The sequence below is a fragment of the Notamacropus eugenii genome, chromosome 2, assembly GCF_028372415.1.
Source record: "Notamacropus eugenii isolate mMacEug1 chromosome 2, mMacEug1.pri_v2, whole genome shotgun sequence".
NCBI classification, from domain to species: domain Eukaryota; kingdom Metazoa; phylum Chordata; class Mammalia; order Diprotodontia; family Macropodidae; genus Notamacropus; species Notamacropus eugenii.
This window is the reverse complement of record NC_092873.1, coordinates 438,415,960-438,530,386: the sequence shown is the minus strand read 5'-3', so window position 1 is coordinate 438,530,386 and position 114,427 is coordinate 438,415,960. Positions and strand designations below refer to the sequence as shown.

The 114,427-nt window shown below is 42.7% G+C and overlaps 4 protein-coding genes across 4 annotated transcripts; 3 read left to right on the top strand and 1 right to left on the bottom strand.

The window, feature by feature from the left end:
• The first annotated feature begins 242 nt into the window (after positions 1 to 242).
• SHISA4 (shisa family member 4) lies at positions 243 to 4,575 on the top strand. Its single transcript, XM_072648213.1, has 5 exons — positions 243 to 924; positions 1,344 to 1,515; positions 2,359 to 2,492; positions 3,607 to 3,774; positions 4,018 to 4,575. Exons 1-5 carry the CDS (start codon positions 846 to 848, stop codon positions 4,062 to 4,064), a joined length of 600 nt encoding a protein of 199 aa, XP_072504314.1. The 5' UTR covers positions 243 to 845; the 3' UTR covers positions 4,065 to 4,575.
• A 9,556-nt stretch (positions 4,576 to 14,131) lies between these two features.
• Positions 14,132 to 73,722, bottom strand: LMOD1 (leiomodin 1). Its single transcript, XM_072648212.1, has 3 exons — positions 73,206 to 73,722; positions 18,912 to 20,345; positions 14,132 to 15,074 (listed from the first exon to the last, which is right to left on the bottom strand). Exons 1-3 carry the CDS (start codon positions 73,464 to 73,466, stop codon positions 15,048 to 15,050), a joined length of 1,722 nt encoding a protein of 573 aa, XP_072504313.1. The 5' UTR covers positions 73,467 to 73,722; the 3' UTR covers positions 14,132 to 15,047.
• Positions 73,723 to 84,427: 10,705 nt separating this feature from the next.
• Positions 84,428 to 84,795, top strand: LOC140529500 (large ribosomal subunit protein eL38). Its single transcript, XM_072648211.1, has one exon. The coding sequence runs from the start codon at positions 84,522 to 84,524 to the stop codon at positions 84,732 to 84,734; it is 213 nt and encodes a 70-aa protein (XP_072504312.1). The 5' UTR covers positions 84,428 to 84,521; the 3' UTR covers positions 84,735 to 84,795.
• A 1,566-nt stretch (positions 84,796 to 86,361) lies between these two features.
• TIMM17A (translocase of inner mitochondrial membrane 17A) lies at positions 86,362 to 103,249 on the top strand. The gene is made up of 6 exons (XM_072648210.1): positions 86,362 to 86,476; positions 94,793 to 94,892; positions 95,028 to 95,091; positions 98,771 to 98,899; positions 99,805 to 99,915; positions 102,371 to 103,249. Exons 1-6 carry the CDS (start codon positions 86,451 to 86,453, stop codon positions 102,454 to 102,456), a joined length of 516 nt encoding a protein of 171 aa, XP_072504311.1. The 5' UTR covers positions 86,362 to 86,450; the 3' UTR covers positions 102,457 to 103,249.
• The last annotated feature ends 11,178 nt before the right edge of the window (positions 103,250 to 114,427 follow it).

Sequence of the window (114,427 nt, the reverse complement as noted above, 5' to 3'; positions counted from 1 at the left end):
TAACTTACAAGTGCTGGTGTTCCCAATGTCCAAAACATGACCAACTCTAAGGCGAGCCCCAGCACTGTGTCAGCTCTGTCGGCACAGAGATTGGGGGTAGGGCCTTGCCTTAGCAAGCCAACACAGCTGGCAAAGAAACAGGGCCCTGTGAGGGCAGGGAGACACAATGCAGCTCTGAGCAGCCTCTCAATGGTACTCTGTGTTCTCAGGCTCCGTAAAGGGGGACCATCCCCCAGCCCCTTCTTTCCGCTTCCCTCTAGGTCCCTTCCCATGCTGGATACTCAGTACCCAGGGCAGCCTCAGCTACTCATTACTCTCACGGAGGTTGGCACATCAGCCTGACCGGTCTGGGATGGCCCCAGGCCTGGGGGTTCTGGCCCTTTCCTTGATTCCCATGACCAGGTGAGGAAGGATTAGTGGTCGGCATCGCTGGAATCCTGGATGAAGGGCACAGAAGGCATATGGAGCAGGAGAGAGGGTTACCCAACTGGATTGAGGAATGGTCCATAGGGGATGCTTAGTGCCAGGGCCGGAGATGGGAAACGCCAAACGGGGGCTCCTGGTGAGTGGCCTTTTGCAGGGGCCGGTAGCACCAAGCCGGCAGGGGCAGGGTTACCCCGGCTAGACAGCCTCCTTAGTCCCTCCCCTAGAGGGGGCGGGCGCAGAAGCCCGAGCTGCCGCCCGCCCGCCTGCCCGCCTGCCCGTCCGCCGTGGTCGCAGCCTTACCGCAGCTGCAGCGGCTCCGGCTCCCGCTGGGCCGTCTTCCTCTTTCCCATTTCTTTCCCTCTGCCTCCTCCCCCGTGGCAACCCCAGCGCTGCCCTTGCCCCTGTCCTTGCCCCCAGTTATGTCGCCTCCGGGGCTGACCTGGGCCCCAGCGCAGCAGCTAGCTGGAATATTGTTCTGCATCCTGTTGGCTCCTCTGGGTAAGTGTGGGGGGTTGGAACGGGGCAGGCTTAGGGTGGGGAAGGAAGAGAGTGATGGGGTGGGGGAAGGGGACATAGGACCCAGAAGGAGCTCCTGGGGGAGAGAAAGAAAAGGGCTATGGGAAAGACCCTGGGATATTATGGGCCCTGGGAGGGGAAGTGGTGACTGGATAGCCCTGTGGAGGGAAAGAGCGATGAGACTGGAGCTCAGGCTATCGGACCCCAAATTTGATGCCTGGAAAGTGGGCATGCGGGTCTGATGCCAAGGAGTAAGGTCTCATTGGCGGTAACTCCCAAGGGGATGAGGGGAGTTTCGTGGCTGCCAGGAGTCCAGTGGGGACTGGTATCCACAAGCAGTTAGGGAGGAGGCTGGAAGCGGAGCAAGCATGGTGCCCACTGGGTGCCTACTGTGTTCATAGTGTTGGCAGACGAGGACTGCCTGTGGTATCTGGATGGGAACGGCTCATGGCACCCCGGGTTTGACTGTGAATTCGCCTCCTTCTGCTGTGGGACCTGCTACCACCGTTTCTGCTGCAGAGATCTCTCCAGGCTCATCACTGAACGGCAGCAGAAGCACTGTCTGGCTTTTAGGTGTGAGCTCCCAGCCCTTTTCCCCTCAGCCTCCTCCCGTGGTCTTCCCTCACTGGCCCTTCCTCCTCTTTGGTCTTTTCTCTCTCCAATGGGCCTGTCCCTGTCGATTCTTCTTCCTCCCTCTTCCTCCTGCCATCCTTGTGCTTTTTCCTCTCTGGTTCCACATCCTTATCTGAAGCCCAGGAGACTAGCTTTGTAATCACAGTTAAATGGTTACTGTCTAGGGATGAAACTCTGGACTTCTGGGTTTCATGTAAGTAGTTAGTGCTGCATACTATAGCGCTTGGCCTGGTATGGACCCCCTAATCTCCTCTCCTAGAGCCCTGTTGTTTTTTTCCCTGTCCAACAAGATTCCCAAGAAAGCTAAATTAGCAGTGAAACTCAGATGATGCTCTGTCTTCTCAGTTAGTGCTAGTACAAAGTAAATGCAGCAAATTAATGAGTGGGTTGGAATTGAACCATGCACACTCTCATTCTCAGGTCTCTCATTAGCTCCCAAGAGCCACGGTACACCAAGGAAAGTATAGACAGAAAACCAAACCCAGAAAACTACAAGTCCCAGGATGCCTTGAACTTAGTCATCTAGATATCTGCTGGCTCACTGTGGCAGGGAAACTAGGCTCCTGTCCCTGGGGAAGAGCCACAGAATACGTCCCTTTTTTTCTGACCCCAGCTCTTCCTCCTCCAGGGACTCTTAAATCCTGGCTAGAACCCAGCACAGTATGTTGGAACCTAGAGTCTTTATGTCTACAATGACAAACCAGGATAGCATCCATGTAGTTGGAGACCCAGGTGTCCTGGCTCCTTGGGCTGGAGGTTGACAGGGCCTTACTGTGCTCATAGCCCCAAGACAATCGCGGGTATTGCCTCAGCTGTGATCCTGTTCATTGCCGTGGTAGTTACCACCATCTGCTGCTTCCTCTGCTCCTGCTGCTACCTGTACCGTCGACGCCAGCAGCTTCGGAGCCCCTTAGAAGGTACTTACTGATGGGGGTACCAGGAGCCCACGTGAGCATAGTGGGAGGTGGGCTGGATTGGGCATGGATGTGTTCACATCAGGGTTTGGAATCACTGGGAGCTTTACTGTGGGGTAGACACTTTACTGCATATTTGAAAGTTATGTATGTAATGGAGCATGTGAATATTAGGAGATGTGTCCAGGGTAGTAGGTTGAATGTCACGCTATTAGAATGTGTGAGAGTACCTGATGTTATAGGATCAATGTTAGAACTCAGAACGACTTGAGAGGTTAACTAGTCGAACCCCCTCATTTTACAAATGAGGAAACACGAGTCTGGCCAGAGAGATTGTGATTTATCCAGTCACACAGCTAGTTAAGTATCTGAGGCAGGATTTGAACTCAGGTCTTCTTGATTCCAAGGCTATAGCTATCCATATCATCTCTATCTACAAGACTATGCTGACCATGGAGATATTCTCCCCCTGGCAGGTAGGATATGTGACACCATGAAGATATGTGGAGGTCACTGTGAGTGGCAGTAGCAGGGCCTAGGGGATTTACCCCTTGGGCAGCTGTTCTGGAGTTTATGATTCAGAGTTTGAGCTTTTGCTCTCCCTGTCCCAGCTGGTATTCCCCAGGTGGCCTGTTCTCAAGGACTGAGGACTCTGAAATCTGAGCCCCCTCTAGGAATTGTGCCCTCCCTGACTTCTGGGGGGGAGGGGGCAGGAGTATCTGCTCTGTAAATTGATCTGCAGCAGCTAGTGTCTGACACCTACCCACCACTCCCCGCCTCACGTCTCTAGAACTGTGTCTCGAAGCAGAGAAGCTGGGAAGGGAGACCAGCAGGGGGTGGGGTGTGAATCCTGGAGCCTGCCCAGCAAGGTGGGGCAGGAATACCACTAAAGTGCTACCCTTGGTCCATTTGAAATTAGAGACGGGTCTTGATCCCACCCTGGGAAAATCCCTGCTCCTCTCTGGCCCTTATCTTTCTCACCTATAAACCAAGGGGATCAGACTGGATGATTTTTAAAGTTCCCCTCCCTTCTTACAGTCTTACTCATTCACCTAACAAGCATTTATTCTCCTACTCACTCTGTACCAAGTCTAATGTCTGTCCTTTGTCGCCCTAGTTCAAGAGATCCCGATGGCGGGCATTCCCATCCAGCCGGTATACCCGTATCCTCAGGACCCCAAAGCTGGGCCTGCACCCCCCCAGCCAGGCTTTGTGTACCCCCCCAGTGGCCCTGCCCCCCAGTATCCTATGTACCCAGCTGGTCCCCCAGTCTACAATCCTGCAGGTAAGGAACACTAAGCCCTTCTGTTGTCTTCCAGAAGCCCTACTGGGCGCTCCCAACTCTGCTTGGACATCTTCCATCCTCCCACCTTCAACCCGGAATTTGGTTTCCTAGTTACCAGTTCCTTTCTCACATGCCTCTAAGTTCTCCATCCACTTCCAAACTGGCTTAGCCTTTCTCACTTCCTTCCCCCAACCTGCCAAGGGTGTTTTCCACGTCACTAATTCAGTTTCTTTTTCTTTTCAGCTCCTCCTCCCTACATGCCATCACAATCCACTTACCCTGGGGCCTGAGGAACCAGTCCGATATTTGCAGCCTTCCCTCTAGGCATCACTTGTTCTGAGGCACACCCTAATTTCTCCACCTTGTTCCACTGGTGAGAAAGGATCATGCAGAAGGACCTATCCATGTGCATTGAGCATCAGACCAAGCTGGACAGATACTTTGATTTGGGATGGGCTCCTGGAGACATGGAACAGTCATGGGACACCTTACTGGGAAGGGACTTTGGGGTAAGGAGGTTGGTGGGATTCTTTTTAATGTAGGGGGAGAAGATATGAAGTGTTGAGAAGGAAAACATAGTAGGGGAGGGCACACCCCACACCCTGGTAAGTAGTGCCACCTTCAGCAGGCCTGTTGCTTACCCAGGTCTGCTGTTTCAGCCATCACTTTGCCCTTCTGAGTGGAGGTGAAGGTGAAAGAGGGCCATATCTATCAGTCACCAATCATCCTTTTTCTCCCTTTCCTCCTAGTACTGCCCCATAAACCAGGGCTATCCACACAGATTAAACCTGTAAATATGTATCACGTTGAAGTCTTAACTTCAATATCTTTGAGCATGTCCTTGACTAGCAAAGGCACAACCCAAGTCTATCCCTGACTGTCCCTCCTGTGTGGATACCTACAAGTTATTTTTTCCAGTTTTCCCAACTTGGATGGGCATATATTAGCCTCACATTCCCAGAGGACAGGTATCTGTCCTACTCAGGGAGGGGGCAGAGACACCAGTAATACTCTGACCTCCAAGATTGCTATAAAGTCAGTTGGAGCACCTGGCACCAGACTAGGGCCTTGCTATGCCAGAGAAGGGCATAAAATCACTCTCAATTTGTTCCCTGGTACTGCTGCTATTGGGTGGGTAGGAAGGTTGCTATGTAGTTGTAGGGATGACTCACTTAGGGGTAGGAGGAGAGAAAAATTTGCTTATAATTTTCCTGGAATGATATGAGGGACTCAGTTGGCAAAGGAAGCTCAGAACCCAAAAGTAGGAACCAAAGGATCAGAGAAGGTGATGATGACAACTCTTCTTGCTGCCCTGGGCCTTGAGAAGTTCCTAGTCCTGCCACCAAGGTGGCACAGCTCCCATTTGCCTTTCTCTAAGACTTCATTCTTTGCTGTTGCTGGCGCCTTCCTTCCCCTAGCCTTGCCAATTGGCCCATGGATGCATCTTTCTCTAGGCAGAGATGGGGGCAGGGGCTTAGCTTTTAGACCTCTAAACAGAAAGAATGTGCTTGGAATCTGACAAGCAGTTCTCTCTCACCCTGGGCAGCCACTTAAACACCATCCCTGGTTCTCCAGTACTCAATACATTCCTAGCCAGTTCTTGGCTGTCCTGAACTTGGTCTATGACTTTAGCTCAGTCATTTGACATCCTCTGGTCTTCAGTTTTGTTCTCTGTAAAATGAGTTCAGGGTATATCTCTTAAGGTCCTTTTCCAACTCTGAGAGTCACAGGAATGACCCAGAGGACCCTGTGTCCATATAGTCCCTAGAAACTTTTCTAGCAGTGCAAGATAGGCCGCTATCCAACAGGGCCACAGTTGTACTACTGGGGTGGGGGTGCGGTAGTTGATTCATAAAATTCTTTTTTTTTATTCAAGTAGGAAAAAAATATCACCAGTCTAGTCTCTCTCAACCCTATCCCACTCTCATTTGTTCTTTACACACTTCCAAAAAAGCCTTTCCTAATCTGGCCAACCAACGTCACTAATTCGTTTCTTCTCTTCTGGCCTACCATCTTTATGGCCTCATCCTTTCCCTTCATCCCTTAGCTCCTAGGTTCCAGGTCCCATGCTCCAGCCCTGAATTCTGCCTAACTCTTCAAAATCTTCCCTCCCCTTTCACATCCCCTCTGCCTCTGGCCCCTCCACCATTGTCTCAGTCTTTCAGTGAGGTCCAGGTGAAATGGGACGCTGGCCTTGCTGGAGGTAGAAGTCCCACCAGTGCCAAGGTACTGGTCCCAACACCCAGGGCTGCTGTTAGCCCTCCTAGAACTGGATCAGTCTCTCATACTCTGCACACTCCCTATGGTGGGCTCTCAGTTCTTCAGACAGATGTTCCTAGACTTCGGCCAGTCGCTCCTCAACAAAGCAAGGTGGAAACAAGGCTCTGCCCATTGTGAGGGTGATGCCTCCTCTATAACCTCCCCTGATTCAGAAACCCCTCTCAAAACTCCCAAACAGTTCTTGAGTCAGCCTGGAGCTGAGGGGTCCCTACCCATCAGTAGTGGGTAGTAGTGGGTGTGGAGCTATATCCACAGCTCTGCAGCTGGCTTTCTCAGAACAGATAAGGTGATGTGAGATGGTTACTGGTGAGGCTTCTGATGGGCCAGGCTTGACCTCAGGTGGCTCAACCTTCACCCCTGTGGGCACAGAAGTCATCCAGTCAAGGGCACTAAACTCTGCATCCCTTTTCTAGATTGATAAAACAGAGAGTTTAGGTAGGCAAGTGGTTTAGGGGGAGGAGGCTTCTGTTTTAACAGGAACACATACATTTTATGTACAATGTAAAGTGATATCCAATATCCTTGAATCAATAACTTGGGACTGCTCACTAAAAATAATAGAACTCCAGCAATATATCTCAGGTTGACCTTCCATAGGGCTATAAGCCTATGGTCCTGGTGAATGCCACTCTTCTGTGTAGAAATATTTCCCAGCATGATATAGTAGTAACACTGCTGAATTTGGACTCAGATTTTGGGTTCAATCAGTCAGGCAGGGACATTTATTAAGCACCTACTATGTGCCCTGCACTGTGCTAAGTGCTGGGAATGTGAAAACAAAAATGAAACCATTTCTGCCTTCAAAGAGCTTATATATTGTGGGCAGAGACAACATGCGCACACATACATATAAATACAATATAATTTGTGAAGCCAGATGGGCTGGTTTGTAGTGCCAAAAGTAAGTGCCCCTTGGATAAGTGAATTAATCACCAAGTAACTGAAAAAAAAGGGTGCTGGATCTGCCCAGTGCCTACCATCCCTGTAAAGTAGCAGACTCTGAGAGGGGACCCCAGCAGCGTGGATCTCTCACCCCAAATTCCTAGTCCCCACATGTCCTCTCAGAGCCTGCTGCCTTACAGGGATGGGTAGGCACTGGGCAGATCCAGCAGCCCTCAGCAGATGAAGTCCTGTTTGGGGTCTAGTGTATTAAGTAGTCTAATCCTCAGAAGAGGAGATGAGAGGCACAGGTAGAATCATGAGGCATTTACAGAAATAGATAGCATGGGCTGCTGGAAGGAGGGATGGGGATGGGGGAAAAGTAACCGGTATTTTCTTCTAGCCCTTATGAAAAGATCCCACCAGGGGCTTGATTGGGACCAAAGCAGTAGAAGCACCAACCACGGATATGCATAGTGGAGGAGAAAGAGAAGAGGAGAATCAGACAGGAAAAAAAAAGCACAGGGTGGATCCTAGATTAAAGTTGGAAGGGACCACAGATGCCCCTAGGTGGTGCAGTGATAGAATGCCCAGTGTCCCGAGTTCAATGTGATCTCAGACACTAGCTGTGTGACCCGGTCCAAGTCACTTAACCCTGTTTGCCTCCTTTCCTCATCTGTAAAATGAGCTGGAGAAGGGAATGACAAACCAATTTCTTGGCCAAAAAAAATTTCCAAATGGGGTCACAAAAGAATCAAAGAACTGAGAAAAAAATGAGGGAACAAGTCCAACTAGACTCTACACATGAGGAAAGTGAGTCACAGGACTTGTTCCATGTCATATAGGTACTATCAGTGGAAGTGCTGAGGTTTGGGGTACTGGGGACCCCAAAATACCGACACGCTGGGTCCTTCTCGAATGAATTTGACACAACCCTTCTTAAAGCCAAAGAAAAACAAAGTTTATTAAAGACTCGCCATACTGGGTTGGCTCTTAAGGAGCCTAAGCATTTGTAATGCTTGTTACAAGGCGGGTCAGATAGAATCTCAGCTAGACAGAATCTGAGCTGGATTGAATTCGAACACCTTCATAGGGGTGAAATGGAACTTAAATACAGAAAGACCATGGGAAAGGTGGTCCAGGAGTCTGGGAGGAGAGTGTAAGGAGGATCTTGATGGGACTGGGGTACTTAGTGATATAATCACGGGTGGGAAACAGCTGGAGGCAATTGGGAGGTATCAGACAATGAAAGGGCTTGGGTGGGAAGCAGGTGGGATCATCCAGAGATTAAGTGGGAAGATTAATGAAAGGCCAGGTTCCCAAAGTAAAGGAGGGCCTGGCTAGGTTGAGGGTAACAGATCTGAGTCTCAAAGACCAGACCCAGGAGGAATATTCAAGGGGAGTTCAAGAAGGTACCCAGAGTCTGAACCCCATCAGGATTTGAATCAGGACCTTCTGACTCCATAGGCAATGACATAGGAAAAGGGGAAGGAATGGGAAGACATTGGATAGCAAGAAAAGGAAGAGGGGTTAGGAAGAAAGAAACGGGCACAGGAAATTGGAGAAAGAATACAAAGGAGGAGAAATATGAGAGAACATGAAAAGGAAAGGGGCAGACAATAGTGCTTAGGACTGGGGAAGGTAGGACAAAGGAGATACAGGTAAAGTTGGAACATGCCCTAGACTGGGAGTCAGGAAAGGCTTTCCAGACTAGCTGTGTGTCTCTGACTAAGTCATCAGAGCTTTTCCCTGTTTTTTTTTCTGTGAGGCAACTGGGGTCAAGTGACCTGCCCAGGGTCACACAGCTAGTAAGTGTTAAGTGACAGAGCCCAAATTTGAACTCAGGTCCTCCCGACTCCTCCATGGGGCTGACCGCTACCTTTCCAAGCTGTTTCCAGAAAAGGGCTTTCAAACTGAATCTTAAAGAGCGATTGAAATGGGGCCACTACTTGTTAAAGTGCCCAGCGGTTGGGTGAGGGGTGGGCGCCCGAGCCTGGGGCAGGGAGGCAGGAGCTCGGATAGGCCAGAAGGGCGTCCGGCAAAGCGAGCCCTCGAGGGTCCTCCAGTCCCCGGGGCCAGCGTCCCCGGCCTGCTGTCGCAAGTCCAGCTCTCCCTCGCAGCCAGGGCCGTCGGAGATGGGGGGGGGGGGGGGTTCGCGGGCTGGCTTCGAGGGTCCCGGGGCTCCTGGTGATGCGGTCAGGGGCTCGGTGGCGCCGGCCGAACCAGCGGCTCTTCACCTCGCTTACGTCGCGCTACTTGAGTCCGGTCGCGCTGCTTGCGGCTGGCCGCGCTGATCTGCCTGGTCCACCAGATCTGCTTCTCCTAGCCATTCACTTGGGTGGCTCGGGCCGCCAACAACCGTGCCTGGTACTTGGGCACCCAGCACTCGATGCCCAGCACCCTGAGGTTGGGCTAGTGATTCAGCAGCCCCCGGCGGCTTGCCATCCTGGCCCGAGGGACAGGAGCGCGCGGACCTGAGGGCCAGGAAGACCCCTCGAGGACCCCCATCCCTTCCCCGGCTCGGGCGACTGGGAGCCTGGAGTGCGGTGGGAGAAGCGCAGCCCGCGGAGTCTCCAAGCCGTGGATCCGGAGAGCAGGGAGCGGGGAACTGGATGGGGTGGGGGGTGGGAGGGAGTGGCGGGGCGTGAGGCAGATGCCCCCGAGGCGAGGTGAGGGGACCAGGCAGAAGCGACCAAGTACCACTCCGCCAGAAGGGAAAGAATAGCAGGGACTTAGCGGGGTGGGGGACGGAGCATGGACCAGGAATGAATGGAGGAGAGGAGGCTGTCTTGGTGGAGGATAAATGAGGAGTTAGTTCTGAACCTGGAGGAGGACGTCTACAAACCGCCCAACAGCTGAACAGGCGCGGACTCCGCTCGGCGTAGGCTAGAGGAAGACCGAACTCCGCATGGAGGAAGGTGATCGCAAAAAAGCTGGCGTTTGGAGATTTGCCACTAGCTCACTGGGGGCTCGAGCGCAAGGTTCTTCTACCCTTTCTCAGTAAGAGGAGTCTGAACTCCCACCTCTAAACTCAACATTCATTCACTCAACTAACAAGCATTTATTAAGTGCTTTTTATATACAGCTTGCTGCACTAAGCTCGAGGAAGGCAAAAAATACTCCCTGACCTTAAGGAACTCACATTCTAAAAGGAACGTTTTAAGGAGAGGGTGTAAAAACTGGGTACATATAAGATGTATGCAAAGAAGATGAAAGCAATCTCGGTGAGGGAAGTGCCAGCAATAGGGGGTTAGGGGAACACCAGAAAAAGCTTCCTGAAGGAGGTGAGTTTGAGCTGGGACTTGAGACAAACCAGAGAAACTGAGAGGTGGAGATGAGGAGGGAGAGCATTCCAGGCATGAGTCTAGGCTTTAGGAAAATCGCGTTGCCACCTTTGTGCAGAATAGACTGCAGTGGGCAGACCTGAAGGGAGGAGATCAGTGATAAGGTTACTACAATTTTGCTCAGTCGTGTCTGACTTCATGACCCCCCTGGACCACAGCAGGCCAGGCCCAGCCTTTCTATTGTCCACTGTTTCTCTAAGGGAAGGCTATCTCCAGTCATCCTGATCCATTTCTAGCTCTGGAGGAGAAAGTGAGGCTGGTGACTTTGCACAGCCCTCCCTCACTTAAATCCAATTTATTTGCAAGTTATGCCACCATCTTCCTGATGTCATAGTTAAACCACAACATTTAAGTCTGTCCAAGCTCGTTTGTTGTTTCCTTGAAACTATCAATCATTTCATCTCATCCTGCCATCCCTTTTTGCTTTTGCCTTCAATCTTTCCCAACAGCAGCTTCTCCAACGAGTTCAATGAGTCCCATCTTCTCATTATGTGGCTTAAGTATTTACACGTCAGCTTCAGTATTCGACCTTCCAGTAAACAGCCTGAATTAATTTCTTTAAGTATTAGTACTGACTAATTTGATCTCCTTGCTGTCCAAGGGACTCTTAAAAGTCTTCTTCATCACCAAATGCAGATGGTCTGAACTAGGGCAATGGTCACGTGAATGGAGCCACATAAGGAGAGATAAGAAAGGAAGACTGGGCAATGGACTGGCTACATGGGGTGAAAATGAAGCCAGGATGACTAGATAGATGACAGTGCCCTGAACAGCGATAGGGAACTTCAGAAGAGGGATGACAGATAAGATACTGAGTTGAAGAAGATAATTTTGTTGAATTTGATGTAGAAACTTGAAATATCTCCAGGATGTCTGGATTGAGATGTCCAAAAGGTATTGGCAGGACTACAGATTCTGAGAAAAGAATAGTGGATGGTGAGAGACCAGAGAACTGGCTGATAGGGGCAGAGGTGGGGCTGGTGCCCTCATAGGTGAATGACAGATGGACAGACAATGAGGGCACAAAGTCAGGAACTTGTCAGGAATGTCGGGGATATGGGGAGTGGAGCTCAGGCAGGATGTAGAGTAAGAAGATTTGGATGTACATCCAGGCTTGGACACTAAAAAACTGTGTGACCCAGAGCAGATCATGTGGTTTCTTTGAGTTTCAGTTTTCTCACCTGTAAAATGCGAATACTTGCCTTATTCACCCCATGGGATTCTGATGAGAACACTTTGAAAACCTAAAAGCACCATAGGAATGTGAATTATTAATTATGAGACGCTGAGCCCCCAGAAGAATGGATGTCTTTCCCTCCTCCCTGCATCACTTTAATGCTGTGCCTCAAGAATGTTAGTAATATCCTGGCCCCAGGAAGGGTCCCATGAGGGGAGGGGAATGCCTGGAAAGAATCCTTTATGAACTCCTCATATGAACTGACAACAGTTGGTCACCCTGGCACCAGCCTGTGGTGGGTCATGGATACAATTGGCCTCTAGAGGGAGCTAGAATTCTGCAGATTTGGTCTCTTGTACTCCCCTGTGTTGAGTGTTAGCTGGGAAAGAAGGTTGAAAACAGTGGCAGAGGGATGTATGAGGTTAGGAGCCTCTCCCTTTCCTTCTTTGTGTCTAGTCATTTACGTGTTGTCTCTATTAGAATGTAAGCTTTTTGAGGGTAAGGACTATTTTCGTTTTATCTTTGTATCCCTTATGCTTAGACCAATGCTAGCTGCATCTTAAGTGCTTAATAAATAAATGTTTGTTGACTGACTGGTCCCCAGGAGTAGAGACATCCCTAGGGTTAGGAGTGGGGGTCTGAGTCCAAGTTCATCACATGCTCCTCCCCTCTCCCACTCATCATATCCTTTCTCACAGTAATATTTTTATTCAGGTGAAATCAGGTCGAAATGAACATGGGATACCACTGAATGAAAAAGAAAGATCAGGAGAGGTTATCTGCCACCTGAGGTGGGTGAGCAAAGATCAGGATAGGGCAGTGCCATGTCTTTACTCTGTTGAAATTGAGTTGGATCAGCTGTATGCATAAGAGATGTCTCATTTCCTCCTTTTAGATGGCTAAGAGCTACCTCTTTCTGTCCTGTCTCCTGCCTCCTTTTGTCACTGCATAATTTCCTAGTTTTAGAAGCAGCATCAGGACTGAGGGGGTAAAGATCTTTGGACCTAACTGTGTGGGATCATCAGAGCTGGTGATCAGGTACCCCTGGTGGATACTCCAAGGCAGGCAGAAGCAGTACAGCAAAAGCATCCTACAAGGGGACCTGATAGCTTCTGGACAGATAACAGAATGGGTCTCTTTTTTCTCTTTTTGTATCCCTGGCTCTTAGCACAGTGCCTGGCACATTGTTGTTCTGTCATTTCAATTGTGTCCGACTTTTCATGACCACATTTTAGGATTTTCTTGGCAAAGATACTGGACTGGTTTGTCATTTTCTTTCTTCAGCTCATTTTTACAGATGAGGAAACTGAGGTAAACAGGGTTAAGTCACTTGCCCAGGGTCACACAGCTAGTGTCTGAGGCTGGATTTGAACTCTATGAAGATGAGTTTTCCTAATTCCAAGCCCAGTGTTCTATCCATTTCACCTCCTAGCTGCCCTGCCTGAAACATAGTAGGTGCTTAATGTTTTTTGACTGAGTGGCCTAAGGATGGTCCGTTCATTTGGGTTGGTTTGTATGGTGCCGAAAGTCTCCCAATGAGACTGTAAAAATATCTAGACTAGATTATCTAAACGTCTATCTAGACTAGAGGATTATTTTACTAGACACATACCAGAGCAGGGCTGAGTGGGACTGCTGGATCCTGATCAGGAGAGCAGCTACTGATACTGAGTAGGGAAAGAGACAATGTGGGGAGGACAAAGGTAGCTCCTTCCTATAGAGCTGTATCTCTTCAGTGGCCACCCTTGCTCTTTTCCTTGCCCAGAGGTCATTTCCTTGCTCTCTTGTGGCCTCTGCAGGAAATTGGCACAAGGCCCATGGTTAGGCAGAGAAATGGAATGAGTGTCTCTCCCTGAAAACGCCTAATATAGACATCTTGGGGAGCCCTGTTCTCCTCTCTGCCTCTCCCAATTGTCTGAGTGAGAACTCCTATCAATGCCTTCTACCCCTATCCCTTTGCCTATGGTGAGTGTAGAGAAAGTTGTGATGTTTCTGGGTGTTAAGTGCATAGGCCAGTGGGCAGCTTCCCTGAAAGGTTCCCCTCTGACTCTTCCTGTTAGTACTCCCCCCATCCATGGCTCCAACCACTGACAGCCTGATAGACTGGCAATCTGGCAAAGGTGTAAAAGGTACTTACTTGTCAATAGGGATGGAGACTGAGCCTGGGGTTTTATTGGTGTAGGGAACACCTGAAGAAGGAAGCCCACCTACCAGTGCAAGTTGGCCCCTTCTCTGCAGCGCTAGAGTGCACTGAGAGGTTAGGAGTCTTGCCCTAGGTCATATAGTCAGCATGAGTCAAAAGGAAAACTCATTTCTCTATCCACTATACCTCACTGTCTCTCAGGAAATTAATAAATATTGTTCAATTGAATTGCATTTACAAAGGGCCTCTGTTTTCTAGTAGAACATGGTGAGTTCTACCCTGGCTTAGGAAGCTTCCAGATGCCACTGTGGGCTGCCTCTCAGCCAGCTTCCTCCTTCCCTTCCACTTCCCCTTCCTCCCCCTCTAATCCTCTAGATAGGTTCAAATTTAGCTGTGTTTGGTGTGGGAGGGTTAGAGGAAATGCACAGTTAAAGGATTTCTTTCAAGGTGCTCAGGAGAAAGAAGAGGTGGAAACTCAAGGTGCTTTCAGTCACCTCTAAGTGCAATGACTGGATCCTGTGTGCAAGTACAATCTTAGGCAGCTAAAGGTTTGTATATATTATAAAATCTTATGGAAAAAACAGATACACAGCTATTCTATACAGTAGCTGGTAGATGTGAGGGAAATGTCTGCTGGTATCTGGTATGACCAACTGTCATTCTGGGTGTGCCCCCCTCTCATTCTTGCCCAGCAGCCCTCCCCTTTCCCCTTCCCCTCCATTACAACCCCTGAAAAGTTAATTCAGAACGCTACTGTTCCCACCACTTCCTTTCCAACAACCCAGGCACATTCCGGGAGCACTGGGGGCAGCTTGCTGCCTTCTTCCTGGATCCATAGATTTGGGGGTGGTTCCCAATCTCACTCTTCTCTCTTTCTGAAAAACCCCAAATTCCTCCCAATTATGTGCAGTCCAAACAAATATGATTCTGTTTGCCTTCTGTTCACCTCTACCCTTCCATACCAAGCCATCTCCCTTCTCCTGGCAGTACCACGTTCAGAGACCCACCAACCCCATCAACTGTGCCTCCTGGGCTCCTCGGACAGCCGAATCCCAGCCACAGGAGGAAACGGAGGAGTCCTGTGGTCCTTGCTGGATAGGTATCTCTCTAGCCACAGGTCTTCCATAGCTAGCTGGGAGCATGGCACTCAGGAAGAGTACCACCTTCTGAGTGTCACACTAGGTGGGCTCTTGTAGTCCAGAACTTTCCAGGGGAAAGAAAATCTTGGAGCATCTCAAAGGCAAGAAAAGAAAGGTGAAGTTAAAAGAAGGTGTCTTTCCTCAAATATGGCCTGGACTCTGTGGTCCTTGGCCTCTCTCCTGGGACTCCCTTCACAGAGTAGGTCCCTCCACAGCAGAAAGCTGAGGTTGGGGAAGGTCTGCATCATTCTGGGAGGCTTGGTCTGAGCACAGTTCTGGGATGGGCAGACAGTGTCCCCAGGCCCCTCGTCCTACTGAAGCAGTTTGGGCACTTCCACCTACATGAAAGGAAAAGCAAAAACAGTGTTACTGAAGGACTCTCAGCCCAGAGCTTCCTATGGTCATCTCGTGTACCTTTTGCTTCCAAGCATCATTGAACAACATATATGTAACTCTGACTCTTCTTCCTAAGGGAGAGGAAAGAAAGGAAATACCCACTTTCACATTGGGTAGTCCCTGACAGCAGAAAAACTTTTTTGGTATCTAAACTGAATCCTCCATGTATCCTTTGGATAATTCCTTAGGAAAAGAACTGAGATGTCTGAGTTAAAATCCTGGTTCTGTCATTTATCGGCCATACAGCAAATGACTTTCCCTCTGAGCCTCAGTGTCCCCATCTGCAAAGTAGAGATGATAATACTTGTACTACTTGCCTCGCAGGGCTGTGGTGAGGGTCAAACTACATAATAAGATACATAAGTTATTAGGGAGTTAAAAAGAGCAGACATATTACTCCTGCTTTCCCAAATCATTAAAATGCCATATTTTAAAATAATTCAAGTGAATCCTTTTTTTCTATCTTCTTTGTAAATAATGCCAGAAATTTGACACTTGGTCAGTCCTGTAATCACACAATCCAATATTCCGTGTCTGAGAGCAGCCCTGGGGATGATTTCTTGGATTCAATTAAGCAAATATTCATTGGGCACCTGTGGGGTACAGAGCACTAGACATGGTTAAGATCATAATGAAGGAGTTGGACCCAGTGGCCTCTGAGGTCCCTTCATTTTCGACATAAGGAAACTGAGGCCCAGGGAGATGAGACTTGCCTAGGGTCATACAAGTAGTGATCATCAGAGGTGGGATTCAAACCTAGGTCCTCTGTATGCAGACCTTACCTACTGTATCAGGCTGCTCGCTCCTGTCCTAGGTGGTGGGGAAAATACAAAGTTTAGCCAGGATACCATACTTTCTTTTCTGGAGCTTATGGGCCTATATTTATTCCCTTCTTGTCTCTGCCTTATAGAGTCCTCAGCATCCTTCGAGGCTCAGGGCCAGGACTGTCTCTTGTGAGAGGCCTTTCCTGATTCCTCTGCTTGCTCTCCTCCTGCGCTCCTCCTGGTGTTACTTTGTATCTTCTTGGTACTTGCTCATGTATCTACTGCACATTGTATGTCTCTAGTAGACAGGACTACTAGAGGGATTGTTTTTTTCTTGGTATCACCACCATTTGGCATAGTGTTTTGTAGCTAGGAAGGGCTTAGTGCTTATTGGATTTGCACAAGGGTTCTTAACCTGGGATCTGCGATCCATCCATCCATCCACACACACAAACATATATACATATGTACATAATACATACATATTGTGTGTACATACACAATATATACATATATATATACACACATACACAGAGATAACTGTTACAATGTAATTAACTTCCTCTGTAGTCTCATTCATTTAAAAAAGATTTTTAAGGGAGAGTCCATAGACTTCCCCAGACTGTGAAAGAGGTTCTTGAAACAAAAAAATGTGGAGAACCCCTGGCTTAGGAGGACCTCTAGAACACACAATAGCTGTAATATATGTGTACAAAGAGAGGGACAAATAAATTTCAAGATGAGGTCCTTGGAGTAAGTAATTAAGGAAGGCTTCATGGAGGTAGTGGCATCTGAGCTGAACCTTCAAGGACAGGCAGAAGGCAGAAGGTGGCATGGATTTCCTGTAAGACAGCTCATTCTTGTGATAGCCAGGTATATGACATTGTTAACATTCAGTGTGTGCTAAAGGGGAACCTTCTTCTCTTCACTTAGGATTACTGGCAGCCATCTCACTCCTTCAGAGTCTCACAGGTTCATGAACATATAGGTTCAGACCACTGCTACCGCCTAACAGGCCAGGCCTGTGAATCCTGTCCCCTGCCTAGATGGGCCTCCCAGGGAGGAAGGGCTTCTGCTGATAGATTGTACAAATAGATTGTACAATTTCACAGAGGCAAAGCTGACTCTTGGGAGTCATTTCCTTAAAGATCTCTCTCTCTCTCTCTCTCTCCTTCCCCTCTCTCTGTCTCTCTGTCTGTCTGTCTGTCTGTCTCTCTCTCTCTCTCTCTCTCACACACACACACACACACACACACACACACACACACACACACACACAATTTGAAGGCCAAAACATTGAAATTAGTTCTGATATTGCTGAAAAATACTCTCTCATCTCTGCTCACAACACTTGATTCCTGGCATCTGTAATGACCTTTGTCCTGCCTTCAGGGAGCACTTTTAGCTGCATCTCCCAAATGCCCTTGCCATGTACTATGGTGTATCACAGTTACTGCTTCATATGTCTAACTCTCCCTACTAGATTACTTGGCCCCTGTTTTATGGAAGAAAGGAACTGTTTCTTGTCTAAACCATGCATGGCACCGAGCATATAGCACAATTTAGCACAACTGTGAGGCAGCAAGGCTTCACGGGGAAAAAACTGGCCTCCCTGTAAGGAAGACTCTCCTGCCAATGACTCCACAAAACCCTCTGTGACTATTAGTTGAACAACTGCACCACATCTGATCTGGTAAAGAGAATTTTCTCTTGGGGAGTTCCCAGGCCAGTGAAACCACAGAGCCAGACTACCCCCACTTAAATTATTCAGAGCATTGCTTTTGCACACAGTAAATGCTTAATAATGTTTGTTGCCTTTGACTTCCTCACTTCAGCTCAAACACTGATCAACAGGGGAGCATTGACCCACTCCATTTCCAGCCTGAGATGGTTTGCCTCTCCTTAGGTAGCCCATGCCCCCCAGAGGCTCTTCATACTTAGTTCAGAGACCTGATTGGTTTAGCTCCTTGTAGCTCAGAACCCCCGAGCTCAAGCCATCTACCAATCTCAACATCTGGAGCACAGATTATAGGCTTGTGCCATTACAGTACCAATTTTTTCATAGTAGAAAGTGGAGCTCACACCTGATTCCCCTCAGCTCAGGAATTGATTCCATTTTTAAGTGGATAAATGAAAAGACAGATGCCCTGCCTCTCCTAAAGCCAGTGGTCCACAGTCATTACAGCTTATTCCCCAGATGGTTTAGTACTTAAATACAGGATCAGAGCGTTTGACAATCTGTACCAGCCTGGTCTCTCAGCTAGATCAAAAAGTTCATGAGGATAGACATGCTATATCTTATACTTCTACCCTCCACAGTACGCACCACAGCAATGATTTGTTTATTGATCAGTGCCTGTTCTTGGTCTGAAAAATGTCAAGAGACTTGGCTAATCCTGAGAAGGAAAACCCAAATGACAAATCCTTAAAGGACAGGAGATTATCATGGGGAAGAGAAAGTTAAGAAGATGTTTAGTGATGGTTTTCAAGTCAATAAAGGGAAAGATTATTAGGCAGAGACTAAGTCTCTCTGTCTCTGTTTCTCTCCCTCTCTCTGTTCTCTCTTCTCTCTCTTTCTGTCTTTTTTCTTTGCCCTCTCTCTCCTATGTTCTCTCCCTCCCTCTCTCTCCCCCCCTCTTCCTCCTCTTCCTCCTTCTCCTCTCCCTTTCTCTCTCTTCCTTCCTCTCCTCCCTCTCCTCTGTCTCTGTCTCTCTCCCTCTCTATCTCTCCTCTCTCTCCTCCATCTCCTCTCTGTCTCTCTGTCTCCCTCAGTGTTTCTGTTCTGTCTTTATATCTATCATCTTTTGGATATGGCTTAAGCATGGCCTGGTAAGAGGATGAACTAGATAACCTCTCAAAAGTCCCTTTGAAGCCCTAGGAATCTGTTTATTCAATAGTTCTGAAGGTCCTGAATTATCTCCTCAGAATTCCTCAGAATCAGAGATAGTCTGATTCTTTCTCTGCCTCTCCTCATACCTGCCCATAGCCCTCTCTTATCCCGCCCCTTCTACGTGCCTTCTTGAGCTGCTTGAGGTTGCTGGAACGTATGGCAGCTAGCAGTTGGTCCCGGGAGTTCTTCTCTTGTGCTGGAAGGACCTTATCTCCCATCTTCCTTTGGGTGGCTGGAGAAAGGGAATTCCTCAGGTTCTCTGGCAAGAGGGGTGGAGCCAGGGGAGGCGGGGGTGGGGGTGGGGCCGCAGGAGCGCCACCCTTTTGCGGGGAGTTCTTCGGGGAGGGCTTTGGGGAGGGCTGCGGTGATGGTTTAGGGGAGCCTTTGGGCAGGGTCCCAGTCTTGGGCACTGTCAGCTGGTCCTTCTTCTCCCCACCCCCACCCTGTGCCTGCTTCTGCTCCTGCAGCCTCTTCTGCCTCTGTTTGTCCATATTTCGGCTTAGTAGATTGGTGACAGTCATCCGGGGCCCTGCCAGCTCAAAGTGATAGCCCAGCTTGAGCAGTGTGGTGTTCTCCTTAAGGAGCTTAGCGATCTCCATTTCAGTCTTGCCCCCGCAGATGTGTCTTTGATTATGGAAGCGAAGCTCCGTCAGTGTGTTGTTCTGGAGCAGAGCCCGGAAAATGGCGAGGATGCCTTTGCCTGTGATGTGATTCGAGTCCAGATTGACGCTGGTAATGGTCTTATTGGCCTTGAGCATGATAGCGATGGCAAAAGCCACGTGGTCATCCGCCCGAGTGTTGGCTAAGGCGAACACCTTGACCACAGTGTTGAATTCCAGGGCCTCAGTGAATTTGACCAGAATCTCATTTGTGATGCAGTCTGAGTTGTTGACGTTTACCTCTGTCATCTCCGGATCATTGTTCTTCACCTTTTCCAGAGGTTCATCAAATATGCTCGGGGCTGCTTCTTCTTCTGCCTTAGCTGGAGTCTCTGGGGCCTTGGGAGGGCTACTGGGAGTGGGCTTCTCCGACTCTGAGGCTTCAACATTCTTGGCCTTGGTATCACCCTTGGGCTCCTTTGGGGTGGTGGGTTCCCCCTTCTTAACTCTTCCATCTTCCTTTTTGGCCTCCTCTTTGCCTCTCTCTGTCTTCACTTTCTCTTCCTCCTTTTTCTTCTCTGCCTCACTCTTGTCCTCTCCCTTCTTCTCCTTATCTCTGTTCACACTTCTGTTCTTTTCGATTCCTTTCTTCTCATCCTCTTTCTTTACTGCCACGGTCTTTTCTTCCCCTTTCCCCTCCTTTCCTGTCTCTTTCTTGTCCACAGCAGCCTTGACCCTGCCCTTGTCTATACCCCTCAGGATTTTGTCATCCTTGAGCTTCCCTTTGCTTTTGCCATCTGCCTCGTCTTTCTCTCTTTGTTGGCTTATCTTTGGCCCGTCCTTCTTTTGCTCTTTTCCCAGCTCCGAGTCCCGTTTGGAACTAAGGGCTTTTTTCCCCGAATCTCTGCCCCTCTCATCTCCATTCTTGGCATCTGTCTTGGTCTCCACTTGCCTGCTTTCCTAAAGAGAATTCAGAAAGAAAAACAAAAATAAACATGAATAATAGCTAGATTGAGGGGGTGCTGAGTGATGGGGCACAGAGTGGGTATCCTAAACATGGCTTTCAAGTCTTTAAATAGGTTTTATGTAGGGTGATCAGCCATTTTTTTGTTCTTTGTTGAGGGTTCTACAGTTTAAGTTTCAACAGAAGGAGCAGCTATAATGAAGAATTTCCAGAGTTAATAATAGCTCACCTGCCTGTGGTATAGAAGGATAGCAGTGTGGAACAGCGGGTCTAAAGATCTGGCCTTGGATTCTGAAAGACCTGGCTTAAAGTCCCTCTGATACATACTGGTTGTTTCACTCTGGACAAGTCACTTAATCTCTCATTGCTGGCACATAGAGTGCCAGGTTTGAAGTCGGGAAGACTTATCTTCCTGAGTTCAGATCTAGCCTTAGATGCTTACTAGCAGTGTGACCCTGGGCAAGTCACTTAACTCTGTTTGGTTTAGTTTCCTCATCTATAACATGAGCCAGCAAAGAAAATGATAAACCACTCCAGTAACTTTGCCAAGAAAACCCCAAATGTGGTCACAAAGAGTTGGACATGACTGAAATGACTGAACCCTGCTCTAGGCAAATTTGTAAGACTATAAATTGCAGATAGTGATGACCTACATTGGTAGAGGAAGTTTCCTCATTTGGCATTTCCCTGCAGTAATGAAATCACAAGTCCAATACCCATCCCTATGCCTATAACATTAAGGTTTGTGGAACCCATTCTAAACAATGATTCAGTAAGGGAGATAATAAAAATATTATCCTCTTCCTGCTGTTGTTTAAGTATGTCCTACTCTTCATGACTGTGGACTATGCTGCCCATGGGTGTTCTTGGCAAAGATGCTGGAGTAGCTTGCCATTTCCTTCTCTAGTATGTCCCCATTTTACAGATGAGGAACTGAGGCATATAAGGGTTAAGTGACTTGCCCAGGGTCACATAGCTGGTAAGTGCCTGAGGCCAGATTTGAACTCAAGTCTTCCTAGTTCCAGATCTGAGCCACCTAGCTGCCTCTTCATTTTACACGTGAGGAAATTGGAATTCAAAGAATTTTAAAAACTTGTCCATGGTCACCAAATAATAGGTGTTGGAGCTGGGATTTAAATTCAAGTCTCCAAACTCAAAATCCAGTGTTCTTATTGTAAAATGAATAAACAAAGGTGGCTCCTCTCCTAGAGAAGATGGCCTTGTCTCTCTTTCATAATTCTGAGTCAGTCTTGCTGAGGGAGGGAAGGGAAATGAGTGAAAATGTACTCTGGAGGGCTTTGTAAGCTCTTGGGTCCAGGTTTCTGTGAATTTCATCTTGGCTAGTAGAATTACCTAAATATAATATGGGATGGCACCCAAACAAATCAATTTCCACCAGGCTGAAAAAATTGTACTAAGCAATAACTGTAGAGTCCTAGGTTTCACAGAATCATCAGATTTGACAGTGGCCATTTAGTCAAACTCATACCCGAATAAGAATCTACTCTATGACATACACAGAAAGTGGTTACCCATGAAGACCTCCAATTAGAGACAACCTACTACCTTTCAAAGTGACCAGTTCTTCTTTTGGTTAGCTCTAACTGTTCAGAAGTATTTTCTTTTTTTTTTTAATTAATTTAATATTTCATTTCCCTCCAGTTACATGTAAAAACAATTTTTCACATTCATTTTTAAAATTTTGAATTCCAAATTCTCTCCCTGTCTCCCTCCCCACCCACGACCCCATTGAGAAGGCAAGCAATCGTATATGTATAGTCATACAAAACCAGGAAGTAGTTTTTGCATCACACCTATGTAAGGGATGGGTTCACGTCGGTAGGGTCCAAGTTCTTCAAGTATAGCTTGAATATAGAAGATGGGTTGCTGAGGATCCATGGGTTGGCACCAGACAGGGAAGGTTGTGCGTGCTCAAAGTACTGGGTTTTCATTGGCCAGTCTCCCATTACACTTTTATTCTCTTCTTTTTAACTTCTATCACTTGCTACAGTTTTGTCCTCTGGGGCTAAAGAAAAGATATTTAATCTCTTCCATGTAGTTTCATCTCCCTAGCTAAGTCTTCCCTTCTATGGGCTGAAAATTCCTAGTATCATCAACCAGTCCTCATAAGAAATGAACTGGAAGCCATGATTAGAGACCATGGTTGCAAGTAATAGGAGAGGTAAATTTGGTCTCTGACTGTTGCACCAGGGGGACCTGTTGGTCATTTCTCCCTCTACAATGGGACCAAAGTGATACCATGGGCATTAGTGTTCTTTTCTTTTGGGGCAATCAGGATTAAGTGACTTGCCTGGGGTCCCACAGCTAGTAAGTGTCTGAGGCTGGATTTGAACTCATGTCCTCCTGACTCCAGGGCTACAAAGAGTCTCAAGATGTATTCCTCAATCACTGGAGGATCCCCTACTGTTAAATCTGGAGGGGACCTTACAGTCCAACTCCCTCATTAGAGATGAGAAAAAAGGCTGAGAGAGTGATCTGATTTATCCAAGAAAACATATGTAATAAGTGCTGTAGCAGGGACTCAAACTCAAAGCCACTAGGGAGCTTTGGAGTGGGGCTGGAGTCTGGAAGAACTCAGTGCAAATATGACCTCAGACACTTGCCAGAAGTATGACCTTGGGTAAATCACTTAACCTGGTTTGCCTCAAAATGGGGATAATAGCATGGGGATAATAAAAAATTATTATTAAATATATATTTACTAAATAATTAATAGTATCTTATATAATAATATAATTAATAATTATTCTAAAATTATTACAAAATAAATAATAATAAAATGGGGATAATAACAGCACCAAGGGTTGTTGTGAGGATCAAGAGAGATCATATTTATAAATCTGCTTGGTGCTGTAAGAGCTTTAGTAAATTGTTGTTTCCTTATTTCCTTCTGATCATTTTTCATTCATTGTACCTTGTGGCCTCTCTGTTAAGAGAACTTCCTCTGCTACTTAATTGCTTTCAAATCCTTCCTTTTCAAGCGCTTGCACTTAGAGTGAGGAGGAGCTGGGTTCAAATCCTGCCTCTGACACTTACCAGCTAGTCGAGCTTATATGACCCCTACTTGCCTTATCTGTAAAATGGAATAACTACTTGCATTGATTACCTCAGAGAATTGTGAGGAAAGTGCTTAAGATTAAAGATTAAAGTGTCATAGAACCATGTTATTATTAATAAACAAATTAGAAGATCCTCTGCCCCAGAGCTTACGTTTCTTTTCCCTTCTACCTTACATGGTCTCAACTACATTTAGTTGTCCTGGGAGAATCCCACCAAGGGTACCCCTAGTCCCTTCAGAGTGTCAGAGGGTGACAAGGGACAGGAGGTTCCTTGGGGACAAGGCTTAGCATAGTCCTTAGCTCCCAGGACCCTCCCCCAAAGTAGGTCTTGCTGTGTATGGCTGAGACTCAGAAGCCTGAAGGGGAGGGAGGAGTGAGGGGCATTCCAAGGCCATGCCTCACCACACTCAGTGCCCTTTAACTGTCCACTGTGATTCAAGCTAGGGAGCCAAGAACTTTCTTTGCTAAATAAACTCAGGTCAAGTCCCTGATGGCATATTTGTGGTGCAGGTACAAAATGTTTCCATAGAACCAGCCCGGCCACTCTGTTCTCTCTGTGGAGGACTTTGGGGCTGGATGAACTGGATGGAATCTGAGGCAAGGGTTCTATTGCTATCTCATTCATCCTTCTCCTTCCCTTCTCCCATCATCTGCTCTTGACCAGATCTTCTCAGGTCATTAGAACCATATATACTCTAGTCTTCCTACAGATCTTTGGGGAAGGAGGCATCACCCACATTCTCAGGTGCCTCTCCCCACACGGGGCTCTGACTCCAGACTCAGATTCATCTTATATGGAGCAGTAAGAGAGATTGCTTTATCATATGGATTGGACTCTGTGTAGCCCCAAGGGAACTGAAACTGTCCCCGCAGCAGATTGCATGAAGTACCACTCCCTAGGTATCAACAGCTTAGCTTTTCAGGAGACTTAAGAGTTTTATTCCCAGGTTCTGTAGGCACTGGCATCATCTATGCTGGCAGCTGGTCCCCTGTATCTTTGGTACTGATGAATGCTTGTGTATCCAAAGTCTCTTACATTTTTCTCTATATAGTGTCATGAATTCGCCGAGGTGTCTGATGGGTAGGCTAACCTCCAGAGAGCAAGTGAGGCCCAGGTCCAGCAGACCTGGTCCCTGGGAAGTCTTCTGAGAGTCCAAGCCCTGAGTGCTTCATCTGGAAATGTGCCAGTTATCTCATAGGTCATAGGGAATCCCCTGAGGCATAAAGGGTAGGGAAGTGGACGCATTATGGTCTTAGACCTTTACTTTGGGGAAATTTATAACCTACATACTGGCTTTGACTCGTCCCAAGCCCCAGAGCCAAAACTAGGTATTCAGATGCTCAGCCCCAGGGCCCTGTTGGTTACTATTGAGTTACTTAATAATGGGGCAGCTACATGGTGCAGTGCATAGAGTTTGGGACCAAGAGTCAGGAAGACCTGAGTTCAAATATTACCTCAGACACTTACTAGCTGTGTGACCTTAGGCAAGTTACTTAATCTTCTTTGTCTCAGTTTCCTCATCTGTAAAATGAGCTGAAGAAGGGAATGGCAAATCACTCCAGTATCTTTGCCAAAAAGCAAACAAACCCCCACGTGGAGTCATAAAAGGTCAGACACGATTGAACAACAACTTAACGAATCACAGAATCTGAGAGTTGGAAGGGACCTCAGCATCCGTCCAGTCCAATCCATATGATCTTTTTTTAAATTTAGTATTTTATTTTTCCCCAGTTATATGTAAAAACAATTTTTAATGTTCCTTTTTTAAACTTTCAGTTCCAAATTCTCTCCATCCCTCCCTTTTCACCCCCCCAGTGAGAAGACCAGCAAGTTGATATAGGTTATACATGTGCAGTCATGCCAAACTTTTTCCATATTCATCATCCCATCCAAATGATAAAGGGATCCCTCTTACTGATAACTGAGAGAGGCAGCCTCAGCGTCCAGGAGTGCTAGGTTCAAGTTCTGCCTCTAATTGTACTGGCTGTGTAGCCGAGGCAAGTCACATAACCACTATTTGTATAGTGCTTTGAAGTTTCCAATGTACTTTATGCTGTTATCTCCTTTGATCCTCACAGCAACCCTGGGTGGGGGCTATTTTTAACCTCCATTTTACAGAAGAGGAATCTGAGGCAGGCAGACGTTAAGTAACTTGCCCAGGGTCACACAGCTAGTTAAGTGTCTGAGGCAGGATTCGAACTTGGGTCTTCCTTACTCCAGGCCCTGTGCTCTATCCTCTATACCACCCAGCTACTTTCTAAAACTCTAATCTAACTCAGAGAAGATGCCAGTCTGCATTGGTAGAGGAGATTTCTTCACCTGTAAGTTCTCCATCCCTATGAAATCATACATCCAGGCCCTATCTCCTATGTGATGTTTATATAGCACTGTAAGGTTTACAAAGTACTTACACATAAACCTGTGTATTTTCTGACCTTTTAGTTTTAAAGCAAAGGTACTTGTCCCCGATGCCCACTCCCAGAACACCAACTGCTCATGGGGCTGCCCAGGTGTGACCCAACATGAGGAATAGATTAGGTGGCCTCCTCCCCCTCCCTTTCACTGCATCTCTTCCTGAACACAGTGCCCTTGGTCCATTCTTTCCCCTTCCACCCCTCCATGCACACATAAAGAGCAACCCTTGGCAGGTTTCCTGCCCTGCCCTTCCTGTGACTATGGCTGCCTTCCATGTCAGCTCCATCTTGGCCTACAGTCCTGGATTTCCCCCTCACAGCGAGATCAAACTTGGTCTCTTTAGGCACCACCAGGCTCATGTTTTGGTATCCCCTTCCCTTGCTTCTCATCCCCACACCCAGACCAGGACTTTTCCTCCCCCCTTACACATGACCTTCCTCAAACTCCACACCTCTACCTTGATTTGACTCAGAGAATCAAGAGTTAAAAAGGCCTTCGTACATCATCTAATCCAACCCTTCCCCAAAGAATAAACCTTTTCTCGGCATCTCCCTAGTCCCTCCTCAGGTCATTCACCCTTACCTAGTATCTACTAACCCCCTCATTATGAACCTTGGATGATGCCAAGAATTCTTCAGACCCCACTTTGAGGGCCCTACTGGATGGCCCCATCCATGTATCTGTTACAGTGAAGCCCAACCAGACCTTTAAAAAGACTCTAATGAAAACCAGGTTGGTGGTAGGGAGGGCTGGGAAAGGGGAGAGGTGGCCAATTAATCTGCTGTTTCCTCCAAATAGTTTGGAATGAGTGGGGCTCAGGCTCGTTGCAGCTTGCAGCTTGCAGTCCTCAGAATTTCTCAGACATTACCTTAAAAGGAGAAGGAGATCAAATCCCTCCCAGGGCTGGGATCTCAGTGTTCAGAGCTGCTGAGCTCTTTTGGGTACAAACCAGAGCTGACTCCCATATGCCTCTCTACAAAGGAACACCAAGCCCTCTGTTTGACCCCCTTATTCTGAGATTGGTGGCTAAGTATTTCCCAGATGCCTCCAGAGGCTAATTTATCTGATCTCTAGACCAGGCTCCATTCAGCCTTAACTGCTGTGTAGTAAAAGGGATTTAGGTTAGACATGAGGCAGAACTTCTCAAGGGTGGTAAACCCAGAGACAAATGACAAGCAGAGAGCAACATCTCTTTCCTTGGGGAAACATCTTTAGGAATAGAAACCACGCCCACAAGTGACTGAAAAGTCCTTTGTGGAGGAAGATGGATGGAAAAGATGGTATCAAAAGTGCTCTGGGAAGCCTATGAGAATATTACAAAGACTGAAGGATGAGAACCAGAGGTAAGGAATAACACCCCTGATCACAGGGCCTGGAATGTTATAGCAGGCTCTTAATACATTTCTGTTGAATTGAATTGCCGTGATCCTAGGTGGTACCATGGATAGACCACCTGGGCCTACAGTGAGGAAGACCCAAGTTCAAATCCAGCTTCAGACACTTCCTAACTTTGTGACCTTGGGCAAGGTAATTCTCCTCTGTTTGCCTCAGTTTCCTCATTGATACGCTGAGGATGATAATAACAGCCCTTACACCTTCCGGGGTTGTTGTGAAAAGCAAATGAGATATTTGTAAAATGCTTACTTAGCACAGGGTCTGGCACATAGTAAGTACCATATAAATATTATCGATTGTTGTTGTTGTTACCTCCCAGGGTGGTTGTAAGGGTCAAATGGAATAATATTTATGAAGGCACATAGCGCTTAGCTGGCACATAGTAGGTGCTATATCAATTTTCTCTATTATTATTGTCCTATGAACTGAATTGAATTGAACTGAATTCAGTTGAATCTCTCCCACAGTTCTCCCACTGTCTCTCCTGGTCACATAATGAAGCTGAAGGGTGCCTGTCCCCTGGATTTATTTATGTCTGTTAGCTGACTTCTTTCTATGGGGCCAGAAGAACAGAGCGCAATGTCTCTTCCCTCTTTTCGCGGACCTTTATATGTTACCTCCTCTAGGAAGTACTCCCCGATTACACAGAAGGGGAAAGGGGAAAATCTCACTATCATTACACCTCACTCCTTGTTTTTAGAAAGGGGGAGAAGAAAATAAAGGCAGTTTTCTGAATCTCTACACTCGGGGAACTTTCTGGATCTCCACAACACTATGTTCCACTTTAAGGATGCCAGTTCCTTCCTCAAACAGAATGAATGGCTTATGGAAAAGAAGCTGGACTCAGAGTCAGAGGACCTGGGTTCGAGTTCCTACTCAGGACCCTGTGCAACTTTTTCACCTTTGTAAGCCTCAGTTTTCTCATATATAAAATGAGACATTTGGAATAAATGATTTCTAAGGGTCCCTTAGGTTCCCAGAAGTCTTTGAGTCTCTCCCACACTTTCCTTTCTAAAAACCCAGTTAACTGAAGGAGAAACTATGTGTCTCCTAGCATAACTCAGGCTTGGTATGACTTTGGTGCCAGAGGATAAGACTGGGTCTTAACAAAGAAAGGCATGTGGAGCAAATGGGCTGAAGTCTCAGCAGGCAGTATAATGGTTAGATGCTAGAAAGTTTCTTAACAGCGTGGGCTGCAAAATTCTGGAATCCCTTTCTTTCTTTTGAAGAGTTTTCCAAAGAAGGCAGGACTCCTCCCCATGCCACATGGACTTGGGATGTGATAGTGCCTTCAGGGGAATGGATGAAATGACAATCCTCCCCACTGTTGCCAGAATCCAGACCAGGGAAATTCCACTTTCCTCCCCATCCCTCCCAACCAGGATGGATTAGCTGTGAATAGTGGATAGTAATTGTCAATAGTTAAAGCCAAATGGGCTGGTTACTAGGCCAAGACCAACACCCAACACGTAATTGGTCCATGATTTTTGCTGCTGCCCATCCTAGGCTTCATGGTGATACCCCCTAAACCAGGAATGGGGAACCTGCGGCCTCAGGGCTACATGTGGCCTTCTAGCTCCTTAGGTACAGCTTTTCAACTGAGTCCAAGTTTTATTGAACAAATCCTTTGATTAAGGGGATTTGCCTTATAAAGTTTGGATTCAGTCAAAGGGCCACACTTGAGGATGTAGAGGGCCACATGTGGCCTTGAGGCTGCCGGGTCACCACTCCTGCTAAACCATTGTCCTGAGCGGACAAATGTATCCTCAGGATGATCTCTGAGCTCATAGCAAAGACTTCTGGGAGTCCTGCCCTGTTTTTGACTGAGTTTCTCTGTCTGGGCATTGGTGCCCTCCTTTGTCTGGGGGTTCTAAGCTTCCTTCCCTAAGGGGAATGGAGGTTGCTGTGTTCCAAGGACTGAGAGTTCCTTAAAAGATCTTGTTGTAACTGGTGCCCTGGCTCCTGTTTCTCCTGGATCAGGATGATTATTCACAAGGAAAGCACCATTGGAATGTGTGGTATCTTCTTCCTAAATCCTCCCTGTCCTATCTCCCAACATACACACACACACACACACACACACACACACACACACACACACACACACACACAGACACACACACACACACACACACACACACACACACCACTACCACCAGTATTACCACACACTACCTCATCTCCTGAAAATGACATCTAAAATCCCACCTATTTTCCCTAAAGGGAGATCCATATCCCAGGTGTGAATAGCATTCATTCCCCATCTCCCAGCTCAGCCTGTCCTTCAAGTCCCAGTCCCTGACCCTGCTTCCCACTCAGCCACCTGGTGGCCTCTTGGCCTCTGGTGCTGCAGCTGTTCCAGAGTAAGTTGTCTGTCTTCAGGAGAATCTAGGGGCTGAGCCTGCTGCCAGAGTCACCTGCTATCTCTAGGGAGCAGCTCCATTTTAGGGTTGGTGTGAAGGGCAAGATAAACTGGCAATACACATCCACCAGACCTGGGGCCCAGCAGTGGCCAACTCTGAGACTTTGGGGGAGAAGACCATGAATGGCTAAATTCACTGGATTTTAGAATAATCGATTAAGAACTGGGAAGAAACATAAAAAGTCAGCTAGCCTCATCCTCTCATTTTGCACATGGGGAAACAGCTCCAAGGCATCAGTCTAGTTTTCTGTCTCTAACCCAGAGTGTTTTTTGGTTTTTTTTTTTTACCAGGATATAGCATCCTTTGGAGACTTCTCCAGGAGGGGAGATTCTCCACTGGGCAATGGGGGGGCATGAATTAAATGATGTTCAAAGTGTCTTTGATGCCTGAGGAGGGATAACAGCCCATTACCTCCCATAGCAGTAAATAAGTACAATGAAACAGGGAACCACAGGAATCAGTGACCTGGACAGAAGGACCAGGCCTCATGGCAGAGCTTTTGGGGAAAAGACCTCTTACGAGAGCAACTGGTAGTGTCACTGGGAAAGGCCAGCCCCTAGCCATTCATCAGGTACCAGGAAAATGACCAAATGTCCTCTAGAAGGGTTTTAATTCAGCCAATCTCATTTTCTCTCTTTTTCTTAAGAGCATCATCAGGGGTTTAGGGTTTTTTTTGGGGGGGGGTTGTTTGTTTTGTTTTCTATTTTCCCATGGTAGTCCCTGCCTCCAAAACTAGATTGCCCCAATTCACCAAAAATAATGAGGTTATCTCTTAACCCCATTCACATTCATGAGGTTCCTTCCTTGTGAGAAGTCTCCAATGATTATGAAGACTTAAAGATTGACTAAAACTTTCTCCTCACTCATGACATTTAAAGGGGCTTGTCTCCTTTGTGGATTCACTGGGATGTGAAGGTCTGAGTTCTTACCAATTTCTGGTTGTGGAAGTTAATTCTAAAAGATTTCTTCTTAAGAATATGACTTAGCTTTCCTTTGGAAGCTGTCTACCAGTAAACCAGAGACTATTCCATGTAAATATCTTGCCCTCTGCCCTGCTACTGCTCCCCCCTCCCCACCAGGAATGGATCTGACACCTAGAGACTATGCCTTACCTCCCAGGGTAATGAATACACTCATTAGAACTATACTGATTGCTGGGTGAGAGGGGAGTGAAAACTCACCTCAGTCTACCATATCTAGTCAGCCCTTACCAGGCTACACTTCCCATGCAGTCATCTACCGGGACACGAGGGCTTGCCCTGCATGGGCAGCTTGTTACATGAAATGCTACCATGTGCAGACTCCACCCTGTCCCTCATACTTCTTGCCCTGGGAACAATAAAGCAGTAAAGCCACTGCTGCCAGACAGTCTATTGCTCTGTGGCTCTATCTGTAACCCTTGTGATTGTAACCCAAAACTCCCTTCCCTGGCTACCACCACCCTTATCTGTGTCTGTATCTGCCTATTAAAGTGGGGGGCAGGGACTGTTTCCAAGAGACAGCATACAATATTGGATGGAATGCCAGACTCAGAGTTAGGAAGTCCTGGATTTGTATCTTACTTGTGATACTTAACTACCTGCATGAACTTGGGCAAGACTTTTTAAGCCTCAGTTTCCTCATCTGTAAATTGAATCTGTAAATTGACTCGATGACATCTAACATCCCTTCCAGTACTAAATCTATTATCCTATGTCTTTGTCTTATATCCTATGTCTTATAATTATAACATTATAACAGAAGGTATTTGATAAATGCCTACTAAATGAATGACAATAGGTCATTCTGTAGTGACTTAGAGTCTTCTATGAAAGGAGCAATTATTGGCATTGTGGATAGGGCGCTGGTCCTGGAGTCAGGAAGACCAGAGTTCAAATCCAGCCTCAAATACTTCTTATCCATGTGACTCTGGGCAGTTAGCCTCTCTGTTTCAGTTTCTTCAACTGTAAAATGGGGATAAAAATAGCACCTTCCTCCCACAGTTGTGAGGATTGAAGGAGATGATATTTATAATGCACTTATCAAGTTCCTGGCACATAGTAGTTACTTAATAGATGCTCGTTCCTTTACCTCAAGAATTGCCGGAATCTAGACCCTTTTCCCATTACCTCCAGTAGGACAGTCTCCCTTGGGACTGTTCAACTTGCCTGTTTCTCCAGTCATTTCTTCAACCAAATGACCCGCCAAATGCTTAGTTGGTAGCTCAGCTCTGGGGCAGATAGGTGTCCCATTGGAGAGAGCAATGGCCCCAGAGTCAGGAAAACCTGAGTTCAAATCAGTTCTCAGACACTTACTAACTGTGTGGCCCTGGACAAATCATTTAACTTCTGTCTGCTCAATTTCCCCATCTGTAAAACGGGGATCAGAATAGCACCCACAGCTCCTAGGGTTGTTGTAAAGATCAAATGAGATAATAATTGTAAACTGCTTTACAAACCTTAAAGCACTTAAATAAATGCCAGCTATAATAATTCGTTATTATCCCATGAGTTCAGAGTGGCTACTCCCATGTCCCAAAGACACTTTTCCAGCCAACAGGATCGACTTGGTCTTGGCCCCAGTCTCAATGTCAGCTTCCCTAATAAGGTCATTCCCAAGCTAAGAGGCCCTTTTCTTGACCAATTCCTGGCCCGAGGTGCCATGACTCTCGCTCTGGCAATGACCAGAGTCCCTGGGACACAGGCCTCAAGTGTCTGCCAACATTCCCCTTTTCCTCTCCCCCAAACCTCCAGGCTTTTCCCAGTGATCCCTGAACCTCAACACACAATGAGTGTCTCTACTCCTGCTTATAAGAAGCTCAAATTACCCTGACAAGGGCTACACCATCCACCCCAACATATGTCCCCAAACCCATCCATTCATCTCCCTTGTCCTGAATGGATTAGACATAGGTAAGTACAGTTGATGGTGACAGTCCTAGTAGGTTGCAAAGAAATCGTGGTCATGAAGATGAGGAAGCATTTCCTCAGACGACAGCAGCCTGTCTTCCCTGAACTTCCCCGAACTCTGGAAATAAGCTAGGTCAGGCATTCCCTCTCTCTTGCATGGTTTCTATATTGTCTGACATCATGTCTAAGGGTAAACAATAGCACTTTCTGTTCATGTGCACTCATGCACAAATACACACACACAGGCTGTTAACTCTGATTTGCTCTCTTAAATTCTGCTTTGATGAGACTAATGATGAAATGAATCTCATTCCTTGAGCTCACATCATTTGATTCTGTTGAAAGAGAACTCTACTTTGCCTAGCAATCTAGATAAGGCAGAATGATGAGTAAATATCTGTTGTTGATAATGAAATATGTTCAGTGGCAAAGGGAAGTCAGACTTGAATTAAACACTGGCTTGTGATAACTTACATACAACAGTACATCAGAAGGTAACTAACTTTCTCACCACAACAGACATGTGTGTGTGCACATGCATGCACATATACACACATGTACACATTGCATGTAAGCAATACACCTATGCATATACATGTGCTTGGAATGGAGTGAAGGTGGCTCTAAATAACAAACCCAGGAAGATCCAGGTATGAGCTTTAGCTTGTGGCTTTCCCACACCTAGATAGAGGTCAGAGAATTAGAGTTAAGAACTGAAAGGGACTTTAAATCATCAAATCCAACCTCTCCATCTTACAGATGAGGAAACTGAGGCCCAGAAATGTTAAGTGACTTGCCCAAGGAAACTCAACTAAGTGTCTGTGGTAGGATTGAACCAAGGTCTTCTTGACTCCAAATCTAGTGTTCTATCCCGTAGTTCATGCTGCCTCTTAGGGGTGAGGGATAATACCTGACCCATTTTGGGAGCTGGGTAATTCAATAGATCTGTGATCTCATCCATGTGGCATGATCTTCCTCTACTGTGCAAAAATCATGGAATCTGAAGAGCTAGAAGAGACCTCAGAGGCAAACCAGACCCGAAAAAGCATCTCTAAATACTCAGTTAGTGGTTATCCAGCCTTTGCTTAAGACTTCCACTTCCAAGGGGAGCTCATTATGCATTGAGGCACCCTCTTTCACTTCTTGGGTACCCCTAGCCCTTAGGAAGTTTTTTTCCTCAAATCAAACCTAAATCTGTCTCTTACTTCCACCTGATGTTCCTAGTTTTTCTTTGAGGAGCTAAATAGAATAAACTTCATCCCTCTTCCATCTAAGGCCCCTCAGATACTTTAGACTGTTCTCCCTAAATCTTCTCTGGCCTAAATATTCCCTGTTCCTCCAATCAATTACCATATGACAAGATCTCAAGGCTCTTCACTATCATAGCTTCCCTCTTTCTGACTGATTTGTCAACATTTTAACTAAAATATGGCACCCAATATGTGAACACAGTACTCTAGATGTGACTTGACCAATGGCGCTATCCTCTCCCTAATCCTGGGCAATCTTCTCTAAATGTACCCTGAAATCACGTTAGCCTATATTTTTTTTACCACATCATACTCTTGAATTTATGAAGGTTTCTATGCATTAAACTCCTAGATGTTTCTTGAATGAACTACTATTTAACCTCTTTCATCTTATACTTATAAAATTGATTTCTTGAACTCCAAGGGAAGACTTCACATTTACATTTCTTACATTTCATCTTATATGTCCTCTCAAACCTGAGATCTTTCAAGGATGAACTATAGCTTGACCAGACCGCTTCCATTTTGCACTTCAGCTGATTTTTAAAAAACTCAAACCTATCAGGATCTTTTAGAATTCTGACTCTTTCATCCAGTGTGTTAACTATCCCTCCCAACTTTGCATCAATAAGTGTGCCATCTATTGTTTTATCCAAGTCACTCATAAAAACATGAAATAATGTAAGTCCAATCACAGATGGCTGGGGCACTTCCTTAAAGAGTTTATTCCAATGTGACATCAAACCATTAATGATAACCATGGACTTTAGCCATTCATATCAGTTTGGAATCCACTTAAGAGTATTATTAGTTAAATCATACCACTTCTCCACAAGGATATCATGGAAGACTTTGTCAAATGCTTCATTAAAATCCAGGTAAACTATATATGTCATTAGCATTTGCCTAACCTATCAATTAAGTAACCCTATCAACAGAAGGAAAGAAAGTATCTGGCATGGCCTGTCACCAATGAATCTCCGTGTGCTCTTTGTAAATTTTCTAGATGTTCATTAACCATCTCTTCAATATACTTTATAATTTTGTCAAAGATTGAAGCCAATTTCATTGACTTATAGTTTTTAGACTCCATTCTTCTCCCTTCTTTCAAAACTGGGGTAGCATTTACCTGCCTGTAATCCTTACCATGATCTTTTAGCGCTGAGGTCATGTGATAGATAATTTGTCCACCAGATGGTGCTATACTCAAACTGCCAGCCCAAGGATCTTGTCAAGGCCTCTCTGACGTATGTGCAGGAGATCCTTCCTAGTGTGAAAGCCGCTATCCTCCTCCCTCTCTTCCTCTCACCTTCCTTTCTTCCCTCCCTCCCCCCAAGTTACTCTGGCAGTGGTCCAATCATATCTACTAGTTCCTTCAATATCCCCATTTCATCAGAACCTGGTGGCTTGAACTCATAAAGGGCATCTAGGTGCCTTCTTATTTTCTCACTTTTCTTGGTCATCAGTTCCCCAGGAGCTGTTTTTGTTCTGTTTCCAACCTTAAAGGTCATTTTCCTGGCAGAAGGAGAAAATAGAAGCAAAATAAAGACTATGTAGAATTCAAAGTGAAAAGGACCTTAGAGGCTAATATCTAGTTCAACCTCCTTATTTTACAGAAGACCTGGATTCAAATCCTGCCCCAGACATTTCCAAGTCATTTTAGGGTTAGTCTCTCAGTTTCCTTATCTGTAAAATGTGGCTTAAAATAACATCTATTTTCTAAGGTTGTAGTGAGGATCTTGCAAACCTTAAAGCTAGCTATTACTGGAGCAAGGTAGAAACCATGATAGGATAGGTCCAGTCCAGAGAGAAAATGATTTGAGACCATTGAACGTAGTCTAGATCATGATGGTGAGGAAACTGGGTTTACTCTCTCTCTACTTTTACTGTTTCTACATGTTCACAATCCAGGTGCCAAGATGGGGTCCCAGATTTGCAATACCCATCCCTTGATCTTTCTGTTGACCCACAGTTGGCTAATTGTTTCAGAAATGTCCCTTAGGAAGAAAAACTGAATGGTTAAGTGGGAGATAGGTTTCCAAGAGACTTTTGGGTGAAGGGTTCCTATTTAAGGAGTAATGCCATTATATTGCTTCCCTTTTTGCTTCATCTAATAAACTGTGTTGCCGCTATGAATTGAGTGCTTGTATCTTATGAGTATAAGGGAGTTACTGATTAAGTAGGGGAAGTTCAGATTTGGGGTAAAGATAAAGCCAAAGATTTTCTTTTAATTTTCCAATGATTGAAAACCACATTTCATTACATCTTTGTCTAGATTAAGAATCTAGCTGGCATGAATTTCTTTCTTGTCAGGCTATTCAAAACCATGCAGAGAATTCACTCTCTCAAGGATCTCTTGTACATGTGTCAGAGAGACTTTGTAATACCTTATCTTCCATTGAGTCCTTGTCTTCTGTAGGCTTAAGGAAGGTGACATATAAGCCTGCATGGGCTTCTTGGTCTATTGCATCAGAGGATATTTACAATGCCTTTATCATAGTTCCTGGCACATAGTAGGTACTTAATAGATGCTCATTCCTTTACCTCAAGAAGTACGGGCACCTAGACCCTTTCACCATTACCTCCAGTAGGATAGTCTCTTTTGGGCCATCACTCCAAAGTCTCAGTTCATTCTAAGCTCTAGGATTCCTGACACTCTTCCAACAAGATGCTGCTTTGGTATATAATGGTATTTCACTACTTGGCCTTGTTTCTAAGCCAGTCAGTGAATTCTCTTATTCATCCACATTGATTGCTTTGGACAAATCCATTTTTTCTTCTCATTGGTCTTATTACTCTTTGTATCTTTGAAATTACATTAAGAGACTGTCTTTCCTTGTACAATTGTAAGCCATTAGAGTCTACCTAGCTTTTCTATGAACCCTTAGAAACCTGTTCTCCCAAAGTTGGATGCATGTCAAACCATGTCCAAATATTCTTTTATCTATTACAAATTATAAGATGGAATGGTCACCTCCCCCACCTCATCCAGATTCCTGTTATTTCTACCCTCAGTAAATTAGTTTCTCCTTATTGGTAATCCATCTTAACCTAGGCAATAATTATCCATGGTTTCCCATGACTCCTTCATAGAAAACCTACCCAATTTGCTGAAAGCCTTCCTCTATATCTTCTAGCATTCCAGGAGAACTAGTGTAGCACTCGGGCTATCTCTTCTATCTTATTATTGCCACACATATGATCTACCTCCCTTATAAAGCATACAGCTCCTGGGTTATACCTCACATTCCATGTCTTGTGTTCAAGTTACTGTCATAACTTGGGTGCAGTACCCTCTAAAGTATCATATGAATGACTCTGGAGCCCCACACTCTTCTGAAGGATATAGGCAGCTACTAGAGGATCAAGGGATGGAAATACTAAAGAGAAACATTTAAACAGGCTTTTATGGGGGTCACGGAGACCCGAATCTGAATCCTAGGGCAGATACTGAGCTGGTAGCTTGATTATGGACAAGTCACTGAACCTTTCAGAGCTTTAGATTTCTCATGGGTAAATTGCAAACAACATTTGCTGCTGTCTAGACCTGGATTTGAATCTTGTCTTTGCTGCTTATTAGGTATATGATCTTGGATGAGTCCCATTTATACTGTACATAGGAAGGAAGGAAGGAAGGAAGGAAGGAAGGAAGGAAGGAAGGAAGGAAGGAAGGAGGAAGGAAGGAAGGAAGGAGGAAGGAAGGAAGGAAGGAAGGAAGGAAGGAAGGAAGGAAGGAAGGAAGGAAGGAAGGAAGGAAGAAAAAGAATATTTTTAAAGTGCTTACTGTGTGCCAGGTACTGTGCCAAGTGCTTTACAAATATTATTTCATTTGATCTTCATTACCACCCTAAGAAGTAAGTTCTCTCCCCATTTTTCAGTTGAGGGAAAATGAGGTGGACAGAGATTAAGTGACTTACCCAAGATAACATTTCTGGTACATGTCTAAAGCCAGATTTGAACACAGGTCTTCCTGACTCCAGACTGGTGCTCTGAGCCATCTAGCTGCCTGTATGTTCCTGTGTCTGTCCTTGACCTTTTCATTTTGCCACACAGCACAGATGAAAGGATGAGGGCTTGACTTCAGGCCCTCCACTTTCCCAGTGTCTCCCTACCCCCACCTCCTACTTCTTCCTTCTAAGTTGGAATGATGGGGGAGAGTAATTACTAAAAATTCACAAAGATGATTCTAATCCAAGAGCTCTTCCTTTTTTTATATCATGGACACCTTTGACAGTCTAGTGAATCCTATGGAGCCCTTTTCAAAATATTGTTTTGAGATGCATGAAATAAAATACGGAAGATTTAAAAGGAAATAATTATAGATCAAAATAATTTTTTAAAAAATAAGTTCATGAATTCTTTCTCTAGAGCCACACACCAGCTATCTCATTGACTGACCTTATAAATCACCCATCCAAAGGCCCTCTGGGCATGTTCCAAATCACTGACAAAGAAACAAGGGGACTGTTGTGCTGGGCAAGGACCCAGTCCTTAGGACTTGGGAATCTGCCTTCTGGGGAATTGTAATACAAGCAAAGGCAGTAACTTCTTCCTAATTAAGCCTTAAAAAATGGACAGACCCACCTCCCCCCACAGCTTCTTAGTTAAGGCACTCCATTCTCTAAGTCACCGCTCTCCAATCTAGGCCCCAAACGAAGGGGTCCTGCCACCCCAGCCCTAAACCCTACCTCCTCCTCAACTCCAGAGTCCTGAGAGTTCTATTTCTAAAGCTCCACTGTCTCCTTAAATTGCCAACTTAAAAGCTCCTTTTACACTCCCCTCCAGCTCCTTTCACCTGAACACACCACACTTAAGAACATGGGATTTCAAGTGGAAAGGGGTCTTCGCTCTCATGTAGTCCAACCTCGTTTTATAGGCCAAGAAACTGAGGCCCAGAGGATGGATTGACTTGCCCTAGGTCACTTAAGAAGCAGATGAAGGATGCTCAAGGCATCTGACCTCAAATGCAATGTTTTTTCTACTACAACTGCTGGTGTTCTATTACGCTATCCTGCTTTCAGAGAGGCCCCTTTGTTCCTGAGGACATCCTGAGGACAGAGCAGAAGGCTCTCAGAGACAAAGACAGATGAAGGAGTCTTCAACATTCCAAAGCTATGCCAGAATTTACTTGTCACCCTCTGCTCCCACCCAAGTAGACTGGGGAAGATGCACCCCCATCCCACTAGGATGGGGCTGAAGTTATACAGATGTTCTCTTGGAAATATTTTTAAGTGCCCCAGTGCTGAGCATGAGAGTGTGCCCTAAAGGAAGATAGCTTGAGGATAATCTGGAGTGGAAACTAAAGTGATCAGGGAATGCATTGGGTTCCTATATGAGATTAAACTACACAAAGAGTTTTAGATGATGCAGTATTAGCACTGGTTAAAAACCTTGGATGTCATAGCTTAGCGGATAGGGCACTTGACTTGGAGTAAGAAAGACTAGGGTTCAAATTCCACTTCAGACATTTACTGGCTGTATGACCTTGGATACAGGCACTCATGCGCTCAGTGTACTCATCTGTAAAATAAGGGGTTTAAGCTTGATGGCTTCTGAGGTCTCTTCTAGTTCTAAAACTACGATCCTATGCTCTGGTCCAACTCACTTATTTTTATAGATGGGAAAATGAGGCTCAGAAAGTGACTTGCTAAGATCACACCACCTGCTAATGGGGGAGCCAATTAGCTAAAAGGCATAGTGGACCTGGAAACAGGAAGCCTCAAGTTTAAGACCTCAAGACCTCAGTTTCCTCATCTGTAAAATGAGGATACTAATAGCACCTACCTCCCAAATACCTATTAAATAAGATAATAATGACAAAACATTTACTTAGCACAATGCCTGGCATAAAGGAAGCACCATATAAACGTAAGCTATTATTAGCGTTATTGTTAAATATAGTCTTAGATACTTACTGATTGTGTGAAAGTTAACCTCTTTCTACTTTGGTTTCCTCATCTGTAAAATGGGAGCAATATTAGCACCTATCTCCTGGCATTGTGAGGATAAAATGAGGTAATATGTAGAAGGTATTTTGCAAACTTTAAAGCATAAAAAATTATTATTATTAGAGGGAGGAATAAAATTGAGGTCTCCTATCTTCTAGGTCAATACTCTTTCCACAAGACTCTAGCAATTAAAAATTTTATAAAGTGAGATTTTTTAGTTTTGAAAGATGAAAGCAGAGAATGGAGGTATCCAAGGTTTACAAAATCATATTGAAGTCAGTTGAGGTGAATGTGGGCTTGCTCATGAAACCCTGCCATACTAGACCAAGGGGGCTGCCACTGAAACTTGCAGAGGGTCATTTTAGGGGAAAAAAAATTTTTTTAAAGCTATTTCAGACAGGTTGGAAGTTTTTTTCTTTTGTTTTTTGGCCTGAATCTATGATTTCCTTGCTATAAGGAAATCCAAGTAGGGAGACCCCATCTACCGCTACCAAGGTGGATAAGCAATATGACTTTCCCAGGGTCACTCAGCCAGGAGGTATCAGAAATGAGAAGGCTGGTTCTAAGAAAATTTTTTCAAGGGACTACTATTTGTAGGTCCCTTTACTAAGTGCTTTGGGTGTATAAAGCCCAGAAATGTTTCCTTCCTGCCCTAAAGGTATCATTTATGCTCTGGGAGGACAAAAAGGATCAAGAATAACTACAACCAGAAGTAGTATGTCATCTACACCCATGGGAGTGGAAGGAGGGGATGGACAAGAACAAGAAAAATTTCAAAAAAATGAATCATTGAGACTCGTCGAGTGATTGAATACAAGGTCAGGGAAAATTTCAAAGATGATTTACAGGATTCCTACCCAGGTGATTGGAAAATTGATGGCACTGCTGACAGAAATGAGGAAGTGGTTTGGGAAGTCATAGACCAGAGAGACATTTTGGAGGAAGAGCAGTAGGGCTTTACAAGTGATTGGATGTATGTTGGGGTTGAGGGAGGGGAGACACATGAAGTATGGAAGTTTCCAGTAAGATGATTGATGTTTTAAGCTGGGTAACTGGAAGAATGATGATTTCATTAGGAGAGATAAGGGAAATGAGGAGGAACTGATTGGAGAGGGGTAGGGAGGATAATTACAGAATTCCCAAATCTCAGCCTTGGAAGGGACTTAGAAGTCATCTGTCCTTGAAAAAGGATCCTCCCTAAGATATGTCCACTAAATGATCATTCAGCCTCAGTTTGAAAATCCCTTGAGGCAATCCATTCTGCATCAGAAAAATTCTCTCTAATCATTAGAAAACTTTTGCGGACTTCAAGCCTAAATCGGTTTCTTTTTAACATCTGCTGACAGCTTCTAGTTCTTTCTACCTTCTGGGGCCACACGGAGCAAGTTTTTACATATGACCCTTTTCTCTTCATGCTTCCTTCCAGCACCTTAGTCAAGGTAGCAAACAAAGAGGCATGAGCTGTCCAGGGGGCAGCTGCAAATACAGGCCTGGATTTTATAGAGAGGCCAAGGCTAGAAGGGTAGGGTTTGGAGTTGTCAGCCCAGAGACGAAACTGGTGGGTGGAGTAGATGATATCACCAGGAGAGATATTGGGGAAAGGAAAGATTAGAGGATAGAACCTTCATGAACTCCTCCATGTAGAGGTATGGAGGTGAAAGAGGAGTCGGAGAAGGACATAGAAACGGCCATTAAAGAGGAGAATCAGAGAAGGGCTCTGTCATGGAGCCAAAAGATGAGAAAGAACGGCCGTGTGGGGAGTGGTTAGCAGTGTCAAATGCTTCAATTATTCAATCAGCAAATGTTTATTAAGAGTCTATTTTGTGGAACGTTACTGAAAAAATAGCAGTGATGAATACAAAGCAGCATGGAAAGATTTACAATCTGATGCAGAGTGAAGTAAGAAAGAGACGAAAACATACATAGAATGACCGCAACAACTTAAATGGGGGGAAGTGACCACAATAAACAAAGAAGGGACTGGAGAAGATACCCAGCCCCATGCCTTTGTAGGCAAAGGAAGTCCACCACAGGAGTGGTACATTGTACATATTTTCTGACTTTGTGGATCAGTTTTGCTGATTTTTTCTCTCTCTCTTTTCTTTACAAAAAATATCATATGGGATAGTTTTCTGGGAAGGGTGGGAGGATGCTGGGGAAAATTTTGGTCATGTGAAAAGGGTATCAATAATTTTTTATTCTCTTTAAAGAGTCTACTACTGTACCAGCCACTGTGCTAGATACTGAAGATAAAAGAACCAAAAGCCATAAGGGGAATTTATTTTACCGGTGCTTCTGGGTGGTCAGTATATAGCATGCCAGGCCTGGAGTAAGGAAGATTAATCTTCCTGAGTTCAAATACAGCCTCACATACTTACTCACCAAATGAGGGGAGAAGGAAAGAACAAACCACTCCAGTACCTTTGCCAGGAAACCCCAAATGAGGTCATGAAGATTTGGACATGATGGCAAAATGACTGAACAACAACAGTATATACACATACAACTAAATAAAAAATACAACTAAATAAAAATGCCAAATGCATACAGAGTAAGCAAACGTTTCTCATTGTTATTTTTTCTCATTGATCCAGGTTCTTCTTTCATTGCCACCCAAAGTTATTTAGAAAAAAAATGTATATTCACCCTGGGCGTAGAAGTAACTCTGTTCAAGATGCAACTCTTCTAAATGAAAAAAACAACCTTAAAGGCAGGAACCACAATACAACCTTAGCTTAAGGTCAGCCCTTGGAATTTCCATTGGCTTTTACACACTGAATACGCTTCAAGAGTGATTTACATGCTATGATGCTGTTGCAGAAGCATCATTGTACTCATTTTTACTGTAGGAACCCACATGTAAAAGATGGTGTTGGAGCTGACCTTTGAAGTTATCAAAGAGGCATCTGAGGAGGTCTGAGGGCCAAAGGTGGAGGAGCAAAGCCAGCCCTTGCTGCTCCCAGGGGCTGGGGAAATGTTTGAAATCTTCAAGGTCTAGGAGAGGAGAATTGATTATCTGATGACCCAAAGATTTTCCTCTTGTTCAGTGCCCAACCTGGGATAACAATTTAAGCCTGGGGGTCCCTGGGAGATAGGAGTCATCAGAGGGTTGAGTTATTCCCTAGCAATCTCCAATGTTTTTCTCCTTTTTGATCAGAAGTCCCATAACTAGAGTAGCCATTGTGAATAAATGAATGAAAAAGCATTCATTAAGTGATTACTGTATTGTCAAGCACTGTGTTAAGTCCATGGCTATAGATCCTAAATCTAGAGGAGAGAGAGAGACAGAAAGAGAGAGAGAGACAGAAAGAGAGAGGGGGCGGAGGGAGGGAGGGAGAGAGAAAGAATATCACGGGGCAGGGAAAGCAGAGGCCCTCAGAGAGGGAAGAAAAGATGTCTTGATTGTTTATAGACTCAAGTATGAATCATTTGAGGGTTTTTCTGTTCTTCAGATTAGACCAGTCCTTCCTTTATTCTTTATTCATTTTCTTCCTTCAAGTTTTAGCTCAAGTACCACTTTCTACGCAGACTTGTCCAAGGTACACAGCTATTAGAGCTAGCATATAGCAGAGCCATGGTCCTTTGACTTGGGCAGCTAGGTGGTGCAGTGGATAGAAAACAGAGCCTGGGAGACCTAAGTTATAATCCAGCCTCAGACATGAACTGTCACTTAAGCCTGTTTGCCTCAGTTTCCTCATCTGCAAATTATTTGGAGAAGGAAATGGCAAAGCAGTATAGTATCTTTGCCAAAGCCCAAATAAGGTCACACAGAGTTGGACAAGACTGAGGAAAGCCTGAACAACAAGAACCTCTGACTCCAGCTCTGACATCCTTTCCTCACCATTCTAAAGCTTTTTCTATGTGGACTCCCCAGGATTTCCAATCTGTTACTCTCAATTCAATAAACATCCTTGTTTTCTCCCTCAAACCAGTGAACACTGTCCCACAGCATCATGCCTCCAGTTGGTCACTTTATAAAAGTCCATCCTTAACAACACTGTAAAAAACAAGTTTGAAAGGCATAAGAACTCGGATCAATGTAATGCCCAACCAGCATTTCAGAGGAGCAATGAAGAAGCCCATTCCCGGAGATGTCCTGCCAGAGGGGCGATGGGATGGACTCAGAGGGCAGAAGGAGACACGGACCTGGCCAGGGCAGTAATTTGTTTTTCTTGTCTATGTATTTGTTACAATAGTAATAATAATAGTAACAATAATAGTTATAAAAGTAACAATAATAGTTACAATAGTTACAATAGCGACAATGACAGTTACAATAGTAACTCCTAGTAATGGGGAGAGAAAGGAGAAAGAGAAAAGTGATTAGTTAATTTAAAAATAAATAAAATTTATAATTAATATATTATAATATATAATATTATATATTATAATACATATAATATATAATATAATAAATAAAAATAAATGAAATTTAATAAAAAACCACACAACAAAGATGCATCTTTGGTTATAAAGGGAACCCATTGAGAGAATGATTGGATCAATATAGATCCATCCCCACTGCTAGAAAAAGACAACTTAAACTCCACAATAATCCATATCTCATCTTTGCATGGGCATGACCGTGCATTACAAGTAATAGTAACTACATATCCTAGTTACAGTAATCCTAGTAATACTCTCTCTTCAGGAGACCAAGTCTGTGGCCAAGTTTCCTTCTCTCTTCTTGTGGTCCCAGGGTAGCTTTCCCTCACTGATAGTGATTTCTCAGGCTCTAAACCATCGTTGGTGGGCCCAGACCAGCCAAACACAAGGACATCAGTGGAACTGAGTGCATCTTAATTCTGATTGGGTATCTGTCCTCACACAGGACCTCACTGTCAGGAAGAGACCCTGAGAAACACAGCACAGCCTCAGTGACCTTGAGGCTGTTCAGAGCTGGGGGTGGGGAGAGAGTCAGGGAAAGAAGTCAGAAGTGAGTAGGGCCAGCTTCACAGCGCCTGCCTACCCGATGACGATGACGTTCTCTAAAGGAATGTGGTAAACAAGGAGAGGCAGAGCCCAGCTGGGCCAGGCCACTACAGAGTTGGGGGGAGGGCAGCGAGGGGAATAAGTAGGGAGCCATTTTCTCCTTGAGCTTCACCATATTGATGAATAGTCTAGAGGAGCCTTGGACCCTCCCAAGTGAAGCCAAGTTGCCAATTGTAATCAGGCAGGAAATTGTCTTGATTCTCCCAGGTTGAGAAGGGTTCACCTTGGGAAGTAGAAAATGAACAACAGTATCTTTTTTCAAGTGGGAGGCTCTGTCAGCTCCCAAGACCCTCTGTGCTCTTCTGAAGTCATGCTAACACTTACCACTAGGGGCTGACTCAGACTTTGGGCATAGCGCCGGTAGACAGACACTCATTCAGCAGGGTTAGAACAAAGGTCAAGCTACCACCACAGTGGCCATGGGCACAGATCCAGAGGAAGCTTTTGTATGCCTGCATCAACCACTAATGTGGTGAATGTGATGCCCTCCTGCCCAGGTCCTGACCTTCAAGGACCCTTGACTTCATCAGTGTGGGTCATTCCCTTCAGCAGATTAGGCCTTCTCTATGCCTAAGAGGCTCCATGAATGACTCTAGTTAACACTTCGTCAACAGGGGGCAAAGCTCCTAGATGAGCATTTAATAACTGAGGTAGGCCATCAGCTGCTATAAGGGTAGCTAGGTGGTGCAGTGAATAGAGGACAAATCCTGAAGTCAGGAAGATCTGAGTTCAAATATGACCTAGGTGACCCTGGGTGAGTCACTTAATCCTGTTTGCTTCAGTTTCCTCATCTGTAAAATGAACTCATGAAGGAAAGGGCAAACTACTCAAGTGTCTTTGCCAAGAAAACCCCAAGTGGGGGTCACATAGAATCAGTTATGACTGTAACACTGAAAAAAAAAACCCAACAGTTAGTTATTCAGCTATATTGTCCATCACTACAGCCATGGTCAGTCAGTCAAATAACATTTATTAAGCACTTCTTATTTTCCGGGCACTGTGCTAAGTGCTAGGGATACAAAGAAAGACAAAAAACAGAATGAGCTCTGGAGGAGCTGAGTCTGATTGAAAAGACAACAATAAAACAGCTAGCTTATAAACAAGTTACATAGAGGATAAATTGGAGATAATCAGCAGAGTCAAGTCACTGCTTTCTAGCCCGATAGAATCTACCAGAGCTTGTACCCTCTTGGTACAGCCATCAAAAACCTAGACTTGCCACTGTACCATGATGAGCCATCAAAGAAGGACCTGATAGTTAAAAGAAATTAAATGTCCTCCTCTGGAGGGAAGGAGGGTAGAAGGGAAGAAGCATTTATTAAGCACCTACTATGTGCCAAGCACTGCACTAAGTTCTTTATAAATATTATCTCATTTGATCCTGGGAGGTATTATAATCCCCCATTTACCACTGAGGAAACTGAGGCAGCTAGCAATTAAGTGCATAGGATCACACAGCTAGTAAATGTCTGAGTCTGGGTTTAAACAAAGGCTTTCTCAGGACCATTGCTCTAACTAAGTGCTTTACTCCCAACCTCTCCTCCCCCATCCCTAAACCTGTAAGTCTCTCCTGCTTAGCAAGATTAAACCCATCTTGCTTCATCAGGACCACCGATATAGAGCTAGAAGTGGCCTCTGAGGTCATCTAGTTCAACCCCCTTCATTTTATAGTTGAGGAAACTAGATTTGTTTGTTTTGGGGGGAGGCAATCAAGGTTAAGTGACTTGTCCAGAGCCACATAGCTAGTAAGTGTCGGAGGTCAGATTTGAACTCTGGTCTTCCTGACTCCAGGGCCAGTGCTCTATCAACATACCACTAGACTACCCCAAAATTGTCGATTAAACTGAATGTTAAGCTGCTCTTGGTCACATAGGTAGTAAATGTCAGAGGTAGGATTTGAACCCAGGTTTCGGAATCCAGAGTGGGTGCTCTCAGCCTGCAGAAAGGAACAGGCTGTTAACCTGTTATGGGCTTTTATTATAATTGGGGAATACTTACATACGTTTGTAACAGAAAGAAGTACCATTTCAGCATCCGCTTCCCCACCCTCCACTTCAGCCAGAATATGGGGTTCAAGTTCAATGTTTTACAAATATATAAATATTTTCCTAATGGAAGTGGTGACTCATTCTGAGCTTTCAGAAAACCCTTTCAAGGGAAGGTTGGAAAAGCTCCTTCCAAGAATAAACAGGCTGATTTAGCATCTATTTCCTTGGAAGTATCTAATGGTGGCTCATAGCAAGCTAGCTTTCTTTATCAGAAAAAATGGAAACAGGAAAGTTTGGGAAACACTATGAAGACCAATGAATAAAATCCTTCCTTGGGGAACTGCTTAAATGTAAGCCGTTCGCATAGGGCTGAGCCCTGTTTTGAATCCCACCAGGGATTGCTCCTCCTCTGGGCTCTTTAGGGCTGGGATCATGAGCTATTCTGCCTTGCTGCTAACTGGCAGATGTCAATCCAACAAACCTACAACAAGGGTGCTGGAGAAACCAAAGACAAATACAAAGTGGTCCCTGCCGTCATGGAATTCCATGAGAGAAAAGACTGTGACCATTTCACAGAAACCTTGGAGGTAAAATCACTGCCTTTCTGCCCTAGAGTTTGCCTTGATCTGTAGCTGGATAGTGGGGAAAGAGTGGAAAGGAAGACGTGAAGAAATATATGTCTAGGATTAATTAGAGGGTGGGGCAGCTTGGTGGTACTGTGGATAGAGTGCCAGGCCTAAAGTCAGGAAGACTCATGTATCTGAGTTCAAATCCAGCCTCAGACATTTATTAGCTGTGTGACCTTGCAAAAGTCACTTAACCTTGTTTGCCTCAGTTTCCTCATCTGTAAAATGAGCTGGAAAAGGAAATGGCAAACCATTCTAGTATCTTGGCCAAGAAAATTTCACATGGGGTCATCAAGAGTCAGAACCAACTGAACCACAAAATTCTAGGGTACCTATGCCTGATTCTAACACCACTTCTGTCATTGATTAGGAACTCTTAAGGGGTTTTCACCCATGGCATATCAGAGACTCATGTAATACTTGAGATAGAAGGGAGATTAGAGATTATTTCAGCCCCACTTTCTCTATGTTATAGTTGGAGAAACTGAATCTCCTAGAGAAGTGAAATAGCTTGCCCAAGCTTACACACCAAGTAAAAGGCAGAGCTAGGGCACAAAATCAGCTCTTTAGGCTTGAGATCCAATATTCTTTTTGATATACCACAAATTGAGCCAAGGTTGTAACATAGAGGAGAAAGAAGGAGAAGCTCTACAGGAGACAGAGGCTCAGGGAGGAACAAAGTGAGCCAGGGTACCCCACCCCACCCTTCTTATCAGCCATGAGGACCCATACCTGCTGTCTCCTTTTATAACTGATACTGGATAATGATTTCTCATCTGCATTCAAAACACAGGCTGCTGCCTGGCTGGCCTGCAATACTCAGGCTTGGATGTCTAGAATATGTTATCATATCGGCAAATAAACCTCCAAGCCCACGTAGAAAGTTTTGGCAACCAGTGTATTTGTCTTTGCCCAGTACAAAGATAGTGTGTGGGGTGATTTGGTACCAGCATCGAATGACCATCAGAGAGCAAAGGGGATATTTCCCCCCCACAATTCCAGGGTCCTGAGGCTACCTCCCTGGCAGGAGCAGTACAGACAGAGCAGCTTATCTCATGGGGCATCTGACTTATGTTTGATCACACTCTGAGGGCAGTGTCTCCTTGACTGGCAACTTCTTCCTTTTCTGTGCCTCACTTTCCTGGAGTGAAAACTGAGAAGTAACCAAGTGTGGTGAATTTACAAACTCTGATCAATACAATGACCAGGGGATCAAGGAAGAAGAACACTACCCAACTCCTGTTAGAGAAGTGAGGGACTCTAGAGCCAGAGTGGGACATACATTTTTGGACATGGCCAAAGTGGGAATTTGTTTTGCTTAACTATAAATATTTGTTACAAGGGTTTTTCTTTTTCATTTTCCAGTGGGTGGGAGTGGGGAGGTAAAGGATAGAAAATAAATGCTGGTTAATTTGGGAGGAATTAAAAAAAATTTTTTTTTAAAGAAAGCACATGAGACCTTGAAGTCAAGAGACTTGACTTTGAGTCCTAGCTCATCTGCTTAATGGGTTTAGGGGCCTGGGAAAATCTCTTCATTTCTTCATCTATAAAATGAAGGTATTGAATTAGATGAGCTTAGTATAGTACCTGGCCCATATTGTTTTTCAATCATATTTCAGTCACACCCAACTCTTTGTCATCCCATTGGGAGTTTTCATGGCAAAGATGCTAGAGTGGTTCACCATTTCCTTCTGCAACTCATTTTACAGATGAGGGAACTAAGGCAAATGGAGTTAAGTGACTTGCCCAGGGTCACACAGCTAGCAGGTGCCTGGAGCCAGATTTGTCCTCAAGAAATCAGCCTTCCTGACTCTAGGACTGACACTCTACACACTGTGCTTTCTAGCTGCACATAGTAAGTGCTTTAATAAATCGTTCTCAATTGACTGATTGATTTCTAAGGTTTTTTCAAGTAGAGCTCAGCTCTTTTAGTCATAAACCCAAGGCCATTGCCCAGGGCTCACCTTCATCCAGTAGCCCTTGAAGGTCTCAGGTTAATATTGTCTCTCCTTACAACCTTTTACCTCTTGCAAGTCTCAGACTCTCTGGATCCAGACTACTACATGACTTGGAGTTTAAAAGTTACCTTTAATTCCTATCATAGCCCTAGTCATTAGTCTATCATCTGGTGGTTCCACTTAGAAAAACTGCAAAAGAACTGGCTGAGTTTGAGGTTTCTCTCAACCTCCTGATTGCCTTACAGAACAACTGGGAAAAGACTGAAAAGAGCTTGATGGAGTCAGTGAAACTGGCCATCTCTGCCTAAGTTCCTTTGTTTTATGTTCTTGCCTTTGCTGTTATTCCTGCCAACAATAAAGTCCCTGGTCTTCCAAGATAACAGTCTATAATTCTATCTGGTTAGCTTCCAAGCTAGGATTAATGAGCTGATCATGGAAATCCTCAGAAGAAAAGGTTCAGCAGAAGGGTACTTTTTAAGGAGATTTAAAAATCCATTTTTCAATACAAAGGACAGCATCATCTGTTTCATTTGTGTCCTAGATGCTTAGGTACAGCTTGGAGAGAATGTTCCTTCTCTTCCATGTCTCTTTTGAGATAGGGGATAGGAGGAGGAGGACATGAGTTGGGTAATACCCATTTCCAACTATTCTTTCAACTCTGATAATTTCCCAGGATGCAATATAAGTGTCCAGAAAGCTGACAACAGAAGAAGCCCCTGGGCTAAACTATCAGATCTAAACTGAGCACACAGATGATGCTTAATGGATTGCCAAATTCTTCTCTGGTTCAAGAGGAGGACCAAGGAGAGTGACAGAGGAATAGTTTTCAGTCCTACTTAGGAATACAATTTGTGTCTTTTGTACTATGGAGAAAGGAGAAAACTGCACAGATTAGGACCCTTCCAGAGAAGATGTAAGCATTCATCCAGTGGTTTGATGAATAACATATTACATTTGGGTTTTTCCATAAAGAAAAGAAGCAAGAGTGACTTGAAGCTCTCTCAGGCCAGATTGTCATAGAGAGACAAAGAGAAATGTTTATGGACAATGGGGACAGTTCTAAGCAGGAATGGCCATACGAAGTAGTTAAGTGCAGGGAGAGGCTGTGTATCAGGACAGGAAGATGTCTGAAATTCAGTTCTGAGGAACCTAAACAATGAATACATGTTGCTCACTACTCAGTTCCAAGACACAGACCTGGACTGAGTAGATCAGTATCAAGGAGTAGTGTTCCATGGTGAGGAACAGTAGCAGGCTTAGGCTGTATATTGATCAAAGAAAAAGTTCAAGTTCAAGTAAGCAAGAGATGTGTAGCTCAGAGCTAGCAGGTCTCAGTTCTAGTTTCCAACTGAGTATGAAACCAGCAATGGAATAACCAGGGTAGAAATCCCAGACCAAAGGGAACCTATAGTTCTATCCCTCCAAACCAGCAGAGCTTTCCAGTTGATCAGTTGACTTTCCAGAGTCTGGCAGCAGTCTACTAGAACTCCAAACAGGGAAGGGCAACAGGAATATTACTCAGACTCAAACTTGGGAGGTCAGAAATCAGACTTTGCCCTGGGTTAGACTACTTTGGAAACACTGAAAGCTTACAGGTCCCTAACCTGAGTTACCCCAAGAAAGAAGCAGTAAGACAAATGGAGACATTCCTTCCAGAAGCAGGCAAAGACTGTCCCTAGCATAAAGTCTGAAGTCAGGAAATAGGTTAGAGGCATAAGCAACCAAAAAAAGAATCATTACCACTAAAAGTTATTCTAATGAAAAGGACACTTGAGACACAAAAACAGAAGAGAATGACTCCAAAATATTTACAAGCAAAGCCTCAAAGGAAAATGCAGCTTGGGGATAAGTTTAACCAGAATTCCTAGAAAAAATGAAACAAGAGTCTAAAAACGTTTTAGAGTTAAAAAATTTTTTTTATTAATGAAATGAGAGCACTAAAGGAAAAAAATTGGAAAGAAATGAAAGTTATAGAAGAAAGAATTGAAAAGAGAATTAATAGCATGGCACAAGGGATACAAAGTTTTGCACAAGCAACAAATGCCCCAAAACCTAAAATGGACTAAACAGAAGCTGGTGACTCAATGATACAAAAATAAATATTAAAACAAAGTCAAAAACTGAAAAAAGAAAGAAAATGTAAAGTATCTCATAGAAAAAACAACTGATTTAGAAAACAGATCAAGGAGAAGCCATTTAAGAATCATTGGACTACCTAAAAGTCATGACAAAAAAAAGAGCCTAAACATCATATTTTAAGAAATCTTAAAAGAAAACTACCTAGATCTCTTGGAACCATGGGCAAATTAAAAATAGAGAGACTATACTGGTTACCTCCTGGGAGACAAAATACAAATATAAACTCCCAGGAATATTGTAGTCAAAGAAAAAATTACTGTAAGCAGTCAAAAAGAAAGAATTCAAATGCCAAGGAGCCATAATCAGAGTCACATACAATTTAGCAGCCACCAGGAGAACTGGAATAAGATGTTTTAGAAAGCAAAGTATTTAGGCTTATAAGCAAAAATAACTAACCCAGAAAAACTGAACATAATCCTGGAGTGGGGGCGGGAGGAGAGGGATAGATCTTTATTGAAATAGAGGACTTCCAAGCATTCTTGATGAAAACACTAAAGTTGCATGGAAACATTGAAGTGTAAACACAGGAGTCAAGAAACATAAACAAAGAAAACATGAGTGATCATAAGAGACTAATCAAGGATAAGCTCTTTGGATTCTAATATGGGGAGATGAAAGCTATGGGACAAAAGTTATGCGTGTTCCTTAGTGCTCTATCAACAAGGTTGTAAGGGGAGTCTAATTAGACAGAGGGCCTGGGAATGGTTTGGTTATGTCTTGATGTTATTAAAAGAAGAATGGAAAGAAAAATACACTGAAGTAGGAAGAAAGAGAGGAAGGATGGGGAAAATTACTTCACATAATCAAGGTATGCACGTTGAAGTTTCTCCAACTGAGGCAGCTGGTGGTTCAGTGGATAGAGCACAGACCCTTGAGTCAGGAAGAACAGAGTTCAAATTTAACCTCAGACATTTACTAGCTTTGTGACCCTGATTAAGTCACTCAGCCTCCATTTCTTTCAGCTTCCTCAACTGTAAAATGGAGATAATAATTGGGTTATTATGAGGAAGAGATGAGATAATATTTATAAAAAGCTCTTAGCACAGTGCCTGACATGTAGTAGGTACTGTGTAATTGCTTATTCTTCTTCCTTTCTACCTGCAAGGAGGTGACAGTTCTCATCTGAACTGTTCAAAGATGAGAAGAAATACATATGTGTAGATGGATACACAAAGCAATTTCACTCAACAGGGTTATAGTAGACAAAGAGGAAAAGGAAGAGGGAGGAATAACAGGCAGGGTAGATTAAGGGACAGATTAGTATAAGAAAAAGAAACTAAGAATGTACAAGAATATTTATATTTTCATGGTGGCAAAGAATTAGAAACTGAGGAATAGCTGACCAAGTCATATTAGTGTGATGAAATACTATTGTATTCTAAGAAATAACAGAGATGGTTTTTCAGAGAAATCTCGGAAGACTTGTATCAACTGATGCAGAATGAAGTAAGCAGAACCAATAGAGCAATTTATACAATTACAATAATCTTATAAAGATAAACACTTTGAAAGACAGGATACCTGATCAGCACATTGATGGATAGTAGTTACAGAGGGCTAGTAACAAAACATGCTGTTCACCTCTTGATAGAGACTCAGAATGCAGATTGAGATTTCTTTTTTTTTTTTTTTTACTATGGTCATTGAAGGCACTTATTTTGTTTGACTATATCTTAGAACAGGTTTTGGGGGTTTTTTCTTTATTTCTTGATTGGAGGTAGGTGAAGTGGAAGGGAGAGAAAGTGGATTTTGAGAGATGTTAAAAAATTAGTTAAAAAATGTAAAAAAAAATAGAATGCAAAGTCATTTAGGGCAAGGAATGTCTTTGCTTTTATAGCTGTATCTCCATTGCTGAGCACAGTGTAGACACACAATAAGTGCTTAATAAATGCTTTTTCATTTTCACTCATGACCTAGGAATTTGTTTAGAGTCTCAGGGCAATCATCCCATTTTTCGAAGACTGGATAAACTTTCTGCTAATCAAAAGCTTTCTCTGGTTTCTTCTATTTCATTCATGTATTCTTTCAGTTCTCCCCTTCCCTTCACTGTTAAGCAGCTTGAAAAAATTGTCTACACCTGATATTTTATTTATCTCCTGTCTCCTGGGAATCAGGCTTCTACCTCCATCATTCTAATGAAGCTGCTCTCCTGAAGTTCACCGGAAACCTCAGAATGACCAGATCCAGTTCCTTTCTGTGGTTTTATCCTCCTTGATCAATCTGCAGCATTTAATACTACTTACAATGCTTGGCACACATCAGGTGCTCAGTAGATGCGTGTTGACTGCCATCCTTACTGGATATGCTTTCCTGGAATGACTTCAAAGACAACATATATGTAGTTGTAGCAGAAAGAGCACTCACCTTGGAGTAAGGAAGACCTGAGGTAAAACTGGGTCTCAAACATTTATGAGCTGTGAGATGCTGGGCAAGTCACTTAACTTCTCTCTACCTCAGTTTCCTCAGCTGTAAAATGCACCTCCCTCACAGGTTTATTGGAAGGATCAAAGGAGAAAACAATTGTAAAGTGCTTTGCACAGTGCCTGGCACACAGTAGGTCCTTAGTAAATGCTTGTTCCTTTCCTTTCCACCTCCCTTTCTTAAGTCTCCTAAAGTCTCTTCCTCATTAGAACCTCAACTCATACCTTACTGAGAAAATGAAGGCAATTTACTGTGAGCTCTCTCTTCTCCCATTCTCTACATTTCACAACCCCTTATTTCTCCTCTTTTATTCTAATGTCTGATAAAGAGGTGGCATGTATCTTCATCAAGGTGAGCTTCTGAAGGTGCCAGGCCATTCCCTCCCAACTTTTCCAAATGATTTGCTGCTCCAATCATTTCCTTTTCTCTCCCTGACCTTTGAACCCTCCCTTATCTACCAGCTCTTTCCTTGCTGCCTACAAATACCTCCAAGTCTCCTCTATCCTGAAAAAACCCTCACTGCATCCTACTGTCTCCTTAAGCTAATGTTCTATTTTTTTCCTCCATCAAATATCTAGACAAAAGGGGACTACTGTCTTCTTAAATGTTTCTCATGTTTTGAAATTTGGTTTCCAAATTACTCTCTCCAAAGTTACCAATAATCTTTTCATTGCTAACTATGAAGATTTTTCCCAGTCCTCATCCTTCTTGATCTCTCTGCAGTAGCATTTGACACTTCTGGTCCACCCTCTCCTCCTACAGACTCTAAGTTTTCATGGCAATATTCTCTCCTGGTTCTCCTCCAAGTCTCACAGATTCTTCTTAGTCTCTTTTTATGATTCATCACCCATATCAGGCCATCTAACTGCAGATATATTCCAACCCTCTGCCCTAGGCCCTCTTCTCTATACTACCACTTGGTGACCTCATTAGCTCCCATGAATTTAAAGATAGTCTTTATAGATGACCCATCCTTTTACATATTCAGCCCCAGTCTTATTCCAGAGCTCCAGACATTTTCCCCCCTTCGGCAATCGGGGCTAAGTGACTTGCCAAGTGTCACATACCTAATGAGTGCATTAAATTTAGATTTGAACTCTGGTCCTCCTGACTCCAGTACCAGTGCTATATTCACGGTGTCTCCTAGCTACTCCCTGAGCTTCCAGTCTTGCATCACCAACTGACTACTGGATATTTTAAAATGGATGTTCCATGGACATTTTAACATATTTTCCAGACTTTCCTGTTTTCATTGAGGTCACCATCATCTCTCTGGTCCCCCACATTCACAATCTCAGCATTATTCTGGATGCCTCAGTCTCCCTCACACTACATTTCCAATCAGTTGCCAAATCTTGTCATTCTGACCTCCACAACATCTCCCATGTCTGACCCCTACTCACTACTCACATGGCCACCATTCTAGTTGAAGTCCTTTCATCAAGACTACTGCAACAGCCTCCTGATTGGCCTCCCTACCTCAAGTCTACCCCTTCTCCAATCCACCCTCCCCACAGTTACCAAAATAAGGAATTTAAAAAAAATTTTTAAAATTCAGGTCTGACCACATAGCTACCCTACTCACTGAACTCAACTGTTCCTTATTGCCTTTAAGTCAAACTAGAATTCTTCTGTTTGGCATATAAAGTCCTTTCCACCTTGGCCCCTACTTGCCTGTCTAGCCTTATTACAGGGAATATTCCTCTTCTTGCATTCTAGAGGCTAAAACCACTGGCCTTCTGGTTTTTACACACACACACACACACACACACACACACACACACACACACACACACACACACACACACTCTATTTTTTATTTTCATGTCTTTTCATTGGCTGTCCCCCATGCCTGGAACGCACTCCCTCCTTACCCTTGGATGTTAGAATCCCTTGTTTTCTTCAAGACCTTTCAAGGAAAAGCCTAAAATAGCAATAATTGGACTTGTGACTGTTCTATGATTAGTATTGATTTTCCTATCCAAACTTTCCTGTTTTTATTGAGACTACCATGATCCTTTTTAGTCACCCATGTTCACAACCTCAGCATTATTCCTCATGAGACATTTACAATCAGTTACCAGATCTTGTCAAATTAAAACCTGTCCCCAAAATGATTTATGTTGAATACTGCGTACCTTATTACCTCTTTCTTTAAGAAGAACTAGATAGGAGCCAAAGGCTAAGCCTCAAATAATTTGACCCCAGGGCTCTGGGATGAGAGTCTAACAAGCAGAAGAGTGTGAGAAAAGAATGCCCAACCCTCCCTCCCTTCTCATCAGAGGCCAGGATCTGCCAGAACATAACTCAGACTAGACTGTCTACATGGGTACAGTTCAAAGGGACCTCAGGGAAAGGGAGGCAGTATAGTGCCCTAACCCTCTGGACACAGGTACATATTTAGAATGTAAATTCCTCAAGGAAAGAAACTACAGCATTTTTATCTTTGGATTCCATGCATGGCCCATAATAAGCAGTTAATAGATGCTTGCTGTTTGCTTAGCTATTGGGTGACTGCACACAAACTAAGATTGAGTCCAAACGTAAAAATCAGACCCCTGATGGTGGTGGCATTTCCTTTATCAGATGTCATAGTTTGTCATAGTTCCAGTGACTTGATCCTTTAAGAATGATTGCCTTGCTGTGTATCTCATTTCATCCTTGGTGACTGAGAACCCAGCTTGTGAACTCACCACCAGTGCTTTAGTTTCCAGTTTCCAGTTAGGTCTTTTTTTTTTTCTCCATTTGGATTTTCGTTTCACTTGTTTGGCTATAAGTCTTAGCTGGCTGACAGCATGCTGATGGTCTAATTAATCATCCTGTTTGGCTGACTCCTCCTTTCTGGGCTTACTCCTTGGCCACCTCTCTAGGGAAGGGCTCAAAGGTCAAGGGAAGGAGCCAATTCTCAGGCTCTGTTAAAGGCCCTGGACAGTATATTTATGAACAGCAGCTCCAAGGCCTAGGGGGACTCTCTCATCTATAGCCTTAGGTTTCATTCTGTACTCATTCGTAGTGTATAGATTCTGGAGCCTGAGAAATGATGCTGAAAGAATCCCCAAACGTAAGTCCTGAACTGATGTGGTGAGGACACTGACTGACTCTCCAGTGATTCAGTCCAGGGTGCGTTTCCTACAGAGGGAAATTAGGCATTTGCTGGTGATTCAAAGAGTCAGCTAAAGAAAGGGGGAAATTAGTGGCCAAGAGATCTCCTAAATGGCCAAAGTGAAATGGGATTATTTTCCACCGACTCTGTACATATCTTGCATGTTCTGGTTATTTATATGCTATCTCCTCCATTAGACTATGAATTCCTTTGGGTAAGGACTGCTTTTGCTTTTCTTTGTATCCTCAGTGCTTGACACAGTGACTGGCATACAGTAAGCACTTAATAAATGCTTGTTGACTGACAAGTGGATGGGGAATATCAAATTATAGGTCTAATGACCTCTCCCAGAATAGAGTGGCCCTAATAGTGTAGCCTGCTGCAGAAATTAGATGAACTAAATTGTTGCCAAGTCTCCCCCCTTTCCTTTGCCTTAGACAATCACCAAATTACATTTTACTTCCTACAAAGAGTGTGAGTAAATGCACAACTTCATGCAGATTTAGGCAAGGGCTAAGAGGTGGTGTTTGTAAATGGCAGGGCTATTCTAAGCCATTGTCTCTGGGACAAGATTGAGAGTTCCTGGGTGGCAGGGTCTCAGGAGAGAGACCTAGACCCTACATGAAATACAGTGGAACTCAGACTGCCAACAGGACATGTCAAAGGCACGGTTCCTGGGGTGACAGGTTGGTTATTTTCATAATAGCTAGCATTGATATTGTTGTGGTTTGTCCTTCATTCTTGAAGAGGACCATGACATCAGGGAGGTGATGACAGCCTTGCATTGAATTGGATTTGAGGAAGAGAGGGCTGTGCAGTTACCAGCCTCACTTTCTCCTCCAGAGCCATTTGGGTCCAGTAGCCAGGTATAGATCAGAGTGGCTGGAGATGGCTCAGCACCATTGATTGTACAGTGCTTTGAGGTCTGATAATCACTATATATGTATATGTATGTATGTATGTATATATGTCATCACATTTGCTCCTCACAATAGAACTATGAGGAAGATGAATTATTATCCCCATTTTTCAGATGAGAAAACTGAGGCTGAGAGAGGCTAAGAGTCTAGGAGAGGCTGAGAGTGACTTGCCCAGCATCACATAACTAGAGAGCATGTGAGGCAGAATTTGAACTCAAATCTTTCTGACTCCAAGACCAGTACTCTACACACTGTGTTAGCTAGCTGCCCTTTATTATGAAATGATAATGACAAGAGATCAAAACTGTTTCTATAATCATACTAAGATGTTATTTACCTATAAAATAAGATGCTCTATTTTATTTACCTACTAGATAACATTTTCAGTTATTTACCTTATAAGATATTCTTGCCTTTTCCACTTTCATATCTGGGTGACTCTGGATATTCCTCATATACTTAACCACAACAACATATCCTAAAAGATTGAATGGGGAAGCAGATGGGAGAATCCAGTTATCTTCTATTAAGCCAGACATTAAAGAGATTTGCAAAAGTATGTAAAATAATGCTACCATTTACTCATTTTTTTGTCTTGGAAAATATATTTATATTTTATTAAAATGTGTTACGTTAATATGTATTGGGATTATTATTTGTAAATGACTTAACACATATTTAAATTATCCATTTTAATTTCTAAATTAGGTAAATATTGATAGACATATCCCAAATAAGCATAAACTCTTTGGTGGGTTTTCAATAATTATTTAAGAGTATGCATAGGGGGTCCTCAGTCATTTTTAAAAGCATAAGGGATCTTAAGACTAAAAAGTATGAGAACTCCTGGTTATTCATGCAGCATTCAGCTGCCTCGCATCATATCCTCATTTCTCATTTCCTGTGCCAGTCCTTTCCTCCAGTTACACAGAGGCCCCCAAAGGGAAGAAGGAAGCATGTCATACATCTTTTAGAGAGGGAGGCAGCACAGGGGAGCGATATGATTGCCAGCCCTAGAGTCAGGAGACCTCATTCAAATTCTCCTAGTCAGATGACTCTGGGCAAGTCACTTTATTTATTCTGCCTTATTTCCCCATACCTTATTTTCTTCATTTGTCAAATAAGGATGATAATATTTGTACTGCCTGTCTCAGAAGGCTACTGGGAGGAAAATCCTTGGCAAACCTCAGAGATCTAGCTGAACACTAGCTCTTCACTGCAGCACCTAGTACAATCTCCTGCACACAGTAGGTCCTTAATAAGTGTTTTTGTTACTCAAGACAAGGCAGTTTGTACTTTTCAGAAGAGCAGGTGGGGAAAGAAGTGCTAGGATGGATTCTATCCCAGTCTTGATATCTAATCAGGACCCATTGTGGACAATACAGACCACTTGCATCTTGCATCCTGGGAGGGGGTAAAGAAAGTCTTGTCTTATAAGGGTCAAAAATTCTAGGTTCCTGCTTCAATGACTGCTGCTGCCAATGTCATTACCACAGTAACTGGAAGGGATGGCTGGACTGTAGATTTAGAACTAGAAAAATCTAGAAAACTTAGAACTAGAAAATCAGATCTCACCTAGTCTGCCCTCCTCACTTAACAAATGAGGAAGCTAAAGGCTAGGGAATTTAGGTAGTTAGATAGCACAATGGATGGTGTACTTGGCTTGGAGTCAGGAAAACCCAAGTGTCTGCCTTAGGCACTCAGAAGCTGTGTGACCCTGAGCAAGTAGTCATACCACTCAGCCTCAGTTTCCTCATCTGTAAAGTGGGGCTAATAGTAACACATATCACAGGGTTGTTGTGAGGACAAAATGAGATAATATATTTCAAGTGCTATATTAGTTCCACTATTATCGTTAAGTGATTTGTCCAAAGGGCAGCTAGATGGCACAGTAGAGCACTAACCCTGGAGTCAGGAGGACCTGAGTTCAAATCCAGCCTCAGACACTTCTAGCTATATAACCCTGGACAAGTCACTTAACCCTATTTGCTTCAGTTTCCCTATCTATAAAATGAGCTGGAGAAGGAAATGGCAAACCACTCCAGGATCTTCACCAAGATAACCCCAAATGGGGTCATGAAGAGTCAGACATGATAAAAGTGACCAAACAAAACAACCCACAATGATTTGTCCAAGGTACTAAGTAGCAGAGGTGGATCCAAGTACTTTCACTGCCAAGCCCATCCTCTTGTCACTGTGCCAGACTGCCTTCCTTCATGGGGAGAGGTGGGTATTGGTGCATGGATGCAAAGAAAACACTAGATCATGTTTATCTAATGCTTTCTCACACAGTGGTCTTGTGAGGAAGGAATTAATCAGCAAGTGTTTATTAAGCATCTGTTCTGTGGTGGGCACCATGCTAGGCACCAAGAATATTCTCATCCTCATTTTACAAATGAGGAAACTTGAGGCTCAGAGATCAAGTGACTCAATTCGGGGTCACCCAGCTGGTAAGTGGCAGAGCTGGACCTGAAAACCAGGCATTTGTTGTTGTTCCGTTGCTCTAGTCATGTCTGACTCTTCGTGACCCCATTTGGGATTTTCTCGGCAAAGATACTATAGTAATTTGCTATATCCTTTTCCAGCTCATTTGACAGCTGAGGAAACTGCCCAGAGTCATGCAGCTAGAAGTATCGGAGACCAGATCTGAACCCAGGAAGATGAGTCTTCCTGACTCCAGACCCAGCACTTCATTGACTGCACCACCTAACTGCCCCCAAATCAGCATTTATCAAGCACCTGCTGTGTGCATGAATATTGCTAGCTATATTCTCTAGCATTTCCTTGTGAGGTGGATGGAACAGAGTATTCTCCCCATCTGAGAAATTCACAGTCAGTCAGCTTGTAAAAGGTGGAGCTGGGTTTCAAATCTGGATCTCTGACTCTCAAGATTTGGTTCAGGAATGGGCAGTCCCAGGCACTAGGAGGTCTATGGACAATGGGAAACTCTGGGGATTCTGCACAAATCTCTGAGGAAGTATAAAGGTCCAGGAGCGGGGAGGGGCCTCAAAGGGTAGATGCCTACTGAGGAATCAGTTCCTGTCCTATTCCTACTTCTAATGGTATCCTGGTAAGTGTCACTAATTTCCAAATGCCTCATCCTTCAATGGCCTACCTTCCAGAAAGTTCAACACAGGGGTCTGGAATCCTAAGCATTTGCCCTGCTGCCTAAGAAGGGGTGCACTTAACTGTGGACTTGCATTGGGATGCAAAAGTGAATGATAATAAAATCTGAAGCAATCTATAGAGTATCTCTGTGAGGTAGGTGAAAAGGTCTTTCTATTCTGAGATGTTTGTAAACAGCTTTCCTAGTAACCCAGGCTGTCCTTTCTGCAACAGACCCTAGGGACATTTGAAGTTAAACTCCAAACCAGACCTTTCCTTCTACCAGATTATGCTGAGGAAGGAGAATATGTTAGATCTGAAACTTTGCCTCCTTGTGTTGTATAATATTAACCAACCGCACAAATCAGTCAACCCATATGTCTGGAACCTTAAAGAAATTAGGCAGAGACTAAAAGAAATCAGAGGCAGAACAATAAACAAATGTATTTCACCTCCTTCCTTAAATCATCTCCTTTAAGATCTTTCTTAGAAGCAGGAAAACAATAGGCATAATGTCATAGTCAACAAAAATAATGAATGAAGGGTAATTATAATGTACAAGAAGAGATGAGAAAATGTGTTCCCTACCAGCTCTCCTCCTTCTCCCATTGGTGAGTTCCTTTCAGGGCCTTCATTTTCTGCCTAGCTTTCATTCTTATCCCATTTCAGATCCTCAACTTCTGTCTCATCCTGGAACTCCTATCAGGTCTGGAGGTCCTGTCTCATCCTGAAGCTTCTAACCACCCATTTGACCTTCTTACCGTGGAATATCCTGGCTTTTTGGGATATGCAAATGAAGCTTGGTGCCAAAATAAAAGCTAGTGTATAGAAAAGAAGGTAATCCCTTCCACATTCAATGTCCATTCTCCTGGCCTTATTATTGCATGTTTGCCATTGGCTCCCCTAGTTTCCCAACACTAAGATTCACTTGGCATTGGAATAGAAATGTCTAAGTTAGAAAGATCTAGATAGATGCGTTAGATAGATACAATAAACCTCTTTCAAACCATGTTACAAGGATGACAAAGCCCTTCTCTCACAACAAACTAGAGAGGTAAACAGTACAAGTCTTATTATTTCCATTTCAAAGATGAAGAAACTGAAGGCCAAAGGAGGATGGATCTTAACCAATGCTGCACATGGCATATGGACTAGAATGCAGGTCTCCTGATACCTAATCAGTTCCGCATTCTTTCCACCACACAGTATCTAAGCCTCAGGACTTAGGTGTTCCAGTTTTAGACCCATTTTTGTCTTCTCTTTATCACTTAGACTTTAAGTACATGGAGGACAGCCAGAGAATGACCACAGCAACCTCCAGTGTCACATCTCCATTTGCCTTTCAGACATCTCAAACTGGATGTCCGACAGAGAACTCGTTATCTTTCCCCCAAATGGTCTTCTCCCTCCATCTTTGCTTCCCTAAAACTATAGAAAGTAGCACCATCCTGCCAGACCTTTAGGCTTACAACTTAGGAGTAGTTCTCAATCTCATGCCTGTATTAGTGTAATAACCTGCTGATGGGTTTGCCTGCTTCAAGCATCTTCCCCATTTCAGTTCATCTTGCATTCAGCCACCAAAGTCATTTGTGCAGGTCTGATCACATCACTCCCCTCTCCACTCAATAAACTCTAGTGGCTTCTTATTACCTTCAAGAGCAAATACAAAATGCGTTAGATGGCATTCAATGCTCTTCACAATCTAGTTCCCTTCTATCTTTCCAGTCTTCTTAGATCTCACTCCCTGATATGTACTCCTTGATCCAGCGACACTGGCCTCCTAGATGTTCTAATTAGCAAGATACTCCACCCCTTGGCTGGGGTCCTTACTCCAGGCTTGGCACTCTGCGCACTATAGCGCCACCTAGCTGCAGTTACACCTCAGAAATGATCAAATGCTACCAATCAGGGCTTGATTTATTAGCTTGTTGATTGTCTAGACTTAAAGTGGTTTTAAAAAATGGTAATGATTCAGATTAAATTTAAAAGTGTGCCAAACACCTTTTTTCCTTTTAGAGAGCCGATTGTTAAATTAGCACACCACCGATTAGGGTCACCCCGAGCTGCAAACTTTAGTTACATTGATACTAACCCTTTCAAGCTCATGAGATACCAGTTAAACAGACAACAAGCACCAATAAAATAGCTACTATGTGCCAGTCACTGAATATCAAATACAATAGCAAGAAAGGATCTGCCCCTCAAGAGTTTTCCATCTCCTTTTGTGGAGAAATAAAACATATGTAGATAAGAAAATAAAAGATAAAAAAAGTTAATAGGTGCACTAATAATTAAGGGAATCAGAAAAGGCCTCTAGAAGAAGGTATAAATTTAGGCTAAGTTCAAAGAGTTCTACTTGCTAAGAAGCTTATGTTGACATCCATGTCCTCTGATGCAGAGCTCCCACCTCTAAATATAAACCCCCAGGAGACTAAAGAGAGAAAGAAGGGCTCCATGTACACCTAAATATTCAGAGCAACACTTTCTTTTTAATAGCAAAGAACTGGAAACAAAGTAGAAGGCTGTTGATTCTAAATAGCTAAACCAACTGTGTTACATGAACACAAATGGAATGTTCCTTTACCACAAGAAATAATGAATCCAAAGAGTTCATAGAACTGATGCAAAGAGAAGCAAGCAGAACCAGGAAAACAATATTCACAAGGACTATAGAAATAAAAGTAGAAAAAACAACAATAATCACAAAGTCCCAAGCCCTCTGTAATTCTAATCGCCAAGCTTGACCTCAAAGCTTGGCGCCTCTCCTTTTGCTGAAGAGGTGGAATACTGAATATACTGCCAGTGTTTTTCTCTCTTGTTTACATTTTCTTATAAGAGATTGCTCTCTGGGGAGGGGAGAAGGGGGAGATATATTTAGAAATGAAGGTGATGTAAAAACAAATGACTTCAGTAACAGTTTTTAAAAAGAAACTTATTTTGAGCCAAAATCCTCTCAGGAAGAAGAATGATGAGAATGACCAGGACAAAAAAGGAGGGAAGATGTTGAGCCAGAACACTATTTTGTGCTCCATCCATGAGACAAACAAAGGGCCTGCTCTGGATGGGCTGGGCCACCCTGACTCATTGACTCTGGCCGCCACACTGACTCTGCCCTCTGCCTCCTGAAGAATTGCCATGCTGCTCCATAACCATTATTCTTAAGGTGTTAACAAGCAGGTATGTATGTGTTTTTCCCTCCCCTAAGGTGCCTGCCTCTCTGATGGCTCATGGTAGCATGGAGAAGACTCTGAGTACTTGAAGGTTATGCCTCACAAACATAAGAACAAATTCTAAGGATTCAATTCAATAGACATTTATTTGTTGCTCAGTCATGTTTGCCTCTGTGATCCCAGTTGGGGTTTTCTTGACAAAGATACTGGAGTGGTTTGCCATTTCTTCCTCCAGCTCATTTTACAGAAGAGGATACTGAGGCAAGCAGGGTTAAATGACTTGTCCAGGGTCACAACCAACCAGTGTCTGAGGCTGGATTTGAACTCATCAAGATGAGGCCTCTTGACTCCAAGTCTGGCATTCTATCTACTGTACCAACATAATTTCTCTGCAAAACTGGAAAAGCTTTGGACCAGTGACAGACTGGATGTTTGTCTTCCAAAGACCAGCCTAGTTAGCTCGTTCAGAGAGGTGCGATCAGTAAAACATTTTGGAGATCAATGAAGGAAATATTTTCCAGCAGGTATTCACAAATATCCTCTGCTTGGGTATGGAGGTGCTGTGATGTAGAAATCCACATGGACAAAATCACCGATCTTGTGAATTGTTCCAGAAATAAGTTTTATCTCACTGGTTAGTTAGCAAGCTCTCAAGGGCATGAACCAAATGGCTATCATTTAGTTTGTATTTCTCCCAATATAGAATGGGACTCTGCACATACTGAGCATAAACATTGGATATTTGGTTAGGAGAAAAAAGTTAAGAGACTGAGGGGCAGAGGAAAAGGCAAGAAATGGGAAGAAGTTCATATCCACTCAAATCAACAAATATTTATTAAGTATGGCATTTTGCTATGGAGCAAAGACAAAAAGAAAAAGTCTCAGTCTTTAAGTAGTGTACACTCTGTTGGAGGGATTCAACACATGGACTGATAAGTTAATACATCACAAAATACTTTGAGGAGGGAAGACCCACTAACAACTGGGGGAATCCAGAGACATTTCCATTGGAGGGGCAACCTATGCTGAGCTTTCAAGGGAGCACAGAAGCTCAGAATTTCAAACTTGAAAGAGACCTGGGTGGCCTTCAAGTCTAACCAACATATGAAAAGGAATCCTCACTATAATAGGTGGACATCAGCCTCTACCTGAAGATCTTCAATGAGGAGGAAGGAATTCCAAGAGACAGAAACAAGAGAAGAGTATCTTCCAGGCATGGAAGATCACTTGTACAAAGAGAAGGGAGATGGAATGTGAATTCTAGGAAACAGTGAAAAGGCTGGTTTGTCTGGCACATGGAGTGCATAAAGAAGGGGTAACATGAAGTGAGGAGTTTATATTTTATTCTGAAGGGAATAGGCAATAGGGGACTGTTGGGGTAGCTAGGTAGCATAATGGATAAAGAGCTGGGACTAGAGTCAGGAAGACTCATCTTTCTAAGTTCAAATCTGACCTCAGATAGTTGCTAGTTGTGGTCCCTGGGCAAATCACTTAACCCCGTTTGCCTCAGTTTCCTCATCTGTAAGATGAGTTGCAGAAGCCCATGAACTCACTGGGGATGGTAGCAGCTGGAAATTGGTTCTATCTCAGGAGAGAACCTAAAAGAGGCTCCCCAGCTGCCTCTGCCCTCCATCCAGCTTTGCTGTCCTTGCTCCCGGCCAAAGGCAGGTGCTAATCCCCATCCCTTAGTAACGCCAAAGCAGGGGAAAGGAGTGGCAGGATTTTCTCCACTGCCTAGGGAAGGAAAGAGAAGGCACAAATCAGTTAGGTGGGATCTGGTTCCTGCAATCTGACCCAAGGACACTGGAGCCATCTTTCAAAAGGCCAAGCGACTTGATCTGGGATCAAAAGAGAGGAACTGAAAAATCTATACTAGGTCCAGGGTCAGGCCACCAGGATAGACATTTCCCTGATGGTCTGTAGTGTGGTCCATTGTTTTTTGAAGGTAGAGATAAAAAGGAGGTTGCCTGGTTTCACCTTCACCCTTCCACCTCCATGATCTCTGCCAACATCATGCAAAGAGTAATCAATCCCAGATGACTCTTTGAAAAGGCTCCATCCATACAGATAATAATTTAATAAACTCGATTCAATGGAGATAGAATAGAAGGCAGGTAGGTGGGATAGTGAATAGAGCCCTGACTTGGAACCAAGAAGAACTGAGTTCAAATCCTGTCTCAGTCACTTCCTGGCTATGTGACCTGGGGCAAGTAATTTTTTTAAATCTCTCTGTACCTCAGTTTCCTCATGTGCAAAATGAGGAAACTGGACTCAATGGTTTCCAAGGACCCTTCCAGCTCTAAATCTATTATAATAACAAGGACCTACTATATGCATAGTACTGTGCTAGATGTGGAGATAAAAAAATAGATATGATCTAAGTCCTGCCTTCAAGGAATTTATAATCTAATAGGAGGAAATAAGGTAGACCCATGCATCTCAGAAAGTCTCTCATTCAGCTGAGAAAAGATAATCCAATCCCAGATATAATAGTAATTTCTAGCTATTGTAGTAGCAGAGGCAGCATGGTAGAATGATTAGAGTCCTGAACTTGGAATCAAAAAGATCTGGGTTCAAATCCTCCATCTAACTCTTACTTGCTGCCTTGCCTGTTGACAAATCACTTGTTATCTCTGAAGCAAAATCTTATCATTTGTAAAATGGGAATAACAATATCTGTAGTACCCTTATCTGAAAAGAAATGCCCACCATAATGTTCACGAGGTGGTTGCAAGACTAAAATGAGCTGATACATACAATTTTGTTGTTCAGTTATGTCTGATGCTTTGAGACTCCATTTGGGGTTTTCTTGGCCAAGATACTGGAGTGGTTTGCCATTTCCTTTGCCAGTTTACTTTACAGATGAGAAAACTGAGTCAAACAGGGTTAAGTGACTCAACCCAGGGTGACACAGCTAGTAAAAGTGTCTGAGGCCAGATCTGAACTGAGTCTTTCTGACTCCAGATCTGGGTATTCTATCCACTGTACCTCGTAGCTGTCCCAACATATACAAAGTGCTGCATAAATGTCAGATATGTTAAGGAAACCAAATCCCAGGACTCCTTCCTGTCAGTATCCCAAGATTCATTTTGCTTCACATTTGGTTCCTAACAAAACATACTCCTTCCCCTCAAGGATGTGCTGGGATCTCCTTTCATGGTGATCATTTGGACTGGACTGGGTTAGATCCTTCTAGACTAGGAATTCTTTGCTTTCTTTTGTGTCATGGATCCCTTGGGCAGTCCGGTGAAGCCAAGGACTCCTCAGAATAAAGTTTTCAAATACATAAAATAAAATAAATAAAACTACAAAGGAAATCAGTTATATTGACAATGAAAAGTTATCAAAATACTTTTTAAAAAATTGTATGGCCCCCAGCCCTTGGCACATGACTTGATACGTAGCAAATGCTAAATAAAAACTAGTTGACTTACCCAGGTAAACAATACGAGTCTAAAGTCTTACTAGGATGGGGGACAAAAACATGTGTCATCTGGGGTCCTTTAGTGGTATAGAAATACCTAGTTACCAACCAAGAGCTTAGCATCTACTTAGCAAGAACAGTTCATTCAATAGAAACTGAACTTCTGTGTTATTCTGCTGACCCAGACAAGAGATAAGAAAATGTACTTCTCTGCTTTGCCTCTAAGAGGTGAGTGACTATACTATCAAATACAATAAATGAATGAGTTGGTTTTGCTAAAAAAATTCTTTTTCTTAAAGTTTTTTAAGGTTTGCTGAGTTGGAAGGGAGAAGGGAGAGATGAATAGGGTAAAAGCAAAGGACATTCATGTAACTTTTTTTAAAAAGATAAACGAATTAAAGTAGGAGACTGACAGATTCTCTACATTGTTAATTATGCCTATCTTCAAATCACTGTCTTCTCCTCTAAGGAATTTATCTTGGTTACTTATCAATCAATCAATCAATTGACAGTTTTGAATACCTATGTACTAGATAACTTCTTACTTTATGTTCACATCATGAATTACAAACCTGATTTGTGGGAATTTTTTTTAATCTCTATTTTGTTATCTATTTATTTTTCACATTCATTTAAAAATTATTTGAGGTCCAAATTCTCTCTGTTGGCATATTGTTTGCTGCTTACTTTGATGTCCAAATTGCTAGTTACTGCTCTGGATCCTTTTCCCCATTAACCAAAGTTCACGCTCAGAGTTAGGAGGATGGATGAAACAAACACTAGAAGATTCTTTTATTTCTCGCCTCTATAGCCTTCTCTGCCTATGTCAACCAGAAATCAATCAATCAATCAGTCAACAAGCATTTGTTGTGTGTCTTCTATGGGTATCAAGGGGAAGAAGAAAACCCCTTCCTTTCCTATTCTCTGCATCTCTGCTACCCTGATGCTATCATGAACATCATTTTTTCTCCCATGTAAACATACTTCCTTGTAACTGTTCTGAAGAGTATGTCTCAAGGGTATTATCTCACCCTTTAGATTATAAACTTCTAAAGGGAAGTAGCTTCATCTTCAGAGCTCCCAAGTATGTTTACTTTAGCCCTCTGTATGAAAGAGATGAACAATAATGATTTGTTGAATAAGGGGCAGTCACTCACACATAGTGGAGTACTCTTGAGGCTAGGCATGGTGTGTGGAAGGGGGGTGGTGAGGAGGAGACAGATTGTCACTAACCTAGACTCAAAGAGGACATAGGTTACCACCAACCTAGACTATTTAAGCAAGATGGTAGGGAACACCTACCCAGCAAAACTGAGTATTATACTCCAGAGGAAAAATGGAATTTTAATGAAATAGAGAACTTTCAAGCATTCTTGATGGAAAGACCAGAGCTGAATAGAAAATTTGACTTTCAGATACAAGAATCAAGAGAAGCATGGAAAGGTAAACAGGAAAGAGAAATCATAAGAGACTTACTAAAGTTGAACTATTTACATCCCTATGTGGAAAGATGATATTTGTAACTCATGAGACCTTGCTTAATATTAGGGTAGTTGGAGGAAATATAGATAGATAGATAGATAGATAGATAGATAGATAGATAGATAGATAGATAGATAGATAGATGATAGAGGTCACAGGGTGAGTTGAATATGAAGGAATGATATCTAAAAAATAAAATTAAGGGGTAAGAGAGGAATATATTGGGAGGAGAAAGGGAGAGATAGAATGGGGTAAATTATCTCATATAAAAGAGGCAAGAAAAAGGTTTCACGATGGAGGGGAAAAGGGGGGAGGTGAGAGGGAATGAGTGAATCTTACTTTCATTGGATTTGGCTTAGGGAAGGAATAACATACACACTCAATTGGGTATCCTACCCTACAGGAAAGTAAGGGGGATGGGGATAAGGATAAAGGAGTGATAGAAAGGAGGGAGATTGGGAAAGGGTGTAGTCAGAAGCAAACACTTTTGAAAAGGTTCAGGATAAAAGTTGAAAATAGAATTAGTGGTGAGTGGGATAGGATGGAAGGGGATATAGTTAATCTTTTGCAACATGACTATTATGGGAATGTTTTGCATAACTACACATGTATAACCTATATTGAATTGCCTGCCTTTTCAATCAGGATGGGTGGGGAGGGGAAAAGGAAGAGAATTTGGAACTCAAAGTTTTAAAAACAAATGTTAAAAGTTGTTTTTACATGCAACTGAGAAATAAGATATATAGGCAATGGGATATAGAAATCTATCTTGCCCTACAAGAAAGTAAGGGGAAGGGGATAAGGGGGAAAGATAAAAGGGAGGGAAGACCGGGGGAAGGAGTAATCAGAATGCATGCCATATTGGGGTGGGGGAAGGGGAGAGATGGGGAGCAAATTTGGAACTCAAAATCTTGTGTAAATGAATGTTTAAAACTAAAAACAAATAATTTTTTTTAAAAGAACAGCAAAAGAATTGTTAAAAAATAAAATTAGAAGGGACCTTAAAGGAAAAAAATAATGGTAGGAAGGACACTGGCCACCAGTCTCTTCTGTGGTTAGCCACATTTGCCTAGTGGTGAATATGGCTGCTGGCTTCATTGGAGAAGCGAGGCATGCATAGCCTCCAAGAAAGTGACATGGAGGGAACAGGGCTAGGTGGCAAGGTAAAGCTATATAATCCCTCCCATTCTTATTCTATAAACATCTTCACTGTTGAATTCAATTGACTGGATTCCAGCATGGTGTCAATGAGGCAAATATTAGAAATATCAGTCTCCATACAGTCAGACTTGCCCAAGGCAGGGTTCTGTCCCCTGGCCACAGAACACACTACCAGCCTCAAACAAAGTTATGTCCTTGGTTGAAACATGGATATCTCAACTCGAGCCCTCTCTAGCAAAACAATTCAGAACGTGTCTTCTTATATAGAGGGCATATACCATGAATATGTCTCCCAGCATGCTGTAGATGGTTGGTGGGGCTAGAAAATAGAAGAATGAAAGAGAAGAAAAGGCTTATCCAGTGGACAAAATTTCCAAAAGGAGAGAAAGTCATGAAGGGAACTCTAAGGAGGCCTGGAGTCCTGCATTTTATCTACATGATTGCCATCAAAGCCAAAATCTTTTCTCTAAAACTTCAGTAGCATCTGTGGAACCCTTTCTTTATGAGCATCAGATGACAGACATAAATGGAGGGATGCAGACATGTTGAGTAAAAAATGAGCAGGGCCAGTCTCCAAAGTGCAGGGAGTTTGAAGTCAAGACGGAGAATGGGGGATGGGACATAGAAAAGCGTCAATATCTTCAGGTCTGTTTCATTTCATTCTTCATGTTTCCTGACAACTGCCTTTGAGTTATCAGGCCCCAGAAATTCTCTGTTTAGCAAAGTTGGGATAAGACAAGATAGATGCTCACAGAATCAGCCATACTTTACTGTCTTAGAGCCTAAGACCTCTCTGAGCACTTTAGGCTCCCCAAAGTCTTGGAACTTCCTGACATAGTCACAAATGTGGAGATTAGGGAAGCCAGGACAGAGGCACCCTGATCCCACTCCCATACTCCCTCTTTGCTACTGTTCTCCTCTCCTGGTTGACAATCACCAGTCTATTCTGTCAGACACATTTGGGCTATTGCTATGTTTTTCTTCTGTGTCACTAGACTCAAGACAACTGGATTCTCAGACTATCAACTTCTAAAGGATTGGAGTTGTCTCCATGTAAATGGATACAATAATGTGTACAAGATTCAGTAGATTGCAAATAGATGCAATTTCTTCCACATCAAGACTTTCCCCATCCTGGTTTCAACATACCGTGGGCATAAGAAGTTAAATGGGAAGTTTTGGGGGAGTTCTGTGGAAGCCGCAGACAACACAGAAAAAGTTTAGAAACTCAGAAATACATAAAATATATGTGTAGTATTGTACAATATCAACCCAAATTTTACAATAAAGTATTGTAAACATCCCATTAACAAAATAAAGAAAAATTCAGACTTCTTCTCTGGTATGAAGGGAGGGCCAAAAAAATTCACATGGATTTTTCAGATCAAGGGAGTTTCTGTACCCCTAACCCCACTCCCATGTGGAAAAGATAACAGTATATCTATGTGTATCTTGTATCTCCCCAGCAAATATAAGCTCCTTGAGGGCAGTTACTGGCTTTGGTTTGGTCTTTCTATCTATAGCACCTAGCACAATTTATTAAGCACACAATAGGTGCTTAATAAATGCTTACCAGATTGTACTGAATTAGAATGTTTAACAGAGATGTTTAACATCTCTTTAATGTTTAACAGTTTAACAGAAATGTTGGATAACATTTTGACAGTTTCATCTCCCATTTTCTCTGCTAGCATAAACAAGCGCATTTCAAGTTCTTCCCCAGTCTCCCTGGTTGGAACAGTCTAGAACTCTTGCAGAAAGCTGTAACTAACGAATAATCACCTTGATCAATTAAGAGTTGGGTACCTGCTGGATAATGGAAAGAACTAATATAACCAGGGAGGACAATTTTCCCACCTAAAAACATCTGCTCGTGCTGTTTGGTACAGACAGAGAGGATCAACAAGTCACATTCTCTTAGAAGATATAATGTGCCATAAACCAGTGGTAATTTTCTGGGGCACCCATATGTGTATTATAATATACAGAAATCTCATTTACTAGGGCTCTAGAAACAATGCAGATTCATGTGCTCACAGCCAGAACAGAGTATAGATCCTGTATAAGCAAAGCCCAGATGTTGGCAAATGTTTTGGAGATAATGTTCTTCCTGTCTCCCTTTCTCCAACACATACTACATAAGGCAAAGTAGTGCTGGAAAAGAGTGCCACCTAGAAGCCTGGGGGTCACATTTGGTAATCAAAAGGAGTGGAAGTTTGGGTGGAGCCACAGAAAGAGAAGGGATGTTCCCCAAGAGCTCCTCTGTCTAGAGAAGGAGCTAGAGAGACATCCTCCCAAGAGAGTGAATTTGAAGCCAACCAAGTTTAAGGTTAAAACCCACTGGGTCCTCTACCAGCCCCACCTTCTTCCATTGCTTTTGGTATCTATGCCTGCCTAATGTACCTGGTATGATTTGAGCACCAGGTTAACCAAACCCCTAGTGTTTGAGAAATGAGATCACACATGCATGTCTACTTGCAAGCTTTAGTTGGGGGTGGCAAGAAGATGCCATCACCATTCCCTGTTTTCTTATCTCTACGCTTAACAGGATGGGGGAAAAGTATGACAAAGCAGGTGTTTGGGAGAGCAAGGTGGAGTCAAGTTAAAAACTGCCACTGTGTCCATCCAGCCATCATATGCTCCAGATATACTTTCAGTGTGGGAAAGAATTTGTGGGAAGAATGAAGGCACTCCCAAGATACAGCAAAAGCTTGGGAATTTGGGTAAGAGTATTTGGTCAAGAATTTGGTTAAGAATAAGGTTAAGAGGCTCACAAGGACGAGCTAGTTCAGTAGCTACTCTAAGGTTATAAAATCCTTTGCTAACTTTCCTTTTCAGTGACCTTGATTCCTTCAGGAGGAAATTCACCAGCTCTGTTCCCAAGCCCCTTTAGCGTTGTTAGAATAAGTGACTAGTTCCCAAAGCACTTTCACCCTACGCCCCTGCTCCCACGGTGCTTTCACTTACATCCATTGACATCTCCCTCTGGATAAGTTTCTTGGTCTCCTTCTCACAAAAATTGAGCATGGCTTCACGGTTGTACAAGCCCGTGGACTGCTTGTCAGTCTGGTTTCTCTGCCGGAGCCCCACAGGAATACTCCCGTCTGGATCCACCACATCCAACTCCTTCTCTAGCTCCTCCATCTCCTCCGGAGAGAGCGTAGACAGCAAGCTGTCAATATCAGGATCTTCGCTCACCTGCCTCCGGTACTTGGCTACTTTGGACATCTTGAAGGGATGGAGCTTAGCTCAAAGCGACGTGTGCGTGTGTGTGAAGCGGTGTGGGGGTTCCTGGACTTCTGAGTGAGCAGGTGGAGGGGCTCAGTGTGGAAGTTTGGATGAGGGAGAATGGGCTTGGAAGCAGATCCTCTGACTGAATGAGCGTGTGGCTACTTTCCTCTCCCTTGATGCAGGTGCTGAAGTGTTAAATCGAAGCAGCCTCCCTTCTGTCCCGGGGGATAATAGTTATAAAGAGAAGACCCCACTGGTTTCACAGTTGACCAATAAGAGCCAAAAGCTTCAGAGCCCTCATCCGAGGAGCCAATCATCGGAGACCATAGGCGGGTCTGCCTCCCTGTCAGAGCTGTTTGAAACTTGAGGACATTCCAGGGAATCTTGGAGCCGCTGCATGACCAAATTTAGTACGGAGCGTTTAGCCTTTTAAAGAAGAGGGGGGCTGCGCAATGAGAAAAGATACAAAAATGCACCAGCTGGCAGCACTCGGAGAAGGGGCAAAAGGAGGCAGAGGCGAGCGTACAGGGCCGCCACGCAGCCAGGGGCGTCCAGAGCCGACTCCCTTCCCCATCACTAGACGCTAGTGTCATCCCGGGGCAGAGTTCGCTCCATTGACTCCTTTCTACTCTATTTGGGCATGGGCTGGGTGATCCCACAATGTTTACAGCCAGACAAAGATGGGAGTGGGGATATAGCACGTTTGCTTTCTTTCCCTAAAGTGTCACCATTTCCTAACCTAAGGGAACCCTGGCTCCCTCCAGGATTCTGGGACACCTAGTCCTCGATCCAAAGAACCATTTGTCTGCAGCAAGCCCCTCTGGGTTCTTGCAGTGTTTGGGGGTGGGGGTGGGGATGGGGGTTGTGTGAGGCATCCAGTAAAAGTCTGAAAGGCTGGCAGTAAATGGTATGAGGCACGCAGGCCTGAGTGCATAACAAAACTCACAACACCATTCTGTTTTCATCTACATCCTTTTTCCTGGATGCAAAGTCTTCCAGACAGCTTTTCCTTGGAAGCATGAAGAAGTAAGAGACTGCAAAGGACATGATCTCTGATACACCCCAAGGGAACCTTGATGCTTCTTCAGGGAAATGCAATTCTGAGCTGTTAGAAGATACCATATTGCCCCAGGGTTGGTATGTTCCATAGAACTGCTGCTCATCAATCATACTGCCCTAGGCCAGTCACAGAGACATACAATCTCCCATCTCCCTTCTCAGACTCCCTTCTCAAAGCCCGGGTGTCACTCATCAAGAGAAACTTCAATTTTTTTCCTGGCCTCTTTCCTTCTTAAGCCAGAGGGAGACTGTCACACTTCTGCAGCCTTTGCCAAGTTCACAGAGGGATCAGGACTAAAAATTGACCCTGGGATTTAAAAGACAGTCTCATTTTTAGGGCATCAGAGTGTCAGTCAGTTTACATGCATTTATTATACACTTACAATGTACCAAGCATTGTGGATATAAAGAAAAGCAAAAAACAGATCCTTTCCTCAAGGAGCTTTGAAAATGGGAGAGAAAACATGTAAATAACTATGTACCTACAAGATATACAAAGAATAGATACAGGGTAATCTGAAAGGGGAAGGCACTAGCAGCTGGAGGAACCTGGAAAGGCCTTCTCCAGAAGATGGGATTTAAGCTAAGTCTTGAAGGAAGCCAGAGAAACTAAAAGGCAGAGTTGAAAGGGGAAAATATTCTAAGCTTGAGGCTCAGCCAATGCAAAGGCACAGAGATAGTAGATGCAGGGTTATATTTGAGAAACAGAAAGTAAGCTGGTGCAGTTAGAGCAGAGAGTGTGTAGCAAAAAGTAAGGAATAAAAAAGACTGAAAAGGTAGGATGAGGCTAGGTTACGAGAAACTTTAAATGCCAAACAGAAAAGTTCATATTTGATCCTGGGGGTAATAGGGAGCCACTAAAGCTCACTCAGCAGAGGGTGACATGGTCAGATCTACACTTCAGAAAAATCACCTTGGTGGTTGACTGTGGGATGGATTGGACTGGGTAGAGACTTAAACCAGGGATAGAAATCTACTGATTAGAAAGCTACTGAACTAGTTTGGACAAGTGGTGATGAGTGGCTATATGAGTGGAGAAAAGCAGCTATAGGTAAGAAGTATTGTGAAGAGAAAAATGAGATCAGGCCGCAGATTTGGTGGACATGGGGGACAAGGAAGAGTGAGAAGTCAAGGATGACACCAAGGCTAAATAGCTGTGTAATTGGGTAACTGGAAGATGGTGGTGCCCTCTACAGTAAAAGGGAAGTTTGGAAGAGAGACAACTTTGGGGGAAAAGATGAATCCTGTTTTAGACCTATGAACAGAGAGTAAAAGTGAAAGGAGTAGACGAATGGCAGGGCATTTTAATGTTTTGAGTAACAGAAAGCTGAACTTTTTCATGTTTCTATTTATTTCTCACTCCTATCAGCTTGCCCCCAACCCATGTATTCACTTCTACCCCATAATTGTCTTTCTCTTTCTTCCTCTTGCCCCTACCACAAAGTCACTCAATTATGCTTTCTTCTTATCTATCCTGTTACACATGGTTCCAACACCTCACAATCCCATCTGGGAAATGAATCAGGAGAATACTAGTGTAGGAAGACTTAACTCTGGACTTAACTCTTCTAACCTGCTGGAACACTAGTTGGTCAAGCTCCCAAAATGCCATAGGCTACATCCCTCTTTAGGGTTAAAGGATGTACTCATGAAGGAAAGTGGGGTTCTTCTGATGTTATCGAGTGCCCATTCTGTTTCATTCTTCCCAGTATCAATCACCAGTGATTACTGCCCTGATATTATTTACCTGTTGGATTTCTACTTTATATGGATTCATCAACTAACATCAAGTAACTTTTAAAAAGCTGGAGAAGGAAATGGCAAACCACTGCAATATCTTAGCCAAGAAATTCACAAATGAGGTCACAAAGAATTCTGACTCGACTAAAACTACTCAACGGCAACAATAAACATTTACTGAAAATATATAGCAAAAACTAGAGTACAAAAATAACCCTCTGGACTGGACATGCTCTTCTCCCTACATCCTAGTCCCTAGGGAGTGTGGGCTGAAACTTTAAGTAGTATCTATGAGCATTCTTCCTATCACCAAGGTCACTTCAAGAGGCAGCGCATAACATCTTGGCTGCCATATAGACTTACTGCTCAGTCGGATCCCACTGATTGTTTGGGGCTGTGCTTCTCACTGAGCCTGGCTCCCAATAACTCTAGTATAGACTCCCATTCCTGCACTTCTGGTGGTTCTTCAGACTTTTCACAAGTTCACAAGGTCATAACCTGGCCTATTCCATCTCCAGCATTCATTCACCTAAGAGAAGAAAGAGCAAACGCAAAAAGGTGAAAGACAGAGATACCACATCACACATTCCAGGCACCTATAAGTGACCGAGGTTGGGGAGAGAAGGTCCCAAGTCTCTCTCCCTGCCAGGGGGCTTAGAACATGTCTTCCCTAGGTTGCCATGAGAAAAGAAAGAAATCCATTTGACCATTTAGGGTTTTTTGTAAGAACACTCAGCTCCAACTCAACAGCCAGTCAAGAGGCTTTTAACTACACCATTCAATAGCTGGACCAGGAATAATCACAGAATACATATGCAAGACTCGAAACTCAAGAGCAAGGCCCCTCCCCCATTATATAGGATTCATGCATTTCCATAAATAGATTAGCCAACCTCTTCCCCCCTCCCCACAGCGGCTGTAAGCAAGCAGAGTTTGATGTGTATTCTGCCAGCAACAGTACACATGTAACCTCTATGAAATTGCTTGCTTTCTCAATGAGAAAGGAGGAAGAGAATTTGGAGCTCAAAAATTTAAAAAACAAATGTTAAAAATTCATTTTACATGTAATTAGGGAATATATGTATATGTATATATAATTTTTTTAAACTTTGTATTCTGCCAAGACTGAGCTGTCCCCTATTACCTTGAAATGGATGCTAAAAAAATGTGTATGTGTGTGCGTGTGTGTGTGTGTGTGTGTGTGTGTGTGTGTGTGTGTGTGTGTGTGTGTGTGTAGTCAAATTTGGTCATTGTGCCAAATGTTTTTGCTTGGTTGTTTTTCTTTCAATCAATCTATCAACACTTATTAAATGATCTTTATTGAGTTTTGGAAACACAAAGATAAAAGTGAAAGTCCTTACCCTCAAGGACCTTACAGTCTAGCTGTGGAAGAAAACAAAGTATACCAAATAGACATAAACTATATATGTGGTAATGTAGTAGAGGGGGGCACTAGAAGTTGGGGGTATGGAGAAAGGCGTCAAGTAGAATATAGCTCTTGAAATGAACCTTGAAGAAAACTAGGAATTCTAGGAGGTGGAGGCGAGGAAACAGGGCATTTCTGGCATGGGGGCCAGTTAGTGTGTAGAGTGTTGTGAGTGAGAAGTAGTTAAGAAGGTCTGATTAGTTGGACTGCTATTCTTCAGGTTAAGGGAGTAAGGTTAGGAAAGAAGGTTGGGAGGGCAGCTCCACTCCCACCTCCATCATCACCCCCACAGGCATGTAGATCCTCTGTCCAGATTGCCCAGATGGGAATGATCTCAAAGTCTTGTCTCTCCCCCTTCAATTAAAATAGGTCTATCTCTCATTATAATCATTTTTCTCATTAATTGTTAACCAATCAGACTTAATTGTTATCTGTTGGGAACACCCATTATTCCAAGGGCATGTAAGCATAGACTGCCATGACCCATCTTTGACTTAGGAAAGATGGCCAAATGACATCCTTTTATTAATTATCTGATAGCCATAATTAATAAAATGATTAATTACCCAGAAATTATGTCTCTTGAACTTTTTTATATATTACAGCAGCCAGATGGGAGATAGGATCTGAAGTCCCTCCCCTAGTCAGTATCTCACAGAAATTCACTCTTAAAAGCTGCCAGGGATGAGATCTTTCATTCAGAACTTTTCCACTGTCAGTTCTAGCTCCTCAACTAATTAAAAGACTTTCATCACAATAGTATCAACTTCTCAGTCACTAATGGCCAAAAGTAGGCTCATCAAGCCTCCATGTGCTGGATTGAAAGCAGGTAGGGAACACTGTATATTCTCTGAATTGGGGATTAGGGGGAAAGGATTAAGTAGGAGCCTCTCCATAATACATGTCCAGAAGCAGGCCCAGAACAAAGTTCCATGTGCTTAATTGTAATCCAACTGAGCATGCTCCAAGGAGTGCATCATCATTGGCCTAGTCTGGCCAGTATCCCCATTACACTTAAAAGGAAAAGCAAACTGTATATAATAGAGATTCATGCTTTCATGTATGACCCTCTGTAATGGTAATGAGAGTTAAAGATCTTCCCAACCCATTGATGGGCTTGCCCATTAAGGGAAGATTGATTAGGGGAGGCCCATACCTTTTGTTAATTTCTAATGAGACACTGGTTCTCAAGGATTGTGAAGCCCTCTGGCTCTGAAAAGTGCATAAATACTCTGAGGTGAGATTTTACTTTGGGGTTTAACCACTGGGAGTATTTGTTTGGCCAGAGGAGACAGGGTAGCCACTAAGGAGCACCTTCTGGCTTCGAAAACCCAGATTTTGGTGCTTCTCTCTGCTAAATATGTATGTATGGTCAGACAGTTGGATCTGTCTGTTGATCTGTGATGTATGTATTGCTTATGATCAGACGGTTGGAAGCCCTGTCTGTTGGTTGATCTTTGTTTCTTTATTTGTATTTTCTCTGAAGTTCAGGGTGGTGACTTTTTCCCTGGAACTAAGTGAATGATACATGTGCTTGATTAAAGTGATTGTTGACCCCTCAAAAGTTGCTTTCCTTTTACAAAAGCAGATCGAAGAACCTGTATAGCAGGTTCTTATGTGTACATCAGGATTTTTGCTGAAACACCCTCTTTTTTGGTTCTATTTTGTATGTGGAAAGGCTATTTTAAGTGCAGAATTTTAAAAAATGAAATTAAAAATGACAAAACAAGCATTCTCATTTTGAAAAACAAAAACCAAGGGATCAAATATGGAGACATGATATTGGAAAATAAATGAATGTTACACAGAGGAAAAAGAAGAAGGAAAAGAATAGTTGCACCATTAGAAATTTTTAAAAAGGTATTTGAATGCCTTCCCAAAGAAGAGAGAGCTGGATGCTCTGAGGAATAAAGAGCTGTTTGTCCTCCAAAGAGTCAGGTAAGAAAAGATCTAATAAGGGTCAGAGGACAAAGGGCAATAGTGGTTGGTGTTTTTCTTAAGTGCTCTGAGGCAGTTATTGGTCATCCTGATTCCAACGAAATCTGCTGTCTTCTTAGGGCAAGGATGCAAGACATGACTGAAACCTTCCCAAGACTTACTAAAGTGGACATCAACTACTCATTTTTGATAATTCACACAGGTACAAATGAAACTGCAAAAAGGAACCTAAAGCCACTGACAATAATTATGAAGTCTTGGACAAGAAGTGGAAAACCATCTGGACACAGGTTCCCCCCACACACTATTGCCCCTTGAAAACCAACTATGAAGAAAAGAAAAATTAGTTGGAGAAACAAAAAGTTGACTAAGAAAGTAGTTTTTGAGAAAGGGATTTAGATTTCTGAGCTACTTAAAACAGAGGGATAACAGATTCCTGGGCAGAGTCACAGTATACCTAAGAAAGGCTGGTAAGAATATATTTGTATTGAAAGTTTAATATGCTTTAAATTAAAAAAAGGATGAGGGAGAGTGGTCTTCCAGCGCATATCCCCCAATTTAGATACCATAGAGGTTTGGTAAAAACAATAGCGGTTGAGATATTCAGAAGTTACAGCAACCACTTTAAATCTGAGCCTATTCTCCCCAGTGACTGAGGTGGTGCTTTTTTTGGGGGGCGGTGTTGGATGTTTTGTGTTGTTGGGGGTTTTTTTTGTACTTCAGTTCTTGCTATGTCTTCTCAGCAAATATGCATTAATAAAAACTAATTGATATTGAGGAGAGATTGACTGGTCAAACCAATAGTGGGGAAATGTTAAGTGATCAGCTGATTCTGACAGACACGTGCCAAATAGGGACTTGAGAGCCATAACATTCAAGGGACCATACATCACTTCTTGGCGTTGGGAGCTACAACTATCACCTCACTATTCCTGGGAGCTATATCCCTCTGACTGTGGTCCCCAAGATTGTGGATGCCATATCCAGGGCCCAGCCTAGGTGACTGGTGACTGAGTATGTACAAACTAGTCCATTTAACCTGCTATATCAGCTGATGACCTTAGAAACCAGGCCAGTTTCAACTTTATACCTCATCCAGTCATCTACCTGGATGTCTGCTGTTACCATCTACCTGAGATCAATGACTTGATTCTCCCCACTTGGACCAGCACCACCTTCCACCTCACAACTTAATCTTTAACATTCACATCTGTCCATGCCTTCTGTTCCTAAAGAACTTAAAATTTCAGAAGAGACAACAGAGGTATGGCATCTAGAATCCACAGGAGTTGGCCGCTAGCCTCAGTGATCAATCCTGATAAAAAGTCAGCCCTGAGGAGCAACCTGCTTAACCCAGTCTAGCTGTGAATTCATGGTGCAGCTGAGATACCATGTCTTACAAGCAAGGGAATGATTTGTTCATCAACTATATCATGCTCAGAAGTTGCTTGTATTTTTGTTCACGCTCTGCCTTTAAAGTAAATATTCCTTTGTAAGAATTAATCTAAAATTCCCCTAAAATTAGGGGAAACAATCTATGGGAAACTGAGCCAATGGCAGAGATGAGAAACTCTCCCAATCCCCTTAAGAACACTGGAGGATCTTGGAGGAGAGATGAAATGTAGCACAACTGGCCTTCAGGCAGTAGGGACAGAGGCACTGTTACAAACAAATGCACAAATCATGTAAGGACACAAAAGAACCTGTTAAGAATCTGTATAATTCTCTTTCCTCCTCTGGTGAGTACTACTTTCTACCTGGGTCCTGAAGTTCTCTAAATTCATTATGACTCTATTGTTTGGATTCCTCTTGAATGGGAGATAAAGTTGGGGTTGCTAGAAAGAGACATCCCGACATTACAGACATTACTGTTTTTAGAGAGAGTGTGGGATAATGAATTGGACTTGGAGACAGGAAGACTCAAATTCTAATCCTCCCTTGAACACTTAGTGCTGTATGATCCTGCACAAATCATTTAACCACTTTGTACCTCAGTTTCCTTATCTATAAAATGAGGGGGATTGAATTTAATAGCCTCTGTGGTCCATTACAGTTCTAAATCTATGATATTACGCTCCTATGATCTCATGATGACTAGGCAGATATCTGAATGCCTTATGATATTATTCTGCAGACTTGAACTTCCCTGGAAGGGAAACCCACTTGGGAGTCTTTAGACATGAAACTGCCTACTCTTTTGACCCACACCATCCAAAAAATTCACAAAAATAGCAAAAAATAAGATACAGATTTCTTGTTCTTCCGTAGCATGGTTATAGTTCCTCCTGGTTGCACCTCCCAACACAGGCAGTTCTATCTGCAATACTCTATTCCAAAAGACAAGCTCTTTAGGAAATTCCCTTCTCTCAAAAGAAGATGAGCATCTCTAATTCTCAGTTTTGAAGTTACTGAAAAGGAAATCTTCATGGCTGGCAGGCACTGCCCTCAAAATCTCCTTCTTCTGCTAGAATGCTAGATTCTGGGATGATCCTGGTGCCTAGGAAATACCCTCCCCCATCCTTTTCTGGTTGGAAGCCTAAACTTCAGGATGCTTCAGTTGGGGGTGGGTAGATTACAGAGGGAAACTTCAAGGATTCTTACCTCTTGGCCACATGGTTCACCTCTTCATTGTTGAGACACGGTTAGAAAACTACCCCCACTTCCAATACAAGACATAGGAACTCAACACTGATTCAGTATTGAGTTTGTGGTTCCCCCAAACCCAGACCTTTTTCAGGTGAATTTCTATCTAGTCACTCCTCCACCATCATGTAATTGTGAAGCTGATTTTTTAAAACACAAGTATAAGACTCTCAGGCCATGCAGGTGAGCACATGTGTGTCTCTGCCCTGTGATTCTCCCCAGAAATTCGGGCACTCTACCATAGCCCCGGCTCCTGTTGTCTCTTGGGCCACAAGAGACAGTCAGCTCTGGGGCTGAAGTGGCAACAATAATTGGATAAACCCCGAGGTTCAGGGACTCTCATGTCAGGTCATGTGAATGCAGCTTGTCTTGTGCTTCTTCCCCAAGTCAACTATTCATGGTTCTCCGGGGTGAGAGGGAATGGTATCCCCGTGAGAAGAGCATTTATGATGCTCTCAGGATCTCTCCTTAAGAAACTCAGAAGGAAAAATTATCAAAAAAGGTCTGGAGGATCCTTTTTATACATGAGGAAAAAAGAATAGCTCCTCCTCTAAGAGCCCACTCACCCCCAAAGCCAATGCCAACCATTTTATCTTGGAGATAGCTTTCATCAGTAAACCCTATTCTCCAGGAGCCAAGGGTTCTATACTCCATAGGAAGATTGTCTAAAGTCCCATCACAAAGGGTCACAACACTATAAGTTCATCAAGTTGATCAGGGAACTGCTTTGATCTATCCCTATGATGATGATGATCTACCATGCAAATCCTTTTCATGCCTCATCATGGTGACCCCTAGTTATTTTTTAAAATTATTTTTAAAATAAACTTTTATTGATATATTTTGTTTTTACATCACTTAAATTTCCTCTCACCACAACCAGCAGTATACAATTCATGGCAAGTTACCTACAAAATTGGAAGCATGGGTCAAGTGATGGACTATGTGTCTGTCATCCAAGAACCAGCCCAGTTAATTTGGGAGAGGCTTATCACCACGTTGGTAATGAAGTGATGAATTTTTGGCCATAGCTCAAATACCATCTACTAAGGGCTTCAATCTGCATCAGAGAAGGGAGGATTCCAAACCAAGGAAATCACTGATATTTGAAGTATGAAGTAGTAATAAAGATCAAACTTACATAAATTTATGCATATGTACACACATACACATTTGTATGTATCTGTGCATGCATACATATATATACATATATACAGTGTGGGCATACGCATATATTGTGTACATATGTGTGCATGTATTATTACATACACGCACATATGTGTGTGTACACATATACATACATACATATCTATATTATCATTCCCCCTCTTTGGTTGAGACCTGTGATATCACTGACTTAGGACATTCTTTTGGCACAAGTGAAAGAAACAGAATTAGAAAAGATGCCTTGAGGCTTTGATTTGCCCTGGGTCATGAAGCCAATATATGTCGAAGACAGGACTTGAGACATAGCTTTCCTGACTCCAAGTCCAATGGTCTATCCACTGTACCACACTGCCTCTACATTACCATTATTACTATTATTTTCTTTCTCTTATTACTATCTTTCTGTTCAATGGAGCTCAGGTAGAAAGGGCACTGGGAAAAATTACTAATAAACTGTAAAACCTGTAGTACTAAGTTTTCCTACAGATATTACTGTACTATTTTTTTAAGAGCCAAATGGAATGTTTTGGAAAAGGCGGTTGGGATTGGCAGTTTAGAATCACAGTTTTAACAGTCTTTTAATGAGGTGCTTCTTCCTATGTAGTTGAGGAATATGTGTATTGTTTTTAATCTTTGATGTATGAATAACTGAGATAAACTATGTAGAAGGTAGAGAGAGAAAGAAGGTAAGGAAAATCTTTCTTGTGAGAAACATCTTCTCTACCGCTATTAAGAAACATAAAAAGAATTTTATGAACAGTCTGTGAAGAACTGGAAGTTTGCCATATATTCTGGAAAGATGGTTTCCAAAGGAGAAAACAAAGAAAAAGGACTAACTACTTATTTCCTGAGGGTTGAAATTCTTATCATAAGGGAAAATATCAAGAGGATTCTTTGTAAACTTTAATCAGTACATGTAGTAGAATGAATGATGAAATTGTATTTCTAGAAGTAAAGTCATATACTTTTATATTAAGAATTTGAGATCCTTTTCCGTCTTCTTCGGCCTCTTGGCAGTTGTGAGGATCTATCCCGTGGCGCGATCTCTCGGGCCCCACGCCGCCCCTCCTCCCTCCGCAATGCCCCGAAAAATCGAGGAAATAAAAGACTTCCTGCTCACAGCCAGGAGAAAAGATGCCAAATCTGTCAAGATCAAGAAAAACAAGGACAATGTGAAATTTAAGGTTCGCTGCAGCAGGTACCTGTACACATTGGTCATCACAGACAAAGAGAAGGCAGAGAAACTTAAACAGTCCCTACCTCCTGGTTTGGCTGTGAAGGAGCTGAAGTGAAACAATCATTCAATGTTCCACCAGTATTAAAATGTAGGGAAGAAAGAAAAAAAAAAAAAAAGAATTTGAGGTAACTTTGGATATGACCATTCTCATAGTCAAAACAATGAAAACTATCTATAGGTTTATTTTTATTATTGATTTCATTTGTTAATAAACTATGTAGTTATTAATTCTAATATTTACATAGTCATAAAAGATTAGGGGATTTAATATAGAAACAAATTACCATTGAGAAAATTTTTTCAAGTTTATCTTATAATAATTAATAAACTGGAGCGGGAGTTCAAACCTACTAATAACGAGAAAGAGGTTGTAACTCAATTAATAAACAAATACTCAAACATATACCCTACCTACCTTAGTGCTTGCCATGTTAAGAATGAATAAGAGAAGAGCTGAGAGCAATCTTCTGAGGGGAACAAAGTCCTCTGGAGGGAGGCTGGTCAGTATTTGCAAACTTTGCTGTAACTGCTCTATTTGTCCCTTTATGATTAATGTTTGAAGAACTTTTGCAGAGGTGGATAAAATGACTGATTTTCGAGCTGTTGAGATGCAGGTTTCAATTGTATAGACTCTCTGGAAGCATCTCTGGGACTACTCCAAGTAGTGGTTGTTTGTCCTTCGTTTTTGAAGAAGACCATGACATCAGAGAAGTGATGACATGACTTGCCCTTGACTTTGAGTGAGGGAGGGCTGTGCAGGTCACCAGCCTCACTTCTCCTCCAGAGCCATCAGGATCCAGTTACCAGATATTCATCAGGATGACTGGAGATGGCCCAGGATGCAGTGGGGGACCTTGGTCTTTTCAGGTACTCACTTAGAGGAAGGGGCAGGATGAATGGTGGCATCCCTTATAAAGATCTCGGGGAGAAGAAACTCCCTTTATCAGGGCAGGTCTCTGCAAACTTAGAGCCACCCCCAGATCACACTGTCATAAGTACTTGGAGGTCTGGCAAAGCGGGTTATACCTAAGACCTCTTTGCAGTTGTCTCCCTCATGAGGCAGGGATCTTCCGGAGGATAGGGGTTATCTCCTGCCCCTCTTCGTATCCCCATCGCTTAGTACAGTGCCTGGTGCAAAGTAGGCACTTCACGTTTGTCGACTGACAGCAAACTAATGGATCCCAACAGCCACTATTATCGTCCCACTTCGGGTGAGCAGGCAGAGGTTACGTGACCTGCCAAGGGTCGCCCAGCCCTTCAGCGTCTGCAGCGTCTCGACTCTCCCTGCCTCCAGATTCGGTGCTCTAGGCAGAGCAGGTGTCCAGACTAGGACTCGAACCCAAGTCCTCTTGGTTTACAGGCCAAATGACCTCCAAGGTCCCTCCTGGGCTTTAATCGTATGACCCCATGAAACATTAATTCGTAAGCGTAATTCAGTATTTCAAAGCAAAATCTCTTTAGGGTTTAGGAAGCTTTCCAAGCGAAAATGAAACCAGCCGAAAGAGCCGAGGCAGAGCGAGGATTCGAACCCTTGACGCCAGCCTCGCCGGGGATGGACCAGCTCCTTTAGCAAATCCTCGAGAAGCCGCGCCCCCCACACCTCCCCGGTCTGCCTCTCCCATTGGCTATACGCATAAAGAGGCGAACCAATCCTCGTCCCATTAGCCGCCCGGCCCTCCCCCAGGACCCTCCCAGAGACCGGGGACACTTTGGGGAGAGCTCGGGAGCTCCGCCCTGTTTGCCCGGCATCCCCTTCGCCACCGTAGCCAAGATGGAGGAGTACGCTCGTGAGCCCTGGTGAGCCTCCCCGACCGCCGGTCTGCTCCTTCCGGCCCCGATTCCCTGCCTCTCGCCCCGGCCTCGCGAGGCGGCCTGCTCCGGGCGCTCGCGCCCCTGCCCACCAGGCCGGCTTCTGGCCCGGCAGGCCTCCCCGGCTTCCCTGGCCCGGCCTGGTCGTGACCTTGCGTTCGGCCCGGCGCCCCCTCCTCGGCCCCATCGCCGCCCCCGCCGCCTTGGGCTGCGCCCTGGCGGGATTCCGCGGGGTCATCGGGAGAAGGGGCCGAAGTCCGAGGCCCACAGCCAGGCCCCCTATCTCTGGCAGCGGGAGGGAAAGTACCTTGGCCTACCTTGCCCCAATTCCTGCGGCCCCATCCCCCACCTCGTCCCCAGGAGCGTGGGGGTGGGTGGGAAGGGTCCGCGAGGCCGCCTCGTATGGCCTTAGAGCGAAGTGTGTCTGAAATAACCTGGCCTTCTCGGGTAACTTGTGTGCTTAAAGACTCCTCCACCCAGGCTTCTAGATGAAGGGCTGCAGGTACCTCCCCACCCCGACCCACCATCCCCCTTGGGATGTTCAGTCCAACTCAATAAACGTTTATTAAGCGCCTTCTGTGTGCAGGCACTGTGCTAAACCTGGGGATACACAAAGAGGCGAAAGACGTCGCTACCTCCAAGGAGCTTACCATCTAATGTTCCATTTTTCAACAGCCCTTGTACATTAAGAAGAAAGTTGGGTAGGAGGGGTGATCCCAAGAGTCTGAGAAGAGGAAGCAACAATGTTCTCCGATTTGTAACAATGTTCATACAAAGAATCAGTCTTGTCATTTAAGTTAACTTAGCCTTTTGTCCTTGATAACTTATATTGTTAGGAGCTCAGAGCTCTAAATTCCCCTTGAAATACAGTGGTTATTTATAAGGTTATTAACCTTAGAGCCAGGTTCATGCAGTTTCTGAATGAAATCGCTTCAGGTGTAAGTTTTATAAGGCCTATCTTCTTGGGAAACATTTGCCTTCAGAAAGAGTACCTTTTGAGGGCCATCTGTGAGCAGGAAGTTGACATGGCTATCTCTACCACTCTTCCAACTCCCCTATTAACTTACTCTATTGGTTAATCTCCCTAGTTGAATTTTCATCTTTACCAAAATCTTCTTTCCTACAAACATGGTCAGAGACAGCTGGTAACATAGTGAATATAGAGGACTTGACCTAGAATCAGGAAGATCAGAGTTCAATTTTTACAAGACACTTATTAAATGGAAATACCTTACAGGGTTGTTGTGAAGATCAGATGAGATAATATAAAAAGTGCTTGGGACATCATAAATGCTTATTCCTTTTTCACTTTCCTCTGTTCTGGTAGGGAAAAAGCCTACCAACCTTCTGGTTTTTCAAGCTCCACTTTGCATATATTAGCTGCTTCCACTTTTTATTTCTTAATCCTTTTCAAACTGTCTTTCAATTTGACATTAACTCTGCTGTATACAAAGAATTGTACTGGGTGCTGGGGAGGTATAAAGAAGAAAAAGAGTCCTAGTCTCCAGAGATCTTTTCTGAATTCATGGAAGAAATATATGCAGATAAGTATGATATCTGGTAAGAATGAGATAATAGTAAAGGGAAGGTGTAGATAAACTTCGGTGAGTGGATCCAGAAACACTTCATGGGGGAGATGCTAACTGAACTGAATATTGAAGGTATAAAAAAAATTCCTTTGGGTTGAGATTGGGATGGGGTAGTCTTTTGCAGGCATGAACAGAAACAAAAGATTTAAAATTATCTAGGTGTGGGTAACTTGTAGATTGGTTAGAGAGTAGTTAGAATGTGGAATGCATGAATTTGATTAAAGCCAAAGTAAGACTGAAAAAGTAGGTTGTAACCGGATTGCAAAGGGTCATAAATACTGGAAGGAGCTTGTATTTCACATAAATAACAGGAAGCAACTGAAGATTTTTGAGAAGGGAAATGGCATGGTCAGTCTAAGTAGTGTATTATGAAGATTATTTTGGTCACTAAGTGAAAAGAATGAATTGAAGAGGAGAGGAGAAAGTCAGGGAAAACTTATAGGAAGCTATTTGAATAGGCCAGAAGGAAAGATCTAAACCAAAGTGGTAATAGTATCAGGGATGAAAAAGGTAGGTATGAAAGATAAACAAACTCCATTATTGTACTAAAACTTCACATCTCACAGGTCAGTATGGACCCCATAATCACCATTTCCGTTGGTCTCTTTTCAGTCTTTCTCCTCGTGATATCCCTTTGCCTTCTGTGTGTGGTAGTGAGAGAAAGCATTAACTGGGGAAATTAGGGGTGGCTTTTTATAGGGGGTGGCACTTGAACTTCTGAACTTTGAAAAGAGGTAAGGAGTTCTAAGAAGCAGAGATGAATAAGGAGAGCAAAATCATAGCTGGAGATGGAAAGGAGTTTCCTGTATGAGCAATCACACGTAGGCCAGTTTGACTGGAATATAGAATGCATAATGCGTTATCAGCCTGGAAAGATAGGCTGGAGTTGGATTGTGAAAGGCTTCATATGCCAAGTGGAAAATTTAGTTTTATCCTAGAGGTAGTGGAGTGTCTTGAGCAGGGAAGTGACTTGTGCTTTAAGAATACCACTTTGACATCTGTGAGCAGGATGGACTGCAAAGGAGAGAGACTAGGTGCAGGGGGATGAATTAGGATAACATTGTAATTGTGCAGGCAGGTGATGGAAAGATCACAAGGGTGGTGGTAGTCTAAATAGGAGATCGATATAAAATGTATGGAGGAAATAGGATGGATAAGACTCAGCCTTTTTGATAAGAATATTTTCACCATCAAAATGTAGACAGTCTGCAAGGTTCTATCAGATTTATTTGATGTCATCTATTCCATTGACTTTAGCCATCAGCTTTATACATGATTTCATCCATCTCCTTCTGTACCACCCTCCTATCTCTTAAGCTGCAATTCCAGTCCTTCATCAACTCCTAATAACCCTTCTATTTCTGTTCCTAGAACCACCATTCTCCAATGGGGGAAACTTAAAAAGCAAATTTGAAGCTTCCCTCCACATACTTGTGCTTTAACCTCAGTGATTGTTCTTGCATCAGTTTTTTCTTTTCCATTCCTTCGATTGTCAGGATATAAATAGGGATAAGGAAGGGTTTGGTCCAAACTTCATGTCTTACTGGTGGAGAAATTAAGACTCAGAGACTCAGTGATTAGCTTGGGAGAACACATGCCATAGGAAGAGATAGAATTGCACCTAGATTCTCTGACTTAAAATCCAATGGCTTTTTCTCAGTCCTTCCTCTCCTTGATCTCTCTGTATCCTTAGACACTGCTGATCACTCTGTCATTGGTACTCTAGGTTTTCAGGACACCATTGTCTCCTGGTTCTCCTCCTGCCTAGCCCCTGTTTCTTCCTCAGGGTTCTGTTCTGGGCTTTATTTTCTTCGCCCTCTATACTACTTCACTTGATGATCTCATGAGCTCTCATGGATTTAATTACCATCTGTATGCTGATGATTCCCAGATCTGCCTATCCTTGTCACTAATTGGGGGAGGAACGGGAAGGCACATGCCAGAGTGGAAGTTCTTCCAGGGCATAGACTCTTGTGTATTGTAGAGCTGTTTGAGACACTGAAGGAAATAATTTTCTACTTTTTACTATACTTATCTTTTACTTTCTACTCCCTCATATGTTATTCCTTGAGGGCAAGAGCACTACCTTTTTTTTCTATTTGTGAACTTAACAAATACAAACATTTCAGTATACAAAAAAAGATTGTATAGAAAAACTAAACTATTAAACTGTTTTCTAAAAAGAAGTATTAACTTTGGCAAAGTAATAAAATTGAGAATGAATGTCTCATTTGAACTTCTAATCCATTACCTCTCTGCTGAGAGTTGGGAATTATATTTCTTCAGTCTCTTGAAATCATGATCAGTTACTTCTTTGGTCAGGGTTCTGAGATCTTCCAAAGTTTTTTCCTTTAATATCATTTTGGTCATTGTGTACATTGTTCCTCTGATTTTGCTCATTTCATTCTGTCTTCTCAACTTATACATCTTTTTATATTTTTCTGAATCTTTCATCTTCATTTCTAACAGCACATTAATATTCCATTATGTTCATATACCTCAGTTCCCCCAGTGATGGGTAACTATGTTTTTTCTGGTTATTGACAGTAACAGAAAGTGTTGGCATAAATCTTATACACAAGGGTCCTTGTACAACTCCGTCCTTGACCTCCTTGGGGTGTATGCCTAGTTTAGTAGCCTGTGACATTGAGATCCAAATTGTTCTTCATAATGATTGAGCCAGTTACAGCTGCAGCAGCTCCTGTCCTCATGACTGCTCCTGAACTGCTATTTTCCTCTTTTGTTTTACCAGTAGTGATGGGGATGAGGTGGAACCTCAGAAATGTTTTAATTTGCATTGCTCTTATCTTTGGTGGTTTGGAGCATCTTCATATAATTGCTCTCTTCTTGTATTTGACCACTTACCTGTTGGGGAGTGGCTCTTTTGAGCCTTTTGTTCATTCAACTTTGTTTCTTCTGAAGTACCTAGCACAGTATACATTGAAGTCAATAAGAATATTGAGAACTCAATAGCAATATTGAGTTCAGTGAAATGTTGAATGGCTTAATGAAAGCTTTGAGAATATTGAGAGTGTCTGTAGCACTTGGCATAATGTGGGTGCTTGGACAGTCTTGACCAATAGTTCGTCAAGTCTTTTCTTGGAGACCTTAGCAGTGTGTGAGTTGACCAGCCATCAAAAATTTTAGCACAAAATTAGATTTTTAGAATCGGAAGGAATTTTGGAGGACATCTGCTCTAGCCCCCTTGTTTTACAGATGAGGGAACAGCTGGGGATTGGCCCAAGGGCTCCAGTGTTAAATGCAACATTTTGATCTTTGGAGCCAAGATATGGTTTGGGGTAGTGGGTCATGCTTTACTTGGCTTTAATGGCTAATTCTTTTCTTTATAATTGAGCTCCCTGGTAGCACTGAACATGTTCCTTTTCCCCATGCTTATTTCAGTGCTGTCCTTCACCTTGTTCCTAACTTTGGAATGGCCATCCTGTGTGGAGGCTGTTTCTCCAGACTTTGTCCTGTCGATTCTTCTTTTATGTTTGACATTTCCATTTCTGAGCACTGCTATCAGCCCTAGCTCAGAACTCTTGTCCTTGGACTATTGTAATATGTGCCTGGGCAGCTAGTTGGCTCAGTGGTTAGAGTGTTGGGTTTGGTGTCTGGAAAATTCGTTGTTGTTGGGGATGGGATCTGAACCCCAAAAAGGAAAAAGCCCTTGAACTTTCCCACATGGCCCAGGGAGTTCACCTGGGCCAATCAGCCCTTCCCAGTTAATTAACTGCCCTTTCATTGTCTGTACCTGGCCCCACCCTAGACTGCCACTCCCTTGATCCTATCTAGACCCCATTCTCCTTTGTTCATATGGTCCAGGTCCTGGTATTCTTTGTTACCTCGTTTATCACCAGGGTCATTCATCTGGCAGAAAGAAATCTGTCTATTCTTTCTAAAATACTGTATTGATCATTACCCTGTTCAAAACATTTTAAATGGTTCCCTATTGCCTGTATGTTAATATTCAAACTCCTTGGCTTAGCAGTTAAGGCCTGCCTCTCAACCTAGCTGTCCAATTTTATTTCCTTTTATTATAGGGATGTCTATGATCTTCTGCAGCCAGGTTGATTGACAGTCTCCTCGATATGCTTTTCAAATTCCTGCTTTTTTTTGCTTTTGCTCTGAAATGTCTACACGTACACACACACCCCTCCTTTAGAACTTAGCTCAAGTCCTTTTTTTTTTTTTTTTGATTGGTGGAAAAATGGATTTAGAGAAAGGAAAAGTCTGGGTTCAGATTCCCCTCCCACCCCCCATCATTTACTTAACTGTTAGGAAGCTCAGCTTGCTTCTCTATAATAATAGTACCTGGGTTGTTGTGAGACTCAAATGAAATAATGTGTGTAATTGTGAAGATTAAAGTACAGTATAAATGTGAGACATCGTCATCCGCATCTCTCCAATCGGATGATCGTAAGCTCTGTGTAGCCTTATTTTTTGGTTCTTTACAGAGTGCTTAGCACTGTCTCTCACCATAGATACTCAGAACATTTATTTGTTTTGGATTCTAGGGGAAAACTAGACTACTTGCCCCCTTTCTGGGAAACTATTGATGTTTCTGTGATGGGTGAATGAAAATGAATGGCTTGGGTATGTAGCATGAATAATTCTAGATGGGGGAGGTGGAAGAACTAGTATTATCTGAGATTCTCTTTGTGACTGGGGCAGTATTTTACTCTTTCTAATAAGTTTTCTGGCTGACCTGATCACTGCCATAAAGGAGAACTGGTCAAGTGATCTTGATCCTATTAGAAGGCCATGCCTAGATATTTAACTTGTTTTTATTATTGTGTATTTAGCTTTTTACATTGTCATTAATGATTACGTGAGTGGTCATAGGATGGACCGTGCTTTTTGTTGATAGGTTTCGGGGTATGTTTTATTGGTTCCATCATTTAAAATGTTTAAAAATCAGTTCTTATGTGTGGAACATTCAGCTTGGACTAGGCTAACTCACTAGGGATTTAGATATCCTGGTTGTCACCTGTAAGTCTCTGAAGTTTGATGAGTAGGCCTTTCCCAGTGCCTTGTACTAAGTGAGCCTTAACTAGCACTAGTTGATGATGATTTATGCTAACACACACACACATCTGGGTAAGTAGATCCTCTTGTTACCTCTTCTCCTCTCCATCTCCACTTGGTGAGGTGGGGAGAGACTATGACCTCAGTGTCACACAGTGTTTATCTTCTAACAAAGACTTGTCAAAATCAGAGCCATCTTACTTCAGTTATACTAAGCCATTCCTGCCTTCTCTCAAAGTCATTGACTCCCTACCATATTCTTTCCTCCATGTTAGGGTGATAGAGTATAGTCCACCCAAACCATCCAATCAACCCATCATTTTCCTCTCAGTTTTTATTTGCATTAGATGAAAGAGCCCAGCTTCTGAACTTTGCTTTGTATCTTAACTTCCTGTAATTTTGTAGTCAGAAATCTGCACCATCTTCCTCTTCTTTTTTTTTGAACAACTATTTATAATTGATCATTGTGGTCTTTACCGTATAGTTATAGAGAAGGGGATGTTTGTAAACTACCTACTTAGAAGTTGAAGATTCCATTTGAATCTCTGACTTAATAGAACCCAGAATCTCAGAGTTGGAAGGGATCATAGTCATCCTCTAGTGCAAAACACCCCTGACCAAGGACAGCCTCCAGAGCATCTCCCACAAGTGATCCAGCCTTTTAGATCTCCGTGGGGGGCGTAGCTGTTCTCTGTCTTGTTTCTTTTTCTACAGCATCTCTTTCATCCGTCCCTCCTTGGGTATTCATAAAGCTCCCCTCCCTCAGCACCTTCCTTTAGTCTTACATGACCTCTAACTCATATGATTGTCTCTTTGTTCTCTAGTACATTCTTTCCAGAGCTGCCAGTGTGATGTTCCTTCTCCAAGTCAAGTGTTATTGATGTTTTTTGCTTATACGTTACCTTCATTTTCATTTAGAGGCAGCCTTGGCGCACTGGATAGAGAGCTGGCCTTGAACCAGGAAGGTCTAGATTCCTGTCCTGGCTCTGAGCAAATCCCTAACTTCTCAGTGCTCTGACCACCTTTCTAAGAGGATTAATTGCAGAAAAGGTGCTGACCTGCACCAATAGAGGGAGTTTCATATCTTCGATATCAATATTCTTATATTTCTTCATTTCTAAATGTCACTCCTTTTTCCCATCCCAGAGAGCACTGTCTTATAACAGAGAAGGAAAAAAGAGAAAGAGGTGCTTCAAAACTAAGCTACATATGAATCTGAGTCTGACAGCCAATGCTGTCTTCCACTTCTGCAAAGAATATCAACTCAAGCATCATCTTCTGCATAAACCTTCTTTCCTGGTCCTCTCACCTGCTAATGGCTCCCCCTCCCAAACTACCTTGTGTTGAACTACTTTGTATATTTTTGTATTTATTAACTTTGTGATGTTTCTATTTTACAAATATTTGTCTTCTCCATTGGAGTATAATAGGTACCTTGTGAGTGAAAATGGTTTTGTTCTTTGTACTTGGGTCCCTAGCATATAGCACAGTGCTTGGTGCATTGTAGCCGCTTAATACACATAGCTCTGTGTATATTTTGTGGGGTAGAGTTTCATTAATTAGTCTGGGCCTGTGTTTGAGGGTTGTCATTCATTTAAATAGGGAAAGTTTTGTGGAGAAAGCAAACTTTGAGATATATGACATCATTAAAGGCTTTTTTGTTTGTTGTTTTCTTTTTTTCTCTTAGCCCCTGGCGAATTGTAGATGACTGTGGTGGTGCTTTCACTATGGGTACCATAGGAGGTGGTATCTTCCAAGCAATCAAAGGTTTTCGCAATTCTCCTGTGGTATGTGTATGGAAAACTGCCTTCTACATGGAACCCAGATTTGATATTTAAAAAACAACCAACCAGATTCTATCAATGGGTTGGAAATCAGTTGCACTTCTAATATTTTCTGGTCACTTGATTTTGTTTCCTCAGGGGGTAAGCCACAGGCTTCGAGGCAGTTTGACAGCCATCAAAACCAGAGCACCACAATTAGGAGGTAAAACTGTTTCTCATGTTCAGATAGATCTGTTTTCCTGATTGCTGAAGATGAATCTCTAGTCGTTTTGGAGTAAGCCAATTGTTGATCTCATTTTGGCTTTAATTGCTTATTCCGGGAAAACATTGTCACAAACTGATGCCCTCATGGCCTGTTTCAAAAAATAGACTTGAACAGTATGCCTTATGAACAGAGCACCCTTCTTCATTTCCTCAAAATACATTTTTTAGATAGAAGGGGGAAAATGTTTAAAGTTGTAAGTTTTGAGAAAGGAAATGGTAGCTTCTGGGGAAGCTGAAGGAAAATATTAAGGGGCCTTAATGAGATACTTGAAAAGTAGGAAAGCTATTTTCTAGAACACAAAGGTAAATATGCCAAGAATTAGGAGACATTATACTTACTTATTTCTATAAGTAGCAGTATATATCTGAAGGACCTAGTGAGGAGAAATACAAAATACCCTTCCCAGGGCTTTTTGCTGAGTTCTTAGACATTCATTAAAATCCAGTTCAAGTGGTGCCCACTCCAAGAAACCTGCCCTGAAGCCTTCTCATCATTAAGGACCTTTAATCCTTCAAATCTCATATTACACTTTGTTTACACTTCTCATATACATATATAACGTTATAACATCTCATATATAGCCCTCTATTTAATTATAAGCTTTGAAAGGGCTAGGATGCTGACTTATTTTGAACTTTGTGTGTCCCCCAGAACCTAACCTGCTTGAATTGAATTAACTAGATATGTATCCCTTGGTTTCATACAAAGCTTACAATTAGGTAAACCAGTATATATACAGGAAGAAAAGTAAATCAGGTTCAATCCTGGAGACCTACCAATAATTAAACATTTATTAAGCACTTCGTATGTGCTGGGCACTGTACTAAGCTGTGGAGATCAGAAGAAAGGTTTAAGGCCCTCCCTGCCCTCAAGGATCTCACAGCGTAATGGGGGAGATGGTGTATAAAAAGCAGTTGAAAAGCAGAGTGATAAAGTTCTTCAGCCAGGGAAGGAAATGGCCTGGGGAGATGTGAGATCCAGATTTGATTTCGTTTTGCAGAGTGATGAGTTTCTGGAGATCTGGTAAAGCAGCCAACAGTGGGGAATGATGAGGTGTGTGCATATATATAAATTAATTTAGGGGGTTGGGGGATAACACTGAAAACTGAGGAGATGGCACTTGAGCTGAGGATTGAAGGATGCTAAGGATTCCAAGAGGCAAAGGTTAATCAGAATGAGCATTCCAGATAAAGATGAGAGTTGGAATGCTATATATGGGCAATAGCCTACTGAATAGCATAGCAGGTAAGGCTGGGAAAGTCTGACTTCGATTTTAGGGTATTGATGAGCCAGCTCATTTGATAGCAGCAAAGGCAACTAGTAAGTATTTTAAACATAAACATATTTGTTACCAAACAGCTCCAGGTACAAGCTCACAATGTCAATAGAGAAGAACTGCAAGGTGAGTGGTATAGGAGCTTCTCTGGTAAAGACAGCTTTGGTATCCCCTCTTGGTCTTATGCATCACCAAGTGGCTTATGTTCCTACCTGGTCCAGGCTTAAGAGCCTCTACTCTTTGCCCTGCAGAAAGGCATTCCCAGTATTTGCCTTTCTCCCAGAAGCTCATTCTCCATATTTTTCTTTCTTGATGCCATCTTTCTCTCCTAGCCATCCCTTCTTGATCTTTTTCGCCATGTACTTTCACTCTACAGGCATTCTCATGCTTTCATCATGTCTGCTACAAAAGTAACACAAATGCAAAACCTGATAAGGTTTCAGTGAACCAGTAGATCTCCATCAGTATTTGTGGTGGATATTTTTTCTTTGAATTACACCATCCCTTTACTTTTACTTTTTCTTATATCATTGTATGGCAGAGTGAGGAAATAATTATTTCTCCTTTGTTTAAATGATTGTTGTGACAACCAAAAAATAATGCAAAATGTACTAACAGCATAACAATATTTAGAAAGCATATTAGACCCACAATATATTTATTGTACATGCTTATCAAGTACCCATTTTGATATATTGCTTAATTGAAAATCTGTTAAAAATTCAGTGACATTTTGTCTATATAGGAATAAAGTGGTACTTCATTCCAAGCACCTTCATTCTTAGCTTGTCACATTTGGAATGGGCTCCTTATGTAATGGAATGCAACCTGTCCCTAAATAGGAATCTCTTATACCACAACAGATAGTCTTCCAGTCTCTGCTTGAAGATCATTAGTAATTGGGCATGCCCAGGGCAGCCCCTTCTACAGTTAGACAGTGAGCCAAAATCCATCTCTTTGCAGCTTCCATCCATGGGGCCTCAAGTTTCACCCTTTTTAGCTGAGGAAAACAAATCTAATCTCTTCCACGCAACAGTTTTTTCTGTAAACAGCTATTATGTGCCACTCCTGAAATCTCTTTTTTCAAGCTGATCATCCCTATTTCCTTCAAATGATGCTTGTGTGGCACAACTTCCATTCACTTCATTGTTAATGTGTTCTATCTTGCTTGTGTTCCTAAATATGCCCAGAAGTAAACACAGGACTCCAGAGATGAACTGACCGAGCTCCATCACCTCCCCCATGCTAGGGAAGGGACACTATTATTAATGCCAGCTTAAGATCACATTCTCTCTTTTGGCTGCTATATATCACAGTGTTGGTACATATCAAGCTCTAAATCCACTAAAAAAACCAAATATCTTTTTTAAATGAACTCTTGCCTAGCTATACTTGGGCAGTTTGGTTTGGTTTTTTTTTAAGACCCAATTGTAAGACTTAAAATTTATGTCTTTTATAGTTTATCTTCTTAGGTTTAGCCATTGGTCTAGCCGGTCAAAATATTTTTGGATCCTTGTTTTTTTTCCTCCAACTTGATAACCGGCCTAGCTTCATGTCAGTCACAGATTTAATAAGCATACCATCTAAGCTTTGGTTTAAAAAAAAAATTGAACAGAACTGAACAAAGGCAAATCCTTCGGGCATCTCCTTACAAGGTGACAGATCCATTAATCAACACTTTTTGGGTCAAGTCATTCAACTGACTTGACCTAACTGTACTATTATTCAGCCTTTGTCTACCTTGTCCAGAAGGATATCATAGGAAAAGTTAAGTTCTTTCCAGAATTCCAAGTTTACTATGTAAGACTCTCCTGTTTCATTACCAGTTTACTAATTTCTTAGAAAAAGAAATGAGATTAGGTTACTCTGGTATGACCTATGATGAACCCATACTGACTCTTAATTCTTATAATTCCATTTTTTAGAGATAATAACCCCTCTTAGACCAGTTTTTTTTTTCTTGATGGTTTATCTCTTTTGGTTCTTCATACATTAGGTCACATCTTGATTGTATAGTTTATAGGCATAAACAAGAGAAAAGAATAAGAAATGTCCTTTTAGCAGCTAGCATGGTTAGATAATAAATATATGAATAAGTGAATGAATAAGATAAGACCTGAGAAGAAAAAACTGGTGAAGTCAGAAAAAATGAAAGGTTATGGGAGAAAGAAGAGAGCTTAAATATATGACAGTGGAATAAAGCTCTGTATAGGTTTTAAACACTTATAGTCTATAAAAATGTATATATATATATATGCGGCCTGATTTCTTTTAGCTCTGAATTGTTTCTTTCAGGTTTGGAATCTTTGCTAATTTGAGTTTTTGTCTTAAACTGAACAGGTAGCTTTGCAGTTTGGGGAGGTCTCTTTTCCATGATTGATTGCAGTATGGTAAAAGTCAGAGGAAAAGAAGATCCGTGGAATTCCATCACAAGTGGTGCCTTAACTGGAGCCATATTGGCAGCAAGAAGTAAGAAACTTTCATGGCTACACTAGAGGAAAGATTATTTGGAAGACTTCAATAAGCTTGGCCATAACTCATGTAGTATGTAAGAAGTGATAGCTGCAGGGGAAGAAGACTTAGGTCCTCTTTGATTTGACTTAGCAGAAATATATATATAGGCAATTCAGAAAGGAAAAGAAGAACTATTATCTTGGCTCTTTTAATAGCTTAAAACTGTATCTCAGAAAATCAGGACAATCAAGATTTGGGATACTAGTAGATAATAGTTGACAGGTTGAATATCTGTGTACCTCTAAAGTCATTTTTACATTTCTGGTCTGATATCTCGGATATGGGTTTGATCCAGAAAAAGAAGAGAAGTCCCCAGTGCCTTATAAAGTCAAGCTCAGCCCTGGGAAAGAGAAAAGGAGATCCTAAGGAAACCAGGACAATTCTGAGTATGGCACAGTGGGTGTTGTGTTTATTTTAGGGCAAGTCTGAGTTAGCCTGAAAGCATCAAATTGAACTGAAATCTGCTGACCAACATTTCTTCCTCACCAACCCTTGCAAAAACGGTGAACAGAGTCACAGAGCTACCTTTTGAATCCTTGGGACAAAAGGTTGACCAGACTTCATTTAGATCAAAGATTCTTAACTTTTTTTACGTCACATATTCCTTTAATGATCTGATGATGCCTATGGACTTCTTCTTAGAATGATGTTTTTAAGCGCATAAAGCAAAATATATAGGATTATAAGTGAAACCAATTTTATTGAAATATAGCTAGTCAAATATTTTTTAAAAAACAAAGTCAGGGACCTCAGGTTAAGAATTCTTGATTTATATCCACTGAGCTCAGGCCTGTCCTCTAGTATGGCCAATGCATAAAGCAAGAAGTGGAAAGTAATTTCTCTGTCATTGATACCTTCAGATGGACCAGTGGCCATGGTTGGTTCAGCTGCAATGGGTGGCATTCTTCTTGCTTTAATAGAAGGAGCTGGTATCCTATTAACAAGATTTGCATCTTCACAATTTCCAAATGGTAAGTATTCCTCTTCTAGAATCTAGTTGCTACATTCTCAGCAGCCAAAATTTTGGTTTTGGAATAGTTCACTGACCTTTAGATACATTGTCACCGAAGTTGAGTTTATTTGTGCTGATGACATTGGGGGTAAGGTATTGATGCTTTGTTGTGGGAACCCTGAGGATTTTGGTAGTAGATGACAGTGCCATTTGAAGAACAGGGCATAGGTTTCATCTACTGTGTTTTAAAAAAACAAAAAGTTACTCTAGCCATATATTTTACAGTAAATCTGTTCCACAGTTAATTTACTTTTTTCTAAGCATTTGGGTTAAGTGGGAGAAAATTGGCTATTAATTATTCATTCTTTCTGGAGCATTTAGGAAGAAAAGTTTAGGAGCTAATTATCACTTTGAATCTAGTTTGGCCATTGTAACCATAGAAACTTCAAACAACTCTTACTCTAAATTTGGAACTGTTTTTCCCTGGGGCCACAGGGAAGGAGAATAGTATCAGTAGGGACTGATATTGGGGGATCACATTCTGTCTGAGACAGTAATAGCAAAACATTGACCTGGCTGTTCTTTAAGAAGACAAGGAGAGGAGTGAAACAAGTAGAAAACTGGTTCAAGCACTTGGACAAGAATCAGTCTAGAGTGTGGGGAATAGATCATCTCTCCCAATCTGATCTCATTTCCATGTGCACTGAGCAAGGATCCCATATCCTCCTGGCACAACTTTCACTGCTCATTAGATACCATTAGGATGGACTAGATGACCTCATAGGCTCTTTCTGTCTGGTCTGTATACTTTTAAAGTTAACCACTTTAAAGTTAACATCCAGTTGGGATAGCCACATTCTGCCACACTCTACTAGAATACTTTTTTATTTCAGTCAAAGACAGAATACAAAGATGAAAATACTCATAATAAACATCTTTACAGAAATTTCCCATACAGTTCCAAGTCTCTTAAAGAAATGTTAGTATTTTGGGTTATGCTTTACTTGCTTGAAGAGGTCAGTCGCCAAAGTGAACCCTTCATCTAGAAGCAACACAGAGTGTCAACATTTCTGGAAAATTATGTGTAAAGAAAATCTCTTAGAAAGTAAGACATGTATAAAATAAATACATAATTTCAAAGAAATTCTCATGAGGAAAAATTGATCCCAAGATCAGTTAAAAATGATTATTCTAGCAATGCAGGCAGACCATTATAATTCTCTGAATTGCATTAAATTCTGCTGCTGCCACAAATATAATGAGGTACTTTGTGGGGAAAAAACTCTACTACCTATAATTTGTTGTCATTTTAAAAAAACTCTGGGTTCTTATGTGACCCAGTGGTGACAAGTGGTGAGTGTTGGACTCAGGGTCAGGAAGGTCCAGGTTCAGATCTTGTGTCAGACACTAAGCAGTGTGCTCTGTAAATGCTGCCGATCACTAATGACCCTCACTTATCCATGTTAAAAAAAATGTTATTACTCCCACAACAGTCCTTCATTTCAGTTGAGAAAATATTTAGCCCTTACTGTGTGCATAGTACTGTGCCAAATAAAGTAGGAAATACAAAGTTTATATAAAACTCTTTCTCTGCCCTCACTAAGCTCTCTTTAGTTACCCTATTTCTCTCATACACATATACACACAATCACACACCCTTCTATGGAGAAATACTTAACATCGCAGGGCAGTGCAGAAGATTGCACAGTGTTGCTGCACTTGAAGTTATGACCATGGGCAAGTCACTTAACCTCTCTAAGTTTAGTTTTCTTATCTGTAAAATGAGATAACACTTGCATTACCTATAAAACAGAATTGCAAAGGAAGTGCTTTGTAGACCTTAGAGCTTTACATAAATGTCGGTGGTTATCGTTCCAGGCTCTGCAGACTTAGTGCCACTAGACTCCATCCTAGAATAGGCCATGAGCATCTTCCTGTTCAGAGTTTCCATCACCCACTTAGTTGGCTTTATAGGTCTGGTTCGCTGGCTTGTCTTAAAGCACAGCAAACCTGCATTTTATAAATGTTTTACAGAATGTGACATCTTATAAATGCTATTAAGTAACAGCAATAAAGTGTGACAGGCGATAAGAAGACCCCAGGCTGGGTGGCCGCAGCTTGGTATGACAGTTACTTAAAATTTTGACTCTGCTCTTTACTGAAATGAATCTACACAGCATTTCTGGCTCAGCGCTTGAGAGATCTTCACTCTTAAGCACAAGGAAAGCCAGGCTGTCATCTGTCTTACTGAGTTTGAAGTGCCTCCAGTACTGTTGTGCTAGTACAGGAATTAGGCAGCCCTAAAAATAAAACTAGACTGATGCCCTTAGTTTAATGTAATGTATTTTCCATTGGTTGGACTCAATGCAGACACTTAATTTTTTCAACCATGTTATTTGCTACTCTTAGTTGCAACTTCTTGATATTTAAGAGTGATATGATTTCTGTAAAACTTAAATTTATGTCAATTGCAGGACCCCAGTTTGTTGAAGATCCTTCCCAGTTGCCTCCAGCCCAGTTGCCACCCTCACCATTTGGAGACTACCGGCAGTATCAATAATGAGACTTGCCCTGAGGTTTCTTATTAGAATATGATTTTTAGTTCTAGAAAGATTCTGGAAGACCAAGTTACAGTTGGATTTGGACAAGAAGGGCTGAATACTCTGAAGAAACACTTAGCACTTTTTCTATTTAAAGGAACCTGGGACAGAAAGTCAAAGCTTAAATTTTATTTATTCATACTTGGATTGCATTTCTAATAAAATTAAATGTCTAGTATCATTAAAAATATTTTAAGTGCTTAGAAGAAGGAGGACCAAAGGGAGAGTATTGAAACTGATTTCCTTGTGGACTTCTCTGCCTGGTTCAGACAGCAATGCTCCCTAGGACTTGTTCTTGCTTTCAAGATCAGTAGTAGTGCTCCATTTTTCATCCTCAGATACTTCATCTTTTCAACAAAAATAGATTTAAATCTGCATGTATTGGAGTTAGAATCTTTTCTTACTTCTGAAATGGGTTGTGTATGAAAATGATGCCAACTCAACACAGGTTATTTTTAGTAAAAATACTTTAAGCATCAAAGGGATACAGTAAAGTGCTGGTTGTTCTCACAACATCATCGCCTTGCAGGGAAAGTGAAATATGTTGTGCCCTTTTGAGGCTGTCAACTACAAGACTTCTCTGAGGCTCCTTGGCCTTGGTTTCTGACCATTCAAAATCTCACCAAAAATGACTGGTATCCAAAATGCTTGGTCCCATAAAAAGAAGAGTTCAGAACTGGAATAACTTTCATTATTAGAAAAGTTTGTTGTTTATTTGTGGAACTGAAAATAAAACATGGAAATTTTTTGTGATGCTTTGTAGTCTTGAGGAACTGATTTCACACATCTGTAATATGGGGTCTTTTTTTAGGCCTAGAAGATAAGATAGGTGAGCAGAGTTCCTGGTAGATACTTCTTGACTAAATCATTGTGATCTGCCAGAAGGTATAACCAGTCACTTTTATTTTTTTTTTAAACAAGCATTTATTAATTCTCCTTCTTACTACACCATCCCCCATTGAACAATTTTTTTCTTAATTTATTTTCATTGTTCTACAATCACTACCATGTAACTTAGATTTTTTTTTTCCTCCCTCCCCCTCCTTCCTCCTTATTTCCCCCCCTCCCAGATGGCATGCAAGTTTATATAAGTTCTACACATACATTCCTATTAAATACTTTTCACCATAGTCATGTTGCATAGAATTAAAATGAATGGGAGAAATCATATAACAAACCAAAACATAACACAAAAGAAAATGATCTGCTACATTCTGCAATTGAATTCCATAGTTCTTTCTCATAGTTCTTTCTCTGGATGTGGAAGGCATCTTTCCTTAAATGACCATTGGGAATTTTTTTTTAAGTCCTTGCATTGCAATGAAGTTCCAAGTCTACCAGAAAAAATGTGCATACCTTTTAACCCAGCAGTACTGCTTCTAGGACTGTATTCCCAAGAGATCATAAAAATGGGAAAGGATCCCACATGTACAAAACATGTACACCACTCTTTGTGGTAGCCAAAAACTGGAAGTCAAAGGGATGCCCATCATTTGGGGAATGGCTGAATAAATTGTGGTATATGAATGTAATGGAACACTATTGTGCTATAAGAAATGATGAACCGGAAGACTTCAGAGAGGCCTGGAAGGACTTATATGACCTGATGCTGAGCGAAAGGAGCAGAACCAGGGGAACTTTGTACACAGCAACAACCACAGTGTGTGAGGATTTTTTCTGGTACGCTTAGAACTTCACTGCAATGCAAGGACTTAAAAAACTAGTCACTTTTATTTGCAGCATGGCCAATAGGAATTTTACAGAGTACTAAATACATACTGCCATTACAAGGAGCACAAAGATGACTTAGATAGTGCTTGTTTCCAAGGAGTCTAGTTTGGTGACTGTTCTTAGAACTGATTGAGTGTGAAATGGAAAACAAATTCATTGTAAGCATTGTTAGTGCATGTGCACCTAAACCCACCCCTAGTTAGGTATTCAATAAACTTTTAAAATGCAGTTTTTGTTTTAAAAAACAGCTCTTTAATTACTGGTTGCACAAGAAGGCAAGAGAACAAATTAAGGCTGAGGATTTTAAATTGCAGAGAAAATTCAATGTTGTATTATTGGAAGGTTAAGGAAGCTTGTCTAAGGTAAGGCAGCCTAAATTTCTACTCACAAATGGAGGGCCATGAGTTTGAATGGGAAGGGCTCTGTAATAAACCCTTAATCTTAAAGGAAGCCTAGGTGAGCAAAGAGACCATTTGTTTTCTTCCAGCTTTTAGATCACTGATGCGTTTTTGTTACATAACTAGTAAACTCTCAGATCTTAGCTCTCTCTAAGGATAACTTAATTTCATTGAGTTTTAATGTGGGTTTAACATTGAGAACAAGGGGGAATTTTATGCACCTTTTTTGTTGGTCTTTAATATTCTGCTTTGAGCAGATAGAAACCACTTAATAATCCTTATCCTCTGCCCAGCTTTAGAATTCCCCACTGTCTTCCTCTCCCTCCCCAGGTCAGGATGTGGTAGGGAAAATCTGGAGAGTCAGCAATTCAGTCCAGAGAGGAAGGAAGACAGGGCTACTCTGGGCACTTATCTTATAACCACAGCTCCAGGAGACCTTGACCAGTCAGAGGAAGGGGCTGCAGCACCATGTGTACTGCTACCTTGAGGCCTGGAGCAGAGTGAATTTACAGGGTGAAAAAGCTGCTATGATGTCATAGAGAACACCCTGCAGGTCAGGAATGGAGCCCAGCTTCTATCCTTTGCCCCTAGTTCCACTTTCTGTGGTAGGGGTTCATAACCATGGGTTCATGGACCCACAAGTGGTCTGTGGAGAGATTTTAGGGAGGCTGTTAATTTGAATGAGGAAAGAATCACATCTTTATTTCCATTAACTTCTAACAAGTTATTTCCTTCAATTTATGGATTTTTTAAAAAGCCATTTTTCTGAGGAGGTCCATAGATTTTGGTGGACTGATGAGGAAATGACAAAAGCCTGTTCTAGGGCCAAGCAGAACTAGTCTGGTCTCTCCCACGTGGCAATTATTCCAATACTTGAAGACATGTCAATTGCCCCCTGAGTCTCCTCTTTGCCAGGCTAAAACATCCCTAGTTCCTTTAGCTGATCATCATGACATGACTTGAAATATTTCACCCTCCTGACTATCCTTCTCTGGACACTTTCCAGCTAATCATTGTTCTTCCTAAAATGTGCCTAGGATTGGACTGTCACACACCATTATACTTCTCTTAATGCAGTCTAAAATCAGTCTAACTTATTTAACTGCCATATTATATAAATTAAAATGCCCAGCCTTTTATTTTCAAATGAACTATCCATCTGAGTCTGCCCTGTCTCGTACTTGTGAAGTTGGCCACAGTTTGCCATGCTTTCTTGAGTACTACTCACATCTAGGAAAGGGAAGTGAGTCCTCAGTGTTAAGAACTGGCTCGGATGCAGATCTCTACACGCCTGGGACTTGGTACTATAAAGGTGAAAGGGGCAATTAGGAAACTTCTAGCAGGAGGTATGGTAGAAATAGCATTGAGTTTGTGGGCCTCTGAGTCCTGGTGTGCCCATCACCTTGGCCAAGTCACAACCTCTCAATGCCTATTTCCTTATGTAAACTAATACCATTTGTACTATCTACTTTGTAGACAGGGTTTAAGAATCAGATGAAATGTGTGAAAGTGCTACATATATAAAAACAATTTTGTGTAAAGTTCCCTGAGCATCCTCCTTTGATGCCATACTCTTAGGATGTGGAAGTGACCTGACTCTGGAATCCCAGTGGAGTCCAAAGCTCTGGCAGGGTCCTGCCATGTTGGGAAGGTTCCAGATTGGGGTCCCAGCCACACTCTGCTCTACAAGGACCCGCCTACCTAAATAAGGAGAGGCTTACCACCACAAGGCTGGCCAGTAGGTGAATTTTTCAGTCTTGGCAACCAAAGAAATGAAAACACAAAACAGCGCTCCATCCTATGTGAATGTTTTCCACCTCCATAATAGATAAAAGGGCAGAAAAGAGTGGCAGTGCCCAGACCCTCTGCAAGTGGTAAGTGGTTGTTATTCAATGTGCAACATCTGGCCAGTGAGTACTGTCCTCATTAACAGTCTAAATAAAACCAGACAAAATAACTAAATAGAAGGTCACCTCACAGGCTCTCGGCTGGGTAAACAAACGGAAAGGTTCGTTTTTATCCCAGAAAGCACCAGAAATATTGAATGGGATAATTGCACTGTTAACCATGAACAAGTTCAGCAAACAAACTGCCATGAAGATAACTGCGGTTTATGCACCAATACCCATTGCAAAGTTTGATGAATTACTACGGTACATAAAGAACTTTGCTGATAAGACCCTCCAGACTAAGCATACTACCTTGATCCCCCGCGGCTTCAAAGCATACTCAGGTGCCTCTTCTAAGATGAGCTCTTGCCCCAGCCACCATTAATACTCTCTTCTCTTTCCATGACTTTGTGGATACTTAAGAGTTTACTTGTGTACATATTGCATATGAGGGAAGGTATTTTTGTCTTTGTAGCCCCAGTGCTTAAAATAGACCTTGAACATAGATAGTATCTAGGTGTTTAATAAATGTTTATTGAATTGAAAGTAGTCATGGGGAATATAGCAAAGAATATTAGGAAAATATGACTCAGGACCAAAATGAAGGAAGCCAAATAGCTGGTAAACTATTTGGAAGCCTCACATCTGTCTATTGTGAATACTTTGGGTTTTTTTTTTCAAAGAGCAGAAAAGGCCCTGAGTGGTATACAGTAGGAGCCATTGCTCTGCAGTCAGAGGTTGTGGGTTCAAATCTTGCTTCTGTCCCTTAGTGTCCACATGACTTCAGGTAAGTCACTTACTTTCTTGTGCCCCACCTTTTCTCATCTGCAAAATGGGCTTGGACTCACTGGTCTCTTAATCCCATGATAAAAAGGTCTTATCTTAACAGACAAAATTCCTGGTTGTCTACATGAGAGTCCAATTAGTTGTCTTTGTATAGCAAGCAAGATTAACTAGTTAAAACAAACATCAAACTCAAATTAGAAAAAAAAAATTTATAAAGGACTGAATAGCTGGCAAATGTTTCAACTAATATAAAAAATAGAAGTCTTTCCATCTAAACTCAGAATCTTTACCTTCCTTCAAGGCTCAACATATCACTTCCTCAGAACTCCTCCTTTGATCCCTCTGGTTGTTTGGACTTTCTCCTTCCTCAGTTTTTCTGTGTACGATGCTTACCTATCTACAGCCTGTATCCCCCAATCCCAGCCCCCTAAGAACAAGCTCTCTGAGGGCAAGGATTGTTTTCTTTCTGTAACCACAGTACCTTGGGTAAAGACAGAGTAAATGTTTGAATTGCATTGAATTCATCCTTCCAAACTTTTCTATTTTTTTAGGATAACACCATCCTCCCAGTCACACAGATTCATAATGCTATAATCATCTTTGATTCTTTGATTTATCCTTGATCCATTCCCTGTATCAAATTAGTTGCCAAATTCTGTTTATTTTATTTCTACAGCCCTTCACTTACATGGCTGACACCCTAATTTAGACCAACCTTACTTCTCATCTGGGATACTATGATTGGTCTTCCTGTTTCCACCCTCTTCACTCTCCAATCAATACTTCACTTAGTTGCCAAAATAATCTTTCCTATATTCCCTTGTAAAAGGTAAATTCATTGTGACTAGGGGTTGTTTCAGTCTTTGTACTTGTATCCCCATTACCTAGTAGGCACTTAACTTGTTGATGAGCGACTGATACAATTGATTCCTAAAGCAGAGAACCAAATGTATAGTAGAAGTAGAGGACCAAGTTTGATATCAAGAAATAATGGATTTAAGTCTTCCCCTGACACATCCTGGCTATGTGACTTTGGTCAAGTCACCTAACCACTCATTGACAAGCAGCACTCTTTAAGACTAAGCAGATGAGTCGAAGATTCATATCAGTGGAGGGACTTTAACACATGAGACATCTCTATACGATCAAATCAGAAGTCCTTTCCTCTCTTCATTCCCCAAAAACATTTCATTTCCTTTGTCATACGCCTCCTTTCACTAAGATAAAATGCAGACTTTGTAGTCCTCCACAACTTGGATCCAACCTTTATTTCCAACCTTATGTCTTATTACTTTCATTCACACTATGTTTTAAACCAATAGCTTCCCTCAAACTTAAATCTGTATATATTTGTGAAAATGGGCAGCACTTTTAGTGATTGACCCCAAGGCACTCTTCAACAAAAACTCATCTTTTTAATACCAATACTCTACACTGCTATTATGTGATTGATGATCATAGGATGCTGTTATCTTAGAAGGATCAAAATTGTAGCTGATGTAAAAGTCATTAGAACAGTATAATGTTTTGCCCAGTATCATAATTAATCCTCATAAGCCACGAAATTGTTTTTCTTTGGCTAATAAGTTCATTTCAAATAAATTATCTCAATTTTTAAAAAGACCTAGGTACATGAAGGCTGTAGGATATTACCAACAATGCATTCAATCAATTAGCACTCACATTCTGCCCTGGGGATACAAAGACAAAAGTGAAATAAATAGTCCTTGGCCTGAAGGAACTTGCATCCTAATAGGAGAATTAGAAAGTTCAGGTAAAGCAATTTCTTATCTATACAAAATGTGGTATTTTGGGGGAGACTGAGGTATGGTCAGAAATGCAGAAGGTGAACTAGAAGAAAGTTGTGTCATAAAAACCTAGAAAGGTAGGAGTATTGAGATAGCAGATATATCTGGCAAGAAAAGGAGCCATTTTGATTATTTGAAAAGGGTGAAGGTCTGATTGCTTGCTGTATTACCCATTAAATATATTTAAAAAAACAAACAAGAAGGCCTTTAGCATGTTGGGTGGTTCCTCTTTGGAGGCTATAATAAATAATAAGGAAAAGGAAGGGAATAGCTAGCACTTACATATAAGACAGCTCTTTCAGTGGATAGATTGATGGGCCTGGAGTCAGGAAGACCTGAGTTCAAATGTGACCACAGGCTTGTACTAGCTGTGTGACACTGAGCAAGTCACTTAACCTCTGTTTGTTTTAGTCCACTGGAGAAGGAAACGGCAAACCACTCCAGTGTCTTTACCAAGAAAAGCCTATGGACATTATAGTCTCCAGGGTCAGTCAGACCCAGCTGAACAACAAGCAGTTTTACAGTTTGCAAAGTACTTACATGGGCTATCTCATTTGGTCCATACCACAACAGTTAGAGGTTGACACTGTTATTCCCATTTTACAGATAAAGAAAGTGAAGCTGAGAGGTTAAGTGACATATCTAGTCACACAGCTAACAAATATCTCTGAGGTAGTATTCAAATTCAGGTCTTCTTGACTCCAAGTACAGTGTTCTATCCAATATGCTACCTAGCTGCCTATGAAAAGAGTAGATGAAAACCCACTAAAGTCCTGCTCTGATTCCTCCATGTTACACAAAGGAGACCTGGGGCTCTTGAAGGCTGTACCATGGGAGTCCAGCTCCAGCAGGCCGTCCCCAGGTTAGCCAGTGAGTGGTGAAACATTCCACTCTTCGCAGTTCTTGAAGACCATCTCCTACCCTATCCATGGACTGGAGTCTGTGCCAACACAGGGAGTACCCACATGAGTGGATCATCGGCCTTTGAAGTATTGGATTTGCAGACAAGAGTACCACAGAAAGAGGAGAGGATCTGCACTTTGACCTGGAGAGAAGGTAAGTATCAACAGGTCTTTAACAATACCAACAAAAGTCCTCTCTTTCATGCTTTGTGTTTGGTTAACCACGGAAGTTTGTTAGCTGGATTAAGTTCACAGCTGTGTGCCTTTTCAGTTTAACAAATCATGGAAGAAATTATTATTTAGAACTGATAATCAGAAAATTTTCTAAATAATGAGAGGCTGAAATGCTAACTAAGTGGTTTAAGGTTTAAACCAAACATGGTACATCTGGGCCAAAAGGAACAAAAAACAAAACTGAGTTCAACAAACTGTTTTGACTCTCAGACTGAATAAAAGGCAGAAATAAGCAGACAGTAAAGAAGCTGTTTATGGCTTGTGTCTTTGCCCAGGTGACTAAGTGTCTTAGTTTGAAAAGTGAGGCTCCATTAGAAAGAAGACCACCCACCTGCTTTGGCCATCCTTGTCTTCAGATCTGGCCCTTTGTGGGAAGATCTGAAGGGTTCAAATGTACCTGTAACTGGTGAGAGGGCTTCATTCTGAATATGCAAAACGCTTGCATATTTAGGAGAGTACAGTGAAGTCTGCTGAATATGGCTCTTATTCATCCTTTGCATTACAGCGCCTCCTGGTGGCATGATGCTTTCAGATAAAATTGACGGCTCCACTCAATAACTAACCATGATTCCAGATTATCACCAGAGTGCTGATGATAAAATATAGTACCCAGCTCCTCGACAAGGAGGTGGTGGAGTCAGGGTGCAGAATAAGACATACACTTCTTGGACATGTCCAAAGCAGGAATTTGTTTTGCCTGACTATTCATATATAACATGATTCCTCTGGCTTCACTGTCCAAAGACCAAGCCTGCTATATTTTACCCCCTAGGCTTCCCTAGTATCCTGAAGGGATTGGGGAGTCTCTCCTCTCTAACACGGGCTCAAACTCCCACTGGCTGTCCTCCCCTCATTTTTAGAGGCCCAGAGATTAGTAGCCCAGTTCCATTTGATGACTTAACACTAGGTTAGTTTTTACAAAGGGCTATTTACTAAAGATTAGTCACCCTAAGTTCTCCTTCTGCTAGGCTCATACCCCAGACCTAAGCTCCTCAGAGGTCAATGCTAGGGGTAGGTCAACATCTCGACTCTTGGATCTCCTTGACTCATCCTCAATCCCTGCACCCATAATGGAAAAGCAAAAACAGAAAAGCCAAAGACCAGGTTTGTTTCTCAGGATCATATACCTGAAAGTAGGAAGCCAGTGAAGGAAGGAGGTGGCCCTTGGGCCTTTCCTCCTTACTGCATGGTGCTACCTAATGTGAACAAAGGAGTTCTTCCCTCTCTGAAGCAAATACAAGGAGGGGAGAAATCTGAGTTGCTGAATCAGGCCATTTTTAAAACACCAACTTTTCTGACAACCTCAATACTCAATGCCATTGCACCTCCATTACCTATGAATGTACAATGTTGTCCGTGTGACCTTAGGTGGGTGGTACAGGCATATGACAAAACCCCATTTTCCATGTTTGTAACAAGAGTTTTTTTCTTTTTTTCCCCCAGTGCGGGCAGGGGAGATGGAAAGGAGAAAAAATAGACATTTGTCCATTTTTTAAAAGTTAATTTAAACAAAACAAAATAAAACATCATTCCACCCTGATTAACGTAGTGACCATTCACAGTTCCAAGGGACTTATGATGAAGCATACTACTTACCTCCCGACAGAGAGGTTATAGATTCAGGGTAGAGAATAAAACAAATACTTTTTGGACAGGTCCCATATAGGAATTTGTTTTGTTTGACTCTGAATATCTGTTATAAGGACTTTTTTTTTCTTTTCCAATGAAGCTGGAAAAGAAAAGAAGTATTATTAATTAATTCTTAAATCTGAATTATAATTAAATAAAACTGATGGTTCCAGTCAGTCACCATTGTTGCATTTCTTTTGTTTATTGATCAATCTTGATAAAAAAAAAAACAAAACAAAAGACAAACCCCAGAATCTATCTAAATTCTTTTGTTTTGGGGCACTGGAAAGAACTTGATCTCTTGAAGTCAAAATGACCTAGATTTTAATCTCAGTTCCATCACTCACTAAATAACCTGAAGTGAGTGTAAGATTCAATTTCCATTTGTGTAAAACGAAGATGCTGGTACTACCCACTTTGCAAGGTTGCTGTAAAAATTGAATGAATTCAATAAACCTTCAATTCAACAAATGCCATCAAATATGTTTGCTAGGTTGACTAATTTTGCCTTGTCTTTTTCTTTTTTTGAGATAATCAAGGTTAAGTGACTTGCCCAGGGTCACACAGCTAAGTGTCTGAGGTTGAATCTGAATTCAGGTCCTCCTGAGTCCAGGGTTCTTCTATCTTCTGCGACACCTAGCTGCCTCAGTCTCAGCGTGGGAGAATATTCCCAGCATACATGTTGCCAAATTTGTAACTGATAAGTGCTTGAATAGATTTTCTAATTACACTCCCTGTTGTGTAAAGATCTGCTTCGTTGTTGCTGCAGTTTCAGTGCTGGCACTCCTCCTGGGGGGAGGGGGAGGGGTTGCATCCCACTCCTGGACTAGCTACTGAACCCTAGTTCATTGAACTTAAACAATTCAGACCATGGGAAAGGCATAGGGAGCTGAAGAAGGGGCTGGGAAGGGCAAGTAAAATGATTGAGGGGTTGTGTGAAGTCAGTTTGCCCTCTGAGCATTCAGGGTCTTGTTGGAATCTTGGGAGGCCCCTAGCTAGTTCAGTGGGGGGTGGGGGTGGGGTGCTGAACCTGGAGCCAGGAAGACTAGAATTCAAATCCAGCCTCAGATGCTTCCTAGTTAGGTGACCTCTGCACGAATCACTTAACCTCCCCCTGCCTCAGTTTCCTTCTCTGTAAAATGGAGAGATAACAGCACCTACCTCCCAGGGTTGTCATAAGGATGAGATAATATTTGTAAAGCATTTTGTAAACCTTATAGTGCTATATAAACACTAGCTATTAATACCATTATTGTGGAAGAAGCTAAAGCTATTGGACCAATCAGTGTTCCTATCCCAGCTCTGCTAATTGTGCCCTGTGTGGCCTTGGGCAAATCACTCCGCTTCTGGAGGTCTTAGTTTCTTCTTTGTGAGATAAGAACTTGGCGGAGGAATGGGACTTCATGATGTCTCCTAACTCTGAGGTTGAGAATGTTCTCTGACAATGATTGGCTTTCTGCCTTGGCCAGAAAGGAAATGGTGAATGGAACAAACTATGGCACTGAGCCCGAGGGATTGCACTTTGGTTCTTCTCGTCCCATGAAATGTAAAAGCAAGAAAGTTTGTGGTAGGAAAAAACCATCTCTTCCCATAGTCTAGGATGGTACTCTGAGCTCAGATGTCCAGCCTATTTGTTCTTTGGCACAATCATGTCAACCAGATTGGAATTCAGAAAAGATTAGGTCTGGATATATAGATCTGAGAAGAAGTGTGAAGAGATAGCAGTAGAACATAGGGGAGCTGATAAAATCCAGAAAGAGACAGACAGAGGAGAGCCTGGGACAGAGTCCAGAGCTCAGGAATACACTCTCACATGTAAGAGGCTGGGACATGGATGCTGGTGACTCAGCAAAAGAGACTGAGAAAGAGCAGCTCCACAGGAGAGCCAGAAAAGGACAGCGTCATGAAACATCTAGGATAGGGGTTGTTAACCTGGGGTCCATGAACTCATTAAATGCTGTTTTATAACTGCATCATAATATAATTGGTTTTCCTAGGAATTCTACTTTATGCACTTGAAAACACTGAGGGGCCCAAAGGCTGCATGAGATAGCCAAAAGGGACCATGACAAAAGAGAACCCGTGGTCTAGAGCGGGAAGGGGATGCTGTTCTAAAAGGTTAAGGACTGAGAAGACACCACTGGTACCTTCGGATTGCTCCTGAGGTCTGGGGTAGGCTGCCCTCGGAGGAGTGAGAGGTGAGAAAGTCCAGGCAGTGACTGTAGACAGGTGTTTTAGGGCTTCGCCTCTGAGAGGAGAAATACCAGCAGTTTGGCCGCAAGGGAAGGCGCAGAAATGCTAGCTGACTGATGGAGAAGGCCCAGGTCGGCAGGTTTATAAGCTGAAAGGAGCCGGTGGATAAGGAGACTGACGGGGCGGTCCCGAGGCCGATCTGCCAAGGAACCAGGCGTCCAGGACGCGGGCAGAGGCGTTGGCGTCGCCAACAAGGGCCACCTCGCCCTTGGCATCTGGAGCAAAGGGTGGCAGGTGACTTTAAAGGATTTGTAGGACTGGAGAAAAGCGGCGCTTTTTTAGGGAAGTGTGCGGAAGTCCC

Bases quoted from the DNA above. Each gene is read 5' to 3' on its own strand.
- TIMM17A (XM_072648210.1), top strand. From the start codon at position 86,451: ATGGAGGAGTACGCTCGTGAGCCCTG. The intron at 86,477-94,792 runs GTGAGCCTCCCC...TTTTTCTCTTAG, and splicing joins GAGTACGCTCGTGAGCCCTG to CCCCTGGCGAATTGTAGATG. The intron at 98,900-99,804 runs GTAAGAAACTTT...TGATACCTTCAG, and splicing joins AGCCATATTGGCAGCAAGAA to ATGGACCAGTGGCCATGGTT.
- LOC140529500 (XM_072648211.1), top strand. From the start codon at position 84,522: ATGCCCCGAAAAATCGAGGAAATAAAAGACTTCCTGCTCACAGCCAGG.
- LMOD1 (XM_072648212.1), bottom strand. From the start codon at position 73,466: ATGTCCAAAGTAGCCAAGTACCGGAGGCAGGTGAGCGAAGATCCTGAT. The intron at 20,346-73,205 runs GTAAGTGAAAGC...AATTCTCTTTAG, and splicing joins AGAGGGAGATGTCAATGGAT to GAAAGCAGGCAAGTGGAGAC. The intron at 15,075-18,911 runs GCACGTAGAAGG...CCTTTCATGTAG, and splicing joins ACCTCAAGCAGCTCAAGAAG to GTGGAAGTGCCCAAACTGCT.
- SHISA4 (XM_072648213.1), top strand. From the start codon at position 846: ATGTCGCCTCCGGGGCTGACCTGGGCCCCAGCGCAGCAGCTAGCTGGA. The intron at 2,493-3,606 runs GTACTTACTGAT...TTGTCGCCCTAG, and splicing joins GCTTCGGAGCCCCTTAGAAG to TTCAAGAGATCCCGATGGCG. The intron at 3,775-4,017 runs GTAAGGAACACT...TTTTCTTTTCAG, and splicing joins CCCAGTCTACAATCCTGCAG to CTCCTCCTCCCTACATGCCA.